The 144,179-nt window shown below is 39.9% G+C and overlaps 1 protein-coding gene and 1 non-coding gene across 2 annotated transcripts; both read left to right on the plus strand.

Annotated features, from left to right (window-relative positions):
- The first annotated feature begins 10,764 nt into the window (after positions 1-10,764).
- Positions 10,765-10,871, plus strand: LOC145038118 (small nucleolar RNA R71). Its single transcript, XR_013679185.1, has one exon. It is a non-coding gene; the product is annotated as a small nucleolar RNA R71 (small nucleolar RNA).
- A 34,940-nt stretch (positions 10,872-45,811) lies between these two features.
- Positions 45,812-74,502, plus strand: LOC145035935 (uncharacterized). The gene is made up of 10 exons (XM_078984434.1): positions 45,812-47,203; positions 49,591-49,606; positions 56,606-56,869; positions 56,930-57,316; positions 57,997-58,089; positions 58,171-58,562; positions 58,665-58,983; positions 59,083-59,493; positions 59,571-59,839; positions 74,482-74,502. Exons 1-10 carry the CDS (start codon positions 45,812-45,814, stop codon positions 74,500-74,502), a joined length of 3,564 nt encoding a protein of 1,187 aa, XP_078840560.1.
- The last annotated feature ends 69,677 nt before the right edge of the window (positions 74,503-144,179 follow it).

Genomic DNA, 144,179 nt, shown 5'->3' on the forward strand with positions numbered 1-144,179 from the left:
TGCTTATGTCGAAGGTCTTCAACATAACTTGATTAGTGTTTCGCAACATGTTGTGGGTACTGGAAATCAGGTTGTGTTCAATGAAAAAGGAAGTGTCATTTCGAAAGTAGAGACAAATGAAGTACTTCTCAAATCCAAAAGATATGGAGACATGTTCACACTCGACATCAAACCGATTGTGGGCAAACCTGCAATGTGTCTATTGTCGAAGGCCTCTAATGATGCTCGTTGGCTTTGGCATAGAAGATTGTCTCATTTGAACTTTCACAATATTAACAAACTTGTCACTGAAGATTTGGTTCGAGGTTTACCTGTACTGAAATTTGACAATGATACTTTGTGTGCAGCTTGCGAACAAGGAAAACAACATAGAAAAGGTCATCCAATTGTGATAGATTCAAAAATCGTGGAACCGTTGGAACTTCTTCACATTGACTTATGTGGACCGTCGACTGTTGCTACAATCAATAAAAAGCGGTACATTTTAGTTATTGTTGATGATTTTTCTCGATTTACATGGGTATTCTCTCTCAGGTTAAAATATGAAGTTGCTCAGACGATGATTGATTTTATCAAAAAGATTGAGATGAGCCTTAAAAAGAATGTTCGTAGAATTAAAAGTGACAATGGTTCTGAGTTTAAAAATCAAACGCTGGATTTATTTCTCACAGCCAAAGGCATTTCGCATAATTTCTCATCACCATATACTTCACAACAAAATGGTGTTATTGAAAAAGGAAATAGGTCTCTATGCGAAGCGGCAAGGACCATGCTAACATATGCGAACTTACCTCAATATCTTTGGGTTGAAGCTGTGTCGACTGCATGTTTTACTGAGAATCGTTCATTCATTCATCGAAGATTCAATATTACTCCATATGAAAGACTCAACAATCAAAAACCTAATATAAAATTTTTCCATGTTTTTGTTTGCAGGTGTTTTATAATGAATCTAAAAGATAATTTGACCAAGTTCCGAGCGAAAGCTGATGAAGGCATCTTCTTAGGATATTCGCAAAATTCAGTTGGATACAGCGTGTTAAACAAGCGAACAAGAAAAGTTGAAGAAACTTTCAACTTAACCTTCGATGATTACTATCTCAAACAAACGGATAGTAAATTTGAAAATAAATAAATTCTTGTTGATTCAGATACTCAAATTGAAAATTAAGATATCAATGATTTTGATTATGATTTAATTTTTGGAATTCCTGACAGGGCAAATGATGCAAAAGTTCATGCTCCTGATAACCAAACATCAGAATCATCAAAACATACTGATGATTCAACAATTACTACAAATTCAATATCTTGCGAAAGTGTGCCTAAATTTCGTATGGCGGGGGAGCATACGACCACAAATATACAGGGAGAGCAAACTTTCGAGGAGTAGAATGAGACTATGAGTCGTCAAGTTGAGGGGGAGCATTTGCAGTTACCTTTAAATGATCAACAGGAACATCATTTTGAGGGGGAGCATCAAGATGAACATCATGTTGAGGGGGAACATGATGAAACAGTGACGATTAATCTTGATGAAAATGATGAATTTCATGAATTAAATGATAATTTTTCTGTTGCAGGATCTGAAAATGAAGATATGTACGAAGATGCACCATTGGAATTCAATCCTGATTTTCCACCACTTGAGAAATGAACAGGGAATCATCCCAAAGAATAGGTGATTGGGAATCCATAAGATGGGGTGTTGACAAGAGCTCAAATCCATGTGAAAAATGAGGTACTGAATGCGAACCAAGAATTATGTATGTTTAATATTTTTATTTCGAAAATAGAGCCACAGACAGTAAAGAATGCTATGGAACACTCAGATTGGGTTGTTGCTATGCAATCTGAACTGGCTGAGTTTGAACAAAACAAGGTTTGGAGATTAATTCCTAAACCTTCTGATGTTTTGATTGTCGGATTAAAATGGATTTTCAAAAATAAAACTGACAAAGATGGCAATATTATTCGAAATAAAGCTAGACTAGTTGTTAAAGGCTATTCGCAACAAGAAGGAATAGACTATGAAGAAACATTTGCTCCTATCGCAAGACTCGAAGCAGTTCGCATATTTTTAGATTATGCAACTCACAAAGACTTCGATGTTTTTCAAATGGACATTAAGTGTGCATTTTTAAATGGAGAACTAGAAGAAACAGTTTATGTTGAACAACCACCGGGATTTATAAATGAGGAACATCCTGATCATGTTTACATACTAGACAAAGCAGTTTATGGGTTAAAACAAGCACCAACAGCCTGGTACGCAACACTTACAAATTTTTTGAAACAATCTAAATTTAAACAAGGATCAGTTGACCCCACATTATTTAGCAAGAAAGTTGGGAATCATCTTATGCTTGTTCAAATTTATGTTGATGATATTATTTTTGGCTCAACTAACCCATCATTGCCTACTGAATTTGAAAATCTCATGAAGAGTCATTTTGAAATGAGCATGATGGGAAAAATTAATAATTTTCTTGGTTTAAATATAAGACAGAACAGGGATAGAATTTTAATCAACCAAGAAAAATATACAAAGAATCTGCTCGAAAAGTTTGGAATGACAAACAACATGAAGCTTAGAGTACCAATGGCAGTGGGAACAAGATTAACTGCTTCGTTAGATACTCCTGTTGTTGATTTAACACTTTATCGAAGCATGATAGGGTCTTTATTGTACTTAACTGCAAGCAGACCTGATATTATGTTTTCATTATGTAATTGTGCTAGGTATCAAGCTAATCCCAGAGAACCTCACTTAACAGCAGTGAAGAATATTTTTCGCTATCTTAAAGGGACAATTTCGTTAGGCCTTTAGTATCCTTCGAAATCCGGATTCTTCATTCAAGCTTTTTTTCATATTCTGATCTAGGAGGATGTACTTTGGATAGAAAAAGTACAAGTGGTGGATGTCAACTATTGGATGGAAAATTGGTGAGTTGGTAGTCGAAGAAGCAAACTTTTGTTGCTATATCAACTGCTGAAGCTAAATATATTTCAGTTGCTGCTTGCACTTCGCAAATCATTTGGATTCAGAGTCAACTTCGTGATTATGCTATAAATATGAAAAAGATTCCCTTGTATTGTGATTCTCAAAGTGCAATTCGCATTTGTCATAATCCAGTACAAACTCAAAGACAAAACATATTGCTCTTCGATATCACTTTATCAAAGATCATGTGGAAGATGGGAATATCGAAGTAAATTTTGTTAAAACCACTGAAGAACTTGCTGATATTTTTACTAAACCTCTTGATGAAAAATCATTTGTGAGAATTTTAGCAGGTTTAGGGATGATCGATGCGAATTCAGTGCCAAAATCAATCACTCAAGAATGAAAGGTCCATTCGGAAGCTCTGGATCAGAATCATTCAGCAGTTACTGTGCGTTTAGCGGCTTCGCATTCGCACATTTGGTAACTGAGGTTAAATTTAATTTTGTTCTTTTCTGCTTTGCGAAAAAGACGAAAAACCAAAAATATTTTCATTTGTTTGTCTATTTTTTCATAACTTCAAAAACAATAAAAAGATTTTCTTTTATTTTGTCTTTCATTTTCGAAAAATATAAAACTCAAAAATATTTTCTTAAGATTGTTAAAATTAGATTTCGTTTTTGTTCTTTTATATTTGAAAAATACAAAATCACAAATATATTTTTCTTTTAACTCTGTTCTTTAAGTTTTGTGTGTTTTCAATATTAGTCAAAAGCAACATGAGAAGAGGTCATGCTTATGGTTCTATGGGAAGGTATCATTTCTTTCAACTATGTACTAGTTAGGATGTCCCTAGAAGCATGTTGCAGCATGTTGACCCAAGCCTCATATGACTCTATGTGTGAGAAACGATAGCCTTAATGAAATTATCTTATAAAAATTTCTTCCCAATCAGGCTTATATTCGCATTAGTCAAAAGAGCTACCCTACTCTTCTTAAATGAGTAAAGAGTTTTATGTTTGGTCCACAAATAACAGAGGTACATTCGATCTTATAACCAATCTTTTTCATCACAAAATTTCTTAACACGATACACACACAAAGACACATGTCCATGAGGTTACTTGATCAAACCAATCGTGATTTAGACATGTCATCATTCTGTGTTAATGATCTTGTTTCATGAGTCCGTGAAATAAGTGAAACCTACAAACTTCGCAAATTAAGGAATTGACGGGGAACTATGTTCCATATTTTTACGAAACATTTGTTTCTGTACCTAATATTTCATATACTCCAAATTATATTCATTCTTATGAGTGATCCTGATCAAATTTTCGAAGCCCACGAAGTTTGTTTCCCAACAGGGTCCAGCACTTAAATTTTTTTGAATATAATTTCCATGTGAGTATATATCTGAAATCCTTGTCACTTTTCAAAAATAATCCAAAGCAATCTTGTCCCTGAACACAATGTTCAAAAAAGTAATTTTGGTTACAATTACTCACCTTACGTTTAGTAAGATATGTAACAAAATCTGCAAACCACCATATTAAGCCTATAAAAGAAGCCCTTCGATACTTCTCTTTAAGTATTCGATTGTATGTCACGGGAAAATGCGAAAGCAGTTGACTACCTCTCTTGGTAATTAATGAAGTAACCTTTGCCTGGGGATTTACTACTTTGTGTCAATAAATTTTGACATCACAGAATCCCAAAAAAAAATTTAACTTGCTTCTTATATCATTTCTTTGAATCACATGCACTCACGAAATCCTTGAGGTTATAAGTAATACCAACTTAGGCTGAAGATTTCGCAATACTGGTAAATGACTTCGTTTAAAATCCCAAGAATGAAAGAGCCTAACCTCGATACCGAAGGGTCTTTTTTTTACACAGTTGTACTCACGAACAGTTTCCAGTAACCGTTGGCCCTAGTTTCAAGGCACTTTATGGGGCATGATCATTACAATGGCTATTGATTGCACGTTTCCAGGAACACGTAGCCTACTCTATTTTTGGAAACGGTTCATCTTTGGGATTAACATATAAAAGGGATAATCTTTTCTGAGAATCATTACGCGATTCAAAATTCTCAGATGAACAAAAAGCCCTAATCTTTCTTTCAAGAAATTTCTCAGATTAACAATGGTTGCTACTCCATCAAACACATAAGAAGTTATTTCACAATCCCTCATGAAGATTCAAAGCACAAATTTCCAAGTTGATCCCAATGTCTCATCTTACCCAGAAGAATTGAAGATGTTGATCGTTGCACTGAAAAGATCAGCATTGTCAACTGCTATGTTCAGTTCATTCCCAGGTCCTATGACTTGGTTCTCAATGGCGGCATCAACTGCGTCATACAACTATGCAACAGATGTGATAACCTTCAACCTGGTGAATAACAAGAGGGTTCGTCTTACCAAGAACATGTTCATCGACTTCTTGAACATTTCTCATCACCCACCGTTCTTTAAGCCAACCAACTCACAGATTATCTTCATGTTCAATGAGATGGGACATCAACCCACTCTTGAAAAGATAAGTGATTTCAAGAAATCAAGATTACCATGTATTTGGAACTTCTTGTTTGGAATCTTTCTACGATGCTTGACCGGAAGGAGTGTCGGTCTACACAGGGGAAGAATGGAGGTTTATGCAATGGTTATGGGACTTTACTACGATCTAAGTGTTGATTATGGAACTCAGCTTTGGAAGGAGTTCAACAAAAGCTTAGAAAACACCAGTGTTGATAAGGGGATTTCTTGTGCAAGGTACTGGAGTTTTATTTTGGAAAAAGTATATGCGAAAGAAGGAATTCAAGTTCCTGAAGGAGAAGATGTTGTAGAGTTCTCTTTGTACCAATTTCCCAAAGCTGTTGAAGATGATGCGAATATCTTCACAAGTGTTGCAAGAATTCCTGATGCAATGCTTCGCAAAGTGTCCTCTACTCACAAGGTGTTAGTTCGATACATGAAGACTTTTGATCCTAATGTGCGAACTGGAGTGCTACTTGAAGTCAATGGTGAGTCATCCAAGAAGAAGAAGAAGATTCAAAAGGCGGAAAAACGCGAATCTCCAAAAGTATCAAAGGCTGGAGAGGTTGAGAAAGTTGAGCCTTCTTCCAAACCTGCGAAGGAGATCATACCGACCAAGTCAGGGGTCTTAAAGAAGCTTCGCAAGTTATCACATAAGAAGACTGCCTCTCCTACTATTCGCAAAACTGAAGTGAGTAGTAAGGGGGCTATGTTTATAGAATTTTCGGCTCCTATTTCTCCTATGTCAAAGAAAAGATGAGCTCAATATGTTGCGAAGCACATCACTAAGAAGTTGTACAAGAAAAGGAAGATGATTATTCGCAATGAGTCATCAAATGATGAAGTGGTTCCTGAGACTCCACCTGTTTCAACTTCATCAATGGTAAACATCTCTCTTCCCATTACTTCGTAAATTTCCACTACAAAAACCATTCCACTCAAAGTAGTCACTACCAAATTAGTTCTTGAGGAGGTGCCTACTTCTGATATGGTTGTTAATATATCTGATATGTGGGCACCTATCACGAGTGTCGAAACTACAATACCAATCATTTTATCTACTTCATTACCCATCTCATCTGAAAACCTATCTACTTCATTACCACCATTCATTCTCCCGAATACAAATATAACCACATCATCCATCTTTGATCATCCTTTACAACATCCCTTCACTACATTGTTTCCATCATAATCCCCTGAAACACATAACCTATATCTTCGCAAGCCCGGTATGATGAAGAAACCGAAGGAGGAGGTTTTGGAGGAATATTTGAAGCTTTACACTTTGATTTAGAGGAGGAGGAAATCCCTGATCATATGCTTATGTCAGGTAAGCAATTTAAAATCCTGAATCGAAAGTTGAATGCAATCCTTCAATCACAAGCTGATTTTGGTACAAAGTCTTCTGTATCGGGTTTGGAGGTTGAAACAATGATCAAAGCTGCAGAGAAAAGAATCGCTATGAAAGTTGATGACTCTGATAAGAATAATGAGCTTCGCATTCAAGCTCAAGGGAAATCTTTTGATGGTGTTGTAAAAGATCTGACAACTGCTACAAAAGAACTATATGTTATTTTTGTAAAAGATGTGAAGAAGGTCAGGGAAGATGTCAACTTCAAGGTTGAGGAGTTAAAGAAAGAGATTTCAAAAGAGCTTCAAGATCTTAATTCGCAAAACTTGGAAGTGCAAAAACGTGTTGATGTTGTTGCTGAAGCACTTACTAAAATTGTCACTGATTATCATTCACCTGCTCCAATTATCAAAGCCAAGCACAAAGAAGATTAGGAGCAGTTCGCAAAACTAATTCAGTTGGTGACTGAATTAAAAAGTTGTGTTTCGAAGCCTTCTCAACAATCAATTCTTACTCCGGAATTCTTAACGCTTAAAGTCAATACTTTGGAGCAAGCTATTTAGAAGGCATTGGCCCCAATAACAAATTTTACTTCCATTTTACCGAAGAATGTCCCACCTGTGAATTTCACAGGGGTGCAAGAGGGAGAAAGAAAAGGAAGTAAAGGGGATGATGCGAAAACCATTGGAAAGCTGTATTCGACTCAGCTTAAAATAACTTTGCCTGTACTCACGAAACCAATTCCTTCAACAATAGTAACAACAAAGCCATTTACAAAGCCAATTCCTAAGGGAATTATAATTGGTTCAACAGAAGGAGGGAGTTCGAGTGAGAAACCTCAAACAGTGAATACTGGAAAAGGTAAAAAGGTAGCTTATGAAAAGTCCAAAGAAGAAAAGAAAGCAGAGGCTAAAGCTGAAATGGAAAAACAAAGACAGATTCAGAGCATTCTAAGGCAAAGAGCAAATGATCCATCAACTTTGAACAAGGGTGATCCTGGGAAGTTGTACTCATTCGAAACCATCGAATCCAAAGTCTTGGGAAATCACTTGTACGATTTTGAGAAAAAGCCTAGAAGAAGTTATGATGTTTCAAATTCAGACAGATGCCAACTTGACTTCCCTATAAACGAAATGATGTTTATCACAGCGCAGTACAAGATCAGTGAAAATTTTGAAAATGCTAATGAATATACCTACAAGAAAATCATATTCATGTTGTACATGCAATGGATCAACAGGAAGTTTGGTCTCTGATAAAGATAAAGAAAGTGTTAACTATCAAGAAGGATGAAATGTTCGAAAACATGCTTCAAAATTTTCGATACTTCGTTGTCCGAGCAGATAACAAGCCTTTCGATTTTAGCATTGCTGACTTTCCCTTAATGAATATAAATGATCTCATTCAAGTGGCTCTTATCCTGAAAGACATGGAAGAAAACAAGCTCAAAGGATATGATACTGATGTGTTCAGATTTGGTTTCACACATATCAAAATATTCATAGATAACTACTATGATTGTTTGGCGTTAACTGATGAAGAACTCGCATCAGGCCTTCAAAGAAAAGTCACAGTTCCTTGGGAATCAACATTGCCTCAACCAGAATTGAAGAAGTTTGTAGACGGAGAGATATGCCTTAAACCTTTTGGCAAGGTTTTCGCAGGCAAAGACACCAAGGGGAAGCCTAAAAGATTTTTGTTTCAAGTCTCAGAGATTGAAAGATACACCACTTCGCAATATATGAATTTCATTGTTTGTATGAATAATTACACAAAGAATAATCAAGGAGATAGGAAGGAGCTTAAAAAGATCATCACTTGGTATTCAGAAATCCGTAGAACAATGCACTCAGTTGTTCAGAATCTCACAAACTGAATAGCTTCAACTATTTACAATGGGGGAGAATGTAGAGTCTAGAAATTTTAAAAGTTGAAGTGTCTGTTCTTAGTTTCGCATGTTAATTATGTTACTAAGTCTTCAATTTTGCGAAGCGTATTGTTAAGGACTTAGTATATTTTTTGTACATTCATGTTTCCTATAAATAGGGATTGAGGTTAGAAGTAGAGAAACGATTGATTCAATGAGTGATTCACTAGTCATTTGCATGTTTCTCTACTTAAGTCTGTAATCAGTTTCTTCATCAATATAAGATCTGATTAATATTTACTCCTTGTGTTCGTACTTTTCATTCATATAATCATGATTGCTTTCTAAATCTCGATTTCAATTCTCTTCAGGAATAAGAGACAACACCTGGTGGCAGCCTCCGCAGCCACAACATCTACTGCCACTACCACCTCTACTGCTACCACAGAAAGGAAGAAGTATTACGGGAATCTACCCCTATGCTTGAAGTGCACCTTCCATCATAATGGAGACTGCCGAGTGCTCCATTGCACGAACTGCAGCCAAAAAGGACACACTGCCCCTTTCTGCAACATCCCCACTTGGCACTTCACATCAACCACCAATGTTGGGACCAGTCCAATATGCCACCTATGTGGTGAGATAGGGCATTTAAAGAGGGACTGCCCCACTGAAAAAGAAATAACGAAGGCATAGGAGGAGTTTGACCTTGATACATAAAGTAGCATCAAAGGACCCGGTAGAATTTTGGTACGTTTCTCAACCTTCGTAGCTAATCGAAAACAATAAATAATAAATTCCAATTGTAGTTACTTCCTCGTTAAGGAAAAAGTCGCAGCACTATTATAAAACTTAAAGACCCATTAGGTAAAGCTGTGATGGCTTAGTATATACGTTAAGGCCATTTATAATTAAGATTGATAGACCTCGAGTGAGTGATGCGGCCTTATTTCTTGTTCCTTGTTTGGTTGTGGATTTAGGGCGAAGTCGCTCAGTCAACAGTCCTTTTAATCTTAATTATACATGACTAGTGTATACTAGGCAGTTATAGAGAGGCCTTGTGGGAAAACTATTCGTGAAAAGTACATCATTCCAAAGCATCAAGACCCCTAGCATTCAGTGTCAATCATGTCGGTCCAAGTATTCGCGATAGTAATACCATGGACGAACCTGAAACGTTAAAAATTTGTGTGCCCTGTCCAGCACATGGTCCTATCAAGCTTCATTCCATATTGTGTCAATGCCTATTATTTTCGACACTCCTGTCAGTCATGGTTCGATGTGCTTCGACCATGCGAGAACTTCCTAGTGCTGTGTAAAAAGAACTTCCACCTTATCGTAAGTGTCAAGTAAAAAAATTTCGAGCCAAATGGAAAACTCCATGCGAGCGATCCGTCGTCTCTCTCATTCAAACCTTCAGAAGTACCCATGAGAGGGGTACCGCGCGCTGTTAACCAACCCCAGTTGACATTAGAAACTAAATCGAAAGAGCACTGCAGATACTCCAGAAGGCGATAACCACCCGAGGTCTACCCCATAGATTCCCTAGAAAGACCACTTGCCCCGTGAAACCAAGTTCTTGAATCAAGAGTAAGAACTCATGGGATTAACTTACTACTACGGAGTATGTACATTAGGGTGGTATATAATTTAGATTGGTAAGACTTAAGATGTGTGCTTTCGCTCTACTCCCTGTTCCTTATCTGGTTGTGGGTTTAGGGTGGGGCCACACATCTAAACATCATGTCAATCTCAATTATATATGACTTGTATACACTGATTAATAGCATGGAATGTTTGATCCATTTTATCCATCCTCCTATCCATGGTTTTTAGCATAGCCATGACCGCGGATAAGTCTTCAGTAGCTGCATAAGCGGCTCCCCTAGTGACATCATGTCTAGGGTTGTGGTATTCTCTAGAGTGTTTAGAGAACTCTTCAATCACTTCTTTGATCACCGGGGGCAGCTTCATTGTAAGCAAGCCTTGCGAGTCTAGTAGCTGCTTGGTTGTGACATTGACTCCATCATAGAAGATGGAGACTTCTTGCTGGCTGTTTAGGTCATGGTGTGGGCAGTTTCTTAGTAAGCTCTTGTATCTCTCCCAAGCTTCATATAGTGATTCTCCAGCTTGTTGTTCAAAGTTAGCAATGTCCTTCTTCAACTTGGCTATTTTGGAAGGTGGGCAAAAGTGATCAATGAATTCTTCTTTCATCTTGGCCTATGTGGTAACTGATCCGGGGGGATGTGACTTGAGCCAGTCTTTTGCAGCACCTTTGAATGTCACCGGAAGCATACAAAGTAGCTGAGTCTTGCGGGGCACATTTGGAACATTGAAGTAATCAGCTACATCATTGACTTCATCCAAATGCTTGTAGGCATGGTCCTTTCCATAAAAAGGTATTTCTTTAAGTAAAGCTAGGATATGACCCTTGAGCTCAAAGGTAGCGGCCGCGGGAATTGCGGGTTGCACAAGTCCCGGGCCAGTGTCGTCGCGCATCCTCTTCTTCCATTCTCCCATGGGGATTACATCAATGTTAGCCATTGTGATACCTAACTCTTCTTCGGAATCGGTTTCGTGCTCGTATGTAGGCTCCTCTTCTTCCTCGGTCTCGTACTCAATATCTTCCTTAACCGGTTCGTCGATTACTAAAGAAGCGTTGGATGCTCCTGATTTGCTGCTCTTCTTTTTCCCAAAAACAGTCTTCAAATTGGACAAAGGTGACTTCTTTTGTGTACTCGAGCTCTCCACGTCCTTTCCTTTGTTCCTTTTCAATGCGGATTTGGGATCTTCAAACGGGGGTACCAGCGGGGTGTTTGATCCTCTGGTCATGAAAGTCCTGAAATAAACAAGATAAAAACGTAAAAAGAACAAAAAAGTGTACTAAAAAATCGAAAATTAATCTGCCAAATACACTTGTACTCGCCGAGTAGGTGCGACTGCACTCAGCAAGTATCAGTGTAATTTTGAAGAAATTAGAAACATAATATTAAAACTAAAACAGATGCTAAAACCTAATTTCTAACTACTAAATTGTGATAAATTAACTTTCTGCCAGTAAACTCACATAAAGGATCGAAAAAATTAGGGATTAGACTAATTATTTAGAACCGTTCCCCTGCAACGGCGCCAAAAACTTGATGTGTGTAAAATGCACTTGTTTTATTCCTACTTTTTATTAATAAATTTAGCACACAAAGGCAGTGAACCTGTCTTTTAGTGGTATAGTTGAGTAAGTAGGGTATCGAACTCAGGGAACGGAAAATTAAACTAATGGCTAATTTTAACTAAGCAATTAATGAAAGTAAAAGGTTTTTCTCTAGTTTTGCAAGACTAGAAACTTAAGCACACCACAGAAACACTTAATTAACTAATTAACTAAATAACTAAGCAAACAACTAATTCACCAAATTTGACAAGGATGTTTCTATCTAGGTTCAACCAATTCACTCCTATGGTTATTTGGTATTTATGATAGATTAATTGTTATTGGCTACCAATTATAGTGGTCAGGTTCGTGTTCATTACTCCTAACCCTTAGACAATTAATTAATTCAAGCAGTGATCAAGTGTTTAAGCTAATTAATACCCTAGATTAATTATTTGGATTAAATAAGACTTGTAGTGGTTAATCAATTTAGTGGTTCAATTAACCTCTTGTTTGATGGTTTCTCAAACAAGCTCACACATTAATCTAACTATTGTCTTATTAATCTTAGTTTCATAATCATTATTACTAAGCATATGGTTAAGTATTCACATAGACATATGAGGTTAACAACTAAGAGATGTTCATGCAGCTTAATTGTCTTCCAATTAACAGAAAATAGTTTTGATTAATGCATAAGGTTCTTTAACAAACTTAATTTAATAGATCACTAATAAACAGTCAATCAAAAGCTAAGAATTAAACCATAGGAGTTCCTTGGTATTCCCCAAACAGAAACAAAATTGTATTTAGCTCATAGTTGTAGTAAAAACAAACACAAAAACAAGTTTAGCTAGATTAAACATACTTAATTCCTAAAGCTAAGTGGAATGATTAACCTAGTTGCCTTGATTCTTCAAAAGGTTGAAGAGTAGAATTCCTCAGTGCCTTCCAGGGTTCTCAATCGCAGATGGATCTTCAAAAAACGCCAGAAAAGTAGTCCCATCGGATAAAGAGTCGGTTTTTATAGATATCTCAAAACAGGGTGTACTCAGCAAGTAGCAGACCCAACTCGCCGAGTAGCTCGTAGTTATCCGCCTTAAATCAGGAGTCGTGGCTATCTTCTGGAATATTCTGATGAACTCGCCGAGTAAGCTCGTTTACTCGCCGAGTAGGTAAACTTTTGTCCCTCAATCTTCATTCTTTGGTCTCCAATTGCTTTCCCATGTTCCCTTTCATTCCCAAGCATGTCTTTTGGACTGAAAACAAAATTTAAACAATATTAAGTACCTTTTGTCCATATTATTCACATAATTAGTTAAAAATGAATAAAAATGTATGCTAAATAATTAACTAATTATGCACATATCAATCTACCCTTCTACAACCCATCCATCACGTAAAGTGGCAAACTTTACGTGAATCCAAAGAGATCTAGGCATTTACACTCTAGGGATAGGGTTTGGGACAAGATGGCTTCACCAAACACTCAAGAACAGGGACTTTAATGCACTCTAGACCTTCTCCATTCCAGATCTGAGGTAGCAACCTCAGATCTAACCTTCAAACTCGAAATACCACAAACCAAACTTTCCACACACTTCAAAATGATGAATCTAGAAGAATAACAGTCCAAGAAACGAAGTAATACCTCAAAAGGAAGCCCCAACAAAAGATAAATCCGAATCTTAGCAAAGCCCCTTGCTCCAAGCCTCCTAACTCTCCAAGATCTCCTCCAAAATCTCTTCTCCAAGGTTCAAATGCACTCAAATCCCTCACAATCGCGTCTTACGGTTTTCTGGACTTCAACAGAGGGTAAAGAGGTTGGGGAGAGGGTATAATGTCCTTTATATAGGGCTCATCCTCCGATATTAGGGTTTTCTCCACTCAGCGCCTACTCGCCGAGTCCATCCTGCGACTCACCGAGTTGGCCACTTAACACGCGACCAGAGTCTCGACCCTACTCGCCGAGTCCACTCGTGGACTCACCGAGTGGCCCTTTCACACTTACACTTTTAGCCCTTCAACTCTACTTGTGATATTCCGGGATGGTACACCAAGCCAGGGGTAACAAGTTTCTTAACCTTTTATGATGCCTAGAGGGCGTCATGTAACTGCCTCGTCGATCAGTATGGTTACGATTCTCAATAAGAGTAAATTATAATTCATAGGCCTTAAGGTAGTAGTATTTCGATGGTTTTGACATATAAAACTAATAATACTATGATATTTTTCCCTGTTCAAATGCTTTGAAATGTTTTCACATAAAACGATAATGAACAAAACTATATTGTGATAATGATAGTAATAATTGGGAAAAATGCTCATTTATACGAAACCTAGAGTCTTGGTAGAAGACTGCCTACACCCATTTTATACGAAACCTGGAGTCTTGGTAGAAGACTGCTTACACCCATTTTATACGAAACCTGGAGTCTTGGTAAAAGACTGCCTACACCCATTTTATAAGAAACCTGGAGTCTTGGTAGAAGACTGCCTACACCCATTTTATACAAAACCTAGATTCTTATTAGAAGACTGCTTACTCCCTTTTTACAAAACGTAGAATCTTGATAGAAGATTGCTTTTAGTAGAACACACCTTCCTTTCCACAAACAGTCGAATTTTGGTAGAACACTACTTTTAATAGACGACTCATTCTTTTAAACAGGAAAGCTGTTAAGTCTTGGTAGAAGACTGTTTTTATAAGGAACTAAAGGTTTTTGGAAGGTTTACAATAAATTTCTACACTTTTATCCGAATCTTTTAATGTGAACAAGTTGAGTAAAATTCATGTATTTATGTCAAATTTCATTAAAACACTTATGAACTCACCAGCATTAAAAATGTTGATACCCTCTTTCAAAATAACTTGTATTCTCAGGAAATCCAGTAGATAGGTACACTCCCGGAGCTATTGCGAAGACAACCTTGTACCAAGCTGCATATATTGTTATTCTCTATATCTACTTTTGATGTTGTATGCTAAATGATTATCATAAGTAAAACTTATATTATTAATGCAATGATTATTGTACTTTGATTTACTATATTGCATGTGTTGTGATACTTGACATAACGTCCAATGCCCCCGAATGTTTCCGCCAATTCGGTTTGGGGGTGTGACAGGAGGTGCCGAAGTCCGCCACCGAGATCAGGAGTTTTCTAGGGTCGGCTAGTTATTATCAGAGATTCATGAAAGACCCTGAATAATGGTTTGGTCTAGGCATAACAATTAGTGGTAGTGATAGTGTATGAAAACTTGTAGTTTAGGGTTGTTATGTGTTTACGGTCGTAAACTCCTTATAGCTGTAAACGCCTTGTAGTTGTAAGTCTAGTCTATAAATAGGGTATTGTGTTAGACTTTAAAGGTTGTTGATGCCTTCGTGTTTTCTCCAAGTTGTATCTGACGTTTTATTGCTTTAAAGCGTATGCAAGCTTGGTTCGTTTGTTATTTGCTTATTGTTTCATCTTTTACTTCTGTTATCTGTCTTTGATCATTGGTAGATCCGTTTTCGGGCTTTACAATTGGTATCAGAGCGAGACCAGTGTCAAAGACGTCCTACAATTGTGTTTTTTTGTCAAAACGATATTCACAGCGATAAAAGGGGTTTTATTCCAGTCGAATCAAGAGTATTCAGAAGTTTAGGGTCATGGCTTACGGCCGTAAACACCTAGTTCACGGCCGCAAGCTATTAAAGGCTCAATCACAGCAAACAGTTTTCTCCTACAGTCAATCGAGTTTCTGATTTTAAGGCTTTAATAATCACACTTCACTGCGTTTAATTCTGAATAAACAAAATATTTTTAACAGAAATTCATTGGCTGTAAACTCAAGGTTTACCGTAAATCGATTATCTGATAATTGATAAATTGCATTCTTAAGTTTCTAACTCTGAATTCGAAATAATTCTTGGGTCGTAAACTCAAGTTTACGGCCGTAAGGACATCTCGGTAATTTCTTTTGGAATTTACAGTAAACAGTTTTTTTTTTAAATCGAAAAATTAACTTTTATCTTAATTAAAAAAATGGAATCACAAAATCCTAGTCAATACCAAGAACTCGATGTTGTGATGGGAACAACCACGCGCATACCACGACTCAAGTCCGCTGATGGTTTCCCCGAGTGGAAATACAGGATCGAAAAGTATATAAAAATGAAGGATTTCAAAGTCTGGAAATGCATAGTAAAGAACCCGATCAGAATCACCACTACAGTCGCAGGACAGGTGGAGGACAAGAAACTCGAAAACTACACCGATGAAGATTTCGAGACTATCGAGGAACAAGAAAAGGCATTGGCCATTTTGACTATGGCTCTTTCACCAGACATTGCTCAAGGTTTCAAGGAATACACTTCTGCTAAATCATTATGGCTTCACCAGACACTCAAGAACAGGGACTTTAATGCACTCTGGACCTTCTCCATTCCAGATCTGAGGTAGCAACCTCAGATCTAACCTTCAAACTCGAAATACCACAAACCAAACTTTCAACACACTTCAAAATGATGAATCTAGAAGAATAACAGCCCAAGAAACGAAGTAATACCTCAAAAGGAAGCCCCAACAGAAGAGAAATCTGAATCTTAGCAAAGCCCCTTGCTCCAAACCTCCTAACTCTCCAAGATCTCCTCCAAAATCTCTTCTCCAAGGTTCAAATGCACTCAAATCCCTCACAATCGTGTATTAGGGTTTTCTGGACTTCAAGAGAGGGTAAAGAGGCTGGGGAGAGGGTATAATGTCCTTTATATAGTGTAACACCGTAAGTTTCAAGACAAAATTTTCATTTAAAGTTATCATTTTAATATTAAACACTTGTTTAGAATCTCATTCATAATTAGATTACAAAACATAGTTTCATTTTCACTTGAATAGAAAACCAGGATCCTCCAAAATATAACTCTTTCTCTGGTGTGTACAATCGAGCCGGTGCCGTCGTGTTACTGAAAGAACCTGAAAACAACATAACACAAAACACTGTAAGCACGAAGCTTAGTGAGTTCCCCAATATACAACTTACGCATATACGCCTATCCAGGCCCTGACCTTCCGGTCCACAACACAACGCCTTCCGGCCCATAACATAATCGCCTTCCGGCCCATAACGTATTGCCTTCCGGCCCATAATACATTGCCTTCCAGCCCATAACACATTGCCTTCCGGCCCATATAAACATACACAGCACGCATAACAATTAACTTACCACATATATCACATATCATATCTGACCTTCCGGTCACATAACGTATTGCCTTCCGGCCCATATAAACATACATAGCATGCATAGAAATTATCTTACCACATATAGAACGTATATCACATATCATATCCGACCTTCCGGTCACACAGTCAAACCCTTCCGGGTACAGTATAGTGAGAAGACTCACCTCGTGGATACTGAAAGTTAGCAACTCCTGAAATCACTCGTACTTGATCCGCCGAGCTACAAACTCCCTATAACATCATATATCTCTTATTAACACTTTTATCTTCCAAGTTAACTGACCCTAAGAAATCACACATAGGTCAACTCTGGTCAACAGTCCACGGTCAACTCGACCGGACTCGGTGAGTACACTGGCGACTCGGCGAGTCTAGTCGTCCTTCAATCCTCTAAGGTTTCCCTTCTACTTATCGAGTATCCTCCTTGACCCGACGAGTTACTCCTGGAAGAATCGCGGGGCCACCCCGACTCCACTCGCCGAGTCTGAGGAACAGCTCGATGAGTCCCAGTTATTCTTCAAGCTACTCGCCGAGTCTGCTCATCTGACTCGGCGAGTCCATGCCATGCAGCCGCTCAAACTGCTTCCTAAGGTCATAACTGCTCCGACCATTCATATGTTTGGCCTTCCTCGACTGGTCCATTACGTAAGGTCTTCATTTAGGTGCTCATGCTACACCACGAGACTTATAATTCACGTGTTGACCTAAGGCATAAGGATTTCAATCCAAAACCTTCACCAATTCCCGAAATGCACGGATATGGGACATTCTGGACCTCCAAGGGTCCCAACACGGGGTTACAATCGTTTAGGGGACTAGGGTAACATTCAATCTATCCACAAAAGGGTTCCATAAACCCTAATCCTCTAAATACATCACCATAGCAGAGTATACTCGAATTCTTACCTGGATAATGTACTCTCTGTGTCCCCAATCCTCAGAACGTGATTCCCTTGCTGTTCCTTTAGCCAAGCCCTTCTCTTCCTTGCACAACAACTCCTTCAAAATCACCAATGTCCTTTAATCTTGCTCTAGATGCACACAATCGATTTAGGGTTCTTCTCAGAAGGCTAAACCGAACAATGACGGCCTATAAGTCCTTTTTATACGTCCCAAAACTGAACGGCTAGGGTTTTCGCTAAACAGCGCAGACTCGCCGAGTCCCTATCTGGACTCGTCGAGTCCAGTCGTGAATCCGCGATCAGGTCTGCGATCCTACTCGGCGAGTCTGGCTCCAACTCGCCGAGTCCCCTCTTAAAACACCCCAAAAATATAATTTTAACAATACTTGAAATTCCAGGCTGTTACAATTCTCCCCCACTAGAATCAGACTTCGCCCTCGAAGTCTCACTCTGAAAATAGTTCCGGATGCTGTTCCCGCATCTCACGTTCCGGCTCCCAAGTCATTTCCGATTCCTTTCGGGGTTGCCACTGAACCAACACCAGAGGTACCTCCTTGTTCCTCAGAACCTTGATCTTCCGATCCCTGATGGTCACTGGTCGCTCAACATAATTCAGGCTCGCATCCACCTAAATGTTCTCTAGTGGAACCACTGCTGACTCATCGGCTATACACTTCTTCAATTGCGACACATGAAAAGCGTCGTGGATCTATCTCAATTCCGTTGGCAGCTCCAAACGGTAGGCCACCCGTCCTACCCTCGCAATCTCACGAAAAGGCCCAATATACCGGGGCCCCAACTTGCCCTTCTTCCTGAATCGAATCACTCCTTTCCAAGGAGAGACCTTCAGGAATACGAAGTCGCCGACCTGAAACTCCAGCTCGAACCAGCGTCTGTCTGCATAACTTTTCTGTCGGATGTAGGCGGTCAATAACCTCTGTTTAACCTGCTGAATCTGCTCTGTCGACTGAAGCACGATCTCTGTACTGCCCACCACTCCCTGTAACCGAGAATTACCCAAGATGCAACTCTGCTCTAAATCTCAACGATCACTCGGCCCATAAGGGTTAGGAAACCTGAATCACCGGATCCCCGATCCAAAGCCCACTTTATCCATTTCAGAACGACTGAGAGACCCATTCTCACTCTCAGAGCAACTCTCACGAGTTCTCCTCTTGCAATCGCATACCCATGCTGCACTAGCCCCAACATACCTTTCTCTTCCCTTGCCTAGGGAAATCCGCTTGACGACCTTGCCACTACTCCATGTATCGCACATGCTCTGGATCTGCTCGCAAGGACTCTCGGATCCATGCGTTACCTCTCCTCAGCAAACGAGGGTCCGACACCACCTCCTATGCAACAGCTCAAAGGGTGGCATACCAATGCACTAATGATGGCTGTTGATATGGGACAACTCAACCAAGGATAAATACGTGCCGCGGCTTCCTCCGAAATCTAATACACTTGCCCGAAGCACGTCTTCGAGCGTCTGAATCGTTCATTCTCTCTAAAGTGTCCCCAGACGTCATCATGATAAGCTCATTTCTCATATTCCTCTTCGAGACTGAGTACCAGGTCAGCTTTTGGCTCCACAGCTGAGCCCCCAACGGTCCCCCATATCATGATCCAAATATCCCACTAACTTCCTCCCCGTGACCACTATCCCGGCCCAGTGACACGCAAGTCACGAAATCCTCTTTTCCTCATGCGAGAAAAATACAATCCAACCAAGGATCGTCTCGACTCTAATCTCTGGTTTCTGCTGCGCATCTTCCTTGCGTATCTCCCCGCATCTCCCGACAGAGACGGAGACCCCCGTCTCGCCCCCGACTCAACATCCAAGCTCCAAAGACTCAATACTAGGGCTACTCAAACCCAACTCTTCCACATCATACAATGCTCGAAAAACGTTCCAACATCGAAATTCTCTTTCCATCTAGTGAGTACTACGGCTCCTCGCAGTATCACAACACCCTCTGACTAGTGAGTACTGCGACTCGAATTTCCATCACAGACTCTGGAGGCAATCAACATAACAAACGCCCATCTTTGCGAAAATCCACTCTCTCAAGTAATCTCCCTGGATGCCCATACTCGAAGGGCTCCCACTAGACCCACAGATACTTGATATGCCACACGTCGATTCAATTCAGGATTCACAAGTAACTCCGAAATAAAGATATCATACCCGGATATCTCAGAATACCCCAACAGAACATCACAAGATCCTGCCACAACCACTGATCTCCTGCCCCAAGCATCATATAGACACAATAATACATTTCCTCTGAACCCCATAATTAGATCTACATTTTTCCCACAATACAACTACGGTGCATCTAATTTTTCGATTGGAATACGAGAAAATGCTGACGCTACGAAATATGCTGATAATTCTCCGAAACCCCTTTTTCCCAACGCTCAAAATCCAAACGAGGATACGCATACCGACCCCGGGAGTTGGCCGCCCAATCATTCTCTATCTACTTGCAACAACACCAATCACCTGTCATGGATACATCCGTCCTCCTCCTCAAGTACTTCCCGCATTAACTCACTCTGACCCCTTTCCTCGATCACCGACATCTCTGGTCTCATGATTTCTTACAGCATATCTCTATACTCCACTTATAACTACTCTTGACAAATCTTTGCTTTCTTACATACTGCACCCGGTTCTCCCCCACTTAGGGTTCGAACCATCACCAATTAGCACACCACCAACCCACGACTATTTTTCACCAGCGAACTCGCACCCGCCCCCGGAAAGTGCTACGCAACGCCCGATAATTCCCCCTTAAGGAACTCAATCAACCCCCTATACTCTGAACCTCTGATGAACTCCTCAAGAACCTCTCATCACGACTGCCTCTAATCATTCCAAATCTCATACCAATCTAACACTAAGCATCTCAACTGCTCAATAACATCCCTGTCTCATAGACTGCACCGCAAAATCATCGTTCCTCTCACCTCAACTCATCAACCAATGTTCCAACACCGGAATTGTCCCAAGGACAGGGACCCACTCCCAACATAGACGAAAACTCTCTGCACTGCAAAACTCGACTGAACTCCCCACTGCTACCACTATAACACAACCTACTATTCTCAATTAGGTGTGGTGTGGTCCTCGACTACCTCAGTCCCAACTGACTGTCTGCTCACGATGAGTCACTGCCTCGCGGCACGCATGCTACCTGATACTCTGGGGGAAATCATCACCGATAACGACCTGCAGGGTGTACCCTCAAACCCAAAACTGAAACATTAGGCCGCTAATGTCTTGCACACGAACATAAATAGCACTACCCACCTAGAAGGTGACCTCTCCTCTATTGACTGATTGCTCAACTCAGACCGAAATTTTTTTTCCTCTTTCTTTAACTCCTTACCAAAATACTCTGATAGGCACTCGCCTTTCCTCTCGAGGGACGCCTCTCCATACTCAATCATGGTCTACAGGCCTAAAACCCATAGCGTCCGATCTCTACCTCATCGATCATTACCGGATAACAAGATAATCACCAGCATCATTCACTACGAACCATGGTACTCGTCCCATGACATCCCTTCTCAATCTGCTCCGGTGTATGGTACCCGAACCATAGCATCACTCCTCAATCTGCTTCGACGTATGGTACTCGAACCATAACATCACTCCTCAATCTGCTCCGATGTATGGTACTCGAACCATAACATCACTCCTCAATCCGCTCCTTAGGACCTTCAGAATACTCCCTGTATCAAGTATGGGTCCTCTGCTTTCAGTAGTACGGGCCCATACTACCTGCCACATCTACCCATACTTTCCACACGGACCATCCCAGAGCTCCTAAGTAGCTGCTCGACCTGCTCTTTCACCAATCCCATCGCACGTGCTCGCTCCCCAGCGAAATCCTCTACTCTACCAGTGCACTCATCTGGCTAGGTTTACTCCCTAGTCTCTCCCGTTGTCCTCCCACTTCTTTGCTATCAGCTGCTGAAGAGCTCCTAATGATGTCAGCCATCTACCTCCTGAATATCGTCATACTCACTTAGTAGCTGACTCCCATCATCGAGAGTTCTACAAAGCACAAAGCAAGCAACATTCAAGCATCGAAGAATACATAGGACTCCCCATCTGTGATAACTCCACCTTCTCGGCTCATCCTCGGAAGTACCACTGAACTCTGTAACTCTAACCCTCATGTGTTCTAAATGGATACTCTCACTCATCACATACTCAAAAGCATAACACATATAACAACAAATCCTAGGCTAAGGCATCACAAATCAGGCCACTCTAGTCCTAAGATATGAAATACCTAGCCTGTCTCTAGCATGCAATAATATCTCATAAAATGCATCATAGATATTTCATAACACAAAAGTAAGGGTATTTTGGGAAATCACCGTTTGGCTCTGGCTGATTGTACACACTGCTCTTTCTTGCTTTCTCTTTGAACTCTTATTCACTTTTAGAAAACTATTTATTTAAAAAAAACTTTTTCTTACTTCCTCAGTTTGAGTCCAGATTTACCCGAAGGCGCATCCGAATCCCTCAAACCAAGGCTCTGATACCAATTTGTAACACCGTAAGTTTCAAGACAAAATTTTCATTTAAAGTTATCATTTTAATATTAAACACTTGTTTAAAATCTCATTCATAATTGAATTACAAAACATAGTTTCATTTTCACTTGAATAGAAAACCAGGATCCTCCAAAATATAACTCTTTCTCTGGTGTGTACAATCGAGCCGGTGTCGTCCCGTGTTACTGAAAGAACCTGAAAACAACATAACACAAAACACTGTAAGCACGAAGCTTAGTGAGTTCCCCAATATACAACTTACGCATATACGCCTTTCCAGGCCCTGACCTTCCGGTCCACAACACAACGCCTTCCGGCCCGTAACATAATCGCCTTCCGGCCCATAACGTATTGCCTTCCGGCCCATAACACATTGCCTTCCGGCCCATAACACATTGCCTTCCAGCCCATATAAACATACACAGCACGCATAACAATTAACTTACCACATATAGCACATATATCACATATCATATCCGACCTTCCGGTCACATAACGTATTGCCTTCCGGCCCATATAAACATACATAGCACGCATCGCAATTGTCTTACCACATATAGCACGTATATGACATATCATATCTGACCTTCCGGTCACACAGTCAAACCCTTCTGGGTATAGTATAGTGAGAAGACTCACCTCGTGGATACTGAAAGTTAGCAACTCCTGAAATCACTCGTACTTGATCCGCCGAGCTACAAACTCCCTATAACATCATATATCTCTTATTAACACTTTTATCTTCCAAGTTAACTGACCCTAAGAAATCACACATAGGTCAACTCTGGTCAACAGTCCACGGTCAACTCGACCGGACTCGGCGAGTACTCTGGCGACTCGGCGAGTCTAGTCGTCCTTCAATCCTCTAAGGTTTCCCTTCTACTCGTCGAGTATCCTCCTTGACCCGACGAGTTACTTCTGGAAGAATCGCGGGGCCACCCCGACTCCACTCGCCGAGTCTGAGGAACAGCTTGACGAGTCCCAGTTATTCTTCAAGCTACTCGCCGAGTCTGCTCATCTGACTCGGCGAGTCCATGCTATGCAGCCGCTCAAACTGCTTCCTAAGGTCATAACTGCTCCGACCATTCATAGGTCTGGCCTTCTTCGACTGGTCCATTACGTAAGGTCTTCATTTAGGTGCTCATGCTACACCCCGAGACTTATAATTCACGTGTTGACCTAATGCATAAGGATTTCAATCCAAAACCTTCATCAATTCCCGAAATGCACAGATATGGGACATTCTGGACCTCCAAGGGTCCCAACACGGGGTTACAATCGTTTGGGGGACTAGGGTAACATTCAATCTATCCACAAAAGGGTTCCATAAACCCTAATCCTCTAAATACATCACCGTAGCAGAGTATACTCGAATTCTTACCTGGATAATGTACTCTCTGTGTCCCCAATCCTCAGAACGTGATTCCCTTGCTGTTCCTTTAGCCAAGCCCTTCTCTTCCTTGCACAACAACTCCTTCAAAATCACCAATGGCCTTTAATCTTGCTCTAGATGCACACAATCGATTTAGGGTTCTTCTCAGAAGGCTAAAACGAACAATGACGGCCTATAAGTCCTTTTTATACGTCCCAAAACTAAACGGCTAGGGTTTTCGCTAAACAGCGTAGACTCGCCGAGTCCCTATCTGGACTCGTCGAGTCCAGTCGCAAATCCGCGATCAGGTCTGCGATCCTACTCGGCGAGTCTGGCTCCAACTCGCCGAGTCCCCTCTTAAAACATCCCAAAAATATAATTTTAACAATACTTGAAATTCCGGGCTGTTACATATAGGGCTCATCCTCCGAAATTAGGGTTTTCTCCACTTAGCACCTACTCGTCGAGTCCATCCTACGACTCGCCGAGTTGGCCACTTAACACGCGTCCAGAGTCGCGACCCTACTCGCCGAGTCCACTCGTGGACTCGCCGAGTGGCCCTTTCACACTTACACTTTTAGCCCTTCAACTCTACTTCTGATATTTCGGGATGTTACAATTCTCCCCCACTTAAATTAGGCTTCATCCTCGAAGCCTGCGGCAATACAACTCCAGAACTACTCTCGCAATGCACCACCTGGCAGTAACCAAACCAGGTTCCTCAAAACACAACCACCGAAATCCAAAACCCAATTTTCCTTCCCGCGGTGTTCTCACCACCGTTTCAAGCTGGCCACTGGCCTCGCCCTCTAACAACCACACTTACCAACTTATCAACTGAGTATCATTCCATGATACTTCACCCATTCCAAATCACAACAATCACTCGACTCAACGGGTTAGAAATAACCATGAACCAACGGAATTCCCGGTCTGAGCCTAACTTTATCCATTCCATGTTAACAGGATGATACATCCTTCCGCCTTAGAGCAAATCCCATGAGTTTCTCCACCGCAATCTCATATTCATGCTGAACTGGCTCCAACATCTTCGGGTTGGGAAAACCCGATACACTGACAACACCTCCAAACATCCCCAGGATGAATTTCCACAACATACATAAATCCTTGATCGAATTCAAACTGGAAATCCAAGATGCCATTCCTGCATTCCTTCCGAGCCTTTTGGCTCCACACCCACGGAAATTTCTTCCGCGACCTCAGTAGAAATCCAACCCGGATGTGATTCCAAACCACCACCGCAACATACTGCTCAATAACCGTAATTGGGAATACCCCAATCATAACTCCGCACCACAGCTTTCACTTTACACTCCCTCTCGGAGCTACATTTATTTCCCTTTCCTTACCAAGGAAATCCACCTGGCCGCCTTGTCACTATGACAAGTGCCACAGCGGTCACCCAATACTACACCATTCTCTTATAGCATAACCGCTATCCCATGCACCACACATGCTCTGGATTCACTCGCAGAGACTCTCATGTCCATGATCTACCTTCCACTTACCAAGATCAATACCCGGGGCCAGACCTTCTGACGCTAACACGTCGCGACATACTCAATCCATATCTTCGTACTGATTTATCAACACATGCAGAGTCTTTAGTATGACTGGACTTCCTTTCCAGGCCTTCAGCCCATCTGGACCACTCTCGGAACCTTCAGCAGGTCTGGACCGCCCTCCAGGGCCTTCAGCTTGTCTGGACCGTTCTCCGAGCCTTCGGCCTGACTGGTACGCCCATCGGCCTTCAGTCTATCCGGACCGCTCAACCAGCATCCAACATCCTGAATTATCCCTCCAAGAAAACTCTCCCATGCATATTGTTCTAGCCCTCTAGGGGTTACGGACTCTATCTCCACCCTACATACTCAATCCCGGCCCGATCCCAGGCCTTCCACGATCAATCACCCTTGGTCTGTATCCCGCCCCGCATTCCTGCCACTTACTCATACCAGCCTACACTCTTGGCTGACAGAGCTACTGCTGAATCCCATGTAGCTAAACAACCTCTCATGCCCATCGATCTTCCGGAGAATTTTCCACTTCTCCCCCACTTAGAGCACTGATTATCAACTACCGGTTGACATCACCGACCTTCCTTATCAACCCTACACAACATAATCCCTTACACGCGATCTGGTTCCCACTAGAACAAGCAACCTTCACAAAATCACATATCAACATAAATCACCTCGGCTCAAAAGAAGCCCGACCTTCTGCAACCACTCCTCAGACAGCAGATGATACCCGACGTTCAGACTAAAAGCCAAATTCCCACTAATAACCCTCATAAACGATAACCAATGAAATTCCTAACACCAAACCCTTAACCATACCAGAAATCACACAACAAGACTAGAAGATATACAATACTCCACAATAATCATAAGATAACAAGACATCAAGCAAGAAACATACCTGCAGCTGCATCTGGCACTGCCCTGACCTCCTCTGCTGTAAGCTGAAAAGCACGACCCTGAGCCCTTGGGGGCTCCGCTCCACCCTGACCTCCATCCGTGATCCTCAATGTGGCTGGTGATGGAGCCTACACCGGTCCTACAGCAAGTTGTGGACAGTTGACCCTCAAGTTTCCAACCTGATGACAATGATAACAAATCCTCAAATCCCAACCCGGGGCTGCCTGCCGACAATCCCTCACATAGTGCCCCTCCTTTCCGCACTTGCGGCATGCACCACCGGACCTACAGACCTCGGTGTGACGCTTCCCACACTTCCCACAAGTGTGGCTGCTCTGATCTCCCAATCTAGAATCAACGGTCTTGGACCGTTTCAGCGCCGATTGCGACTGTATCGGAGCCTGCCTCTACTCTTGCAACTGCAACTCACTCCCCAACTCACGCCGTCTGGCGGCCTCCTGCAACTCTAACAAGGTCTCGCACCTCTGTATAGACACAAACTGCCTAATATCCCTCTTGATCATACTCAGATATTGGGACATCTGAGCCTGCTCTTAAGCAAACTCCGGGAAAAACATTTCCCTCTTAGTGAACATCCTGGTGATCTCCGTCACCGACTCCGAATCCTGCTTCAGCTCCAGGAACTCCTGAGTCAATCTCTCCCCCTCAACCCGTAGAACATAACGAGTGTTGAACATCTCCCAGAACTGATCCCATGAAACCATAGCCCTCTGCGCATCCGAATATGACCCCGTGGTCAATCTCCACCAATCCTTCACCCCGAGCCTCAACAGGTTCAGAGCACACCTCACCCTTTGATCAGCAGGGCACAAACACGTGAAGAAACACCCCTCCATGTCCGACAACCATCTCATAGCAACAATCGGGTCCTGAACTCCATCGAAGGTAGGAAGCTTCATATTATCGAAGTCCTGAAACTGAAAACCCTAACCAGCTCCTCCCCCTGCCGCTGCTACAGCCGCTGTAGCTGCCGCAGCAGCCGTCTCTGTGAGAGTCGCATAGCGATCATCAAAATACTCAACCATGGCGGTCTTGACCGACCCAAACAGTTCCGGCAGCTCGACCCGGAACAACGCGGCAACCTCATCATGCAGGATCTCACAAATCCTAGCATCCAACTCGCCTGTGCTCATCTGACCAATAACCTTGGGCGGTACTGACCCTCCCTGAACTCCCGATCCTGACCCGGATCCACTCCCAGCATGCCTCGGAATCTCCATACTGAAAAACACTGCAAGATCTCAGATACTTGCCACTAACCCGGGAACCTACTCCCAAACCAACCCTAGGGGTCATGATTTCCCTAATACGCGTATGGGTCTTGTGCTTTCAATAGTACGGGCCCATACTACCTTCCATACCTACCCATATTCGTATTAAGTACTACCACAACACCCTAGCGAAAAACATGCATAACAAGCAGTCAACCCTCAATCCTAGACGAACACTAGAAATCTCCTACAAAGGAAACTCTAGGCTAACATGCATGATAAATCAGGCAACATTATCATGAAATCCTGAAGATCCCTAGCCTAATACTAGCATGTTGTTCTATCAAAGCTCAAAACAAATATCATGTATCGTATTTTGGGGTTACTTACTGGCTCTGGCTAATCGTACCTCCGCGTCCTCCTTTACTCATTTTGAAAACCATTTTAAATTCTCTTTTGAAAACCCTCCTCGATTTGAGACTGGATTCACACGAATGTTCCTCCAATTCACTCAAACCAAGGCTCTAATACCAATTTGTAACGACAATAAAATTTCAACCAATTTAAATTTTTCAAAAACAACCCGATTTCATAAAATTATTACAAAAAGGTTTTCAATACAATTATTTCAGAGTCTTCCCATAATCACATCACAAAACATAATCATGAGCAGCAGTAAGATCACTCCTTTGCCTTGCCACGGTCTCCTGAAGAACCTGAAAAACATTAAACCACAACTGTAAGCCCGAAAACTTAGTGAGATATCCCCAAAATACCAACCACATATACCATACACGCATAACATGCCATATCATAACAGAACATAGAAAAGCCATGCACTTCGGGTCTACTGTGCGACTAGTCCGCCGCACCGGCCTTCAGTCCACCTGGTCCACCCTCCGAGTCTAACCACATACATCGAGTCTACAGTGTGATTGGACCGCCCGCACCGGGCCTCCAATCCACCTAGTCCACTCTCTGAGTCTACAGTATGACTGGTCCGCCCGCACTGGGCCTTCAGTCGGCCTGGTCCACTCTCCGAGCCTCGGTACGTCTGGTCCTCCCTCTTGTGTGACAACTGCCAATTCAGGTCATTCTTGGACTCCTGCATCTTTATAATAACCATTCATGCACAACAAGCCATGACCTAGTAGTATAAATTAGGTCAAAAATCTTGCATAAACTAGGATCCAACTAAGGTCTAGGACTAATATACTTGATACTTACAATTCTAGTAAGTTGCTTAGCTACAATAGGAAATGCCAATACTATAATTAGAATAAAGCTTCAAGCTTTGTTATAATTGAAATAGGGTATAAAACTCTAAAAATAAATTAAAACATTCTAATTATACTTCAACATGTTGTTGAATATCAAACAATATTCCAAAAACCCTAAAGAGCCAAAAATCCAAAGTTATAAATTATAAAGCTTAAAAACTTTATAAAATTTGGCTATAAACTTCCTAATATCAAATTTTATTAATCAAATTATGGATTATACCAATGAACTAGAAATATAAATTACAAGTATTAATCATAAATTATTTGTTGAAAACAAGATTTTTAAATAAATCAAATTGCTTAATAAACATTTTATAAAAATGAATGTTTTTATATAAAATATAGGAGGGAAGTTTATAAAGTTTAAAATTTAGGAGAGAGGAGGCCAAAATTCATGCAAAAACCGGCCATCACCTCTCCCCATGCCCTCTCTCTTCCCCAAAACACAATCATTAAGCTTAAACCCTTACTCCACCTCTTCCCTCTTCACTCTCTCACTTCACTCTCTTCACACACTTCACTCTCTTCTTCCCTCTCTCTAAACTCACGAAAATCCTCTCATTTCTCTGCAAAATTTCGAGATTGTGAAGCCCTTGAAGTGTTCTTACTTCTCTCAAGGTCAGAACCAAGGTAAACAACAACATCTTCTTCCATAGTTTCATGGTTAAACCTCTTTTTCTTCTTAGTCTTCTCTACTTTTCGGATTCTATGCCTTTCCATGGCTAGAAATCTTTATTCTCCCATTGTGGTTTGTAGATTCTCACCATAACACAATGCATGTGTTAGAGATGGTGAAAATCCGGGATTAAACCCATGCAAGGAGTGGAAAAGATGCACATATGATCATGTGACATCAAAACCTAATATTTCATGTTCTTCTCCATTTCTGTTGTGTTCATGCATGAACAAAAGCATTTAAACCATTTCTAGTACATCTTGGATGCTCATTCATTCCATGCATGTGTTAGAAATCGGGCCTTACCAAAGACATGCATGATGTTCTTGTTGAAATACCCTAATAATGCACACAAGCAAACATGCAATATGCCAGATTACTTTGTTCGACTTTGAACAGTCATAACTCAGTCATTTCTTAACCAAATCATGATATTCTTTTTGTATTGGTTAGTTCCACGAGTTAACTTTCAAACCCAACTGGTATCACTGTAAAATATTAAATATCCGATTTTTAGCAGATTTTACAAAAAGGTTGCGCATACAGCTCTTTTTCTGTGATCACTATTTTTATCTTGCTTAAACAATGGCCTTAACCCCAACCATAAATCTGAGGAAAAATACCTTAGAAACTTAACATATCTAGTGAATTATGGTTGAAATTTCGTGGCTTAAAACCCCACTGAATGGACTACAAAAATTCATGAACTTCAGCCACATCTACACTTCATGCATTATTGCATGCAACTTTTCTTAAATTGTTTGGAATCATTACCCTCATTTCTCTTCTGAATACATTTTTTTACATTTTTCCTTTTGAAAGCCCTTGCATGCATGAGAAAATCTGGAAAATTTCAAGAGCTTTTGTTATTTCTTTGATTTATTAGAATTATTGCTAAAACCAAGGGCATAAATCATATAAAATACTTCCAGAGGTCAATAAATCCTAAATAAATTCATGGATGATCCTTATGGGGAATAATGACCCCTCACTAAATTTCAGCAATTTTTGTTACTGTTTCATATGATTTCTAATTTTCTTTTATTTAGGACATGATAAATTACAAAACCACTTTATAGGATGTGAAAATTGTATCTAACAATTTTCGCATACCTTACCTGTGATGGGTGACTCCAGAAAATAATTTCAAGATTTTCCATCATGTTTTACTATTTTTCCCAATTTTTGGTAATTATAATGGTCTAAAAATGGGAGAAATAGTTCTGATTATCCAAAATTCATGAAAATTTACCAGGATATAATATTATAGAGTAGGAGGTTACATAAAAATTTTGAATATTTTTCTCTACTGTAAACTGTTTTTCTCTTATTTTCTAAAGTTAATTGCACTAAAATACACTTAAATATACATAAATACCCAAAACCAGTTTATACATTATGAAAACCACTTTTGATATTTTTCCCAGGATATTTATACTGTAAATGATGTTACAAAAATTTATGGTGATTTATTTTAACTGTTTAATATTATTTCTTTAATTAATGACTATTTAAAGGAATAAAGCAAGGAAAAATAGAAATACCCACTGAAAAATATCTTTTATATTTTTCCCAGCCTATTTATGTATAATAACAATTAAATAAAAAGTTTGGGTAATTTTGGAAACTGTTTTCTATTTATTTCAATTTTTATTGAAATAAATGCTCAAAAATCATAAAATATAATTAAACAGCTTGGAAATCCATTTTTATAATTTTCCCAGCTTAGTATTGTGTAATAACAGTTAAATAAAAAGTTTGAGAATTTTTATCCCTCGAATGCTATTTTCGTGAATTTCTGTTGTAATAAGGACTTAAAAATTTGGAAAGTTTATATTCCAAGGTTGTAATTAATCGCCCGATATATAGAATTTCATTACTTCAGAAAAAGTGTAACTAATTGATATAAAATCCAATACTAAAACATAAATTGGCATTTCCCTATATGTAGAGTTTAGTATATTAGCATTAGATATCGACATGGAAACTCACTAGTGCGTGTGTTTGATGTCGTAGGATCCCGGTAGTAAGACGTTGGTGCATCCCGAAGTACCGCTTGTGTCTACATAAAACATCGTGAGTATTCACGCACTCCCCTATTTTCGGTTTTTATGTTTTGGGGTGGAAAAGCATGTCCAGAAAAACTACTGTTTGCATGTTGTATTTAAATTGAATTGTATCAAACATGATTGCTATTGTATTGCTATGTTTCTTTATGTATGTCTATGCAACACGGAACATGAGAACTTATCGTACTAAGGCCCTTCCCTTATCTCTAACCATTAACTCTTTGAGCCAATGGTCCTTATGGATAGCGCTATTAGGAATTGACAACTCCTCACTCGCCCGAATCGCTGGAGTGCATGATACCATATTCATCTATGGAACGATAAGCATAGATCTCGATAAGGCTTCAGTCATAGGTTTGGTTGAGACTCATTTTTTGCTCATACACATACAAACGCGTTTCCCGTTCTAGCAATAAACTTGTATACCTTAATAGCAATCAACTTTGTTTTATCATTAAAGCAATGTACTTGTACTTACGAAAAGCATTATTGTACCCTCGATTTATAAACTTGTGATACTCACCAACTATTTTCATAGTTGACGCTCGTTTTACATGCTTTTTCAGGAAGTAATTAGTAAGTGGATGTAAAGATTCATCATCATAGAGCATGCTGCATTGTGTTGAAGCTATTATGAAGCTATATTTTGAACAATGTTATTTTGAAAAACTTGTATTTTGTTTCTTTTGAAGCTATGGGTTGTAAACTTTTAAATACTGCTATGGTGATGTATCTTTATCTTTTGCATTGAAACCGTTATCGCTGTCATACCTTGCGTTTCCGCTTTAGCGGGGTGTGACAGAAGTGGTATCAGAGCTAAATTTATAGAGAACATCGGTTTTTCTTTAAGAAAACACAACCTATAACTAAAACTTACAAAGAAATTCTTTTTACATCAAACATATTACTAGTATAATTAGGTCGGGAGTTGTATTATTGGACCTTGATTAAACATAGCCTGATCACCTATGTTTAATTAAGAAAAGATTTATACAAAGCTTGAGCTAATTATAATGGGAATATGTTCAACAAAAATATTTGAGAAACTTTATTTCAAAATTTCAAAAGGTTAATTTTGGTGTGTGTAAGCATTGCATATTATAGGCATGCATTGTCATTTATTTCATATCTCATTGAAACTATGTCACAGTCCACTATGTCAACATCGTCATCTTCCCGCGCTACCGCCTCAGCCGATGAATCCGGCTACGTCACTGTTATCCCTCGACGTAATCCCCCCGCCTCGGTAGAAGAAGACCCATCAGAGGATACGGAAGATACTGGGAACTCGGTGGAGATCAGCAATGACAACGCCCCGAGTCAACGACGTGAGGCATCACCGACATCGGTGTTGCCACAGCCACCGCTCTATGGACTTCGCATTCGGAGGACAGCGAGGAAGAGTGTTCCCATTCCAGGAAGGATACCCGCCAGCACAGCAGGACATGGCACGGCAGGACCTAGCGGAGCAGAACCCAGCGATGCAGGACCGAGAGCACCCTCACCTCAGCAAGTCATAGGGATACCTGTCAGACAGCCAGGTATGACCCCGGAGGAGTCCCGGAGATTGCAGTCCATAGCAGCGGGCCTACGTCACAGTCTCGCTGTGATAGCTGGGCATCGAGAAGTTTTGGATGAAGTCTTGGCAGGAATGGAAATCCTGTATCAGCATTCGATGGAGACTGTTGACACTGCTAGTACTGCTAGACGAGTGGCAGGTCATGCGGTGACAGTATATTATGTGTTTGGTGGGCTATTCCTGATTGTGGTGTTGATGCTTCTTGTTGGGATAGCGATTGGCTTTTGGTTCTGATTTCAGTATTTTGTTTTATTTTGTTTTGAAATGAAAACCCATGTTGGGTGTCTTTTGGGAAAAATATTTAAAACTTTATTTTGGGATTGACGTATTGGTTTGGTTTTAAGATTATTTCAAATGGTAATGAAAAATTTTATTTTATGTTTGAAAACTTTTACTATGAGGTCAAACCCTAAAATTTATTTGGTAAATGGTTGAATAAAAGAGATTTTTCTTTTCTTTCCTTTCTCAAATCTATATGCATAGTATTAATGCAACCCATTAATTTGACAACACTTACGGTTTTCAAAATGGTAGTGAAATACATATTATACATTATTTTATGTATTTATACGTATTTCTTCTCCTGTGTCATAGAACCATGTCAGGAAGGTCTAATCGCGGGCGCCCACAGAACGAAACGCACGATGTTGCTCAAATGGTAGCACAACAACTCATGCAAGCAATCCCAAACATTGTTACTCAAGTAACTGCAGGACTTAATGCTAACCAAGGAAGTAGTGGAGGAAACCGGGGAAACAATGAAAGAGAATGCAACTACAAGTCCTTTATGGCCTGTAAACCTAAGGAGTTCCATGGAAAGGAAGGTGCGGTCGGGTTACTGAAATGGATTGACAGCATGGAGTCGGTCCTTCATATTAGCAAATGCCTCGAGCGCAACAAAGTTGAGTATGCATCTTGCCTATTCCAAGATAGGGCATTAACCTGGTGGAATACTCTAGTGCAAACCCGAGGCCGTACAGCAGCATATCAACTAACTTGGGAAGACCTAAAGAAGCTGCTGATATAGGAGTATTGTCCCAAGGATGAACTTCAGAAACTTGAATATGAATTCTGGAACCATTCTATGGTTGGAACACAAATAGAGAAGTACACAGTCCGATTTCATGAACTAGCAAAACTAGTACCTCACATGGTTACTCCTGAGGAGAAACGGATAGATCGTTACATCTGGGGTCTGGCACCAGAGATTCGGGGAATGGTTACCTCAGCAAACCCAACTACCATTCAAAGTGCAGTAAGCCTAGCAAATCGACTAACCAATGATGTGATAAGGATGGGAGCATCAGCAAAGGAAAGCTCTAGTAGCAAGAGGAAGCCAACAAATCAGGGAGAGAAGAAGTATGGAGGCAAGTCAGGGAGGAAGCAGAAAGTCTCAAGAAACTTTATGGTAAGAGCCCAGGAGCAAGAACCAGTGAAAACTCAAGGACAAGAAGTGCAGGAGCGAAAGCAGTACTCAGGGCCGCTTCCGAAGTGCAATAAGTGTAACTTCCATCACAAGGGAGCTTGCCCGGTGTGCCAAAACTGTAAGAAAACAGGCCATTACTCGAAGTATTGTAAGGTGAATAAGGAGGGAAAAAGGACATGTTACGAGTGCGGGAGTAATGATCATCTCCATAGAGCATGTCCTAAACTGAACAATGGACCTAGTAACAATGGACAAGGCCAAGCCAGGCAAAACTTTCAAGGAAATCAAGTTGGACAGCCAAGAGGTGTAGCCTTTGTGATTGGTGCAGAAGAAGCTCGTCAGAACCCTGAAGTGATAACAGGTACGTTCCTCCTGAACAACCATTTTGCATCAGTAATATTCGATGCGGGAGCAGATAGGAGTTTTGTTTCTTTAGCATTTAGACCGTTAATTGGCTTGAAATCGGTAAATATGAGGAATGCTTATGCTATTGAACTTGCTGATGGGTATGAAATCAGGGCTAGTGATATAATTCCTAGTTGTACTTTGAATTTAGCTAATAAACTCTTTAGCATTGACCTAATTCCTATAGAGCTAGGTAGTTTTGATGTGATAGTAGGGATGGATTGGTTATCCAAAAATAGAGCGGACATTGGTTGTTATGAGAAAGTCATCAGAGTGCCTCTCCCTAATGGAGAAACCCTTATCATACACGGTGAGAAGCCAGGAAGAAGTTTAAACATAGTATCAAGCGTGAAGGTTCACAAGTACCTGAAGAAGAATTGTATTGCATTCATGGCCCACGTGCTAGAAAGAGAACCTGAAGCTAAGCAACTCAAGGAGATTCCAGTGGTTCAAAAGTATCCCGAAGTATTTCCGGAGGAATTGCCCGGTCTACCCCCTTATAGACAGGTCGAATTTCGGATAGACTTAATTCCCGGAGCGGCACCGGTAGCAAAAGCACCATATCGCCTTGCACCATCCGAGATGCAAGAACTATCCGGACAACTTCAAGAACTTCTAGACAAAGGGTTTATTCGACCAAGTTCTTCACCTTGGGGAGCCCCAGTGTTATTCGTCAAAAAGAAAGATGGTTCGTTCCGAATGTGCATTGATTACAGAGAATTGAACAAGTTAACAATCAAGAATCGATATCCCCTCCCTAGAATAGATGACTTGTTCGATCAGTTGCAGGGTGCTTCCTACTTCTCAAAAATCGACCTTCGGTCAGGGTATCATCAGCTAAGAATTCACGAAGAGGACATTCACAAAACAGCATTTAGAACCCGTTATGGACATTATGAGTTCTTAGTCATGCCTTTTGGACTAACGAACGCACCCGCTGTATTCATGGATTTGATGAATAGGGTATGTAGACCATACCTAGACAGGTTTGTAATTGTATTTATCGATGACATACATGTTTACTCGCGAACCAAAGAAGATCACAATAGACATCTAAAGCTAGTGTTGGAGCTGTTGAAGGAACAGAAATTGTATGCCAAGTTCACTAAGTGTGAATTTTGGATTCGGGAAGTACATTTTCTTGGTCATGTGATCGGTGAAAGAGGAATCCATGTAGATCTAGCTAAGATAGAGGCAATCAAGAAATAGGAGGCCCCCAAAACCCCGACAGAAATACGACAATTCCTAGGATTAGCTGGGTACTACAGACGCTTCATTGAGAATTTCTCTAGGATTGCTCAACCATTAACATCTTTGACCCAAAAGGATAGAAAATTTCTCTGGGAAGAGAAACACGAAGAGGCGTTTCAAATCCTGAAAAACAAGCTGTGCAATGCACCAATTCTGGCTTTACCAGAAGGATTAGAGAACTTTGTGGTGTATTGTGATGCGTCTCATCAAGGATTAGGATGTGTGCTGATGCAAAAAGATAAGGTCATTGCATATGCTTCCAGACAACTCAAACCGCACGAGAAGAATTATACCACCCGTGATCTAGAACTAGGAGCAATAGTTTTCGCCCTTAAGATATGGAGGCATTATTTGTACGGAACCAAGTGCACCATTTATACCGATCACAAAAGCCTTCAGCATATCCTGGATCAGAAAATGTTAAACATGCGGCAGAGAAGATGGGTAGAGTTGTTTAGTGATTATGATTGTGAGATACGATATCACCCAGGGAAGGCTAACGTAGTAGCCGACGCTCTTAGTAGGAAAGAAAGAGTGAAACCTTCCCATGTGAGAGCTTTGGGAATGGTAATTCAGACAAGCTTGAAATCTCAAATCATTAATGCCCAGGAGAAAGCGTTATGCAAGGAAAATCTTCCAGGCGAAACTTTACATGGTTTGGAAGAAAGATTTGAAACCAAACCTGATGGAGTTCGTTATTTTAAAGACAGGGTCTGGATTCCAAGGGTTAACAACCTGAGAGACATGGTACTAGAGGAGTCTCATCGATCTAAATACTCCATCCACCCTGGAGCAGATAAGATGTACAAGGATCTTAAAGAGTACTATTGGTGGCCTGGAATGAAAAAGGATATTGCCTTGTACGTTGGGAAGTGTTTGACATGCTCAATAGTCAAAGCTGAACATCAGAAACCATCCGGGTTGTTGCAACAACCTGAAATTCCCCAATGGAAATGGGAGCAAATATCTATGGACTTTGTTACCAAACTTCCTAGAAATGCTAAAGGTCATGACTCAATTTGGGTCATAGTGGATCGACTGACGAAATCTGCACACTTTCTCCCCATTCGAGAAGATTTCAAGATGGAAAAATTGGCCCAAATTTGCATCGACAAAATTGTTTCTCTGCATGGTGTACCCTTATCTATCATTTCTGATAGAGATAGTCGTTTTACATCTCGATTTTGGTGGATGTTACAGAGGGCACTAGGAACCAAGATAGATTTGAGCACAGCTTACCACCCTCAGACAGATGGGCAAACAGAGAGAACAATACAAACATTGGAAGACATGCTACGAGCGTGTGTCATTGAGTTCAAAGGAAATTGGGATACTCATTTACCCCTAATTGAGTTTTCCTACAATAACAGTTACCACACGAGTATCCAATGTGCTCCATATGAAGCATTGTATGGACGCAAGTGTCGTTCGCCCTTATGCTGGACAGAAATCGGAGATAGACAGTTGACTAGAGTCGAACTTATCCAGGAAACATCCGACAAGATTGCTATCATCAAGGATAAGCTTAAAGCTGCTAGAGATCGTCAGAAAAGTTATGCAGATAATCGTCGAAAACCATTAGAATTCCAAGTAGGAGACAAGGTACTTTTAAAAGTGTCGCCTTGGAAAGGGCTTGTGCGTTTTGGTAAGAAAGGAAAACTAAGCCTGAGATATGTTGGACCCTTTGAAATCCTTGAAAGGATTGGTCCAGTAGCGTATAAACTCCAATTGCCCCAAGAGTTAAGCGCCATTCACGACACATTCCACGTCTCCAACCTTAAGAAATGTCTAGCCGACGAAACATTGATAGTACCCCTGGAGGAAATTAAGATCAATGATAAGCTGAGCTTCGTTGAGGAACCGATAGAAATCCTTGACAGGGAGGTAAAACAACTTAAGCGGAGTAAGATCCCAATTGTGAAAGTTCGATGGAACTCAAAACGCGGGCCGGAGTACACCTGGGAGCGCGAGGACTTCATAAAGGAAAAGTATCCGCAAATTTTCCCTTGCGATGACAAGCGATGACATAGAATGAATTTCGGGACGAAATTCTTTTTAAGTGGGGGATACTGTGACAACTGCCAATTCAGGTCATTCCTGGACTCATGCATCTTTATAATAACCATTCATGCACAACATGCCATGACCTAGTAGTATAAATTAGGTCAAAAATCTTGCATAAACTAGGATCCAACTAAGGTCTAGGACTAATATACTTGATACTTACAATTCTAGTAAGTTGCTTAGCTACAATAGGAAATGCCAATACTATAATTAGAATAAAGCTGAAGCTTTGTTATAATTGAAATAGGGTATAAAACTCTAAAAATAAATTAAAACATTCTAATTATACTTCAACATGTTGTTGAATATCAAACAATATTCCAAAAACCCTAAAGAGCCAAAAATCCAAAGTTATGAATTATAAAGCTTAAAAACTTTATAAAATTTGGCTATAAACTTCCTAATATCAAATTTTATTAATCAAATTATGGATTATACCAATGAACTAGAAATATAAATTACAAGTATTAATCATAAATTATTTGTTGAAAACAAGATTTTTAAATAAATCAAATTGCTTAATAAACATTTTATAAAAATGAATGTTTTTATATAAAATATAGGACGGAAGTTTATAAAGTTTAAAACTTAGGAGAGAGGAGGCCAAAATGCATGCAAAAATCGGCCATCACCTCTCCCCATGCCCTCTCTCTTCCCCAAAACACAATCATTAAGCTTAAACCCTTACTCCACCTCTTCCCTCTTCACTCTCTCACTTCACTCTCTTCACACACTTCACTCTCTTCTTCCCTCTCTCTAAACTCACGAAAATCCTCTCATTTCTCTGCAAAATTTCGAGATTGTGAAGCCCTTGAAGTGTTCTTACTTCTCTCAAGGTCAAAACCAAGGTAAACAACAACATCTTCTTCCATAGTTTCATGGTTAAACCTCTTTTTCTTCTTAGTCTTCTCTACTTTTCGGATTCTATGCCTTTCCATGGCTAGAAATCTTTATTCTCCCCTTGTGGTTTGTAGATTCTCACCATAGCACAATGCATGTGTTAGAGATGGTGAAAATCCAGGATCAAACCCATGCAAGGAGTGGAAAAGATGCACATATGATCATGTGACATCAAAACCTAATATTTCATGTTCTTCTCCATTTCTGTTGTGTTCATGCATGAACAAAAGCATTTAAACCATTTCTAGTACATCTTGGATGCTCATTCATTCCATGCATGTGTTAGAAATCGGGCCTTACCAAAGACATGCATGATGTTCTTGTTGAAATACCCTAATAATGCACACAAGCAAACATGCAATATGCCAGATTACTTTGTTCGACTTTGAACAGTCATAACTCAGTCATTTCTTAACCAAATCATGATATTCTTTTTGTATTGGTTAGTTCCACGAGTTAACTTTCAAACCCAACTGGTATCACTGTAAAATATTAAATATCCGATTTTTAGCAGATTTTACAAAAAGGTTGCGCATACAGCTCTTTTTCTGTGATCACTATTTTTATCTTGCTTAAACAATGGCCTTAACCCCAACCATAAATCTGAGGAAAAATACCTTAGAAACTTAACATATCTAGTGAATTATGGTTGAAATTTCGTGGCTTAAAACCCCACTGAATGGACTACAAAAATTCATGAACTTCAGCCACATCTACACTTCATGCATTATTGCATGCAACTTTTCTTAAATTGTTTGGAATCATTACCCTCATTTCTCTTCTGAATACATTTTTTTACATTTTTCCTTTTGAAAGCCCTTGCATGCATGAGATAATCTGGAATATTTCAAGAGCTTTTGGTATTTCTTTGATTTATTAGAATTATTGCTAAAACCAAGGGCATAAATCATATAAAATACTTCCAGAGGTCAATAAATCCTAAATAAATTCATGGATGATCCTTATGGGGAATAATGACCCCTCACTAAATTTCAGCAATTTTTGTTACTGTTTCATATGATTTCTAATTTTCTTTTATTTAGGACATGATAAATTACAAAACCACTTTATAGGATGTGAAAATTGTATCTAACAATTTTCGCATACCTTACCTGTGATGGGTGACTCCAGAAAATAATTTCAAGATTTTCCATCATGTTTTACTATTTTTCCCAATTTTTGGTAATTATAATGGTCTAAAAATGGGAGAAATAGTTCTGATTATCCAAAATTCATGAAAATTTACCAGGATATAATATTATAGAGTAGGAGGTTACATAAAAATTTTGAATATTTTTCTCTACTGTAAACTGTTTTTCTCTTATTTTCTAAAGTTAATTGCACTAAAATACACTTAAATATACATAAATACCCAAAACCAGTTTATACATTATGAAAACCACTTTTGATATTTTTCCCAGGATATTTATACTGTAAATGATGTTACAAAAATTTATGGTGATTTATTTTAACTGTTTAATATTATTTCTTTAATTAATGACTATTTAAAAGAATAAAGCAAGGAAAAATAGAAATACCCACTGAAAAATATCTTTTATATTTTTCCCAGCCTATTTATGTATAATAACAATTAAATAAAAAGTTTGGGTAATTTTGGAAACTGTTTTCTATTTATTTCAATTTTTATTGAAATAAATGCTCAAAAATTATAAAATATAATTAAATAGCTTGGAAATCCATTTTTATAATTTTCCCAGCTTAGTATTGTGTAATAACAGTTAAATAAAAAGTTTGAGAATTTTTATCCCTCGAATGCTATTTTCGTGAATTTCTGTTGTAATAAGGACTTAAAAATTTGGAAAGTTTATATTCCAAGGTTGTAATTAATCGCCCGATATATAGAATTTCATTACTTCATAAAAAGTGTAACTAATTGATATAAAATCCAATACTAAAACATAAATTGGCATTTCCCTATATGTAGAGTTTAGTATATTAGCATTAGATATCGACATGGAAACTCACTAGTGCGTGTGTTTGATGTCGTAGGATCCCGGTAGTAAGACGTTGGTGCATCCCGAAGTACCGCTTGTGTCTACACAAAACATCGTGAGTATTCACGCACTCCCCTATTTTCGGTTTTTATGTTTTGGGGTGGAAAAGCATGTCCAGAAAAACTACTGTTTGCATGTTGTATTTAAATTGAATTGTATCAAACATGATTGCTATTGTATTGCTATGTTTCTTTATGTATGTCTATGCAACACAGAACATGAGAACTTATCGTACTAAGGCCCTTCCCTTATCCCTAACCATTAACTCTTTGAGCCAATGGTCCTTATGGATAGCGCTATTAGGAATTGACAACTCCTCACTCGCCCGAATCGCTGGAGTGCATGATACCATATTCATTTATGGAACGATAAGCATAGATCTCGATAGGGCTTCAGTCATAGGTTTGGTTGAGACTCATTTTTTGCTCATACACATACAAACGCGTTTCCCGTTCTAGCAATAAACTTGTATACCTTAATAGCAATCAACTTTGTTTTATCATTAAAGCAATGTACTTGTACTTACGAAAAGCATTATTGTACCCTCGATTTATAAACTTGTGATACTCACCAACTATTTTCATAGTTGACGCTCGTTTTACATGCTTTTTCAGGAAGTAATTAGTAAGTGGATGTAAAGATTCATCATCATAGAGCATGTTGCATCGTGTTGAAGCTATTATGAAGCTATATTTTGAACAATGTTATTGAAAAACTTGTATTTTGTTTCTTTTGAAGCTATGGGTTGTAAACTTTTAAATACTGCTATGGTGATGTATCTTTATCTTTTGCATTGAAACCGTTATCGCTGTCATACCTTGCGTTTCCGCTTTAGCGGGGTGTGACATCTTGGGGCCTACAGCCTATCCGGACCGCTTGTGGGGCCTTCGGGATAACCGGTCCACCCTGGGTATGTTAGCCTACTGCACAAAGCAGGTCCCACCTCAACCCAACCCCAGTCCAACAACCATGTGCACATAAACATTCAATCATATAACATATCACATCCAATCAAACCGATCTAACAGATCACATAGCATAACATCATCCTAACCAGGATACCGACCTAACCAGTCACTAGCATAGCATCATCCTATATACCAGGATACCTACCTTAACCAGGTCTCTAACATATACCATCCTAACTACCAGGATGCAAACATAGCAAAGGAATAACATAACAACGATACCCGGATCACAATCCGATAAAGGGCCGACCTTGGTGCCGTAAACCCTGTTGATATAGTGAGGATAACTCACCTCACAACTGTCGACTGAATAGATAAACCCAAGCTCCTCCGACCACTGATACGATCTCCAACACTAGCCAACACCAAAACTCTGAACTCAATACAAAGGCCAACAATTACCAAAATGCCCCTAGAAATCAACTGGTCAACCCTTGGTAAAAGTCAAAGTCAAAGTCAACCCCTAACTGACTCTACTCGCCGAGTCAACCCGATAACTCGCCGAATCCCATGCACAGAACTTCCCCAATCCGTGGCTCAACTCACCGAGTCACCCCAAGACTCGCCGAGTCCAAAAACTCTGAGTCCTTTCACACTCGACTCACCGAGTCATCCCTTGACTCACTGATTCACAGCTCAACTAGAAGAAAGGTTAGGACCTCACGACCAGACTCGTCGAGTCCAAGAACAGACTCGCTGAGTCCAAGGCTATCTTCAACCTACTCGCCGAGTTGTTCTTCCAACTCGTCGAGTTCCAGACCATATTCATCCAACTCGCCGAGTTGTTCTTCCAACTCGCCGAGTTCCAGCCTATCTTCAAGCAACTCGCTGAGTACACCCGTGTGAATCGCAGAGTACCTCTAGATCTGAATCCATACAAAGGCTTTCCAAGCCATGCAGTTGATCCAAAACATAGATCTACCCTTCTACAACCCATCCATCACGTAAAGTGGCAAACTTTACGTGAATCCAAAGAGATCTAGGCATTTACACTCTAGGGATAGGGTGTGGGACAAGATAGCTTCACCAAACACTCAAGAACAGGGACTTTAATGCACTTTAGACCTTCTCCATTCCAGATCTGAGGTAGCAACCTCAGATCTAACCTTCAAACTCGAAATACCACAAACCAAACTTTCCACACACTTCAAAATGATGAATCTAGAAGAATAACAGTCCAAGAAATGAAGTAATACCTCAAAAGGAAGCCCCAACAAAAGAGAAATCCGAATCTTAGCAAAGCCCCTTGCTCCAAGCCTCCTAACTCTCCAAGATCTCCTCCAAAATCTCTTCTCCAAGGTTCAAATGCACTCAAATCCCTCACAATCGCGTCTTACGGTTTTCTGGACTTCAACAGAGGGTAAAGAGGTTGGGGAGAGGGTATAATGTCCTTTATATAGGGCTCATCCTCCGAAATTAGGGTTTTCTCCACTCAGCGCCTACTCGCCAAGTCCATCCTGCGACTCGCCGAGTTGGCCACTTAACACGCGACCAGAGTCGCGACCCTACTCGCCGAGTCCACTCGTGGACTCACCGAGTGGCCCTTTCACACTTACACTTTTAGCCCTTCAACTCTACTTCTGATATTCCGGGATGTTACACCAAGCCAGGGGTAACAAGTTTCTTAACCTTTTATGATGCCTGGAGGGCGTCATGTAACTACCTCGTCGATCAGTATGGTTATGATTCTCAATAAGAGTAAATTATAATTCATAGGCCTTAAGGTAGTAGTATTTCGGTGGTTTTGACATATAAAACTAATAATACTATGATATTTTTCCCTGTTCAAATGATTTGAAATGTTTTCACATTAAACGATAATGAACAAAACTATATTGTGATAATGATAGTAATAATTGGGAAAAATGCTCATTTATACGAAACCTAGCGTCTTGGTAGAAGACTACCTACACCCATTTTATACGAAACCTGGAGTCTTGGTAGAAGACTGCTTACACCCATTTTATACGAAACCTGGAGTCTTGGTAAAAGACTGCCTACACCCATTTTATAAGAAACCTGGAGTCTTGGTAGAAGACTGCCTACACCCATTTTATACAAAACCTAGATTCTTGTTAGAAGACTGCTTACTCCCTTTTTACAAAACGTAGAATCTTGATAGAAGACTGCTTTTAGTAGAACACACCTTCCTTTCCACAAACAGTCGAATTTTGGTAGAACACTACTTTTAATAGACGACTCATTCTTTTAAATAGGAAAACTGTTAAGTGTTGGTAGAAGACTGTTTTTATAAGGAACTAAAGGTTTTTGGAAGGTTTACAATAAATTTATACACTTTTATCCGAATCTTTTAATGTGAACAAGTTGAGTAAAATTCATGTAGTTATGTCAAATTTCATTAAAACACTTATGAACTCACCAGCCTTAAAAATGTTGATACCCTCTTTCAAAATAACTTGTATTCTCAGGAAATCCAGTAGACAGGTACACTCCCGGAGCTTTTGCGAAGACAACCTTGTACCAAGCTGCATATATTGTTATTCTCTATATCTACTTTTGATGTTGTATGCTAAATGATTATCATAAGTAAAACTTATACTATTAATGCAATGATTATTGTACTTTGATTTACTATATTGCATGTGTTGTGATACTTGACATAATGTCCAACGCTCCCGAATGTTTCCGCCAATTCGGTTTGGGGGTGTGACAGGAGGTGCCAAAGTCCGCCACCGAGATCAGGAGTTTTCTGGGGTCGGCTAGTTATTATCAGAGATGCATGAAAGACCCTGAATAATGGTTTGGTCTAGGCATAACAATTAGTGGTAGTGATAGTGTATGAAAACTTGTAGTTTATGGTTGTTATGTGTTTACGGCCGTAAACTCCTTATGGCCGTAAACACCTTGCAGCTGTAAGTCTAGTCTATAAATAGCGTATTGTGCTAGACTTTAAAGCTTGTTGATGCCTTCGTGTTTTCTCCAAGTTGTATCTGACGTTTTATTGCTTTAAAGCGTATGCAAGCTTGGTTCGTTTGTTATTTGCTTATTGTTTCATCTTTTACTTCTGTTATTTGTCTTTGATCATTGGTAGATCCGTTTTCGGGCTTTACAATTGGTATCAGAGCGAGACCAGTGTCAAAGACGTCCTACAGTTGTGTTTTTTATCAAAACGATATTCACAGCGATAAAAGGGGTTTTATTCCAGTCGAATCAAGAGTATTCAGAAGTTTAGGGTCATAGCTTACGGCCGTAAACACCTAGTTCACGGCCGCAAGCTATTAAAGGCTCAATCACAGCAAACAGTTTTCTCCTACAGTCAATCGAGTTTCTGATTTTAAGGCTTTAATAATCACACTTCACTGCGTTTAATTCTGAATAAACAAAATATTTTTAACAGAAATTCATTAGCTGTAAACTCAAGGTTTACCGTAAATCGATTATCTGATAATCGATAAATTGCATTCTTAAGTTTCTAACTCTGAATTCGAAATAATTCTTGGGCCGTAAACTCAAGTTTACGGCCGTAAGGACATCTCGGTAATTTCTTTTGGAATTTACAGTAAACAGTTTTTTTTAAATCAAAAAATTAACTTTTATCTTAATTAAAAAATGGAATCACAAAATCCTAGTCAATACCAAGAACTCGATGTTGTGATGGGAACAACCACGCGCATACCACGACTCAAGTCCGCTGATGGTTTCCCCGAGTGGAAATACAGGATCGAAAAGTATATAAAAATGAAGGATTTCAAAGTATGGAAATGCATAGTAAAGGACCCGATCAGAATCACCACTACAGTCGCAGGACAGGTGGAGGACAAGAAACTCGAAAACTACACCGATGAAGATTTCGAGACTATCGAGGAACAAGAAAAGGCATTGGCCATTTTGACTATGGCTCTTTCACCAGACATTGCTCAAGGTTTCAGGGAATACACTTCTGCTAAATCATTATGGGAGGCACTGATTGAAGTATATGCGGGAAACGAGGAGATGCGAGAAAGTCGCCAAGACATATTAAGGCAACGGTTTAACATGTTCAATTATGTGCCTGGAGAGACCCTGGAAGCCCAACTGCAGCGATTTACAACTCTCAACACGGAAATGACAGTTGAAGGGATCTTCTATACAAAGTCTGAAATTAACAAGAAGCTACTGAATGCCCTCCCAAAATCTTGGGACATGAATGTAGATGTAATAAAAAAGACTAAAGATCTCAATCGCGTTACCCTAGCTGAAGTGATGGCTGTCATCAAAGCATGTGATATTGATGACAAGCAAAGAGAGATGAATCATGTCAATTCATACTCAGCTGCAAACCTTGGCATTTCATCTAACAATGCTTTTTCTTCACTCTCTTATTCATCTGCAGGTTTATCCTTCAATGCACCTTCTCATCTGCTCAGATGCTCAGCTATACCCCAACCACAGAACCAATCATTTTTGACTGCTCCTTCAAATGTGGCTTCCTTTTCAAAGGGAAAGGAGCTTGATGAGAACATTGTCTTTGCTGCAGGGCTAATCAATTGCTACAATGCTCTTGTAGCTGGGGAGCTTCCTCAATTGTCGTTTGCAGATCTTGATCAAATCCATTCGGAGGACGTTGAGGAGATGGACATCACAAGGCAAATTGCCATGGTTGTCTTTAGGGCAAAACAGTTTGCCAAAAAGACAGGAAAGAATAATTGGGGAATGAGCGCTGACAGGAAGGTTGGGTGCTTCAACTATCACGAGCCAGGGCATTTTGCTCGTGATTGTCCTCATCCCGATAGAAGACTCAATAATGACAGAACAATTGTTGCAGTGGGAAACAGCAGAAGCAGTGGGCAACCAAACAATGAGAAGGCTATGGTTGCACAATCGTTTGACTGGGAAGATCAAATACAAGCTCTCAACATCTCTGGACCAGAAAATGCTCACTTGGCACAGGTAAGGGATGATACACCAGCAGGGATTGTTGCAGCGGAGGACAGCGTAATGAAGCTTCAGTTTGCCTTGATGGTATATTAAGTGAATTTGAATGTTGAGTTCTAACAGATAGTTTTTACTAGAAATGAAGTAAAACTATGTTTAGAATCACTCATAAAATGTTGGAAGTCTTATGAGATTCCAATTAAAAACAAAATAGTAAAATATAGAGAAAATATAAAATTTGGAATAAGTAAAATTTTATTATTGAAAGTTATAGATAATCTCGTTAGAAACATTTAGGCGAAAACCTCATCGAAATCCGAGTTATAACGAAGAAGTTATGACCAAACGAAGATCCGTGATAAATCCGGAAAATACTTTGTCGCGTAAAAATTTAGTTTTCGATAAACTAATTTTTAGCCTTAGTGATGTAAATGAAAGTTGTAGAACTCGTGAAAATAATCAACTTTCATATAAAGATCGTTTGAATCTGACTTCGTATGAGAAAATTATGATTTTTCGAAGTTTCAGATTAGCAGTAGATAGCTAAAAACTCGAATTTTAAATCGAGTGATTTTTAGCCGACACAGCCTAAACGAGAATTGACGGTCTCGTCTTTAGTAGTGCAACGGTAAAAAGTCTGACGAAACCAAACGTCGGATGAAGAAGTTATGAATTTTAACGGATTTTCCTGTCCCGGTCTGTTAAAAATAATAATATTAAAATTAAAGTCAAAATTAGCCAACGAAGTCTAAACGAAAGTTGTAGAGCATAATTTTAGCGTCAACCACGTCACCCTCGCTCTAAGCTGGCCACGTGTACGAAGCTGCTGCGTGGAGCATCCGAGAAGCGACACGTGTTGCATAGGAGTCCGAAGTCGTCACGTGAGTCTCGCATACCTGCCTCGTGCCCAACTCGCGTGTCGCATGCTGATTCGACCGAGGGTGCGGTCCAATGGCTATCCGACGCGCCTCGCATCGGCCTCCACCCCGCGTCCGAGCCGAAGACCCAGCTGATGACGCGCCTGAAGCTGATGACTCCTCGCATCCGAGCCTCGCCGAAGCTGCCATCTGGTCCGAGCCTCGCAGCCACCTGTCCTCTTCCCTTCGCTTCGGATCCGAACCTCGACCCTATATAAGGGGTACGAGACCTCCCGGGTAAATGTTTGAAATTTGCCCCTTTTCACCCCTAAACTTATATTTCTTCTACTTCCACTTCCCCCGAAGCCCCGGTATTGATTCTAAAGCCTGAAACACGCCCCGAGACTCCCTAGAAGCCCGAAAAATTTATCTTTTCGGTTTCGAAGGTCTACCTTCGCAGAGCCCGGTTTTCAACGACGAAAGTCATATTTAGAGCCGAAGTACTGTCCAAATTAATATTTTAGCCCCCGGTTATTTCACGGTGAGTTTAATATATAGAAATAATTGTATGTTATATGTTATATGTGCTACGTGCTTTTCAGTGTTATTATTCCAGGTTATTTTCCCGGGTTATTTTTATTTGCTATTTTTAATAGCAAAGAAATACCTTTGACCATGTGATCAGTGAAAGGACTTAGATTCACGTTGGTACTGGTATGTAGCCTTTGTCCATGTGGAACATGTCTCCGTAAGAGAATGAATTCTATTCTATGGTAGTGGCAGAAGGTTAGACAGGGCTATAAGCCTGAAATCTACCGAAATGTTAATCCGAAGTTGTATATCTTCTGTGTCGTTTGGGCCAAAGCTTTATTGATGTATATCAAGCATGGAAATTGTTATGTCTCATTGATTGTATGTCTTTAAATCAAATTAATGATTGATATGGAATGTTTGTCACAGGATTCACATATGCCCTTGTTGTTCCTTGTTCCTCTTTGCTTCTGCCCTACTAAAGTATATATATATATGGCATAAGGTTATATTGTATCTATTATCGAACTCACTAAGCGTCACCGCTTACCCTCTCGATGTTTAACAAATTGCAGGAGATAAACATCCAGTATAGTTATATACTGGTAGAAGATTTTTGAATAGTTTGAAACTATTGTATCGATAGAAGCTTATGAGTAGTTTGAAACTATTGTATTCTGCACTCCCATATGTATAAAACTATAGAATCCTGGGAAGTTATGTAATATATAACACTTTAAATTATTCGGTTTGTATCCAGTAGTTTGTAATCTCTTTATCAATGTAAAATATTGTTTTATTATGAATATGCAAGTAGCATGTTTTGGAGTAACTATATTGTCGAGTATGAAAGTTTGGGTCTTTCATAAATACGAAAGTTAGGGTCTTTCAATCATGGTATCAGAGCAGTAGTTTGAGTGAACTAAATTCCACGGATTGGTATTTAGACTTAAACTATTGGAAGTTCAATATATAAACTTAATCATTGTAAGTATAGGGATACAAACCATAGGAAATATATAAGTAAAAGTATTAGGTAATAATAAACCCTAATATTCTAAAATACAATGTTACTCTGTATTGCAGAGCAATGGCTTAACAGGTTAGTAACCATACCCCTCAGGTTGGTGGAGGTCCTCAACCCGAGGAAGTGAATACTCTAGTATCTCCTCGTGAGGAGCGACTCTTGGGTAAACTTACCAGTGTTATTCAACAGACTCTCGAAGAACACAAAAAGAACGGTGATAAAGGAAAAGAGAAAGCCACTGGAGAATCTTCAAAAGGAGAGGTGAAGCGTCCCTCGTTCAAAGATTTCAAGGGTAGTGGTGCTACAGAGTTTTCCGGTATTCTCAATCCCATTATTTTTCTTACTTGGATCCAGAACACAGAGAAAGTGTTTCGTCTTTCTCATGTGGATAATGAAGACAAGGCTAACTATGCTTCCGCAATGCTCACCAGAGAAGCCTTGGTCTGGTGGGAAGCAACATATGAAGCTCTCAACGGGTTTGACCAAGAGAATTTAGCCTGGGAAATGTTTAAAACTCATTTTCTAGAGAAGTATTGTCCTCTAGACATGAGGAGGAGATTGGAGAAGGAATTCCTCGAACTTAAACAAGGAGGAATGACTGTGAATGAGTATGAAACTCAGTTTAATCAAAGATCAAGGTTTGCTACAAAGTATATTTCAACTGAAGACGAGAAAATTCAGTTATTCATGGAGGGACTACGACATGAGATCCATGATTTCGTTGCCAATCGAGAAGTTTTGTCATTCGATAAAGCCGTTAAATATGCTCGAAGACGTGAGCATGACTTAGAAATACGTGGTGCCGCTGTTACTGCTCCGAAGCATCCACGTACTGAAAGAACTGTTCCTTCTTTTCTACCAGCTCGATCCGTTCGGACTGAGCCTGGTAATCAAGTTCAAACTCAAAGTGTCTCTCGTGGACGCGGTAGATCACAATCTTTTTCTATTCAATCGCCTTCATGTCGTATTTGTGGAAGGAATCATACGGGCCAATGCAAAATAGACAAGGAATCCATTGTCTGTTATGGATGCGGAGAAAAGGGTCATATAAAGCCAGCTTACCCAAGAAAGGATGTTACTTGTTATGCATGTGGTATTACGGGCCACAAGAAGCGTTTTTGCCCTACTCTTACTAGTCAGATGACGGGAAGTCAAGCTTCTGTTTAACAACCGGCGAGAAGCCAAATCGCTGTTCAACAATCAAAGGGTACTCCAACTAAAAAGGAGGAAGTGCCAAAAGCTAGGGGTCGTGCATTCCAGATTACCTCAGACGAGCGCCGCGAGGACCCGAATGTTGTGACGGGTACATTTCTTGTCAACTCTAGACCTGCTCACATCTTATTTGATTCTGGTGCCTCAGATTCTATTGTGTCTTACGAATTTGCGCATTCCTTTCAAATTGCATGCTTTGTACTCGCGCAACCATTTCACGTAGATGCTGTGGGAAGTATATCATTACTTGTTGATAAAGTCTATAGGGATTGTGTTATAGAAATTGAAGGCTACACTTTTCTCGCTAACCTGATCCCTATCTCCTTGCCCAACTTTGATATTATTCTCGGCATGGATTAGTTATCAAAGAACCACGCAAAACTTTTGTGCTCTGAAAAGATAGTACGCATTCCTGTTGAAGGGGAGAATCCTATCTATGTCTACGGTGAACAAAGGCTCTTAAAAATAATCTCTTTCCTTAAAGCTCGTAAATTCATATCAAAAGGGTGTTCCATCTATCTGGCCTACACAGTTGATGTCTCAAAAGAGGAGAAGAAAATTGTAAATGATGTTCTAGTTCTTAACGAATATCCTGACGTTTTTCCCGATGACTTGCCTGGTCTTCCTCCGGAGAGGCAAGTAGAATTTCGAATTGACCTTGTGCTTGGTGCTGCTCCGATTGCAAAGACTCATTATCGTCTTGCGCTAGCTGAGATGAAAGAAATGATGATCCAACTGCAAGAACTACTTGACAAGGGTTTCATTCGACCGAGTACCTCTCCCTGGGGTGCTCCAGTACTGTTTGTCAAGAAGAAAGATGGATCGATGCGGATGTGCATTGATTATCGTGAGCTGAATAAGGTGACTATCAAGAACAAGTACCCACTACCTCGCATCGATGATTTCTTCGATCAACTTCATGGTGTTAGCTATTTCTCAAAAATTGATTTAAGATCTGGCTATCATCAGTTGAAAGTTCACGAGCAGGATGTACCGAAGACTGCTTTTCGTACTCGATATGGGCATTATGAATTCCTTGTTATGCCGTTTGGTTTAACAAACGCTCCGGCTGTATTCATGGATATGATGAATCGGGTATGCCGCCCAATGCTTGATAAATCAGTCATCGTATTCATTGATGATATTCTAATTTATTCCAAGTCTGAAGCTGATCATGCCATTCATATTCGTGCGGTATTGGAACTTCTTCGAAAGGAGAAACTATATGCTAAATTCTTGAAATGTGAATTTTGGCTTCGCCAAGTTCAATTTCTCGGCCATGTTGTTTCTAGTGATGGTGTATCCGTAGATCCTATCAAAATCGAAGCCATTCAAAATTGGGAAGTGCCCCATAATGCTTCCGAAATTCGTAGTTTCTTAGGTCTCGCAGGATATTACCGGAGATTCATTAAATACATTTCTCGTATAGCCGTACCTCTCACGAGTCTTACACGGAAAGAAGTGAAGTTCGAATGGGGTGAAACCCAAGAAAGAGCTTTCTCAACTCTAAAAGATCTTTTGACTCATGCTCCAATCTTATCACTCCCAGAAGGTGATGATGACTTCTCCATTTATAGTGATGCTTCAAGATTGGGACTCGGTTGTGTGTTGATGCAACTTGGCAAAGTGATAGCCTATGCCTCAAGACAACTAAAAGATTATGAAAAGGATTATCCCACTCATGATCTCGAACTCGCTGCAGTGGTATTTGCCCTAAAACTTTGGAGGCATTATCTTTTTGGTACAAAGTGTCAATGATTTACCGACCACAAAAGTCTCAAGTACAAATTCAGTCAGCAAACTTTGAATATGAGACAACAACGATCCATGGAGCTGATCAAAGATTATGATTGTGAAATCCTATATCATCCTGGAAAAGCTAACGTGGTTGCTGATGCACTTAGCAGAAAAGTTTATCGCAATAGTATGTGTTATGCCATTACTCATACTACAGTAAAATTCACTATTTTAGATGAATTAGAGAAATGGCAAGAAGAGGCCCTAAAGCCAGAAAATGTGAAGAAAGAAGGGATGATACATTATAATGATGCTCTACTTGATGATCCGTGAGGATTAAAAGTATTCAAGAATCGGCTGTGGATTCCAAACATCGGTGGATTGAGACAGAAGATTTTAGATGAAGCCCATAAATCTAAACTGTCAATCCATCCTGGTACAAGTAAAATGTACTATGATGTAAGAGCTGATTATTGGTGGCCTGGATTAAAGAAAGACATTGGAAGATATGTACAGGAATGCTTAGTATGCTTACAAGTCAAAGCAGAGCACCAAAAACCTTATGGAACCCCATAAAGTCTTAGTGTTCCTGTATGGAAATGGGAGGAATTGTCCATGGATTTCATTACCAAATTGCCAAAGACTGCTAGACAACATGATAGCATTTGGGTAATCGTCGACCGCCTGACTAAAAGTGCTCATTTTCTTGCCATGCGTGAAACGGCACCAATGGAGAAATACGCACAAGTATACTCGGATGAAATTGTGGCAAGACGTGGTGTGCCACTAAAGATCATTGCTGATCGAGATACTCGCTTCACTTCTCACTTTTGGGCGAGCATGCAACGTGAATTAGGATATTGAGTTGCTCTCAGCACAGCTTATCATCCCCAGACAGATGGTCAAACAGAGAGAACAATCCAAACAGTAGAAGATATGCTTCATGCATGTGTCTTGGAGTTCGGTGGTAACTGGGATAAATACTTACCTCTTGTCGAATTCTCATATAATAATAGTTACCACGCTTCAATCAAAATGCCACCATATGAAGCATTATATGGTCGCAAGTGTCGTACTCCATTATGTTGGCGAGATATAGGACAAAAGATCCTTGGAGGCCCTGAAATGATTCAAGAGACCACCGACAAAATTCAAATCGTACGAGAAAGAATGAAAGCGGCCCAGGATCGATAGAAGTCCTATACAGAAAAGAGAAGACGACCCATAGAATTCCAAGTGGGTGATTTCGTGATGCTGAAGGTATCTCCATGGAAAGGCCTTATGAGATTTGGGAAGAAAGGAAAGTTAAGTCCTAGATTTGTTGGTCCTTTCAAAATCATCCAGAGAATTGGAAAGCAAGCATACCGCTTAGAATTACCTGAAGATTTGGCAGGTATTCATGATGTGTTTCATGTGAGCTATCTGCGCAAATGCTTGAGCATCAATGATGAGACAGTTCCATTATCCGAGGTGAAATTGGATAATAAGTTAAGATATGGAGAAGAGCCGGAAGAGATCGTGAATGAAAGAACAACTAATCTACGTAATAAAGAAGTGGAGTTGGTGCTTGTCAAGTGGAAACACCATCGAGGCCCAAATTATACTTGGGAAAATAAGAATGAGATAAGAGCAAAATATCCCCATTTATTTTAATCGATGTAATTTCGGGGACGAAATCCTCAAAAGGAGGAGGTATTTGTAACATACACGTTTTGAAATCTTGTTTTAACTAAATAATATTATGAAATATTAAGTGAATTTGAATGTTGAGTTCTAACAGATAGTTTTACTAGAAATGAAGTAAAACTATGTTTAGAATCACTCATAAAATGTTGGAAGTCTTATGAGATTCCAATTAAAAACAAAATACTAAATATAGTGAAAATATAAAATTTGGAATAAGTAAAATTTTATTATTGAAAGTTATAGATAATCTCGTTAGAAACATTTAGGCGAAAACCTCATCGAAATCCGAGTTATAACGAAGAAGTTATGACCAAACGAAGATCCGTGATAAATCCGGAAAATACTTTGTCGCGTAAAAATTTAGTTTTCGATAAACTAATTTTTAGCCTTAGTGATGTAAATGAAAGTTGTAGAACTCGTGAAAATAATCAACTTTCATATAAAGATCGTTTGAATCTGACTTCGTATGAGAAAATTATGATTTTTCGAAGTTTCAGATTAGCAGTAGATAGCTAAAAACTCGAATTTTAAATCGAGTGATTTTTAGCCGACACAACCTAAACGAGAATTGACGGTCTCGTCTTTAGTAGTGCAACGGTAAAAAGTCTGACGAAACCAAACGTCGGATGAAGAAGTTATGAATTTTAACGGATTTTCCTGTCCCGGTCTATTAAAAATAATAATATTAAAATTAAAGTCAAAATTAGCCGACCAAGTCTCAACGAAAGTTGTAGAGCATAATTTTAGCTTTGCGTGCATATAAAGAACGTTAAAAACGGAGCTCGTATGCAAAAGTTATGGATTTTACAAGATTTGGCACATTTTTCATTTAATTTTCGTATGAATAGTGTCAGCCACGTCACCCTCGCTCTAAGCTGGCCACGTGTACGAAGCTGCTGCGTGGAGCATCCGAGAAGCGACGCGTGTCGCATAGGAGTTCGAAGTCGTCACGTGAGTCTCGCATACCTGCCTCGTGCCCAACTCGCGTGTTGCATGCTGATTCGACCGAGGGTGCGGTCCAATGGCTATCCGACGCGCCTCGCATCGGCCTCCACCCCGCATCCGAGCCGAAGACCGAGCCGAAGACCCAGCCGATGACACGCCTGAAGCTGATGACTCCTCGCATCCGAGCCTCGCCGAAGCTGCCATCTGGTCCGAGCCTCGCAGCCACCTGTCCTCTTCCCTTCGCTTCGGATCCGAACCTCGGCCCTATATAAGGGGTGCGAGACCTCCCGGGTAAATGTTTGAAATTTGCCCCTTTTCACCCCTAAACTTATATTTCTTCTACTTCCACTTCTCCCGAAGCCCCGGTACTGATTCTAAAGCCCGAAACACGCCCTGAGACTCCCGAGAAGCCCGAAAAATTTATCTTTTCGGTTTCAAAGGTCTACCTTCGCAGAGCCCGGTTTTCAACGATGAAAGTCATATTTAGAGCCGAAGTACTGTCCAAATTAATATTTTAGCCCCCGGTTATTTCACGGTGAGTTTAATATATAGAAATAATTGTATGTTATATGTTATATGTGCTACGTGCTTTTCAGTGTTATTATTCCAGGTTATTTTCCCGGGTTATTTTTATTTGCTATTTTTAATAGCAAAGAAATACCTTTGACCATGTGATCAGTGAAAGGACTTAGATTCACGTTGGTACTAGTATGTAGCCTTTGGCCATGTGGAACATGTCTCCGTAAGAGAATGAATTCTATTCTATGGTAATGGCAGAAGGTTAGACAGGGCTATAAGCCTGAAATCTACCGAAATGTTAATCCGAAGTTGTATATCTTCTGTGCCGTTTGGGCCAAAGCTTTATTGATGTATATCAAGCATGGAAATTGTTATGTCTCATTGATTGTATGTCTTTAAATCAAATCAATGATTGATATGGAATGTTTGTCATAGGATTCACATATGCCCTTGTTGTTCCTTGTTCCTCTTTGCTTCTGCCCTATTAATGTATATATATGGCATAACGTTATATTGTATCTATTATTGAACTCACTAAGCGTCACCGCTTACCCTCTCGATTTTTAATAAATTGCAGGAGATAAACATCCAGTATAGTTATATACTGGTAGAAGATTTTTGAATAGTTTGAAACTATTGTATCGATAGAAGTTTATGAATAGTTTGAAACTATTGTATTTTGCACTCCCATATGTATAAAACTATAGAATCCTGGGAAGTTATGTAATATATAACACTTTAAATTATTCGGTTTGTATCTAGTAGTTTGTAATCTCTTTATCAATGTAAAATATTGTTTTATTATGAATATGCAAGTAGCATGTTTTGGAGTAACTATAATGTCGAATATGAAAGTTTGGGTCTTTCATAAATACGAAAGTTAGGGTCTTTCAGCTCAACTAGAATCAAAAATAAAAGACTTTAGAAAACTACAGGAGGACTACAGTAATAAATGTGAAAACTATGTTTATGTAGTCAAACAAAACACAGAACTAGTGGCTGAAATTGAATCCTTGAGTGGCAAATTTGAAACTGCCAAGCTTGATGTTCGAAGTTATGATCATTCAAGTGAAGTAGTTGCAAATATGATAGATCACACCATGAAATTTAAGAGAAATCAATCAAAAGGTCTAGGATATAATAATGTGCCACCTCCCTTTAATCATTCATATCTACATAAGCCACTGTCCAAGGAAGAAATTGCCAATGAATCTTCTATGGTTTATGACAAATCTTATGGTTTTGTTTCGGGAGGATTTATTAATGTTGAAAGTACTAACATTTCTACTTCTCCTGCAGATCAATCCTTGAATCAGTCACAGCACGAAGTTAAAGGATCTGTGTCTGAACATAAACCTGAGTCCGAACCTGAAGTTTTAATTTTAAACAAAGACAATTCTTTTTCAAATGTTTTGAGTGACAATAGTTCTTGTGATGTTTTTGATTCTTCTGATACTGTTTTTATTTCTTCTGATACTGATACAGTTTTGAATGCTTTTAATATGTCTGATAAATTTTTGAACAATTTGGTTGACAATTTGAATGTTTGTGATAAAAATGTTGAGACACCACTAGTTTCACAACCCTCCATCAGTAAAGCACCCTTATTTGCCTCACAACCTAATATTGTTGCTCGTTCTTGTGAGAGAAGCAAAGGCGTTGGTAGGGAAAACAAATCTGATCAATGTAGTACTAGTTCCAACAATAACAAGCAGATTTGTTTTAATTGTGGCACTAGTGGTCATATTGCTAGAAATTATCTTAATCGAATGTTTGTAAGTCATAATCTTCCAAGAGGGGAGAACGAGTTCAGAGGAAGGTCTTTAAATAGAAACTCCTCTAGAAGTCATTCTCGAAATGATGATTGGGCAGATGAATGAAATAGAAAAAGGGATATTTTTAACAGACATAAAAGGGTTTTTAATCACCATGGCCCAAGCAGTCAGCCAAAAAGGAGCATAGCCACGCCAAGTTCAGGCTCATCCCAAAGCAGTAGTGGATCTTCAACCAACTCTGGTAGAAGTCACACATGCTGTAAGCAGACTGTTAAGCATAAAATGACAAAGTTAACTGAGACATACAAAAAACCTAATTATAAATGGAGGCCCAAACCTGTTCCCAGTACATCATCTGTGTCCCCTGAGAAGTTTAAGAGTCATAAATCTAAAAAGGCATCGGGATCACCTAGGAAGATCATGACCTGGGTGCCCAAATCTAATTAAACCCGCACATTTTGTAGGGACAGTTGCGGGGAAATGTCATCGAACCATGGTTCGTCAACAGTGGCTGTTCCCGGCATATGACGGGAGATATCACCCAACTGCACAGCATTCAATCATTTAATGGGGGGTATGTCTCTTTTGCAGGTGGAGATGGAGGGAAAATCACTCAAAAGGGAACTGTGTCAAATGGAGTTCTAAGTTTCGAAAACGTGAATTTCGATCCCGAGTTGAAACACAGTCTGTTAAGCGTTTCTCAGATCTGTGACAAGGGCTATTCTACGTATTTCACTGACAAGGAATGCATGATTTTAAAGCCAGGCTTTGTCATCCCAGAAGAATGGATTCTCGTAAAGTCGAAAAGGGATGGGAACGCCTATATCATTGATATGAATAGCAATCTCCCAGAACAAGTTACTTGTCTATTCTCCAAGATCTCCGAGCAAGCTGCAATGTTGTGGCACCGAAGATTAGGTCATGCTAACGCCAAGAATATAAATTGTCTTGCGAATAATGAGATGGTCCGTGGATTGCCTGTCAAAGACTCTATCACGTTTGACAAATGTGTGTCATGCGCTCAAGGAAAGCATCATCGAAATCCGCATTTGCCAAAACAGGTTAACTCAATCAGTCAAGTTCTTCAACTACTTCACATGGATTTGTTTGGTCCAGTGAACGTGCTAAGCATCAACAGAAGTTCTTACTGTTTAGTTGTGATTGATGATTTCTCTTGATTTACGTGGGTTTTCTTTCTATCCAACAAAGTTGGCGTCACTGAATTGATCAAAAAGTTCATAATACTTGTTGAGAATCAGACCAATCATAAGGTAAAGGCGCTTCGTACCGATAATGGAACAGAGTTTAAGAATTTTGTTCTCAATCACTTCTGTGCTGAAAAGGGTATCATGCGTCAATTTAGTTTAGCTCATACACCTCAACAAAATGGTGTTGCTGAAAGGCGGAACAGAACACTCAAAGACGCTGCAAGAACGATCTTGTGTGACTCAAAGCTGCCTGTTTTCTTTTGGGCGGAGGTGATAAACACTGCCTGTTATGTTCATAATCGTGTGCTTATCAACAAAGCTCAAATGAAAACTTTGTATGAAATTTACTATGGAAACAAGCCGTCAGTCAGTCATTTCCGAGTATTTGGCTGTCCTTGCACCCTTCTTCACCTAGATGCCAACCTGAAGTTTAATGCCAAAGCCGATGATTGTTATTTTGTGGGGTAAGCTGCTCGCACCGCTTATAGAGTCTACAATAAGAAAACCAAGCAGATTGTGGAATCCTATGACGTGCGTTGGTTGGAAGAGAATGAGACAGACGCAAGAGTGGGTCCAGATTGGTTGTTTGATTACACGTCACTTTTCAAATCCTTAAACGTGTACTCAAATAATGTATCTAGAGCTGGTTCGCATTGGAAGAGCATCTCTGAAGATGAAGACGAAGAAGTCGTGTACAAGCTTGTATCTAAATCCTCTGCTTCATCAAAAGAGAAAGCCAAACCTTCACTTGGGGGAGAGACCTCTGGTTCGCATAAGGGAGGATCTCCTGCTACATCTGAGGGGGAGCCTTCTACTACATCTGAGGGGGAGCCTTCTACAATATTTTCGGGAGAGTCTTCTTCTACTCCTCAAGGGACCCGTTCTTGGAACATGATAGTCCTCAATCAGTCCATACTGATTCTTCTAATGCTGGAACGATACCTCATATATCTATAGAGAAAGATTTTGTTCCAAATGATGCTTCCGCTATCTCTACTACCTTTATGGAATTGCTCTTTCCTGATCTTATTGCAGATGAATATGTCGCAGAACCATCTGGTGCTGCGCAACCAGCAAATGAAGGAGGTATCAACATTCACACTCTTCCTGTTTCTCTAAATGATATCAGCCAAGAAATACCCTCAAGAGTTCAACGCGATCATCCGATCGAAAACATTATTGGCCAGCTAGATGATGGTGTTAAAACTAGAAGCCAGAGTGGAGACGTAAATACATGTCTGTATTCCTGCTTTATCTCAAAAATTGAGCCCAAGAATGTAGAAATGGCTCTACACGAACCTAGCTGGGTGGATGCAATGCATGAGGAATTGCACCAATTTGAAAAACTCGGTATTTGGAAGTTAGTTGAGTTACCGAAGGGCAAAAAGTCTCTTGACACACGATGGGTCTATCGTAACAAGCAGGATGATTCAGGGGTTATTGTGCGAAACAAAGCTAGACTGGTAGTCCGTCGGTTTCGAGAAGTCGAGGGTCTTGACTACACTGAAGTTTATGCTCCCGTAGCTCGCCTGGAGGCGATTCGTATCTTCCTAGCGTATGCTTCGTATATGAACTTCACTGTCTTTCAAATGGATGTCAAGACTGCCTTCTTGTATGGCAAAGTGAAGGAAGAAATCTATGTTGATCAACCTCTAGGGTTTGTCGACTCGAAGTATCCTAATCATGTTTACAAGTTGGACAAAGCGTTATATGGGCTGCATCAAGCTCCTAGAGCATGGTATGCAACTCTAACAAAGCACTTGCTCGAACATGGTTACACTCGCGGCACTATCGATCAAACATTGTTCATAAAGCATGTCGACAAGGACCAGATACTCATACAAATATACGTCGACGACATAATCTTTGGATCAACTAGCCAACAGCTTTGCAAAGAGTTCGAAAGTGTAATGAAGAAAAGATTTGAAATGAGTTCTTTGGGAGAAATGACCACGTTTTTGGGGCTTCAGGTTAAACAGAATTCAACCGGAATCCTACTACATCAGGCCAAGTAAGTGGAGGATATTCTTGAGAAGTTCGCACTTCACGATGCTAAATCTACTTCTACATTGATGGTTGAACGACCTCTCCTGACTCGAGATCCAGAAGGCGAGCCCGTAGATCAAACTCTCTATCGATCGATGATCGGATCGTTGATGTATCTTACTGCAAGTCGACCGGACATTATGTTTGCAGTCTGTCAATGCGCACGTTATCAGGCTAATCCTAAACTTTCTCATTTTATTGCTGTTAAAAGAATTTTTCGGTATATCAAAGGAAGCCCTAAATTAGGTCTTTGGTATCCGAAGAATTCTGAATTTGATCTTTATGCTTTTACTGACAACAATTATGGAGGCTGTGAGCATGATAGGAAATCAACTTCAGGAGGATGTCAATACCTAGGTGACAGGTTAGTTTCATGGCAATGCAAGAAGCAGCACACTGTCTCGACTTCAACAGCAGAGGCGGAATACATTGCTGCATCAGCTTGTTGTTCTCAAGTTATCTGGATCCAACATCAGCTGTTGGACTACGGTTTGAATTACTTAGAAACCTCTATATATTGTGATAATGAAGTAGCAATTCAAATTGCTAAGAACCCAGTCCAACACTCTAAAACTGTCACACCCCAAAACCAAGAATGGCGGAAACATTCTGGGGCGGAGGACGTCATGTGTAGTATCACAACACAGTAATTGTAAATAAGCAAACAACATCATCCATTGCATTAAATATAAACATTTTAATTACAAGTGGTTTCTTTCATTGTACAAGATATGATAATAACTTATCAAAATAAAAGACGAGTCTTGAGTGCTCCATCTTCTCTAAACCTTGTATTGACACCTGTTTATTTGTAACCTGAGAATACAAGTTATTTTGAAAGAGTTTATCAGCATTTAAGCTGGTGAGTTCATAAGTATTTAATGTCATTACTTTGATTAGTTGATATGAAAGACTAGTAAATGAATGATGAAACATTTAGTATAAGTATGAAAAGCTCTAGAAAATCCCATATTTCCTACTAGTATGAAAGTAGTCTTTTACCTAGACCTGACTATTTTGACAGTACGTATCTCTTTGAAAATGTGATGGTTTTTCCTTGTTTATCTCATATTAGGAGCCCCTGTAGTATACCTGAAATGGTATCAACTTAGAACATCCGTAGAGTGCTCATTTACCTCTGTTGCTAACAGCCGGGTGTAGGAATAGTTAGTCCCTTATGTATACCCACGATGGTATCAACCTAGAACATCCGTAGATTGTTCATTTACCTCTGTAGCTAGCAGTGGTTTTCGGAATGGTTAGTCCCTCAAAGTATGATGTGGTACTAGGAGATAAAGTCCCAGTCTTCCTCGTCGATGTTGTGATTGAATCACAAGGTAAGGATAGAAAGGCGAACGATATAACCATATCTAGACATATAACATGTAATATTAAATTGCCATATAATGTCTATGTAAAAGTATTCATGTATAAGTATTCAAGTAAGAGTATTCATGTACAAGTATTCATGTATAAGTATTCAAGTAAGAGAATTCCTTCATATAACATGTAGTTTGGACTCATGAATGAACTGACTCTGGTGTAATTTCTTGTAGTAGTGAACATGTTTTGCTTACTTTAAACTATTCCTATAATAGTTTACTAGAATGTAATTGATGAGCGACCAAGTAGGTTTATACACTATTGTTATCTATTTGTATCGGAGCTAAATTACTGAGGGAACATTTATGACCATATATGTATACATGATATATAACTAATATTTAAACGACTTTCGGACGAATACCCAATATCCCACCAGACCACATCTCAAGGCGCGAAAAGGAAATAGGGTGGATAGCCTTTCTAAGTCTTTTAAACATTTCTTATATAACTATACATATAGAGGCATGCAATTTATAATATAAAAGCATAAAGAAGTTTTGTAAAACCGTTGAAAAGTCTAATAAAGATTTGTGACTTGATGTCAGTTTATAAAATGATTGAAAGTATTTTGTTTGATAAGACAGTTTAAGTACACGTAAAACCATTGTTTGAAAACACCTTTGTAACCGATTTTGAAAGGAAGCTTACAGTATGTAAGACAGTTTGATAACGAGCTTTAATCATGTAAACACGTTTAAGAAAGTCATTTGAAGTAATATGTTTAGTGAAACTGTTGAACTTGTAATAAATCTATTTGTATACTAGTTATAAATCACATATGATTGATTTATTAACAAGAAGTATCCCAAAATATTGATGTTTTTCGTACCAAAATAATCGTATGTTTGTAGTACTAAAATAATCGCATGTTTGTAGTACTAAAATAATCGCATGTTTGTAGTACTAAAATAATCGTATGTTTGTAGTACCAAAGGTGGACACATATACATATAGTATACGCGGAGTGTTTGATTTATATATAAATAACAACACTTTTCAGTTACCGAAAGATATGATATCATCGTGATGCATTTTGCACACAAAAGTTTCTTTATAATGATTATAAATCACATATGATTCCGTTGATAAAAAGTATAAAACGAAACTTTATATAACATACGATAATCATCGTGTGTTTTACTTGTATTCCCCCCCTTAAAAGCATATAAAAATATTCATAAAACATTTAAAAGTGTGGATTATAGGGGTATGAACTCACTTGACAACTTGAAGATAGCGAGATGGAAAAACGGCAGAGTTAGGTCTCGGGAAATGGATTTTTCCTCGGAAATCTCGGGATTTCTCGGGAGAAAATCGACCTTCAGATCTTGCACGAAGTGACCAGGGCTTCGTGGTAGTACGAGCACGGAAAATGAGGAAATACGCAAGAAAAATGAGAGAGAATGAGCCTCCTTTTCGGAAGCCTTCGCATGCCCTTTTATAGGGAGGCTGGTCAGCCTTGGTACGCGAGTCTGATGGGACGGGTTCCTGGGTTCGCGGGTCGGATGGGACGTGTCGCTGGCACGCGGGTCGGATGGGACGTGTCGCTGGCACGCGGGTCGGATGGGACGTGTCGCTGGCACGCGGGTCGGATGGGACGTGTCCCTGGGTTCGTGCACTTCGCATTTTCATTCTTACACCCTTCGCATCCCTTCGCATTTATCACCTTCGCATTTATCACCTTCGCATTTATCTCTTTAGAATTTCTACAATTTCATCATTTATGACTCCCATTTGCGAAGTTGAGTATTGATTTCCAAAAATGCGAAACTTCAGGGACAATATTTGAAATCTTCTGTTTTCTTCCCCAATTCGCATTCTACTGTGAAATACTTCGCATCTTCATTCTTACACCCTTCGCATCCCTTCGCATTTATCACTTTCGCATTTATCACCTTCGCATTTATCACCTTCGCATTTATCTCTTTAGAATTTCTACAATTTCATCATTTATGACTCCCATTTGCGAAGTTGAGTATTGATTTCCAAAAATGCGAAACTTCAGGGACAATATTTGAAATCTTCTGTTTTCTTCCCCAATTCGCATTCTACTGTGAAATACTTCGCATCTTCATTCTTACACCCTTCGCATCCCTTCGCATTTATCACTTTCGCATTTATCACCTTCGCATTTATCACCTTCGCATTTATCTCTTTAGAATTTCTACAATTTCATCATTTATGACTCCCATTTGCGAATATTAACCCAATTGACTTCAAATGATGTCCGACTTGAGCGTTCTTTTCATGTATGGTTACGGTTTGACGATATCTATGACTTTCATTTAGACACCTAAGGTCAAAAAGTGTTTTGTTGAAACTTTGCGTTTTTACGTAACTTCGTATTGCCGGTTTTTGTCGGGAAACTTAGAATGGTCATAACTTCTTCGTTATAACTCGGATTTTAGTGTTCTTTATATGTATGAAAACCTTGTTACAATATCTACCACTTAGTATACTTAATTATGGTTTTATAAAATTTTAAATTTTGACCTAAATTTTGCTGTTGTTACATTATCCCCTCGTTAGAGAGAATTTCGTCCCGAAATTCGCATTTTGACTGGGACTCCAATTTTTGCAGGCAGGCGTGAGTGCTTATGGTCCATTTGTTCCTCTTGTTCCTTTATGAATCTAGATCCTAATGTGTGTATTTCAGCGGACTTTCATTACTCCACCTATCACTTCGACCGATCGGGATCGTGCGGTTTTGGTTTTATTTACTTATGTTCTTCTAACTGTTAGCATATTCACTCGATGAATTAGGGCAGCTATGTTTTGAAATTCATGGTTGGATTCACTGCTAGTTTTTGAGCTTGGATTTGACTTGTTGTAAGCGTGGTATTTCTAAATGATATGTTGGGTGTTTTGTGGACTGTGAAATTAATACACCTTGTACCCTACAAGTAGTGCCTCCAGATCTTCAGAGCGATTATCATTGCTCCTGACTCAAGATCACGTGTTGTATAGTTAACTCCCTGTGTCTTAAGTTGTCTTGAGGTATAGGCAGTGACCTTTCCTCTTGTATAAGAACAAAACCAATTCATACTGATTATGAAGTCAAAACCTTGTGGTTGATTAGGTGACGTGAAGATCTAAACTAAAGTATGATTGCTCATGACTTAAGGAAAAATGGTAGGTACTTTTGTTCTATCTGACTTTCTTGTCCCAATCGACAGAAAGGATACGCATTGGGCTTCTAAGTTTACTCGCATGGCAGCATGATCACTCGTAGTCTTCTTAAGTAGTCTCCATCTTGAAGTTCATCTTAGAACTCATACCTGGTTCATCAATTTCAGTTTTGCGTATACGAGTCGTATATAATTAAGATTGAAAAGGTAGTCGAATAAATGATTCTTCTTTAAGCTCACATCCCAACGAGGAAAAGAAGTTAGAGTGGAATCATCAATTCTAAACCTGTAGAACCTTGATTATATACTACCCTTATGTATACATTCTTCAACAATAGATCAACCGTATGGGTCTTTGGATTGAACTTGACATGTTGTACGAGTGGTACTTCGGGGCGGTTTGTTGAATTTTTCTTCGGAAAGGATGAGAAACAATAACTAAGAGGTACTCCTGGAAAAGTGATCTAGAAGATAGGGACGTACGTGTGAAGTTGTTTTCGCGTCGATCAAATGGAATCTGATTGTATGATAATGTCGGAATCATACAAAAACTTTATAGACATTAGAATTAAACATAAGACGTTTACAGACAAAACACAACCGTGCACCCACGAACAGAGTTACAGTACTTTAGGTTTACCACTAGACTATTGCTGCGAATAAGATATACTACAAAAGACAAGTATACGCAGCACGAGAATTCATTTACAGACAGGATCTCGCAAAAGGTAAGACTCTAGTTGCACTAGTCCTAGATAGTTTATACGTCTGTTACAACGAAACACCTTAATTATATTAACGTGGTTCTTGAGCAGGCTCTCCTGCAGCTGTGATTCTGAGAATCTTCCCGTCTGCGCCAGAGTTCTGCGTTATCGGGCAATCCTTCTGGAGGTGTCCAATTTCACCGCATTGGTGACATATATGGACAGTACCCATATTGGTGGTGGAAGTGAAACGTCGGGTAGGAGTTATGGGAACGTAGGTTCTTTCCTTTTTCGAGCAATCTCTTTTATAGTGCCCATACTCACCACAGTGATGGCAAGTCGGATTTCCATCGGCGTTGGGCGGGTTGTTGATCGGTTTTGATAGACTCTTGCGGTAACGTTTGGTGTGCCTCTTTTTGTTGCAGTTTGAGCACTGCTTCCCCCGACAAGGTCCAAAGTGGTGATAATTACATTTGATGCAATTTGGGAGGTTTCCAGCATATTGTCGGGCTGGGTTAGGGACAACTGGTGTTTCTGAAGGGACGGTAGTAGGAGGTATAGATACCGTAGTTGTGGAGGTCGTTACTCGTGGTTGTTTCTTGTTCGTCCCTTTACGCGATTTGTCCTTCATCCTATCCCAAAACTTTCGTTTGTTTCTCTTTGTCTTGGAAATTGGGGTGTCATGGTAGCTTGTCGTTCGCTGTGGTACTTGATTGTTACTTGGATTGGAACTGTTGTTACTAATCCCGCTACCATTCGCATTGTTAGCATGAAGGTGGGTCAGAAAAGCTGACACAGCAGCCGAGACTGCAGCTTGAACGGTAGTTGCATCGATCTGGAGGGTTGGTGCTTGGTTGATGGGTTGCTCGTTTTTCTTTGGCGACATGATTCTGTAACATAAAAGGGTAAAGATTTGTAAGCGATTCTGGTTGACCCTGATGTACTTAGATTGTTCATGTTAAGAGTACCACGATGTTCTCAAAAGTTTGACCTACATCTCTATGATGCAGTCCTAGTACAGAATGAGAGTATGTTCGCGAAGGTTTGACCTACATCCCTATGATGCAGTCCTAGTAATGAATAGAGGTAAGTTCGTAGAATGTTCTCAAGACGTTTGTTGTACAAGTTGAGGTATCGTGGGTTGGTGAATAACAAGATCCAACCACTGAAAGAGACTTGGAAGTGTCTCTTGAAATAAATTACCTTAGTCCAATGACTTGACTAAAGTATGATTCAGATAGACTCCAATGAAAGTAAGATAAAAGTACTTATATGAGGAATGATGCCAAAAGTTAGCCGGCTGTCAATATCTTTGATATTCACGATGTTAAAGATTCGGGAAAATGACCTTGTAAAGGTCTTACATCATATCCATAGAAGATAGTTCCTGACAGCATAAAGACCTAGCTAAAGTACTTACGGAACAAGATAATTTCATAGAAAATGCCACATCGGGCATAAACAGAAGAACACGATTTCTTTTTATAAGGGAAATAAAGTAAAGCGTCCACTACGGCGACGGTCATCCCTCTGGTGAACTCTTAGTTCAACCAATTGACGTTCCATGTCAAGTAGGTGTCTTTCGCACACCATCTGGCGTACTTGGAGCTCTTAGCCTTCGGCTCGTGATCCAGCTAGTGTTTGCAACAGGATTTCATGGTTTCTCTCTGATCTCTCGTGGGCATCTTCTAGATGAATGGTGTGGAGGGTATGCATCCTCGCATCGGTGACAACTTCGGCAATCTGATGTTGGGCTGACCTGCCTTGAATCTCATTTTGGGCCACTCTGCGGACCAAGATTGGCAAGACTATATCTGCTAAGCCCTCATTGCTCAAGTCGTAAAAACTTCGGTCGCCATTAAATAGCATAGGCTGATCTTGTCCTTGGCTCCATGGTTCCAAGCATTCCACCGAATCAGGCGTCGGGCCATGAAGAGTCGGACGAGGGTTAGGAATTGGAAAGGGAGCTGCTCGGGGTAGGTTCTCAAACTCTAGTTCGGATTTAGCATCGTAAGAAAAGCCTTCATCACGGTGGTCATCCCATAGGATGATCGTTCTATGGTTCTTCTCCAAACCAACCAGCTATAACTTCATTCGAAAGATACTGGTTGTCAAGGGGATGGAGTCCAACTGTGATTTCTATGCGAGAATTTAGGGTAAGTGGAAAATTATTAGACGAACTATCTAGATAATTATGTAGAAAACCTTCATCAGTTACATCTCTATTTGTGAAGTGCATACCAGCTATGTGTAATCTAAATATGATAGACCTTCGAATAAGTAACCTTAATTCCAAATTCACACAGAATAGGGGTAAGGCAAAATTATCATAGATTCTAAGTCTATAACATCCTAATTACATGCAGCCTTAGTGTATCCACTTAGCAACTATCAATTTAGTAATGAAGATCCCGTTTTAATTCTCAAGTATAAAGTAATCATAGTAACACCAAAATACACCTATAGTATTTTTAAATTTATTGTTAGGTTCTATTGTTCTCTTTGTGGTAGGGTTGGTAAGATTTTAGCATTGTTGCAACCACACACTTAAACTTAGGCACATGCTAGTCAACTCTCGGATAATATAGGCGATCAGGCTATATCTTCCCAGTTTTGACCATATGTCTCTAAGCCCACTTGTGTTGTCCAACAATCGTAATTCTTTTGTATTGTCCTAGTGACACTGATTTTAGTATGAATGCAGCACGTATACCTACTTAAATATTTTACTATTTAAAGTATAGACTCTTGGTCAGAGTATTTTTAATCCCTTATGTATTTATAGTTAGTATATCTTTTATGGGTTGATATACTTAATTCACTATAAACAATGCTCTGATACCAATCTGTCACACCCCAAAACCAAGAATGGCGGAAACATTCTGGGGCGGAGGACGTCATGTGTAGTATCACAACACAGTAATTGTAAATAAGCAAACAACATCATCCATTGCATTAAATATAAACATTTTAATTACAAGTGGTTTCTTTCATTGTACAAGATATGATAATAACTTATCAAAATAAAAGACGAGTCTTGAGTGCTCCATCTTCTCTAAACCTTGTATTGACACCTGTTTATTTGTAACCTGAGAATACAAGTTATTTTGAAAGAGTTTATCAGCATTTAAGCTGGTGAGTTCATAAGTATTTAATGTCATTACTTTGATTAGTTGATATGAAAGACTAGTAAATGAATGATGAAACATTTAGTATAAGTATGAAAAGCTCTAGAAAATCCCATATTTCCTACTAGTATGAAAGTAGTCTTTTACCTAGACCTGACTATTTTGACAGTACGTATCTCTTTGAAAATGTGATGGTTTTTCCTTGTTTATCTCATATTAGGAGCCCCTGTAGTATACCTGAAATGGTATCAACTTAGAACATCCGTAGAGTGCTCATTTACCTCTGTTGCTAACAGCCGGGTGTAGGAATAGTTAGTCCCTTATGTATACCCACGATGGTATCAACCTAGAACATCCGTAGATTGTTCATTTACCTCTGTAGCTAGCAGTGGTTTTCGGAATGGTTAGTCCCTCAAAGTATGATGTGGTACTAGGAGATAAAGTCCCAGTCTTCCTCGTCGATGTTGTGATTGAATCACAAGGTAAGGATAGAAAGGCGAACGATATAACCATATCTAGACATATAACATGTAATATTAAATTGCCATATAATGTCTATGTAAAAGTATTCATGTATAAGTATTCAAGTAAGAGTATTCATGTACAAGTATTCATGTATAAGTATTCAAGTAAGAGAATTCCTTCATATAACATGTAGTTTGGACTCATGAATGAACTGACTCTGGTGTAATTTCTTGTAGTAGTGAACATGTTTTGCTTACTTTAAACTATTCCTATAATAGTTTACTAGAATGTAATTGATGAGCGACCAAGTAGGTTTATACACTATTGTTATCTATTTGTATCGGAGCTAAATTACTGAGGGAACATTTATGACCATATATGTATACATGATATATAACTAATATTTAAACGACTTTCGGACGAATACCCAATATCCCACCAGACCACATCTCAAGGCGCGAAAAGGAAATAGGGTGGATAGCCTTTCTAAGTCTTTTAAACATTTCTTATATAACTATACATATAGAGGCATGCAATTTATAATATAAAAGCATAAAGAAGTTTTGTAAAACCGTTGAAAAGTCTAATAAAGATTTGTGACTTGATGTCAGTTTATAAAATGATTGAAAGTATTTTGTTTGATAAGACAGTTTAAGTACACGTAAAACCATTGTTTGAAAACACCTTTGTAACCGATTTTGAAAGGAAGCTTACAGTATGTAAGACAGTTTGATAACGAGCTTTAATCATGTAAACACGTTTAAGAAAGTCATTTGAAGTAATATGTTTAGTGAAACTGTTGAACTTGTAATAAATCTATTTGTATACTAGTTATAAATCACATATGATTGATTTATTAACAAGAAGTATCCCAAAATATTGATGTTTTTCGTACCAAAATAATCGTATGTTTGTAGTACTAAAATAATCGCATGTTTGTAGTACTAAAATAATCGCATGTTTGTAGTACTAAAATAATCGTATGTTTGTAGTACCAAAGGTGGACACATATACATATAGTATACGCGGAGTGTTTGATTTATATATAAATAACAACACTTTTCAGTTACCGAAAGATATGATATCATCGTGATGCATTTTGCACACAAAAGTTTCTTTATAATGATTATAAATCACATATGATTCCGTTGATAAAAAGTATAAAACGAAACTTTATATAACATACGATAATCATCGTGTGTTTTACTTGTATTCCCCCCCTTAAAAGCATATAAAAATATTCATAAAACATTTAAAAGTGTGGATTATAGGGGTATGAACTCACTTGACAACTTGAAGATAGCGAGATGGAAAAACGGCAGAGTTAGGTCTCGGGAAATGGATTTTTCCTCGGAAATCTCGGGATTTCTCGGGAGAAAATCGACCTTCAGATCTTGCACGAAGTGACCAGGGCTTCGTGGTAGTACGAGCACGGAAAATGAGGAAATACGCAAGAAAAATGAGAGAGAATGAGCCTCCTTTTCGGAAGCCTTCGCATGCCCTTTTATAGGGAGGCTGGTCAGCCTTGGTACGCGAGTCTGATGGGACGGGTTCCTGGGTTCGCGGGTCGGATGGGACGTGTCGCTGGCACGCGGGTCGGATGGGACGTGTCGCTGGCACGCGGGTCGGATGGGACGTGTCGCTGGCACGCGGGTCGGATGGGACGTGTCCCTGGGTTCGTGCACTTCGCATTTTCATTCTTACACCCTTCGCATCCCTTCGCATTTATCACCTTCGCATTTATCACCTTCGCATTTATCTCTTTAGAATTTCTACAATTTCATCATTTATGACTCCCATTTGCGAAGTTGAGTATTGATTTCCAAAAATGCGAAACTTCAGGGACAATATTTGAAATCTTCTGTTTTCTTCCCCAATTCGCATTCTACTGTGAAATACTTCGCATCTTCATTCTTACACCCTTCGCATCCCTTCGCATTTATCACTTTCGCATTTATCACCTTCGCATTTATCACCTTCGCATTTATCTCTTTAGAATTTCTACAATTTCATCATTTATGACTCCCATTTGCGAAGTTGAGTATTGATTTCCAAAAATGCGAAACTTCAGGGACAATATTTGAAATCTTCTGTTTTCTTCCCCAATTCGCATTCTACTGTGAAATACTTCGCATCTTCATTCTTACACCCTTCGCATCCCTTCGCATTTATCACTTTCGCATTTATCACCTTCGCATTTATCACCTTCGCATTTATCTCTTTAGAATTTCTACAATTTCATCATTTATGACTCCCATTTGCGAATATTAACCCAATTGACTTCAAATGATGTCCGACTTGAGCGTTCTTTTCATGTATGGTTACGGTTTGACGATATCTATGACTTTCATTTAGACACCTAAGGTCAAAAAGTGTTTTGTTGAAACTTTGCGTTTTTACGTAACTTCGTATTGCCGGTTTTTGTCGGGAAACTTAGAATGGTCATAACTTCTTCGTTATAACTCGGATTTTAGTGTTCTTTATATGTATGAAAACCTTGTTACAATATCTACCACTTAGTATACTTAATTATGGTTTTATAAAATTTTAAATTTTGACCTAAATTTTGCTGTTGTTACAAAAACCAAGCACGTCGATATTAAAATTCACTTTATCAGAGACTGTTATGAACGTTCTTTAATTCGAATAGAACAGGTTCACACTGATAACAATGTGGCGGACTTGTTCACAAAACCTTTTAACAAAGCTCGCTTCGATGTGCTTGTGGGATTTTTGAAAATGATATGTTTTGAGGATTAAGTTTTTTTTCTTTTTTTCTTTCTTTCTTTTCTTTTTTTCTTTTCTTCATTTATTTTTGGTTTTATTAATTTACATTTTCAATTTTTTAGGATAGTTTAAATTTGCGCATTACTTTGTTTCGTATTCTCACCCATGCACAAATTTAGGGGGAGAAATAAAAATCCAAAAACAACAAAAAAATTAAAAAATAATAAAAATCCAAAAATAGTGTCATTTCTTTTTAGCATTTTAAAATTTATTGTTGACAACTTCGATTGTAGGTTTTGTGATGGGAAATGAAATCATCTAGTGATAACGGACAATCTAAATCGGCATAATGTAGCCAAGTTGAATTGTCTACGCTCTGTATTCAATGTGCTGGTAGGAATGAAAGACTTTAAATGGACCTGACTAGGAAAAGATGAACCTAATAAATCTTATGGACTTGACAAACTTAGACCTAGTTAGATCTGTTTAACCTGATGTCACGACGCTCGGATAGGTTGAGCAGGGAGATAAACATGGGAATCTATCGGTCACATTAAATAAACCGTATCTGAAACCGTGGAGTCACTTTTCCTCAATGTGCAGATTCTGTCCTTAATTCTGGTTGGATGGGGCGACTAGTAAATTCCGATAAATTAGGTCTGTAGAATATCATTTTCTTTCTTTCTTACTGTCAGTCATATGTTATCTCTTCTGTGTGATCGAGAGATCCAACCTGGACTATAACATATGCAATTCTATTTCTCTGCATCTTCTTTCTATGCAATTCTTTCTATCTGTTAGCCATATACTGTCTCCTCTGCGTGATGTTAAATCCGACCTGGTACATAGTATATGCACCATTCTCTTCTCAATCCCTCTGAAATTTCAGTTAGCCATATGTTTCATCCTTTGCGTAATTGGAAGAGATCTGACCTGGATGTACAGCATATGCATTCTAAATCTATCTTCTCTCTGAATGGTTGTCTGCTCACCCGGTGTCAGGAGTACTCTGGAGTTCTTGAAGGCTGGAGCATATCAGGACATGGGAAACATGTTCTGGTACACTTAACAATTGAACACATACAGGTTGTCTGTAGATGTCGCTGCTCGATTTAAGTGGACAACAATATCCCTGGTCGTAGTCAGTTAAATGGTCGTAAGGTAAATTTATTTAAGATTTAGGATTTATCATAATGAATCTTGTCATTGGTAAAGTGTCCAAATATGTCAAAAGTTTTTTCGTGTTTAAGTGGACCACAATACTGGTAATCAATCAGACGGAGATGTGAAGACGAGGGTACCGAGAAGTAAATCAGATTGTCCAATAACTTTGATCCAAGAATCACAAAAGAAATAGTAGTTAAGTTTTTTTCTGTTAAAATTTTTATTTGAATTTTAATTTTACTTTTAGTTTTATTTTTTATTTTTATTTTATTTTATTTTTAATTCTTAGTTTGCAATTTCAAATTTTAATTTATTTTATTTATACTTTTTACTGTTTTATTTAATTTTATTTTATTTAGTTTTATTTTATTTTTGTTTTTGTCTGGTTTTATTTTTCTAGAATTTAAATTATTTTTGTTAGGTTTTATTTTTATTTTTATTTTAGTTTATTTTCGAAATTAATTTAATCCTGAAAGTTTTTTTAATTTTAATTGTTGGAAGTTGGAAATACTAGGTAGTTATCAAGTAAGAGGGTAAGGAAAGGTAAGATAGGGTAAAAAGGGGTTTACTGCCGGAATCTCCTCACTCATGAGATTCCGGCCGCAAACTAAGTCTCAAACCCTCTCAAAAGGCTGAAAATTTTCTTGTTGATTTTCGGAAAAACAAATACATCATCACAAAGGTAATTAATTCTAGATCACAAATATGTAATTTGTTTTGTGTTTCACCGTGTCATTGTGCTTGAAATCTCGAAAAAACTGATTTGGCGAAGTTTACGGCCGTAAGCATAGGCCGTAAACTCCGAGAACTTGAATTTTCGACTTGGTTTTATTTTATTTTGATGCAATTGATGATTATAATTATGTATTTTCAAGTATCAGTCGTTTATTCGAAATATATAATTGATTTTTGGGAGAAATTCATACTGTAGGTTCACAGGCCGTAAACTCAGAGTTTACGGCCCAGGAACTTTGTGTTTACTGCTTGTGTTTTTGTATAAAATATTTACGGGAATATAATGTGTTGCTTTTACAAGAAAATTCTTAGGCCGTAAACTTCGAGTTTACGGCCCAAGAACAGTTTTTTTTTTTTTTTGTCAAAATAAATTCTTTTCTTTAAGGTTTCTTACAGTTGTGTTTGAGTGCAGACTATGGCGAATCTAAAATTTGCAGATATGCACAACTTAGCGATTGTACCCACGGATCCACCGGTCATTCATTCGGACATGCGATCAATGATTCATAGATTGCGTGAATGTTGTTTAGCGTCTGCAATAACAGTCAATCTGGTGGTCTATCAGAATCTAATACGCAAGTTTTGGGCGACTACGAAGACACGTATGGATAATGACGGCAATTTTACAGTTACGACAAAAGTGCAGGGTCGAGAAATTGTTATTAATGAAGGCTTTATTCGTAAAGCTTTATTAATTGATGATCAACCCAACTATCCAACGGAAATCGGAATCGAGGATGCTCAAAGGATTCTACGAAGAATGAGTTACGAGGGAACATTTCCACCAACGCTGAAAAAGCTGCTTCATCCATACTGGAGGTTCTTCGCCCATGTGTTTTTAAGCTGCGTCTCAGGAAGAAGATCTGGGGCAGATGAGATTTCTCAACACACAACTGGTGCTTTGGTATCTCTTGCTGCGGGGTTTCGTTTTAATTTCTCAAAGTTCATTCTTGAGGAATTTATCATTAACATCAGAGCTTCTACATGGGATACTTTTCTACTGTATCCCTGCTTTGTACAAATGTTTATCATCATTCAGTTTCCTGAAGTAAGAAAGACGGGTGACACGTTGGATATGAAGTCCTTGGGTCTGCACACTGTGGGACTCATCAAACAGAATAGAAAAGGGAAATTTATATTTCAAGGGCTATATCCGTTGGAAAAGTTTGGAAAGTTTACTAAATTGGATGAACCTCCGGAGTCATATGAGTCGTCCGAGCAGACTTCCTCGGAGCAGACATCTACTAAAAAGTCAACTCCAACCAATATTGTGATAGATGTATCCGAAGATGAAGAAACCGAGAAAGAAGACTCACCAACTCCCAAAGCTCAAACTGTCTCAGAACGTGAACAAGAGTTGAGTGAAAATCAAGCTGGTGGAGACATGAATATTGGTGAAGAGCGAAATGATTCTTTTGATGATCTTGACCTAACTGGTTTTGATCATGATGATATAACAGCCTCCTTGGCCAGCAGTGCCAATATTGTGTCCAATGAAAATCTTGACACAACTTTTCACAATGTCGATGATGTTGCTGTACAAACAACTGAGACAAGGAAATCGAGCGAGACATTTGAGATGCGAACTCCTACTTCTAAACAAATGGTGTCGACTACTATTCCTATGGAGATGGTTATGGGATGTTCCCCTCCTGTATCTATTTCTCCTACTTCAGACTCCTTTGTGAGTGTGTTTTCTCCAGAAGCTGACCAATCGCAGTCCAAAAGAAGAAGACTTGATGCAAGACAATCTGAACTGATCGCAAGTTTGGTTAGTGGTCTTCCTATCCCACCTATCACTGCTACCACTACACGACTCACCACTACAAAAATGTTTCCAACTGGCCCTAGTTCAACTTTTGATGTTGCTGGTCCCTCAGCACCACCCGGTTTCTTGGTTCCTCGATTTAATCGAGATGCCGCTTCCGAAAGGCTAGCACTACATATGGCAGAAGAACAACTCTTGTCACCTATTCCTCGAGGAAAGGGTGTTTCTATAGATGAAGGGGGTGCTCGGGGTGAAAATCTTTCTCTTGATGGTCTGCAAAAAGAAATTTCAGTTCTTAGCCAGAAAAACATTGGACTCGATATTCAAGTGGCAGAGCTTCGTGCTCAGAATGTCGACCTTCGTATCCAAGTGTCTAAGCTCCAATTCGATAAATCTTATCTTGGTGGACAACTGGCTGAACTTAAGAAGGATAAGAAACTGAAGAGCAAGCAGATCTCGGATTTACAAGATCATTTTAATCTACTGACTTCAAGTTATTTTGAGTTGAAGAAGAAGCTAGAGGTTGATTTTGGTGATAAGTATCAGACGACTGCTGAAGAACAAAGAATTAATCATCACGTGCAGGCGTTTCCAGTAGACTTGCTGGTCGGTTAGTCCTCTGGTACCGCTGAACGTGTTACAGTTGATCCTCCAGTGGCTCCATATATTCAAGAGATTATTCGACGAGGTCAAGAAGACGATGCTCAGATGGGGCAATTATTGTTTAAACGAAATACTACTTGAAGTGCATCTCGGGGTGGACCTTTGGTAACTGTCACTGATCTTGAAATTGTTAGATTTCGTGACACATTTGGGGATACATCCGGAGTGGCTGCTTGGGGATTTCATGATCCTCTTAGACTGTGGATTATCATTCGTAAGAGTGGCAATTCAGAGTTGTACAAGGATATCCTGCTTTTAGTTCTTTAACAAGAGTTGATCTACCGGAGTTGTCACAAACTCTGTTCATCAATCTTTTGAATGAACCTCAGGTTTCACAGTTCAAGCACTTTTTGGATGATCAAGTCAAGAAAGGTTTTCCGTCAATGCCGACAGCTGAGTCAGTTATCTTGGAACACCCGGATGTCTTTGAAGAATCTACCGATAAGCCTTTACAGGTGGTTATGTGGCCTCCTATGAAACAAATCAAACAATTTCCAATTTCTCAGGGCTATCAAGATGGATCCCTTAGTTCTTTGGAATGCTAGGTCTATGATGAAAATACATCTGGAGTAGTCATTAAACTTAAGAATGGATGTATCCGTTTGTATGATCGTAGAGACTTGCTGCAATTCAGGAAGTGGGATATTCATTATCTAAGCAACTTTCAAATTAAAGTTGTTGAAGATATTTATAAGAAAATAGCCAAGGTATATACAACAATGGTCGCAGAGATTCTAAGCAAGAGGATGTGGAATGGAGCGATGGTCCAGATGGATGTGATGCTTGTCAACAAAGGGATGGGTTTGAGCTAGTCCAATCCAAGGGGGAGATTGAAAGACCCTGAATAATAGTTTGGTCTAGGCATAACAGTTAGTGGTAGTGATAGTCTATGAAAACTTTTAGTTTACGGTTGTTATGTGTTTACGGCCGTAAACTCCTTACGGCCGTAAACACCTTGTGGTTGTAAGTCTAGTCTATAAATAGGGTATTGTGTCAGACTTTAAAGGTTGTTGATGCCTTCGTATTTTCTCCAAGTTGTATCTGACGTTTTATTGCTTTAAAGTGTATGCACGCTTGGTTCGTTTGTTATTTGCTTATTGTTTCATCTTTTACTTCTGTTATCTGTCTTTGATCATTGGCAGATCCGTTTTCGGGCTTTACAATTCATCAAGGATTTCTCCAAGATTGCAGTGCCACTCACTAGGTTGACCCGGAAGGGTGTTGCTTTTTCATGGAGTCCTGAGCAGTAGACCTCTTTTGAGATTCTTCACCAGAGGTTGTGCGAAGCCCCGGTGTTATCCCTTCCAGATGGAGTAGAGGATTTTGTGGTCTACGGCGACACATCGATATCAGGATTGGGTGCGGTGCTTATGTAGAGAGGGCATGTGATAGCATACGCATCGAGGCAGCTGAAGCCTCATGAGGCGAGGTATCCCACTCACGATCTGGAGTTGGGGGCAGTGGTGTTCACCCTCAAGATTTGGCGCCACTATCTGTATGGGGTTCGGTTTACCATATACAAGGACCACAAGAGTTTGAAGTATTTGATGGATCAACCCAACCTGAATATGCGTCAGAGGAGATGGTTGGATATGGTGAAGGATTACGATTATGAGATCCTGTACCACCCGGGCAAGGAAAATGTAGTAGTCGATGCTCTGAGTCGTAGGGAAAAGAGTGCCCCTATACGAGGTATATGTATGAGGATGATCGTGATGATTCTGGTATTGGATACTATTCGAGAGGCCCGGGTAGAGGCTGTGAAACTGGAGAACCGCAAGAAAGAGCGAGTGATTGGGCAGGTGTCAGAGTTTGTTAGTGATAGTCGTGGGTTGATGACCTTTCATGGCCGGATTTGGGTGTCGTATGGAGGAGGAGCATGTGGTGTATTGATGGTGGAGGCGCATAAATCGAGATTTTTGATCCATCCTGGGGCCACTAAGATGTATTTGGAATTGAAGAGGGACTATTGGTGGCCCTATATAAAGAGAGATGTTGCATGGGTTGTAGACAGGTGCTTGACCTGTCGCCAGGTTAAGGCCGAGCACCAGCATCCGCATGGTCAGTTGCAGCCACTAGAGATTCCTCAGTAGAAGTGGGAACAGATTTCTATGGATTTTATCACCAAATTGCCAAGGACTGGGAGGAGTGTCGATGCAATTTGGGTGATTGTGGATCGGTTGATGAAGAGCGCTCACTTCCTTGCTATCAGTGAGAGCTCTTCTGCGGAGAAATTGGCAGAGATATATGTGAGGGAAGTGGTGTCGCGGCATGGAGTGCTAATCTCGATTGTATCAGATCGAGACGTACGCTTCACTTCCAGGTTCTGGAAGAAGTTTCATGAGGAGCTGGGTACGAGGTTGCACTTTAGCACTGCTTACCACCCTCAGACCGATGGGTCAGAGTGAGCGGACAATTCAGATGCTCGAGGACATGCTTCGTGCATGTGTATTGGATTTCGGAGGAAGGTGGGACATGTAGCTATCATTAGCTGAGTTTTCCTACAACAATAGCTACCATTCGAGTATTGTTATGCCTCCATTTGATTTATTGTATGGAAGGAGGTGTCGGACTCCCATCTGCTAGGGAGAGGTGGGGTAGCGAGTGATGGGTGGTACAGAGATAGTGCTCCAGACGGCTGAGCAGATACAGCAGGTCAGACAGAGGTTGTTGACAACCCAGAGCCATCAGAAAAGTTATGCGGATAGACGTCGGTCAAAGCTTGAGTTTCAAGTAGGTGATTTCGTACTCCTGAAAGTATCTCCTTGGAAAGGAGTGATCCGATTCAGGAAGAGGGGCAAGTTGGGGCCCCGGTACATTGGTCCTTTCATGGTGGTTGCGAGAGTTGGCAAGGTAGCATATCGATTGGAGTTACCTGCGAAGTTGAGTCAGATACATGATACCTTCCACGTGTCTCAGTTGAGGAAGTGTATTGCCGATGAATCGGCAGTGGTTCCATTAGAGGATATTCAGGTAGATGCAAGCCTGAATTATGTCGAGAGACCGATCGTGATTCTAGATCGGAGAATTAAGATTCTGAGGAATAAGGAAGTGCCCCTAGTTCAGGTTCAGTGGCAACACAGGAAAGGATCCGAGCTAACATGGGAGCTGGAGTCCGAGATGAGTGAGCAGTATCCAGAGTTGTTTGCAGAGCAAGACTTCGGGGGCGAAGTCTGAATCTAGTGGTGGGGGGGGGGGGGAATTGTAACATCCGGAATTTCAGGTATTATATTTTAATTATTTATTTTTGTCAAAAAGGAGGGGACTCGACGAGTCAGAGCATGGACTCGTCGAGTTGAGACGCGATGATGATTCGAACTAATGAGGCGACTCGACGAGTCGGGAAGTGGACTCGACGAGTTGGCACTGGGGGTTGAAACCCTAAATTTTATGGCCTGAGCCCTATTTAAGGACCCTTATAGCCTTCATTTGCGGCTACCAGTCCAGATAGAGAAACCCTAAGGAGCTTTTGCATGCTGTGAGTGAAGAAGGGCCATTTTGATCCTTGTTGGTGTGATTTTGCAAAGAAGAAGGGGATTCCAGCAAGAGAAGGTGTCACCACTAGGAAATTCTAAGCTTTGTAACATCAGGGATGATAACACTTGTAAACAAAATGTGAAAGCATGCATGATATTCATTCAATAACAACAAAATTCCATCAAACACTCTATACAAACGCTTCAAATAATCAAATAAAGATTGGAAGCCCTACAAATCCCGATTTGAGTCTATAATGGACTAGGATTTCCTTATTGGGCCTAATAGACCAATAAGCTTCCTATTTGACTACTTTGGGCTTAGAACTCTTAAATGGGCTCTAATTGGACCCACTTTCATAAAAAATTAGCATTTTGGGCCATGATGGACCCCAACTTATATTATTAGCTCTAATGGGCCATAAACTACTTATTGGACCTCTATTTGGGCAGTGAACCTTCCTAAGGGCCCAATGGGCCGAAAAATGTTAATCAAGGTCTCATGATTTTGATCTAAGGCATAATAAGACCCAACTTCTCTCTTTCTCTTCTCTTCTTAGCCCTTCTCGGCCCAACTATGTAAAAAATGAAAGGGATTGCATGAAGAGAGGTGGTGACACCTCATTTTTATTTTAAGGACTTCTAAGCCATTACATAACATGTATCTAAGCAAGATAATAGCCATAGAGTAATAACCTAATCTTCTCTTTTCTTCCTCTTATCTTCGGCTGAGAACAACCCAAAGCATACACACTCTCACAAAATTCTCTCTAAATCTCTCTCAAGATCACCTCCTTCTTCTTCCAAGATCTCGAAAATTTGGCTAGGAATCTAAGGATTTTCATCAATTAATTCACGTCTTTGGTAAGTTGTTGCTTTGATCCATAACATATTTTCTCCATTTCATCAAAAATATACTCCTAACTCATGCAAAATTTGTGATCATGCCCTTTGAACTTATCTAAAACTCAAGAAGTCTCAAGGAAATTACTAGGGCCGAGAATCACTTCTTCTTCTTTTTCATCTTCAAACCGAGAACAACTAAGCAATGTGAGTTCATACCCCCTCTATTTTCGGTTTTTACATGTGACATCCCCATTTTCACGGCCATAAAAGACCGATTTTGTTTATGCTTTATAAAAATCAGAGTACTTCATTTTATAAAAAGGTTGCGGAATTTGTTCCCAGAAAAACACGATAAATACGTTATTAAAACATTTTCGAAGAAACATATTTTTATTCATCTTAAAACGTTTGGGATGTCATCGTTAATACAGAAACATAAGCATAAACAGAACTTACATGTATTTACACTAGTGATCTACATCTCTTTAAATCTCTCAGTGTAAAGTGACTTCATATCAACACCTGTGATATAAATAAACTGAGTGGGTCAGGTTGGGAAACCTGGTGAGCACATAGGGATTTCAATCCCACAATGTTATACCATATATATAGTTTAAAATTCACAAAATATACAATTTCACCATACATATATATATAAACAACTCTTATCCCACCCCGTCGATCCTCGCAACGAGGCTATCCATACTCTCGGACCTAAGATTAGTCGTTTTACCTACTCCATACTCTCGGATCAGAAATGAACGAATTTACCAAATCCATACTCTCGGACTAGGGACGAATGACTAATCCATACTCTCGGATTAAAGATGAATGATTATGCCTAATCCATACTCTCGGATTAGGGACAATAGCTAATCCATACTCTCGGATTAACGAATGATTATGCCTAATCCATATTCTTGGACTAGGGACAATGACTATGTCTAATCCATACTCCCGGATAAGTGACATATACTAACTTCTATTCTCTGAGTTTAACTCACTTGTACTCGTAAGAATATACTACCCAATATTCCTCATATTTAATTTAGGTCTACTCTTTATCCTAAATTATCAAATATAATCAGGTATGTTCTTTAACACGAATTTCAAGCAACATCAATTAACTCGCACATAAACATATAATTAATATTTCAATCAATACTTGTATTAAAATCATGTTCATGAAAGGGACTATGCACTCACCTGAGAAGGTGGTGACTCGGTACTCAGACAGCGCTTCGTTTACTTTAAAATAATTTTCCTTCGACGAAACCTAGTATTATCATCAATAGATTTTAGTCTATTATTCGCCGAGACTAATTAATAGTCTAGCTATTATTACTATTATATAAGCGTTAAAAAAAATACTTATATAACCCATAATAATAGTCCAAGTATTTATTATATGTTCTTAATAACGTTAATATAATTAAATAAAAACTATATTAAAAATAGTGTAGGCGTAGCTCACTTACAGCGGGTTTTATAGAAAACCAGGCTTTGCTTGGAGCAGCGTTTCTGAGCCGAAAAGCTCTTCTTCTCGGAGCCGTCGAGCACTCCGGGGCTTCCGCCTCGTGCTAGGGAGGTTCCCTAGGCTTTTCGGGGGATTTCGGGGCTAGAGAGAGGTTCTAGAGAGAGAGTAAAGAGAAGAAAGAATGGGAAAGGTGTGAAGAAAATGAGGGTGGGAGAGGTGGTATTTATAGGGTGAAAATGGCTGAACTTGGTGCCACATGTCACCATCTAGTGGCAAGACTTGGGGAGAAAGCAATGGCCAAGATTGTGCCACATCACCCATTTTCGCACAACACACTTCCGACTTCTAAAATCCGTAACTTTCACATACGACCTCCGTTTTTGACGTTCTTTATATCCACGCGTAGGTAAAAATAATATCTACAACTTTCATTTTGACTCCGTCGGCTAATTCTCGACCGATCTTAAATTTAACAGTACGAGGCGTTTAGACTGTTAAATGACCGCGAAGAATTCGTAACTCCTTCATACGGACTCCGTTTTCGTCTGTCTTTTTACCGTTGAGTTCCTATTAATGAGATCTTCAACTCTCGTTTATTTCACGTAAGCCAAAAACCGCTCGAACTAAAATTCGAGTTTCGGGCTGTACACTGCTAAGCCGAATCTTAGAAAAATCATAACTTCCTCATACGAAGTCAGATTTGGGCGTTCTTTTTATCAACGCTCTTAGTTTAACATATTCTATGACTTTTGTTTAGATTGCTAAGGCTAAAAAGTCTACTATCGTAAATTCACTATTTACGTCTTCCGGTGCCGTGCCGGTTTTGCCGTAAAACTTCGGCGGGCCATAACTTCTTCGTTATAACTCGGATTTCGGCGTTCTTTATATGTACGGAAACCTTGTGACATATTCTACAATTTGGTTAAGATTATTTATTCTAAATAATATTTTGTCGAAAAGTCATTTTCGACCCCTATTGCCTCTAAATTGACTAGCCCGGATCTGCGGGCGTTACAATTATCTCCCCCTTAGGATGATTACGTCCCGGAATCATCAACGAAACAGGGCTCGTATAATGACTCCATACATCATCTCTTCATCCTAGGTAATAATTATAACTTCTTTATTCCTTCGAGTCTATCTTTTAGACTTATTGTCTGTAAGTAGTACTTAATTGTGCACCTGCTATCTTCTTCAGGTTAGACTCCAGATTACGACGTATCATCATGTGATGCTCGTTTAGACTTAGGTCTTTTAGAGTTAAATTCTGAAATAAACTATGCCTTCCTTCACGTTCTAATGTGATATAATCACACTTTAACATGTAGCATTTCTAGCTACCAACTTCTTTAGCGTCGAGCCGATACTTCTATTGGTCGCTTTGATTTTTAATCGTTTGGTTTAAGTTGGACGCTATATCAAACTTGGTTCTCTGAACCACGTAACCTACTCATCGTAGTCGGACTCAATGTGACATGACCACTAGTGTTGGGATAACAACAATCTTCTTAGTCATTACCGAAACAATGGTAACGGCATACTTGAATAAAACGAAATCAATTACTGGCTTCTTGGTAACCTTGTGACTTTCCCTGATCCAAGTGTGAGTCCTGTGCTTCCGGTAGTATAGGCCTCTACTACCATTCACACCTACTCATACTCGTCCCAAGTATTGTCCCGCAGTTTTTTTCCAAGTCACCATACAAGAAAACCATACAACAACTTAACACATCAGATAACAAAACAAAGGTTTTATATTATTTCTTGAAACTGTTACATAGGTGTTCAAGTTCACCCTAGACTATGCCTCTAACGGGCTACATCGTGAGGTACTATCTACACGATTACTCCATAACTCGATCCTCGGATGTCAAGCCTTCACTCTTGAATCCTTGCATTGTCATCTGCTTCGTCAAGGATCATTTGAAATGCTCTCGCCTTTGGCTTTGGTGGTACATTTGGCTTTGTAGCCCCTTCTCTCTTTGGGCAGTCTTGTTTGAAGTGTCCTTCTTCTCCACACTTAAAGCAGACTTCTCTCTTGGTTGTGCATTCGCTGGCGTAATGACCAGTCTTCCCGCATTTAAAGCATGTCGTATATTTAGAGCATTTCCCGATGTGCTTCTTTCTACACTTGTCACACCATTGCGTTCCTTCTTCAAACTTCGAGAATTTTCTTTTCTCGCTGGACCTTGAAGATCCTTCAAACTTTCTCTTCTCACCAACCTCCATCTTGCTGGAGGCTCTTCCCTTGATCATATCTTCGACAGACTTGGCAGCCCAGATAGCTGCCTCTAGAGTAGGTGCTTGACGCACTGGCACCGCGTACTCCCATGGAAGTCCTTTTGCGTACTTGTCGATTTTCGTCAGCTCATCCGGAACAAGACGCAAGGCTAACTCCATCTTCTCTGTGAAGTTGTTGGTGTATTCATCGATTGACATGCTTCCCTTCTTCAGGGTTAGAAACTGGTTCTCTAGCTCAAGCAGGTTTTGAGCTGAGCAGTACTTTTGTTTGAATTGCACCAGAAATTCTGCCCATGTCAGTTGCAGAGGCTCATTAGGGCTCAGAGTCTTCCCCAAGGTATTCCACCAACATACAGCGCCTCCTCGAAACTGACGCACTGCAAATGTGGTCTGTAGCTTCCCTCTACAACCGCATGTCATGAAGGCTAACTCCATCTCCGAGATCCAATCCATGACCCCGATCGGATCCTCCTTTCCAGTGAAAGTCGATGGCTTGCAAGTCAGAAAATCTTTGTACTTGCATCCATTCCTCTCGACCTCGTCATCTTGGTTGTTTTGTCGAACTATTGGTGGGTTGACTTGACCAACAGTCCCACTGTAGTTTCCTTCCTCAGTCTGCCCTTCGTTCAACTTGGGCTGTTTGATCTGAATAGTGGCTTCCTCACGATTTTGCTGGAGCAAACGTCTAGTTTCCTCCATTTGACAATCCAACATCGCTTGGATCATCGCTTGCACTCCGGCCATTGTGACTGACTCAGGGGCGGCTTCCATCACCAGTATTTGCTCAATCACTGGGGGTTGGTTTCTGTTCCCATTTGCATTCACGTTTCCGCTACGGGTTCTTGCCATCTTGATCTATACACCGAATAAGGTGAATCTAGATCTTTACTTAGGATTGACGGTTAAATCATCCTTATCACTCCAAAACGTTTATATGCTAGTTCTAATATCGTAGTCGTACGTTTAGAATCCTAAACACATAAGGTTTCCAGATCCGGTCGGTAACAGACCATAGATCCGGACAACTAACAGCATATCAGGCACAAGTATTTAGCACATAAAAGCATTTTAGGCATAATTCCTAAAATAAGCTAGTGCTCACACCTCACAATCATCGCTTAGCATTCTAAGTTTAAGTCTAGAAATAAATCCATATTCCTAGTTCGCTTAAACTAATGCTCTGATACCAACTGTGACATCCCCATTTTCACGGCCAGAAAAGACCGATTTTATTTATGCTTTATAAAAATCAGAGTACTTCATTTTATAAAAAGGTTGCGGAATTTGTTCCCAGAAAAACACGATAAATACGTTATTAAAACATTTTCGAAGAAACATATTTTTATTCATCTTAAAACGTTTGGGATGTCATCGTTAATACAGAAACATAAGCATAAACAGAACTTACATGTATTTACACTAGTGATCTACATCTCTTTAAATCTCTCAGTGTAAAGTGACTTCATATCAACACCTGTGATATAAATAAACTGAGTGGGTCAGGTTGGGAAACCTGGTGAGCACATAGGGATTTCAATCCCACAATGTTATACCATATATATAGTTTAAAATTCACAAAATATACAATTTCACCATACATATATATATAAACAACTCTTATCCCACCCCGTCGATCCTCGCAACGAGGCTATCCATACTCTCGGACCTAAGATTAGTCGTTTTACCTACTCCATACTCTCGGATCAGAAATGAACGAATTTACCAAATCCATACTCTCGGACTAGGGACGAATGACTAATCCATACTCTCGGATTAAAGATGAATGATTATGCCTAATCCATACTCTCGGATTAGGGACAATAGCTAATCCATACTCTCGGATTAACGAATGATTATGCCTAATCCATATTCTTGGACTAGGGACAATGACTATGTCTAATCCATACTCCCGGATAAGTGACATATACTAACTTCTATTCTCTGAGTTTAACTCACTTGTACTCGTAAGAATATACTACCCAATATTCCTCATATTTAATTTAGGTCTACTCTTTATCCTAAATTATCAAATATAATCAGGTATGTTCTTTAACACGAATTTCAAGCAACATCAATTAACTCGCACATAAACATATAATTAATATTTCAATCAATACTTGTATTAAAATCATGTTCATGAAAGGGACTATGCACTCACCTGAGAAGGTGGTGACTCGGTACTCAGACAGCGTTTCGTTTACTTTAAAATAATTTTCCTTCGACGAAACCTAGTATTATCATCAATAGATTTTAGTCTATTATTCGCCGAGACTAATTAATAGTCTAGCTATTATTACTATTATATAAGCGTTAAAAAAAATACTTATATAACCCATAATAATAGTCCAAGTATTTATTATATGTTCTTAATAACGTTAATATAATTAAATAAAAACTATATTAAAAATAGTGTAGGCGTAGCTCACTTACAGCGGGTTTTATAGAAAACCAGGCTTTGCTTGGAGCAGCGTTTCTGAGCCGAAAAGCTCTTCTTCTCGGAGCCGTCGAGCACTCCGGGGCTTCCGCCTCGTGCTAGGGAGGTTCCCTAGGCTTTTCGGGGGATTTCGGGGCTAGAGAGAGGTTCTAGAGAGAGAGTAAAGAGAAGAAAGAATGGGAAAGGTGTGAAGAAAATGAGGGTGGGAGAGGTGGTATTTATAGGGTGAAAATGGCTGAACTTGGTGCCACATGTCACCATCTAGTGGCAAGACTTGGGGAGAAAGCAATGGCCAAGATTGTGCCACATCACCCATTTTCGCACAACACACTTCCGACTTCTAAAATCCGTAACTTTCACATACGACCTCCGTTTTTGACGTTCTTTATATCCACGCGTAGGTAAAAATAATATCTACAACTTTCATTTTGACTCCGTCGGCTAATTCTCGACCGATCTTAAATTTAACAGTACGAGGCGTTTAGACTGTTAAATGACCGCGAAGAATTCGTAACTCCTTCATACGGACTCCGTTTTCGTCTGTCTTTTTACCGTTGAGTTCCTATTAATGAGATCTTAAACTCTCATTTATTTCACGTAAGCCAAAAACCGCTCGAACTAAAATTCGAGTTTCGGGCTGTACACTGCTAAGCCGAATCTTAGAAAAATCATAACTTCCTCATACGAAGTCAGATTTGGGCGTTCTTTTTATCAACGCTCTTAGTTTAACATATTCTACGACTTTTGTTTAGATTGCTAAGGCTAAAAAGTCTACTATCGTAAATTCACTATTTACGTCTTCCGGTGCCGTGCCGGTTTTGCCGTAAAACTTCGGCGGGCCATAACTTCTTCGTTATAACTCGGATTTCGGCGTTCTTTATATGTACGGAAACCTTGTGACATATTCTACAATTTGGTTAAGATTATTTATTCTAAATAATCTTTTGTCGAAAAGTCATTTTCGACCCCTATTGCCTCTAAATTGACTAGCCCGAATCTGCGGTCGTTACATTACATGTTTTATGGGGGAGAATACAAGTAAAATGTGTAGATCTGTGTGTATGTGTGTGATATGTGTGCTTATTTGTATTTGTGAACTAAAAACATACCAAAACTCTAAGAAAATCGAGATCTATAAGTTTAAGGAAGAAGAATAAGAGATTAATAAGGTAATACTCTTATTAAACTAAGAAAAACAACCCCACAAAATTAAATTTAACATAATACAACATAAAACCCATTATTGGACTATTTTTGTCCACAAGATTAATAAGGTCATATGTATATTACACTTTTCCAAGGACTTAAAACGTAAAATTTAGCTTAATGGGCTAAACTATTGGGCTTTTCGGCCCATAGGCCCAAAATTTCGAAATAAATTGTTTTGAGGGACTAAAATGGTAAATTCTTCAAAACAGTGGGTAAAAAGGTAAATAATTCTATTTCAAGGGTGTAAATGACCTTATTTGTCAAAAATGACTAAAAATGTAAAGTTTTTGGATTTTGGGTTAAAAGTGTAAAATTCTGAGATTTTTGGGTTAAAACCGTGAATTTTTCAATTTCAGGGACTGAAACTATCCAAGACTTAAATTTGGGCTGAAATCTCAATTTAAATAAGTTTTGGGTCAAAAATGTCAATATAAATAGTTCAAGGACTTAAATTGTCATTTTTCTATACAAAGGGACTAAAACTACCAACTTTACAAGAATAAAGGGGCTGAATTGGTCAAAATAATATTTTGGACAATTATATTTATATTAAAATAATTGGGTCCAAATATACAAAATTTATAACTTATGGATTTCAATATCAAAATATTTTTATATAAATCTATAAATCGTTATAAAACAAGTTTGTGATTTTCACGACATTTCGTTTTAATGACAACACGACCTTGTAACACGAATAAGATACGAAACAACATAACAACATAAATAACACATGTATATTGTGTAACGCCCGTAGATCCGGACTAGTCAATTTAGAGGCAATATGGGTCGAAAACAAATTTTCAGCAAAAGATTATTTAGAATAAATAATTTTAACCAATTTATAGTATATGTCACAAGGTTTCCGTACATATAAAGAACGCCGAAATCTGAGTTATAACGAAGAAGTTATGGCCCGTCGAAGTTTTACGGCAAAACCGGCACGACACCGGGAAGCGTAAAAAGTGAATTTATGATAGAAGAATTTTTAGCCTTAGTTATCTAAACCAAAGTCGTAGAGTATGTTAAAATGAAAAAATCCGTAAAAAGAAAGCCCAAATCTGACTTCGTATGAGGAAGTTATGATTTTTCAAAGTTTCAGCTTAGTAGTGTACAGCCCGAAACTCGAATTTTAGTTCGAGCGGTTTTTGGCTTACGCGACCTAAATGAGAGTTAAAGATCTCATTAATAGGAACTCAACAGTAAAAAGATGGACGAAAACGGAGTTCGTATGAAAGAGTTACGAATTCTTCGTGGTCATTTAACAGTCTAAACGCCTCCTACTGTTAAATTTATGATCGGTCGAGAATTAGCCGACGGAGCCAAAATGAAAGTTGTAGATATTATTTTTACCTACACATGGATATAAAGAACATTGAAAACGGAGATAGTATGAGATACATATAGACGAAGCTTAGTTGCTACTTTTCGAGCGCGGCGAATTCGATACAATTTTGTAAATCCGAGATAGAATGAGAATTAGCCAACGAGGTCTAAATGAGAGTTGAAGATCTGATTAATAGGAACTCAACGGTAAAAAGACAGACAAAAATGGAGCTCGTATGCGAAAGATATGCATCATATGATCAGATCTATGGTCTGTTGCCGACCGGATCTGGAAATTTTATGTGCTTAGGTTTCTAAACGTTTAATTACGATATTAGAACTGGCATGTAACTTTTTGGAGTAATAAGGAGGAATACGTGTCTAATTCTTCCTCTATCTATATTCTCGTCTCGATACACCAAACGCTTGCTTTGGAGAATAGAATGTCATGATAAGGACTCATAGAGAATTGAGTAAGTGGAGGAAATGAAAAGGCTTACGATAGTGAATGACACCTATCGGAAGATATCATAAGAGTGGTATCTTGCCTTTAGAATATGTCATGTTGTATGTTTAGAGGAGTACAGTACGTCCGAAGTACACCTTCGATTGGCAAGATGATGGAATGATTGGCGTAATTCGTGAAGTTGACCCATCGTATGGTATTTCCACCGAGCTGAAGCAGAATTGATGATTGAAGATATGCATAGAAGAAGTCCTAGTAGAGTCTAGGGAAAATTTTGTGATTGTTTGTACACATTTTTATGTGTTAAAAATTGTTTTGTGATAATAACTTGGGAAAAATTGCGAGACAATACTTGGGACGAGTATGAGTAGGTGTGAATGGTAGTAGAGGCCTATACTACCGGAAGCACAGGACTCACGCTTGGATCAGGAAAAGTTATAAGGTTACCAAGAAACTAGTAATTGATTTTGTTTTATTCAAGTATGTCGTTACCATTGTTTCGGTAATGACTAAGAAGATTGTTGTTATCCCGACCCTAGTGGTCATATCACATTGAATCCGAATACAATGAGTAGGTTACGTGGTTAAGAGAACCAAGTTTAATGTAGCGTCCGACTTAAACCAAACGATTGAAATCAAAGCGATCAATAGAAGTATCACGATCGTTGTTAAATAAGTTGGTAGCTAGAAATGCTACATGTTAAAAGATGATTATATCACATTAGACGATGAAGGAAGGCATATTCCATTCCGGAATTTGACTCTAAGAGACCTGAGTCTAAGCATTGCTACATACGATGATAGGTCATTAGAATATGACATATCGGTCAATTGTAGTAATCAAATTAACTTATCCTAAGTTTATTAAGAAGAAGAAGGAGTCTCTGATAAAGAATGAGGTTGTGACACGAAGGTCATGATTGAAAGTCTAACGAGCTGGTGCAAGACCGAGCACCGCCTGCAGTCAAGGAGTCCAAGAGTTAGATACTCGTTTGAAGCAACATAGAAGTTACAGTTATTACCTAGGGTGAAGAGATAATGTATGGAGTCATTATACAATCATGTTTCGTTGATGATTCCGGGACGTAATCATCCTAAGGGGGAGATAATTGTAACGCCCGTAGATCCGGGCTAGTCAATTTAGAGGCAATATGGGTCGAAAACAAATTTTCAGCAAAATATTATTTAGAATAAATAATTTTAACCAATTTATAGTATATGTCACAAGGTTTCCGTACATATAAAGAACGCCGAAATCTGAGTTATAACGAAGAAGTTATGGCCCGTCGAAGTTTTACAGCAAAACCGGCACGACACCGGGAAGCGTAAAAAGTGAATTTATGATAGAAGACTTTTTAGCCTTAGTTATCTAAACCAAAGTCGTAGAGTATGTTAAAATGAGAAAATCCGTAAAAAGAAAGCCCAAATCTGACTTCGTATGAGGAAGTTATGATTTTTCAAAGTTTCAGCTTAGTAGTGTACAGCCCGAAACTCGAATTTTAGTTCGAGCGGTTTTTGGCTTATGCGACCTAAATGAGAGTTAAAGATCTCATTAATAGGAACTCAACAGTAAAAAGATGGACGAAAACGGAGTTCGTATGAAAGAGTTACGAATTCTTCGTGGTCATTTAACAGTCTAAACGCCTCCTACTGTTAAATTTATGATCGGTCGAGAATTAGCCGACGGAGCCAAAATGAAAGTTGTAGATATTATTTTTACCTACACATGGATATAAAGAACATTGAAAACGGAGATAGTATGAGATACATATAGACGAAGCTTAGTTGCTACTTTTCGAGCGCGGCGAATTCGATACAATTTTGTAAATCCGAGATAGAATGAGAATTAGCCAACGAGGTCTAAATGAGAGTTGAAGATCTCATTAATAGGAACTCAACGGTAAAAAGACAGACAAAAATAGAGCTCGTATGCGAAAGTTATGGACGAAGCTTAGTCCCTACTTTTCGAGCGCGGCGAATTCGATACAGTTTTGTAAATCCGAGATAGAATGAGAATTAGCCAACGAGGTCTAAATGAAAGTTGAAGATCTCATTAATAGGAACTCAACGGTAAAAAGACAGACAAAAACGGAGCTCGTATGCAAAATTTACGGACGAAGCTTAGAGACTACTTTACTATAAAACTCCTATAAATACAAGGGTGAACTCCTCATATTTTCTTCACACCATAAGCCTCTCTTTCTCTCTCTAACTTCTCTCTAGCCTCCCTAAACCCCTCCCAAGTCTACGGAACCTCCCTAGCATGAGAAGAAAGCCCCGGAGCGCTCGACAGCTCCGAGAAGAAAAGCTTCCAGCTTGGAAACGCTGCTCCAGCGAAGCCCGGTTTTTAATAAAAACTCGTTGTAAGTGAGCTACGCCTATACTATATTTAATATAGATTTTATTTAATTATAGTAACATTATTAGGACCTTAAAATAATTATTTGGGCTATTATTATGAGTTATATTGAGTGTTATTTAACGCTTATATAATAGTAATAATAGCTAAACTATTAATTAGTCGTGGTTAACGTTAAAAACTAAACCCTAGTGGTATTGATACTAGGTTTTGTCGAGGAAAAATTGTTTTGAGATAACGAAGTGCTGTCTGAGTTCGGAATCACCACCTAATCAAGTGAGTGCATAGTCCCTTTCATCTTACACATAGATATGAAGTATTTTATATAAACTACGTGCTATGTGTGCATATTATCTGAATACTTGCTGTCTATGCTGGATGAACGTTTTATACATGTTTTAAAGGATTTAAACTGTATACGTATTTTATATATACGAATATGTTGGGTATGATGATGGGTAGATAAATGATGAGAGATAGAAGATGACGTGAGTATACATTGGCAGCTATAGACTTAGTGCCTATGGGACAAACACCGGTAGCTATGGACTTAGTACCTGTTAGACGTTGGTAGCTATGGATTTAGTACCTGTTGGGAATTGGTAGCTATGGACTTAGTACCTATTAGTTAGACGCTGGTAGCTAAGGATTTAGTACCTGTTGAACATTGGTAGCTATGGACTTAGTACCTACTAGATAAAGACTAGTAGCTATGGATTTAGTACCCGATGAATAGACTATAGCAGCTATGGAATTAGTGCTTTATGAACGAACATTGGCAGCTATGGATATAGTGCCAGTCCTAGAACCCTGGAAGTAAGGGACTTCGGAATAAACGAATGAAGGATAGATGACTCTTAGGTTAAATCCTTAAAGAGTAAGAAGATAATGGGGATGGGTAATTGGGTTTATTGTTTGATTAAACATAATAATTATATTATTGTGGGTTGAAAACCCTATGTACTCACCAGGTTTCCCAACCTGACCCACTCAGTTTATGTATACCACAGGTGACGAAATGAAGTGACATTACACTGAGAGATTTAAAGAGATGTAGATCACTAGTGTAAATAATTGTAAGTTCTGTTTCTGTATTAACGATGACATCCCAAACGTTTTAAGATGAATAAAAATACGTTTCTTCGAAAATGTTTTAATAACGTATTTATCGTGTTTTTCTGGGAACAAATTCCGCAACCTTTTTATAAAATGAAGTACTCTGATTTTCATAAAGTATAAACAAAATCGGTCTTTTCTGGCCGTGATTTTGGGGATGTCACATATTGGATCCTCAGTGACCCGATTTCATGTTTTAAAGAGACCATCAATAGTCCTATGTGCTATTGGGCCTTAGTGGCCCATTTTCACCACTAGTATGGTCTGATAACCTAAATATATGATTAATGGACTATCAATGGCATTAAATGCTATTGGGCCTTAGTGGCCCATCTGCATCGCTAGTATAGCCCATATTAATAAAATATGGGATAGACTAAAATGTCTATCACACACTCGACAGTCCTTAAATAACACACATGATTAATGGACCACGTTTGTCCTATCTTGTGCTGTTATTGGACTTATTAAAATTTGAAATCATTTAACAAGCGAAACAATGTTAATTGAACTCATAAGTGGAAAGGTGAATTAACACACTTTCTATAATCGGGGTAATAATGGGATTTAGTGAGTAAAAGCGGCTGGCACCTATGAGTGTCAGTCGTAGCCTGTAGTTATAACCAGAATCTCCTGGAGGGAGAGCAAGAGTTTGTGTATAGATCTATACGGGGGTGACTCCCCTACACCTCAGTTGTTCACTACAGTTAGACTTCGGCCAGTCTAGGGTGACAAAATCTTGAGCGAATCTCGGCATTGAAAAATGCTAAGACAGGTGAACTAGTCATTATTATGTATGGTTATAATGTCTCACATATAGATCCATTACCTTGACATTGTTTTGGGGATGAATATATTTTACTCTTTTGGCCATGCTTAGTGATCTATATAAGATTCTTAAGCTGTTACACTGTTTTTGAATTGGAAAATATCGGATTTTCCATGGACCTACATTGCTACTGTTACACTATTTTTGAGTTGGAAAATATCGGATTTTCCATGGACTTACATCACTACTATGTCAAACTATTTTTGTATTGGAAAATATCGGATTTTCCGGAATTATACATGTTTCATTAACACACTTACTCATACAAATACTGGATCCACGCATCATTTTGTAATAAATATTATTTCAAAAAATATCGGATTTTCTGGGTTTTATCAACACAACTAAACGTTTTATATCAAACTTGCTTATGAACTCACCAACATTATATACGTTGACCATTTTCAAAATAACTTGTATTCTCAGGTACTCGTTAAGCGGAAGAAAGTTTATCAAGTTTGTTAGGATGTTATCATTTGCGTCAACCGAACAATTTGTGCTAATGAAAATGTAATAAATTATACAATGTACTTGATGTGAACAATGTCGGTTGTAATTTGAAATGTTGGCTATGTATGTATATGTTTCATACGTATTCATTTTAATGATATTCAATTATTAGTCACACGAGCCCTCGAACGTTTCCGCCGTCCGGTTCGAGGGTGTGACAGAAGGTCAAAGGGATTGCTATTCTGTGGATTTCAAGCAGGGAACTTCATCTTTAAGGTAATAAATCGATCATTCTTCTGTTTTATTGAAGAATCCTTGAATCTAGGGTTTTCTATACCCTTTATTGGCTTGATTTGATGAGTATAAGGTCCCTTTGTGTGTTAGAATTCAGATCTGGACCCAAAGAGGTCCAGAGAATCTTATCCATCTTGCTTTATAAGGAGTAATGGAGAAAATGAACTTAGATTGTCATATTTGAGGCCATTTTATCAAGTAAGACCATATGAACGTTGCATGAGGGTTAAGATTGGACCTTTACGTGATTATTGAGCTTGGGAAGGTCAGATCTATAGGTTAGAGAAATAGATCTGACCTCAGAAGGTCACTTGAGTATTTCCATGGAAGGAACTCGCCAAGTCCATAAGGAACTCAACGAGTTGAGTTGGGGTTGCCCCTCGATTCAGGACTGGCTTGACTTGCCAAGTGAAAGGTTCACTCGACGAGTCGAGTGAGACATTAGGAGGTGGGAAACCCGCTTGGACTCGCCGAGTCACTCAAGGGTACTCAACAAGTCTGGTTAAGGTTGACCGTTGACTTGCGTTGACTTTAGGGTTCTTGTCAAACTAAGTCAGAGGAGGCTAGTGAGGGATAGAATGGTCTTCTACCCATTCCTTGAAGAATGCAGTCATGAGAAAGTATTGATAAGAGATGTTATTATGTTAATAGGAGGAAGCTAGGTCGGGTCATCAAGTGTTAGAGATTATCTGACATCTTTCGAGGTGAGTCTTCTCACTATATTGTACCTAGAGTGGTAACTATGTGTGACCGGAAGGTCTTATGTGCTGTGAAGGGTATGTGATATATGATGCTAGATGTTATGTGATATGTATGTGTTATGATATGTTATGACAAGTATGTTATGGACCGGAAGGTCATCATGTTATGGGTCGGAAGGTCAACAGAGTATGGACCGGAAGGTCATTACGGGTAGGGTCGGAAGGTCTACCACGGTTGGGACGGAAGTCCCCTGAGACACATGGATCGGAAGATCCCATAGAGTTATGGCCTGGAAGGGCGTATGTGTTGTATGTGGTATTTTGGGGAACTCACTAAGCATTTATGCTTACATTTTATGTGTTATGTGTTTCAGGTACCAGTGATGATCGCGGGAAGGCGTCGGCATGATCTGTACACACTAGCAGCGGATATGTTTTGAGATTCTGGGATTTGTGAATTATGACTTATGATTTGTGAACACAATTGATATATGGTTTTTTAGGAATTTTGAATGAGATATTTTATTAAATGAAAAATGAAAAATTGTTTTGAATTTTCACGGTGTTACAGGGAGAGTACTTTGGTATCATGTTGTGATCATCTAAATGATTAAGAAACCATATCACAATTCATCCTCTAAGGACATCTTAGTGCATTCTTATGGCTAAGAATAGGAGACATGAATTCTTGATGTGGTTAAATCAAGAAGATGGGTCATACTTCGTTCCAAAACAATTCATAGAGTCATACTCCAAGATTGTATCTTGAGTGACATATCTTAAAGAAGTTTTATAACACTTGTAAAATGTAAGAGTAAAATGTTTTCTACTCTTGTACATTTGAAATTGGTAAGTTGTGACGTTTTGGATAAAACAGAGATCAACTAAGACTAATTGTGTGAAATGTTTATCTTGATAAAGAATCTGCATTATCTCTTAAATATTTGATAAGAAAGTCTTATATGTCAAGAGGATAATGGGAGTCTTAAAGGTCTTGAAGGTCTCAAGAACTAATCAAGGATAAAACCTATTGTTTCTTACTAGCTTGAGGTTTATAACCTATCGAGTTGACATATTATGTGCCCATTCCAGTTAAAGTTGATTTTGCATAGGAGTTCTGAGATTTCTCAATTGGTTGCACAATAACTTGGAAGCAATGGCAGGCCCTTGTGCTGCCAGGTGGCAAGAAGTTTAAGATTGCACAAGTTCAGTCCATATGAATTTGGAATTGTCACTAACCTTGTCTCGTGATTATGGTTTTGACAAAATTCACATAGAAATGAACAAATACATCATAAAATCTAAGTGCCATAAGGTTTCTCTCGGATTCATGAAAATGATGATTAGGAAACACTTTTACTAAGTAGATTTTAAGTAAATAGCAATTGTGATATTTGCATTCTCAAAGTCGTTAGTGGAGCGTGTGTGGTTTACCGGCACACTAACATGGACTTGTGAGGAATGGCAAAGGTCTAAACAATTGAGACTATGATTACGGCATCCCTTTTCATAGTTCTAAAATTGTTTAGATACACATGTGTGCTATCTAACAAAAAAGGTGTATGCTTTCGATAAAGTTTTATCGAAGCATCTTATATCAAAAATCTGAACTCTGGTAAAAGAGTCAATAAAGTATTGATCTCTAGAAGTCCAGTTGTTTTCTGAGTACATGTCAAAGCTAGTGGGAGCATAAGTGTTATGTTGATAATCATCATGTTAGTGGGAGCAAGATTATTATGTTTAGTATTGCAAGTTAGCAATGTTAATTATAGAGAACAAAAGTTTCAATTCGTGAAGTTGCAGGGGTTGAAAAGTTGTTTTTCTATAATTAAGGGAGATGAAATTATACTTCATTTCAATTCTAAAAGCTTAGATTTAGGTTTTAATCATCTTTAGTCAAGAATATATATATATATATATATATATATATATATATATGAATTTTGTGTTGGAATGACTCAACATAAGGATATTCTATATATGGGTCCATTATTTGCGTTCTAAAATTCGATTATGATTACGGCATCCCTTATTATAATCTGAATTATGAGAACTTGGCATATAGAAATAGAAATATTGTAGCAAAAGACTAGTCAAGTATCATGTCTTTATGTGAGACATCATGAATCATGTCCCATATGCTTCGGACATAGGATCGATTGCATGTGCTATAATATTCATCCTTTCTAAATTTTCCAAATGCTTAGATCATTAAGGAGGGAAAAGCTAAGAATTGGATATGACTAAAATAATTAAGCAATTTTCAAGGACAATCTAAGGTTTACCAAAGATTGGTTGCTCACGGACAGTTGGAAGTATAGTGTTTAATTTTGGAGAGGACCATATTGACATATTTTGAAAAGAGGCAACTCTTGTTCAGAAGTGATAGTCAAAAATGAGAATATGAAAATATTGTTGGATTAATGTCTAAGTCCATAACTATAATTGGTAAGACTTGACCCGACCCGGCATGGTCCATTTGGGTTGCATGGCATCATGCACTTGGATAGACTAAAATGAGAGAAATAACTCTTAAGGTTTGTTAATATATTATAAGTTCTAATATATTAATAAGGTTATTTAATTAGTATTGATCAAGAATTAATTTGGAATTAATTAAGTGATCAAAAGAAGACTAATTAAATATATGGGTTGATTGTGTAAATCATTCATTCTTATATGTCTGGGCTTGTGATCCAAGATTCCTTATGTTGGACTAAGTCCATGGGGTGACCCATGGATACTCCATGGAGGTTAAAATCCATGGAGCATAAGGAATGGGTAAAGTCATGAGTTACATGGTGTAACCCTAATAGCCACCATATAAAAGAAACCCATGGCTCAAGAAATCGTGACGATTACTAACACTAGGTGTATGTATGAGGGCTACACGATTTCATGAAGTGTTCTAATTTCTCTCTAAGTTATTCCAAGTGCTTATGGTGTTGTGTGAACCATTTGAGGTGTCACACTTGGGGCACTAAGCACTCAAGCTTCAAGAAGACAAGCACTAGTAAAGAGGTATGTATTCTATCTTGTTATATCCATTATTTTGTATGCTAGATTAGGATAATACCTTGGATGTTCATATTTGCATGTATAATAGAGAAAACATAGATCCAAGGTATTTAGGGTTGCATGTACACTTAGGAGTGTTAGAATGCTCATAACCCAACAGTGGTATCAGAGCCTAGGCTTGTTTTCTTGTTATACCTGCAATAGAAGCTGAAAAATCGAGTTTTGATGCTGTCAGCCCAGCTGACTCGCCGAGTCCATGAAGGGACTCGCCGAGTCCATGAAGGGACTCGACGAGTCCAAGGCAAAATGCATCCAACTCGCCGAGTTGTGTTCATGCACTCGACGAGTTGGACCCCAGACAGCATATCTTCGAGGTTTTTGGCTATAAATGGACTAGGAACATTACCCTAAGTTGTTTTGAACTTATAAACTTGTTTTTAATGTGGTAATGTTCATGCTAATCCATTTTCAAAGATAATTGTCAATAGATTCATGTTTTGTATTAGTTTAAAAGTTAGACTAATTACATGAAAAAGTTTAATTTGAATTATCTTGTTCTTATGAGTTGCTTAGATTAATAGAAAAGTTGAGTGAAAAAGTTGTTTTCAATCCAAATTAATCTAAGAGTTGAGTATAAAATGTGTTTGTGTAACTTATCCTTAAGTTACATGAAGAGTCACATTAAAGACTCATAAAACTCATAAAGTTGGCAAAGGTTACAAAAAAGATGAAGAGTCTTGTCCTTAAGTTATGGAGGTTCAAGAGTCACTTCATTAATAAATAAATAAATAAAATATGTAACCATAATTAATTCCATAAGTTATAAAATAAAGACAAGTTAATTCTTTATTAGTTTAAAGTCTTCCATAATTTGTCCACAAGTTATGGAACTTGAAGAGTTTTTGGATTAAAACTACTTTAAATACATAAGTTATGGAATTAATTAGTTTTGAATAGTTTCAAAACTTGCCCTCAAGTTTTGGAATTTGTAAAGTTTTCTCTTATGAATACTTTAATTCCAAGTTAGCCCTTAGAATTTTAAAAGTTAAAATTCAACCCTTATACTTTATAATATTATAAGTTAATAATATTTATATGTATAAGAGTAAAGTCGGTCTTACCGCTAGTACGCCTCATTCACGAAGCCGGTCTATAAGGTGGGTATAAGGTTGTTGCCTATAAAATGGCAACTTAATGGGTGTTCACTCTCACCCACCGCTCGCTTGACTGGTGGAGGGTCGTTAGCCGAACGGGTTTGACATGACTATAATTCTCCCTTCATTAAAAGTATTAATGATAAATACTAAGTAACTAAACTTTTAATAATACCCAATCTTAGTTACTTAGAAAAATGTGAATAAGGTGCTAATCCACGAAATTACACTTTGCACTTTGTTTGAGTCGGTTAGTGGAGCGCGTGTGGTTAACCGGCACACTAACTCGTATTTAACAAGGTAGGCAAAGGGTAACTTAATGTTTATCATAGTATCGATGGAGCGTGTGTGGTTAACCGGCACATCGATTGAGGGGTAAACACTTAAGGGTACCCAGTAATTTGCATGGTTACTTCACACCTTGTTTTGTGATCCTCGGCATCCCAGTCACAAAACCTGAAGGGCACACTCGAGATTGAAACATGCCATTGAACAGTTCAATGAATCTCAAAAGATCTAGGAGTTTCAAAACCAATTAAAACCTAATAATACATTTCGTTTATCTTGGCGGAAATTGTTGAATCGTCATTCACCTACCTTCAAATTGTTTTATAACTTGGATTACAGCATACCTCTTCTAAGTTATAAAATAGTCTGTTGGGTCCTAGCCTTAATATTTCATATTGGGTGTCATATTAAGGACTTTAAGATCAACTATCTTGAATATCTCCCAAAAGATGTCTGTTTTAGACATTTATGATCTTCCCAAATCTCTTGAAACAAGCTTTCCTAAATGAAGATGATGTCCCATGGATATCATACTTCTTTCTCCTCCTCCGATTATTCTCCCTAACCCACAAGTTCTTGAAAAGTTTAAGGTCACTCGAGCCCTATTGGCAAGTAAAGATCTTGGTGTGATCACATCTTGGAGATGTAGTCACATATTGACAAGCCGGGAGAGTTGGGTGTCAATGTCTTGAGAAAGTTGGTGGTTCAATCACTTTCTAAGTCACATAGTGAGTTCCTTTGGGACACCTATGAAATAGACTATGAAAAGACCCTTAATGACCTTATCTATTATTAAGATCAACTTCCTGAAACTTTATGGACATTGACAATGGTGACACTGGAAATACAGAAAAAGCATTCTCTTCCCAATGGAAAGGGATCGGCCATAGTCAACTCGGTTGAACAAATGGTAAAGAGAAAAGCTAAGTATGTGATAGTCTCGTGTACCATTATCAAGGGATCCATATGTTTATATTGCCAAAGTAAGGGTCATTATTTGCGAAGCTGCCAAATTTACCTGAGGGTGTTAAAGTCAATAAGGTTGACTCTACTTCAGGTAAAATCCACTACTCTAACTCTGTTAAGTTTCTATTCTGAGATTCCTTATACATGATGTGACTGGGTCACATGGTGATGTTTTAAGAATCAAAGAAAAGTAAAGGAACTTAAAGAAAGAATATGCTGAATCTGAACGCATAGATGGATTTCTATCGCGTAGTTTGAAAAATCGGATTCTTGAGCTACTTCTTAGGAGTTATGAGATATTGCTTAGGAATAGATAACAACAAGTTTTCATATGGATTGTAAGGATAAGTTTTCCGCAAAGTTTTAAAATAAAGAAAAATTTTGATTTCAGTTATTTTAAAATATCCTTACAATGGCATTTGAGGGAAAATTGTTGCTTATATGATTCCATTAATAGCAAGAGTGGAAGTATGAAATTGATTCTTTCATTTGTGGTAATGTCTAAATTTACCAAATAAGGAAAGATTCTCGTCACCCAAGTCTCAATTGGACCGGGACTTGGAATCATGCAAGTTGTATAGCATGATGAATGAGAACTTTTCAAGTATTGGAAAAATTAAGACTAATTACTTATTCACATGGATGTGTGAGTCAAGTAATGGACTAAGGGATCGAGTACATAGTCATGTGCACTGATTAAGTCCACCACAAAAGATATAAGGCTATTCGTCATATTTTACTAGAGTTCAGTAAATATGATTATACTTACAAGCTTAAGTGTAACTCTGAGACATTGGAAAAGGTTCCAATGCATAGCAGAGCGGATAAGAAGAATCAAATTAGGCAGAAGGATAAAAGTTTCTCAAATCTGAAAAGATGGGAGAGTACTTTAGTATCAGCTTTGTGATCATCTTAATGATTAAGAAACCATATCAAAATTTGTTCTCTAAGAAAGTCTTAGTGCATTCTTATGACTAAGAAGAAGGGATCTTGAAATTGTTGAAATGGTTAAATCAAGAAGATGAGTCATACTTCGTTCCAATACAAGTCTTAGAGTCATACTCCAAGATTGTAATTTGAGTGACATGTCTTTAAGAAGGTTTAAAAACACTTATCAAATGTAAGAGTAAAAGTTTTCTACTCTTGTACATTTGAAATTGGTAAGTTGTGATGTTTTGGATAAAACAAAGACCAACTAAGGCCAATTGTGTGAAGTGTTTGTCTTGATTAGAATCCACACTATCTCTTGGATGTTTGACAAGGAAGTCTTATAGGTCAAGAGGATAGTGGGAGTCTTAAAGGTCTTGAAATTCTCAAGAACTAATCAAGAATGAAACCTGAAGTTCTTCACTAGCACACGACTTAAGGTTTATAACCTATCGTGTTGACATATTCTGTGCCCATTCTAGTTAAAGTTGGCTTTGCATATGAGTTCTTAGAGTTCTCAATGTGTTGCACAACAACTTGGAAGCAATGGTAGGCCCTTGAGCTACCAGGTGGCAATTAATTAAGATTGAGTTCAGTCCATATGAGTTTGGATTTGTCATTATCCTTGTCTTGTGACTATGATTTTGACAATTCACATGGATAAGAACTCATACACCATTAAATCTAAGTGTCATAAGGTTTCTCTCCGATTCATGAAAGTGATGGTGAGGAAACACTTTCACTAAGTAGATTTTAGCTAGATAGCAATTGTGATATTTGCATTCTCAAAGTCGTTAGTGGAGCGCGTGTGGTTAACCGGCACACTAACATGGACTTGTGAGAAATGGCAAAGGTCAAAACGATCAAGACTATGATTACGGCATCCCTTTTCATAGCTCTTAAAATTGTTTTGACACGCCCATAAGCTATCTAAGGAAGGTGTATGTTTTTGATAAAGTCTTATCAAAACAATCTAGTATCAGAAATCTGAACTTTGGTCAGAAAGTCAATAAAGTATTGATTTCTAGAAGTCGAGCTTTCTGAGTATATGTCAAAGCTAGTGGGAGCATAAGTGTTATGCTAATAATCATCATGTTAGTGGGAGCATGATAATTACAATAAGTATTGCAAGCTAGCAATGTTAATTATAGAAAACAAAAGGTTTCAATTGGGAAAAAGTTGTTTTGCTATAATTAAGGGAGAGGAAATTATACTTCATCTCAAATCTATAAGCTTAGATCGTGAGGTTTTAATCATTTAGTCAAGGATATATATGAATTTCATGTTGGAATGGCTCAACATAAGGAAATTCTGTATATGGGTCCATTATTTGCGTTCTTAAATTCAATTATGATTACGGCATCCCTTTTCATAATCTGAATTATGAGAACTTGGCAAATAGAAATGGAAATGTTATAGCAAAAGACTGGTTTAGTCTTTATGTGAGACATCATGAATCGTGTCCCATATGCTTCGGATATAGGACCGGTTACATGTGCTATATTCATCCTTTCTAAAATTTTCCAAATGTCTAGGGCATTAAGAATGGAAAAGGTTTAGAACTGGATATGACTAAAAGGATTAAACAATTGTCGAGGACAATCTAAGGCTTACCAAAGATTGGTTACTCAAGGACAGTTGGAAGTATAGTGATAATTCTGGAAGGACCATATTGACATAATCTGTAAGGAGGCAACTCTTGTTCAGAAGTGATAGTCAAAATGGAATCTGGAAATGTTTCAAAGTTAGAATTTTTCCAATCTGTTTAAGATTAAGGAAACTTAATGCAAGAAGGATGTTTTCAAGGAATTGATCTCCTTTGGAATACTCTGTAATGATTGTTGCAAAGTCTTTCTGAATTTGTGCATAATCATTACAAGAGGATCGATGCATATAAGTTTAGAATCTAACAGATTTCAGTAAATGACATGAATTTGGAATTCTTGCATTTGCAGTAAGGATTTGGGAGTGTGGGAAAAGAATCATTGAAGTTATGTTCAATTGATCTAGTTCACAAAGTAAATATCATAGACAAACATAGTATGCATACTTGGTGTATGGCATGACTATTGTTTAGAAAAACATAGTGTGCATGCTTGGAGCATGGGACAACTATTGTTTTAAATTCAAGAATAATGTTGATAGCTGAAACAATATACAATGAATAATGTGTAATCATATGGTGATAAATAAAAGGAGTTTTATTTATATTCATAAGTTCTGAGACCATATTGGATTCAATTATTATTGTGTTTCACTTTGCATGTTTTGACTTCCCGAATAAACTAGGTTATTCTTCCGGAATGACTAAGTTATTCAAACCATCCACAGTCGGTCATATGTTGGAAGTAGATATGAATTAAGACTGTCATGGGTTGGCTTGTAGAGGTCTAAGTTGTTGGACAAACGGCTACAACACTCATGAGTGCTCATAAGTTCTGAGTATTGGATTCAACCCGCGCTCATTGGAATCACTTCATGGATTTTATCACGAGTGATCATGAGACGATAATATCTTATATTCTTCAAACCTAGAGATATGAGTTGTTACTATGAGTTGGTTGTACATTGATTGCACGAAACTGCATTTGGTAACTCGGTGCTATAAAACGTGTCTTTGTGTATGATTCAACAAGTAGTAGAACAAGCCATATGAGTCGAAGTTTATCCATTCCTTTTACCTTCGGGATAAAAGCGATATCTGTGGGCCCCTCGATGATTTGATGATGACAAATGGAAGTGCTCGGCCGGGCCAAGACTGATTTGATTTGTTCAATTAGTCAGTCGTCATAAATCGGAAATCGGGAAACAACAAATGGACAGAGAGAATGATTATAATCCATGTCTCAGTCCATATGATATCTAGAATGGAGGAATATATGATCCCTTATCTAATGGACAAGTCGTTGACAAAGATCAGAGTTCATCTACAAGGTCAGAGTTCGACAGAAGCTTTTGAGAGCTACGATTGCTAGTTGGTTCCTGAAGTCATACGCAATAATAGTTTTAGACTTATCCAAGTGGGAGACTGTTGGATTAATGTCTAAGTCCATAACTATAATTGGTAAGACTTGACCCGACCCGGCATGGTCCATTTGGGTTGCATGGCATCATGCACTTGGATAGACTAAAATGAGAGAAATAACACTTAAGGTTTGTTAATATATTATAAGTTCTAATATATTAATAAGGTTATTTAATTAGTATTGATCAAGAATTAATTTGGAATTAATTAAGTGATCAAAAGAAGACTAATTAAATATATGGGTTGATTGTGTAAATCATTCATTCTTATATGTGTGGGCTTGTGATCCAAGATTCCTTATGTTGGACTAAGTCCATGGGGTGACCCATGGATACTCCATGGAGGTTAAAATCCATGGAGCATAAGGAATGGGTAAAGTCATGAGTTACATGGTGTAACCCTAATAGCCACCATATAAAAGAAACCCATGGCTCAAGAAATCGTGACGATTACTAACACTAGGTGTATGTATGAGGGCTACACGATTTCATGAAGTGTTCTAATTTCTCTCTAAGTTATTCCAAGTGCTTATGGTGTTGTGTGAACCATTTGAGGTGTCACACTTGGGGCACTAAGCACTCAAGCTTCATGAAGACAAGCACTAGTAAAGAGGTATGTATTCTATCTTGTTATATCCATTATTTTGTATGCTAGATTAGGATAATACCTTGGATGTTCATATTTGCATGTATAATAGAGAAAACATAGATCCAAGGTATTTAGGGTTGCATGTACACTTAGGAGTGTTAGAATGCTCATAACCCAACAAATATTACCAAAGGTAGAAGTTTTTCATTAAATCTGTGTAAGATTAGGAAACTTAATGCAAGAAGGATGTTCAAAGCATTGTACTTGGAATCTGAGACTTCATTTCCATGGAATGCTCTCCATTGGAATACTCTATAATGACTGTTGACAAGTCTTTTTGACTTTATGCATAATCATTTCAAGAGGAACAATGCATATAAGTGTAGAATCTAACAGATTTCGGTAAATGAAAGACCCCAACTTTCGTATTTTTGAAAGACTCAAACTTTCATATTTCACAATATCATTACCCCAAAACATGCTATTTGCATATTCATAAAAGCAATATTTTACATTGATAAAGGGAATTACAAACTATTGGATACAAACTGTCTATTACAAAGTGATATATATATATATATATATATATATATATATATATATATATATATATATATATATATATATTACATAACTACCCAGGATATTGTAAATTTATACAGACATAAACTGTAGTACAAAAGTACTCTTACAAACTATTCTAAATAGTATGCGAACATACTAGTTATTTATCACCTGCAATTGTTAAACAATGATAGGGTAAGCAGTGACGCTTAGTGAGTTCAATAATAGATACAATATAACGTTATGCCATATATATACTTCAATGTGGCAAAGCAAAGAGGATCAACTAGACATATGTGAAATCATGTGACAAGCGTTCATATCAATCAAAGAGTTTATTCAAAGATATACTTTTCAATTCTTGATATGCATCAATAAAGCTTTGGCCCAAATGGCATAGAAGACATGCAATTTCTGATTAACATCTTGTTAGATTTCAGGCTTATATTCCTATCTAACCATTTGCCAATGCCATAGAATAGAAGTCATTCTATTATGGAGACATGCTCTACATGGACAGAGGCTATGTACCAGTACCAATGTGAATCTAAGTCCTTTCATTGATCACATGGTCAAAGGTATTACAATTGCTATAAACATAGCGAATAAAATCACACGGGAAAATAACTCAGAATAATAACACTGAAAAGCACATAGCACATATAACACATAACATACAATTGTTCCTATATATTGAACTCAACTTAGGTTAACCGAGGGTTAAAATTGTAATTTAGGCAGCACTTCGGCTTTAAATATGACTTTCTATGTTGAAAACCGGGAGCTTGATTGAAAACCGGGCTCTGTGAAGGTAGGGCTTCAAAACCAAAAAGATAAAATTTTCAGGCTTCTCAGGGGTCTCGGGACATGTTTTGGGTGCTAAAGTTGATACCGGGGCTTAGGGGAAACTCAAAATGGTGAATATATGAGATTAGGGGCTAAAAGTGACAATTTTCCAATTCTAGCCGGGAGGGTTCGCACCCTCTCTTTATATAGGGCCGAGGCTTCGGTTCTTGTGGCTGAGAAGCGAGCACGTGGCTGCTGGAGCGAAGGCCACGAGGTTCGAACGTGGGGGGTGACGGCGGTGCGAGGTTCGGACACCGCAGCGAGGCACATCGGAAGTTGATTGGCTCGCACTTCGGTTGAATCAGCAAGCGACACGCGTTGCTTCTCGGAATGGCCACGTCTCCGGTGATGGTGCTTCTACGTGCGAAGTGACGTGTCCGAACACTATTCATGCGAGGGTGACGTGGCTGCTTCTCATCCATGCGAATTTTTCGAAAATTGCTCCCAAATCTTCTAAAATTTATAACTTTCGCATACGAGCTCCGTTTTTTACGTTCTTTATATGCACACGTAGCTAAAATTACGCTCTACAACTTTCATTTAGACTTCGTTGGCTAATTTTGACTTTAATTTTAATATTATTATTTTTAACAGACCAGCACCGGAAAATCCGTTAAAAATTCATAACTTCTTCATCTGACATCCATTTTTGTCAGAATTTTTATCGTTGTTCTACAAATGACGAGACCTTCAATTCTCGTTTAGGTTGTATCGGTCAAATATCGTTGGATCTAAAATTCGAGTTTTTAGCTGTCTACTGCTAAGCTGAAAATTCGAAAAATCATAACTTCCTCATACGAAGTCAAATTTTGGCGTTCTTTTTATCGAATTTCTCGGTTTAACAAATACTAAGACTTTCATTTAGATCACTAAGGCTAAAAAATAGTTTATCAAAAACTCACTTTTTACGTCATTCGGCGTCATGCTGGTTTTGTCGCGGATCTTCGGTTGTTCATAACTTCTTTGTTATAACTCGGATTTCGACGAGGTTTTCGCCTACAAGTTTCTAATGAGATTTTCTACAACATCAAATAATAAAATTTTACTTATTTCAAAATTTATATTTTCGCTAAATTTCACTATTTGGTTATTAATTGGAATCTCATAAGACTTTCAGTATTTTCTGAGTGATTCTAAATATAGTTTTACTTCATTTCTAGTAAAAAACATCTGTTAGAACTCAACACTCAATTTCACATAGTATTTCACAATTTTATTCATTACAAAACACGATTTCAAAAACATGTATGTTACAGTAAATGGCAGGTATTTGAAATTCTTGCATTTGCGGTAAGGATTTGGAACTGTGAAATGAGGATCATTGGAGTTGTGTTCAGTTGATCTATTTCACAAAGTGAATATCATAGGAAAAACTTAGTGAGCATACTTGGTGTATGGCATAACTAAAGTTTGCACAAACATAGTATGCATACTTGGAGTATGGCATGACTAGTGTTTAGAAAAACATAGTTTACATGATTGGAGCATGGGACAACTATTGTTTTAATTCAAGTATAAAGTTGTTAATTTGTAACAGTATGCAACGAATAATGTGTAATCAATATGGTGATAAATAAAAGGTGTTCTATTTATATTCATAAGTTCTGAGACCATATTTGATTCGATTATTATTGTGTTTCACTTTGCATGTTCTAACTTCCGGAATAACTAGGCAATTCTTCCGAATGACTAGGTTATTCAAACCATCCACATTCGATAATACGTTGGAAGTAGGTATTAAGGCAAGATTGTCATGAATCGAGTTTGTAGATGTCCAAGGTAGTGGAAATAGCAAAGAGTGCTTCAACATTCATGAGTGCTCATAAGTTCTGAGTATTGGATTTAACCCACGCTTATTTGAATCACTTCATGGATTTTATTACGAGTGATCATGAGACGATAATATCTTATATTCTTCAAACCTAGAGATATGATTTTTTGCCTATGATTTGGTTATACATTGATTGTACAAAAACGCATTGGTAACTCGATGTTATAAAATGTTCCTTTGTGTATGATTCAACAAGTAGTAGAACAACCATATGAGTAAAAGTTTATCCATTCCTTTTACCCTTTAAGGGGATAAAAGCGATAATTGTGGGCCCCTCGATGATTTAGTGATGACCCCCGAAGTGCTTGGCCAAGACTGGACTGATGTGATTTGTTCAAATAGTCGGTCGTCATAAATCGAAAATTGGGAAACAACAGATGGACAGAGAGAATGATTATAACCCATGTCTCAGTCCATATGATATCTAGAATGGAGGAATATATGATCCCTTATCTAATGGACACATCATTGATTTGTTCAGAGTACGGTAGCAGATTAAAAGAGCTACGATTGCCAGTCAGGTTTTGAAGTTATACGCAATAATAGTTTTAGACTTATCCAAGTGGGAGACTGTTAGATGAGTGTCTAAGTCCACAACTATAATTGGTATGTATTTGACCCGACTTGGCATGGTCCATTTGGGTTGCATGGCATCATGCATTTGGATAGACTAAAATGAGAGAAATAACACTTAAGGTTTATTAATATATTATAAGTTCTAATCTATTAATAAGATTATTTAATTAGTATTGACAAAGAATTAATTAAGTGATCAAAAGAAGACTAATTAAATATATGGATTGATTGTGTAAATCATCCATACTTGTATAGTGGGCTAATGCTCCATGGATTATCAAGTTGGGCTAAAACCCATAGGATGCTCCATAGGGTATTTGTACCCATGGATCATGGAAATGAAAGGCCATGACAACTAGGGTTTACATGGTGTAACCCTAATTGTGACGCACTATATAAAGATCATATTCTTGGGGAAAATTGGCCACTAGTGTGTGAAGGAAAGGGCAAGTCGATTTCATGAAGTATCATTTCTCTCTAAGTTCTTACAAGTGCATATGATGTTGTGTGAACCATTTGAGGTGTCACACTTGGGACACTTGGCTCTTAAGCTCCATGGAATCAAGCTACACCAAAAGGTATGTTATTCTAACTTGTTATATTCATATGAATCAATGTTTTGTATGCTAGTTAGGATAATACCTTGAATATTCATATTGACATGTATAATAGAGAAAACATAGATCCAAGGTATTTAGAGTTGCATGTACACTTAGGGGTGTTAAAATGCTCATAACCCAACAAAATTCAGCATTAAAGACTTGGTCCCATTAAAGTATTTTCTTGGTGTTGAAGTAACACGGACTCTAGATGGAAAGGTGCTCAGCCAATGGAAGTACACTTTGGGTATTCTTGCTGATTGTGGTCTCCAAACTTGTCGCCCAAGTTCATTTCCTATGGAACAAAACATTCGTCTTGATGATGTCGACCAAACTCCTATTGCTGACTCCAGCCAATTTTGTCGTCTCATTGGACATCTTTTATACTTACAGGTCACTCGACACGACATCACCCTCGCAGTCAATACCTTAAGCCAATTTGTCTCTGCTTCTTGACAGCTCCATTTTGATGTTGCTCTTCGCATACTACATTATCTCAAAGCTACCCCAGGACAAGGGACTTCTGTACCTTCCACCGGGAATCTTACTTTAAAGGCCTACTGTGATTCTGACTGGCTTGGTTTTCCACTCACTAGACGTTCCAAAAATGGTTACTTTATTACTTTGGGTGGTGCTCCTGTTTCTTAGAAAACGAAGAAACAATCGATTATTTCCAAGTCATCTGCATAGGTTGAGTATCGAGTTATGGCTTCTCCTGTCATTGAGATTATATGGCTTCGTTGGTTGTTAAAAGACTTAGAAGCGCTTAAATCACGCCTGAATCCTCTTTACTATGATAATCAAGCAGCAAGACATATTGCCAACAACCTTGTCTTCCATGAGCGTACTAAACATGTCGAAATGGATTGTTCTTTGTACATGAATGAATTGAGTCTCATCAAATTCAAACATGTATTATCAGCTCCAATGACCAGGTTGCAGATCTCTTTACCAAACCACTTGGCACTAACAGGTTTCGTTATCTACTAACCAAGTTGAGCGTTCGCAACCTTCACGCTCCAACTTGAGGGGGAGTAAAGGAGTTATCGGATACATCTAATTCGATATCTATCTTTATTTTTAATCTTTATATTGTTTCCTAAGTTTCCTACTTCATTTATATTTTCTATACTTGGTATAAATACTCTTGGCTTCTTTTGTAATCAAAATCATCGATCAATTAATAAAAACTTAGAACCCGCATTGGGTTTCTCCACTATCGCCCTTCCATCGAAATCGACCCCCAAAACCACCACAGAGACCTCTGTCGTCTCTATCACTTCTTCAAGTATTGTCTCTATCACTTCTTCAAGCATCACCGATGCCTCCTTTCTCCATTGTCTCCTCATCACCATCATCTCCAGCCAATAGTTTTGTCGAAAGGTTGTAATTCACTTGTGTCTTCAAGAAGCATTAGAGACTTAGAGAAGACTTGCAACTAATTAGGGTAAACCTCACCGGAAAAAGAGGACATTGAAGATGGTAACTGTAACATCCCAAAAATCAAGACCGAAAATTTTGTTTTTAGTTAAATTACTTATAACATAGTTCACAGAAAAACATCATCGATATCATATCAAATCATAAAATCACAGTCACATGTCTCAAAATTATATCATCAAATAGTAATAATGTCAGAGTACAATCCCCGGGATCTCAAATACAAAATCATGTGTGTGTGATGCACTGCTACCCTGCCGGCTCCTTCCCCTTTGACGAAGAGGTACCTGAAACCAAAATAAAAAACCGTAAGAACAAAGCTTAGTGAGTTCCCCCATCCTACCACATACCATACAGCATAAATATTGTCAGGCAGTTCTAGGGTGCTGACCTTCCCATGTCAGGCCATTCTGGGGTGCCGACCTACCCTACGCTCTGTCTCAATCGTCTACGTGGACTGTTTCACCCCTACCACTACCATACAATAACATATCAAAATCATATTGTCAGGCATATCTGGGGTGCCCGACCTACCCTTCGATCCTAATGACCGAACTTGGGGACTATTCCCCTCCTACTACCATTATCACATATAACACATCATACTAGCACATTAGACATATCAGGTAGTAGCATACCAATATAATTATCACAAAGACAATCATCTATCAACAACTCCTACAGGTGGACTGTCATTGTGGTCGTAGACCCGCCTCTATTGGAAGGTAACTCACCTCAATGTTGTGTAGTATCTGCATTGTCCTCGGTACAGAAATCAACTCTCCTCAATTCCTACACAACAATCTTTCTTAATTACCATTTCATACTCACAACCCCTTACAAGGGTCAACTCAAGTCCAAGTTAAAGTCAAAGTCAAAACCCTGGTCAAAGTCAACATCCGGTTGAATCGACTCGCCGAGTTGGTCCACCAACTCGTCGATTCCCCTAATTCATAAACTACTAAAACCTCGACTCTACTCGCCGAGTCTAGCAAGAGCTCGACGAGCTCTCCTTCAACAAAAACGGGACCTTCTACAACTGACTCGTCGAGTTCACCCTTGAACTTGTCGAGTTCATCTTCATCCGCATTAAGGCGTTTAGTCTTTGACTCGCAGAGTTCTCCTTGAACTCGTCGAGTCCGTATTCATGTGGTTGGGACATTTCCTTGAACTCGCCAAGTTCATCCTTGAACTCATCGAGTTCTTGATCTCCAAGTCTAAAATGAACCCAACAGGCTGAGCCTTCTTTCAACTCAACATATTGTCCATTCTTAGAAGAGGTTTGGGGGAAACTGCGACCCAAATCATCGAGTCGTATAAGCGACTTTCCGGGTCCCTCTTTGTCAAAACTATGCAGTTGATTTCAGTTGGTCTTAATGCATCCAAACCATAGATCTGACCTCCTAGGGTCCATATTTTACGTAAAGCTACGAACTTTACTTCCTTTCATGGGGGATTTGGCTCAAATGGCCTTAAAATGGGATTTATATGATGCATGGGGCTCCCATGGCCATAAAGTTGGCACCTTTAAGCCATGGGAACCTTTAATGGTTCCATATTTGAAGTTCTCACCCCAAAATCATAGTTGCATCCAAGAATGACTCCAAAAATGACTTCACAAAAACCCTAAGTTACTGCAAAAAGAGTATCTAATGAAAGAAAAAGCAAGGTCTGGACTTTTTACCTCTAATAAACAGGAAATGAAGCAAAACCTCTGGATCTCCTTGCTCCTTCTGAAATCCCAAGCTCCTCCTTCTTCTCTTCAACCTTCTAACTCACACAAAATGGCACAAAGAGTTCAAAATCACTTAAAAATGATTAAGGTATCGTGGGGTTTGTCTGAGGGTGTTGGACGCTGTAAAGGGAACCACTTAAGGTGTTTATATAGGGTGAAAATTCTAAATATTAGGGTTTCATCCAAGCATCCATACTCGTCGAGTCGGACTCCCGACTCATAGAGTAGGTCACTTAACCCCGTGACCAAAATCCAATCTACTCGACGAGTTGGGCCTCCAACTCGCCGAGTCCCAGTGCAAAACATGAAATTACTTAAATTTAAATACGTACCAGGAACCAGGTGTTACAAATCTCCCCCCACTTATTTTAGAGTCCGTCCTCGAAGTCTGCTGCTGAATCTGAGAAGAGCTCGGGGTAGTGCTCCCTCATCTCATCCTCCGGCTCTCAAGTCAACTCCGAGCCCTTGTGGTGCTGCCATTGCACCTTCACTAGCTCCACCCTCTTGTTCCTCAAATTCCTCAACTTCCTGTCGAGGATAGCCACTGGTCGCTCGATATTGTTCAGGTTATCATCCACTTGAATATCCTCTAAAGGAACCACCGCTGAATCGTCTATCAGGCACTTCCGCAGCTGGGAGACGTGAAAAGTATTGTGAAGCTGGCTATGTTCGGCTGGCAGGTCCAGCCTATATGCTACCTTGCCCACCTGGGCTACAATACTGAAGGGTCCAATGTACCTGGGGCCCAACTTGCCCCACTTCCTGAACTGGATGACACCCTTCCATGGTGACACCCTCAGGAGGACCATATCCCTGACCTGGAACTCCAGGTCCGAACGACGCTTGTTGGTATAACTTTTCTGCCGACTCTGAGTAGTCTGAAGCCTACTTCGAACCTGTTGGATCCTCTCCGTTGTCTGGACTACCACTTTGGTACTCCCCATGACCCTTTGTCCAACCTCACCCCAGCATATCAGGGTCCTACACTTCCTCCCATACAAAATCTCGAAGGGAGGACGGTCAATACTCGTATGATAGATATTGTTGTATGAAAACTCTGCCAAGGTTTGGATGGTCCGCTCGCTCTGACCGTCCGTCTGTGGGTGAAAAATGGTGCTAAAGTGCAGACAAGTGCCCAACTTGTCGTGAAACTTCTTCCAGAACGTGAAAGTGAACTGCACATCTCTGTCGGAAACCACCGAGACTGGCACCCCATGCCGAGCCACTACCTCTCTGATGAAGATGTCAGCTAACTTCTCGGACGAAATACCCTCCTGAATCGGAATGAAATGGGCGCTCCTGTTCAATCGATCCACGATGACCCAAATTGAATCCACTCCCCGCGCGATCCTGGGAAGCTTCGTGATGAAATCCATAGTAATATCTTCCCATTTCCACATAGGGATATCCAACGGTTGGTTCTTGTCGTGAGGCCTCTGGTGCTCGGCCTTGACCTTCCTACAAGTCAGGCATCTCTTAACATACCAAGCTACATCCCGCTTCATACATGGCCACCAATAATCAAGACGAAGATCTATGTACATCTTTATCGCCCCGAGATGGATGGAAAACCTGTATTTGTGCACCTCCTCCATCAATACTTAGCATACTCCTCCAGGATATGGGACCAACACCCTACGGTGTAGCGTCAACAATCTGCGGCATTCATAATCAAATGAGGAAACCTTACCCACAATACACTCACTCTTACGACGTTCCTCCTTCATAACCTCCTGTTGGGCCTCTCGGATCCGCTCCAATTGTGGAGCCACCACTGTCATCCTCAAGAATGTATCTCTGATCAGGGCTACCTTTCGGCTAAGTGCATCGGCCACGACATTGGCCTTCCCCAAGTGGTAGAGGATCTCACAATCGTAATCCTTCACCACATCTAGCCATCGACGCTGGCTCATATTCAGATTCGGCTGATCCATGAGGTACCTCAAACTCTTGTGGTCTATGTAAATGGTACAACGGACCCCATATAGGTAATGCCGCCAAATCTTGAGGTCGAAAACTACTGCCCCCAACTCCAGATCATGCGTCGGATAGTTTTCCTCATGAGGCTTCAGCTGCCTCGATGCGTATGCGATAACATGCCCCCTCTGCATCAAGACCGTACCCAAGCCCGAGTGGGACACATCGCAATATACTACAAAACCCTCCACGCTCTCTAGCAGGGCTAAAATCAACGCCTCGCACAATCTCTGTCTCAGTGTCTAAAATGTGGTCTGCTGCTCAGGCCCCCAGCAAAAGACCATGGCTTTCCTTGTCAACCGGGTCAAGGGTACGGCTATCTTGGAGAAGTCCTGAATGAATCTCCAATAGTAGCCTGCTAGTCCCAGGAAACTCCGAATCTCAGAAGGAGACCTCGGAACCTCCCATCTCATCACGGCCTCTACTTTGGCCGGGTCGACCAAAATTTCATTCTGGTTGACAAGGTGCCCAAGAAACTGCACCTCACGTAACCAGAACTCACAATTGGAGAAATTGGCATACAAGCTCTCCCTCCTCAGAGTATCTAACACCTCTTGCAAATGCTCTTCATGCTACTCTTGCGTCTTGGAATAGACCTAGATGTCATCAATGAAAACTATCACAAACCGATCCAACATTGGTCTACATATGCGGTTCTTGAGGTTCATGAATGCAGCAGGAGCATTGGTGAGCCCAAAGGGCATCACCGCAAACTCGTAATGACCATATCGAGTTTGAAAAGCAGTATTCTGCACATCCTCCTCTCTGACCCTCATATGATGCTAGCCTGAACGTAGATCAATCTTGGAGAACCAAGATGCCCCCTGAAGCTGGTCGAAGAGATCATAAATCCTCGGGAGTGGGTAACGGTTCTTCACCGTTACCTTACTCAGCTCCCGGTAATCTATACACATACGATGCGACCAGTCCTTCTTCTTCACGAACAGAATCAGGGCTCACCAGGGCGAATTGCTTGGTTTGATGAACCCCTTGTCTAACAGCTCCTGCAACTGTGTAGACAACTCCTGCATCTCAGGAGGAGCCAACCAATATGGTGCTTTGGCTATCGAAGCCGCACCGGGGAGCAGGTCGATCATGAACTCTACCCGCCTCTCCGGAGGTATCCCAGGCAGCTCCTCTGGGAATACATTTGCGTACACTCGCACTACTTGTACGTCACTCACTGTCGCCTTACCCACCTCCCGGGTATCCAAGACAAAGGCAACATACCCTGCGCACCCCTGCTGGAGATAATGCCTAGCTCGCTGCTGAACATAAAGTTGGTCCACGTTGTGGCCTCTCTCCCTAAATCACCGGCTCTCCCCCACTTGGGGTCCTGACCAGGACCAACTGCTACATGCAGTCGATCACTGCCCCATTAGGGCTCAACAAATCGATGCCTATAATAACCTTGTTCCCCCGCAATGGTATGGGAACCAATTCTACCAAGTAGCACTCCTCGTACAACCTCAATACACAATCTCTAAAGACCTCTAATGCTCGTACTGACCAGTCGTCCATAATCTCGACCTCTAAAGGGCAATCCAACATGCCTGAAGACTCAGGGAACCTCTTGCTAAGTGCAAGAGAGACAAATGATCGGGTAGCACCCGAATCGAACAACACCGAAACTAGGATACCGTTCACATGGAACAATTCTAAACAAAACATATAACATGGTACATCAATATCACAAGCGACATATAATAAGAGTTAGGGAGAAGAAATCATACCCATCACCACATCGGGCACGGTGCGTGCCTCCTCGGCAGTCAACTGGAAGGCTCGGCTCCTCACCACTGGAGCCTCTGACTTGACCTTCCGGCCATCCGTAATCCGCATGGTCGCTGGAGCTGGCGTTGCCACTGGCGCTACGGCTGCTGCTGTCAATCTAGGGCAGTTGGCCTTTTTATGTCCCTTCTAATTACAATGAAAGCAAATCATGTCTGATGTCTGAATGGTGGGGTACGGGTAGTATAATGCCTACCAAAGTGCCCAGTATTGCCGCACTTGTAGCAGCCCGATGATCCCGGTCTATAAGCTCCCTCATGCGGCCTGCCCCATTTCGTACAGCAACTCTAGCTCATCTGGCCCTTTGACCTAGTGTCGGATCCCTTGGGTTTCTTCCCTGAAACCCTAGTAACCTGTTCTGTCTCTGCCTTCCTTTTCTTGAGGTGCTCTAGTCAATCTCCCTCTCCCTCGCCCTGGAAATCATGGTATCCAGGGTCGAGCAGGCTGAGTAACTGACATGCTCCCAAATATCATCCCTCACCATGCCATGGTAGTGGGTCTTTCGCATCTCCTTATCTCCTGCATAATGAGGTACCATTAAGGCCCTCTCTCGTAACTTGGCGGTAATCTCTACCACTGTCTCAGTAGTCTGCCTCATGTCAAGAAACTCCCTATCTAGCTGTTGTAGCTCCACGGATGGTGTAAACTCAGCCCTAAACCTGGTTACAATGTCCGAACAAGTCATAGCCTAAATGGTTGGGGCTCCCAGTGAGTCACCAACCGACTCCCACCAATCTCTAGCTCTGTCTCTCAAATAACCTGCAGCATAGCGGACCTTCGACTCCTCCGGGCAGAAGCTCGTTAGCTGTGTAGACTCGATGTTTGAAATCCATCTGCTAGCAGCAATAGGTTCCTTCACCCCGTGAAAGTCTGGCGCACCACTTCCCCTGAAGTCCTTGAAGGACAGTGTGCGTGTCCCTGACTGGTTGGATGCCAAGTCACTCCTGAACGTCCTAAGTCGATCCTCCATCAGCTCAGTAATCCCCTCCTTGATCGACCCGAAAATGACCATGGTCGCCTCAAGGATACCTCTCGTGATCTCAGATGCGATGAACTCGCGTAGTCCATCATCAACCTGCTCGGATTCCGCACCCGAGCTTGAACCTGATCCTGATCCAGACCCTAAACCTCCTGCCTCATGACGCGTAATCACCATTCTAAAACAAAACACATAAATGTTAGGGTCATACATAATATCGAGAGGTATCACCCACTCTCCAAGTTCCCTAGTTCTATCTTAGCCCTCCTTGACTCAAGTACGAATCCTCTTCTTTCAGTAATACAGGCCCATACTACCTTCCACATATATCCATACTTTCCTCAAGGATTGCTTCGACTTCAACAAGTCCCTTCTACTAATACTACTCTCCAAACTAATCTCATCCTGGGCTTGTCCTAGGGTACTCTCTAACCTACTATCCTCCATCAACTGCACAATGAGTCCCTACCAACCTTCCCTAACTAGATTGCGCATACATTAACATATTTGTTCACTAGTTAGTTAAAGCTAGATAGGACCCCTATAAGCACAGAGCAAGTAGCATTCGTGCATCGAGTAACCATAACTAAGCATAACCTAATCAGGCTATCATACTGCTGACTAAACAGCCCTAGCATACAGCTCAATAAACTCATACCGTAGGCATATAAGGCATCCTTCCTAGATCCTTAGCCCTAATCTAGCATTCAGTTCTCATAATCATGTGGCAGGTATATAAAGAATCCTTCCTAGATCCTTAGCCCTAATCTAGCATGCAGTTCTCATAATCACATCACATAACATAACATAGCATGTATGGGTATCTTGGGGAAAACTAACTTGAGCTCGGTTGGTCGCATGCATCACACACCTTGTTCTTTCTCAAAACTCCTTATTTTTTGAATTTTAGAAAACCTTTTTCTCATAAAACTCTTTCAAACCCTTGATTTGAGTCTAGACACCCCCGAAGGTGTGTCCGAATCCCTCAAACCAAGGCTCTGATACCAACTTGTAACATCCCAAAAATCGAGACTGGAAATTTTTTTTTAGTTATGTTACATATAAAATAGGTCACGGAAAAAAATAATCGATATCATATCAAATCAGAAAATCAAAGTCACATGTCTCAAAATCATATCATCAAATAGTAATAATGTCATAGTATAATCCCCGGGATCTTAACGGAAATCATGTGTGTACGATGCGCTGCTACCATGTCGGCTCCTTCCCCTTTGATGAAGAGGTACCTGAAACCAAAACCGAAAATCGTAAGCACAAGGCTTAGTGAGTTCCCCCATCATACCACATAACATACAGTATAAATATTGTCGGGAAATTTTGGGGTGCTGACCTACCCATACCAGGCCTGGTCAAAGTCAACATCCGGTTGACTCGACTCGTCAAGTTGGTCCACCAACTCATCGAGTCCTCTAATCCAAAAATGTCACACCCCAAAACCAAAATGGCGGAATCGTTCCGGTGCAGAGGACGTCATGTTTAGCATTACAACCAATGAATAATAGTAATCATAGCAACACAACCAATACAGTGGATACAATATGAAAAATGTTTACATCAATTTGAAACTTGTTTTAAGTATATCAAAAGTATGTAAAATATAGAAAATATGACTTTTATTGCTCCGGCTCCTCTAATCCAAGAAGTACATGTCTACTGATATCCTGAGAATACAAGCAGTTTCGAAGAATATCAGCACAAAGCTGGTGAGTTCATAAGCATTTAGTTTTGGAAGAAAAATGTTCTTTGATCCTTTTGAAAAGAGTTCCTCAAGAAAATCCTATATTTTCTTATGAAAGGTGTGTTTGAAAACCATTCCTTCCATGACTTCCAGATTTATACAAGATATGTACAAATCCAAGGTGTCATGGAATGAATATGAATATCCGTTGGTTACATGTTAAACAATCTGGTTATGAAAGTCGAGTTATCCTGGGAAAATCCTATATTTTCCCTAAAAGTTGGTTGTGGTTATCCGTTCTAAACTGAAGTGTACAAGTATCTACCATACTTATATCGATAAACGTAGTTTTCTTTTAAGAACCCTGGTTACACCCAGTGAGGTATATTAGCCTTATTACATAAATAAAACTAATAAAGAGAATACGTGATGAACTAAATCCTGAGGGTATTCTTAATACCCTCCAGTAATCTATCGGTTATTACTTTGAGGTTAGTTCACTTGATTCATTATTACAAAAGTAAATTCCTGTTATCTAGGTTGCGAGGGTCATGACCATAACTGACTGGATATGGCACGTACTGGGGTCGATATACTTTATGACTTTGCCACCCATAGACTTGTCGGTCCGACTATATCTAGTAGCCAGGTGCGGGATAGTCAGTCCCGTATAGATCTATACACAATAGTCACGCTCTCCCTACAAGAGATTCTGGTCACAAGTACTAGTCCTACACTATGATTCTATGGGAGTGTTACCAAGGATGTGTCTCCAACTTAGACTAACAAATCTACAAGTAATAATACTGAAAATCCTTTTTATGATTTGCATGAATCCTTTATAAAATAATCCATTTTACTATATGATTCACAAGTTCGTTACTCTAGTTTTGAAAACTGTTTCTACGAGTTGATTTCTTATTTGTTTGGTAAAAACTGTTTTCCATGTTAAAAGCATAATGAAAATATAATTATCTTAAACAAAATAATATATTTTGAGCACAAGTTTCCTTATGCTTTTTCTTGTATTCCCCCCTGAAAACATGAAAAAGTCGGAAAAACGTAGGGTGCCACCACTGCCACAAGATAAGACATTGGAAGAGAAGCTGCCCAGAGTACCTGCAAGCCATCAAGGAAGGAAAGATCAAGCCGTCTTTTGTAGGTATATACACAGTTAAATCTAATGATTCATCTCATGCTATTTCTTGGGTTCTTGATACCGGTTGTGGTTACCACATTTGTTCTAATGTGCAAGGACTAAGAAGAAATAGGGATGTGGAGGATGGAAGAATAAATATAATCATGGGGAACAGAAGATCGTCACCTATGACCAAGATTGGAGTGTATTCTTTAGTGCTTAGGAATGGTTTAAGTTTAGATTTGAACAATTGTTGCTATTCGCCAGAAATGGCTAGAAACATCATTTCATTTCATGGTTTGTTTAGACAAGGTTTTAGATTTTCTTTTAATAATGAGAATGGTTCGATTTTGGCTTATCTAAATGGTGTTTTTTATTTTGAAGTTATACCATGTAATGGAATTTATGAAACTGTTATGATTGTTGATAGCTTAGGAAATGATGTTTTGAACATAGATTCTTCCAATAGTATGGATAAATCATCCTTGTGGCATTGTCGCCTTGGACATGTCAACAAGAAACGCATAGCCCAACTCCAAAAGGATGGAGTGTTGGAGTCATTCGACCTTAGGGAAGATGACACATGCGAGTCTTGTTTTCTTGGAAAGATGACTAAGTCACCCTTCGCTGGTTCTTGCGAAAGGGGTGAGGGTCTATTGGACCTAATACATACCGATGTATGTGGACCGTTTAGATCAACCACGAAGGATGGGAACCGCTTCTACGTGACTTTTACCGATGACTATAGTAGATATGGGTATATCTATTTAATCAAGCAAAAGTCAGAAACTTTTGAAAAGTTCAAAGAGTTCAAGAATGAAGTGGAGAATCAATTGGGCAGGAAAATCAAGATGCTTCGATCCGATCGAGGAGGAGAGTACCTAAGTCTTGAATTCCACGATTATCTCAAGGAGTGTGGAATAGTTTCACCATTGACGCCACCTAGGACACCACAATTGAATGGTGTGGCAGAAAGGCGTAATCGAACCTTGTTGGACATGGTTCGCTCTATCATGAGTCGCGCTTCACTATCAATCTATTTTTGGGGGTATGCCTTAGAGACTGCTGCCCATATCCTTAACCAAGTCCCTACTAAGAAGGTTGCCAAAACACCTCACGAGATGTGGACAGGGAAAGCTCCCTCGTTGGCACATATCAAGGTTTGGGGTTGTGAAGCTTTCGTAAGACGAGATACTCACGACAAGCTCGAACCTCGAAGTGAGCGATGTATTTTCATCGGCTACCCGCAGAAATCCTTTGGATATCTCTTCTATAGACCGAAGGACAATGTAGTCTTCGTTGCGAGGAGAGGAGTTTTCCGAGAGCGAGAACTCATAGGCCAAGGAGACAGTGGGAGGTAAATCGAGCTTGAAGAGATTCAAGAATCGATAGATGAAGGAACCTCTACTGCTGGCACTCAACCCGAGGAGGAAACTCCGGTTGAACCGATTGACGTATCGTTACCTGTTAGACGTTCCGAAAGAGTTAGGTTTCAACCCCAGTTGTATGGTTTTCATATTACTACCGAAGGGGACACGTATATTAGTGATAGTACACTACTAAACCTTGATGAACCTAATAGCTATAAGGAAGCCATGGCAGGCCTAGAATCTGCGAAATGGAAAGAGGCAATGGATAGCGAGATCCAATCCATGTATGATAACCAAGTTTGGAATTTTGTTGATAATGTACCCGGACGTAAGACCGTTGGGTGCAAATGGATCTTCAAGAAGAAGACCGACGTGGATGGAAAAGTACACACGTATAAGGTGCGATTGGTTGTGAAGGGCTTTACTCAAACTCCCGAAGTTGACTATGATGAGACCTTCTCACCAGTTGCGAAGATAAAATCTATTAGAGTGATGCTAGCTATTGCTGCATTTCATGATTATGAGATTTGGCAAATGGATGTCAAGACCGCTTTCCTTAACAGAAAGTTGGCTGAGGATGTTTACATGGCTCAGCCAGAGGGGTTTGTGGATCCGAAGCATCCGAATAGAGTGTGTAAGCTTGAGAAGTCCATTTATGGACTTAAGCAAGCGTCTCGCAGATGGAATCTTTGCTTCGATGAGAAAGTCAAAGAGTTTGGATTTGTATGAAACGAAGATGAATCATGTGTATATGTCAAAGCCAGTGGGAGTATAGTAAGCTTCCTCGTTCTATATTTCGATGACATATTACTCATAGGAAACAACGTCCCGACTCTGCAGGAGGTTAAGTCCTGGCTCGGGAAGTGCTTCGCTATGAAGGACCTCGGAGAGGCTTCCTATATTTTGGGAATAAGGATAGTAAGAGAGAGAAGTAAGATACTAATAGGACTTAGTCAGAACACTTACTTAGAGAAGGTACTAAAACGTTTTAGTATGGAGAACTCGAAGAAGGGAGAATTACCGATACAAAGTAATGCCAAGTTGAGTAAGACTCAAAGTCCGAGTACCGAAGCTGAAATAGCAGAAATGAGCCGAGTACCATACGCTTCCGCCGTTGGCTCAATCATGTACGCTATGACTTGTACTCGCCCTGATGTAGCCTTTGCTTTGAGCATGGTTAGCAGATATCAAGGGAATCCTGGAAGAGCTCATTGGATTACGGTCAAGAATATCCTTAAGTACCTTCGGAGGACGAAGGAATGTTTTTTAGTCCTCGGAGGGAGTGATGACTTGAAGGTGCGAGGGTATAGTGACGCCAGTTTTCAGACCGACAGGGACAACTACCGTTCGCAGTTGGGCTGGGTCTTTACCCTGAATGAAGGAGCAGTAACTTGGAAAAGTTCCAAACAGGAAACCGTAGCTGATTCAACGTGCGAATCAGAGTACATTGCAGTGAGCGAAGCGTCAAAGGAGGCAATATGGTTGAAGAACTTCATTGGTAATCTTGGAGTTGTAACTGCCATAAAGGAGCCCATGGAGATTTTCTGTGATAATGAAGGAGCGATTGCCTTGACCAAGGAACCGAGAGATCATGGTAGACCTCGACATATCGATAGAAAATACCACTTTATTAGACATCGTGTAGAAGTAGGACAACTCGTAGTGAAGAGGATATCATCAGAAGATAACCCAGCAGATCCGCTTACGAAGGGACTGAGTAGGGTTAAGCACTTGCAGCATGCTAGGAGTATTGGGCTGAAGGATGATATTAGCATAGATTAGATAGTATTAGAAACGTGTAATAGATAAATGTAATTAACATTTGATGATTAAATAAAGGAGTTTTATTTATGAGTAATGTTACTGTCTAACTATTGTTTTTATTTGCATGTTTTGACTTCCAGAATAATTGAGTTTATTGAGAATAATCGAATTATTCAAATTGTCCACAATCGTTCATGTGTCGGAAGTAGATATGAATGAAGATTGTCATGAATCGGTGTGTAGATTGTCTAAATGGTATTAGACATAGCAAAAGATTGTTCCGACGTTCATGAGTGATTATGAACTGGTTTTGAGCATTGGAACAAACCCGCGCTTGCTGGAATCACCTTATGGAATATGATGTAAAAGGGTGATCGCAAGACGATAATATCATTTAGTCTTAAAACCTAGATATATGGTTTGTTAGTTGTTAATTGGTTGTACATTGATAATGCGAAAACGCATCAGTAACTCGGTGTTATAAAACGCATTGTTGTGTGTAGTTGATTAATGAATAAGTAAATGCATATAGGTCGAAGTTTATCTGTGACTTTTATCCTAAGAGGTTAAAAGCGATATCTCGGCCGCTCGATGATTTGATTTGACTTATGTTCCGGGCTCGGTCAGAACTGAATTGATGTGTTCGATTAAGTTCTATGTCGAATAAATCGGAGATCGAGAAACCTAAATGCTTGACTAATCATTCCATAGAATTGTCAGTATGATATCTAACAGAGGACTGTGCGATCCCTTATCTAAAGGACAAGATTGATTAGATCAGAGTTTGACAGCGTCTTTGAGAGCTACGATTGCAAATCGAATTGTACTTGTGCATATAGTTACTAGACTTATCCAAGTGGGAGACTGTTGGAATAGTGTCTAAGGCTGTAACTATATTAGGCAAGTATTTGACCCGATTGTGCATGGTCCTTTTGGGTTGCCTTCACCATAGCAACTTGACAGGATGATTTATTATGAGAGAGTAAATATTATTAATATATTATAAGTATAATATAAGGAATAATAATATTGTTATTTGATTAATATAAGTCATAGAATTAATTAGAATTAATTTGGTGACTTAAAGAGATTAATTAAATAAGAGGGTATAAATTGTCAATTGTTTGATAGTTACACTTTAGACTGTAAATCCTTATTGGATAGAGGATGGACGAATTCTAGAGCTAAGGATAGCTCAAAATCATCCAAGGCTTATCCATGGTAGGGATTTGCATTGCTTTAAGGAAAGATTATCCAACTAGGGTTTAAGGTGAAACCCTTAAGGAGTCTACAAGTATAAATAGACCCCTAGAGCTAAGGGGGTCGGCATCTCTTCTAAGGAGAAGAAACCCTGGCCGAATTTCATCCCTCTCCTCTCTCTCAAATCATCCTCTTTGCTAGTTGGTGTTTGTAAGCCATTAGAGGAGTGACAATTGTGACTCTAGAGCTCCAAGACAACAAGATCAAACAAGAGGTTCAAAGGTAAACTTCCAGATCTAATTTTGTATTGTTCTTATACCTAATTAGTCATTAGAAGTCTTGGATTCAAAGCATGTTTAATTAGAAAGCCTAGATCCAAGCATTAGGGTTTTGCATGCGCACATAGGAAAGTTCTTATGGCTAAAACCCATCAACTTAGCTACAGGAGTAGCTCCGGGGATTAAGTCGATACGAAACTCGACTTGACGCTCTGCAGGAATTCCTGGGAGATCTTCGGGGAAGACATCAGGAAAGTTGCAGGCTTCGGGAAGACTCTCGAGGTCTTTAACTTTTTGCGTCTCATCAACGACGTGAGCTAGGAATGCATGGCATTCCTTCCGCAAATATTTTTGGGCTTTGATGCATGATATGATACGAAGGTTCGAACAAGGTTTATCACCATAAACTATAAGAGCTTCACCAGAGGGAAGATTGAGACGGATAGCTTTCTCGAAGAAAAGGATATCAGCAGGATTGGGGCTTAACCAATCCATGCCGATAATGACATCGAAACTCTTAATGAATACAGGCATAAGATCGATGGGAAAGGAATGATTGCCTAGGGTAAGAGTACAGTCTATGAATATGTTGTTAGTGCTCTCTTTCTTTCCGTTAGCCATCTCGACGGTGAACATTTTAGTTAGAGGTTGGGATTTACATTTTATTAGATGTTTGAAAGCATGACTAACAAAACTCCTCTCCGCACCAGAATCGAAAAGAATGCACGCATAAGAATTGTCAAGGAGGAATGTACCCGTAACAACGGTAGGATCAGTAACCGCTTCCTCCTGAACCATCCCCAGCACTCTTCATGTATTGCCACCCGTCTTCGCCTTGGTTTAGTTTCTTTTGAAGTGCCCAACCTCTCCACATCCATAGTAGGCCTGGCTGGCACCCGCTCCAGGGGTCAGATTGGTTGGTTGGGCTGGTGCTCTACAGTATCGGGCCGTGTGTCGCTTCTTGCCACAACTGATGCACGACATCTCCTGGTACTGCCCCTGATGATGGTAGTTGCACCAAGGTAGTTTTCCAGCATAGCGGTTAGGGTTGTTGAAGTGTCGGGGGCTGCTGCGGGAGTAGTAGCAGCATGGACTGCCATTGTTTGTTGTTTCTTGGAGGGCTCCTGAGACGACTAGCCCTTGGATTTGTTCCAATACTTCTTCTTATTCCCACCACTCTCCTTTTGTGGTTCGGAGATAGCTGCTACCTCATCTAGATCGACTCTATGATCGATCAGAGTCTGCGACAGGCACTTGGCGCTATCAAATGTAGTCGGTCTAGCAGCCAACACGCTCGCTTTGGTTGGGGCCGTCAATCCCCAGATGTACCTTTCGATCTTTTTGCTCTATGGGGTGACCATTCCCATACAAAGAAGATCCAGATCACAGAATCTAGCGGTGTAGGCAGCGATGTCGGAACCCTTCATCTTCAGATTCCAGAGTTCGTGCTCCAACTTTTGCACCTTGCCCCTCGGGCAGTATTCAGTGAACATGAGTTCCTTCAATCTTTCCCATCCTATGGCATTTGCCACTGGCAGAGTCATGGATTTAACTTGACCATTCCACCAGGTCAAGGCTCGGTAGGTGAAGATGCAGGCGGCGAACTTCACTTTGTTGGCTTCGGAACAGGCGCAAATTTCGAAGATGGATTCGATTTTCTCGAACCATCGAGTCAGAGCGATAACACCTCCATTTCCATCGAAGGACTTGGGCTTTGCGGTCATGAAGTTCTTATAGGAACACTCCTTTTGTTGTCCCTGACTTCCGTCTTGTCCTTGAGGGTTGGTTCCACCTCCAGCCCCACCAAAGTTCACTTGTGCCATTGCTGCAGTCACGGCGGCTATAACTGCTGCCTGGAACGTGACGAGGTCGAACTGAGGAGGTGGTGGTGGTGGTGGAGTGTTGTTGTTTCTTTTGATGAGTCTTTCTCGGGAAGGCATCTTGTTCTAGAAACAATCAGAAAGAAAAGGATGGTAAGTCCTAAAGATATATGAAACAAGATATATCTCATCCTGATAATAAAAGTGTTCTACCAAGCGATAAACAAAGAAAAGGTTACTAACGCAAGTAAATTACCGCTTAGGAAAGAAAAGGTAACAACACTTGGAACGAATCTATATACGGAATTTGGCTCTAACTAAAATACTCCTATAGTATTTTACGTTGAATGTTTTTTTTGTTATCGGTAAGTTTTAGGCTTTTTGTAACACCACAATCACTCCCGAGCACATGTTGGTCGTGTCTCGACTAAATATAATTGATCAGACTATATTGACCCTAGACATGATTACATAACTACCCAGGTGTAACCGCAGTGTCTCAACATCCAAATACTACTGTGTTGTTCTACCTATGACACGGATTCAGGTACCTAGGTATACTTGTATACTTTTATAAAAATACTTATAATTTTTGAAAGTATATTTTTTTTTATTTTAGAGCACTTAGGCCCCTTAATATTTATAGGTGTATACCATGTAAGGTTCGGTATACTTAGTTCGCTATAAACAAGGGCTCTGATACCAATCTATCACACCCTGAAACCGGAATGGTGGAATCGTTCCGGGGCGGAGGACGTCATGTTTAGCATCACAACTAATGAATAATAGCAACAATAGCAACACAACCAATACAGTGGATACATATATGAAAAATGTTTACATCAATTTGAAACTTGTTTTAAGTACATCAAAAGTATGTAAATATATAAAAAATATGACTCTTATTGCTCCGGCTCCTCTAATCCAAGAAGTACCTGTCTACTAATTTCCTGAGAATACAAGCAGTTTGGAAGAATATCAGCATAAAGTTGGTCAGTTCATAAGCATTTAGTTTTGGAAGAAAAATGTTCTTTGATCCTTTTGAAAAGTGTTCCTCAAGAAAATCCTATATTTTCTTATGAAAAGCGTGTTTGAAAACCCATTCCTTCCATGACTTCCAGATTTATACAAGATATGTACAAATCCAAGGTGTCGTGGAATGAATATGAATATCCATTGGTTACATGTTAAACAATTTGGTTATGAAAGCCGAGTTATCCCGGGAAAATCCTATATTATATTTTCCCTAAAAGTTGGTTGTGGTTATCCGTTCTAAACTGAAGTGTACAAGTATCTACCATACTTATATCGATAAACGTAGTTTTCTTTTAAGAACCCTGGTTACACCCAGTGAGGTATATTAGCCTTATTACATAAATAAAACTAATAAAGAGAATACGTGATGAACTAAATCCTGAGGGTATTATTAATACCCTCTAGTAATCTATCGGTTATTACTTTGAGGTTAGTTCACTTGATTCATTATTACAAAAGTAAATTCCTGTTATCTAGGTTGCGAGGGTCATGACCATAACTGACTGGATATGGCACGTATTGGGGTCGGTATCCTTTATGACTTTGTCACCCTTAGACCTGCCGGTCCAACTATAGCTAGCAGCCAGGTGTAGGATAGTCAGTCCCGTATAGATCTATACACAACAGTCACGCTCTCCTTACAAGAGATTCTGGTCACAAGTGCTAGTCCTACACTCTGATTCTATGGGAGTGTTACCAAGGACGTGTCTCCAACTTAGACTAACAAATTTACAAGTAATAATACTGAAAATCCTTTTTATGATTTGCATGAATCCTTTATAAAATAATCCATTTTACTATATGATTCACAAGTTCGTTACTCTAGTTTTGAAAACTGTTTCTACGAGTTGATTTCTTATTCGTTTGGTAAAAATTGTTTTCCATGTTAAAAGCATATTGAAAATATAATTATCTTAAACAAAATAATATATTTTGAGCACAAGTTTCCTTATGCTTTTTCTTGAATCCCCCCCCCCCCCTGAAAACATGAAAAACTCGGAAAAACGTAGGGGTATGAACTCACCTCGGGCAAGTGGCTTGAATGAAGGATCGATACGAAATGTTAGATGTTCAAGTGAAGCCTTGAACACGATTTGATCCTAATCACATGTAATGACACATAGAAGAGTAAAATGAAGGTATATCACCACTAGATGTGATGGAGAACCATTCTAGGGACTCGGAACTACTTGCAGTAAGCGTTAGGACCTTAAAGGATTGCATGAGGGGAGTGTATGGCCACCTTAAGGGTGTGTTCGGCCATGGGTGTGCGGCCCAAGGGGTGTGCGGTCGTACACTCATGTTGGAAAGTGTCTTTGAGGTGTTTCAAGGTCCATACTTGCATCCATGAAGTGTCCTAGGTCCATACTTGGTTGTAGTACAAGTTTAGGGTCTTAGAAATGGGTTTGTGGTCCTAGAATGTGTGTGTGTGGTCGCACACAGGAGTGTGTGGTCGCACACTTGAGTGTGTGGTCATACAAGGGTGTGTGTGGCCGTACACAGGTGCGTGCGGTCGTACACCCCACAAGATGATGTGCAAAATGCAATTTCCAAGGTGCAACAAGGCTAGGGTCATGTCTATCTCGAGTATGGAAGTCAAACTCTCACTTTGGAGGGTCTTTTAGGAGTGTGAGGCCACCACAAGGGGGTGTGCAGCCGCACTCCTTCAAAGAGATGATGAACATGTCAGGACTTGATGATTCAAAGCTTAGATCAAGTGGTTCTTCAAGCACAATAAGCTAAAGGATGGATTACTCACGTTTTGAAGCTTTGGAGGGTTTTTGGTTGAAGAAGCTTGAGAGAAATGATGTTGTGTGCTGCCAAGGTGTTAAAGGAATGAAAGGAAAGGGGTTTACCCTTTATATAGGGGTTGGTATGTTGTCTACAAGTGAGTGTGCGGCCAAGAGGTGAGTGTACGGCCGTACACTCCCCCTAAGGGTGTGTACGGCCTGATTTTTTCACTTTATGGCTTGCTGACTCATTCCCAAACTCAACCTTGGCCATACTCAAACTTAGAACACTTAAATGAACCCTCAAACAGTGCTAGAAGTCAACAAAACAAGCTTAACATTGATTAAATTGACTAAGTGTACAAGATAGAAGTTTCGGGTTGTCACAATAAACTACTAAAACCCCGACCCTACTCGTCGAGTCTAGCAAGAGCTCGACAAGCTCTCCTTCAACAAAAACGGGACCTTCTACAACTAACTCGCCGAGTTCACCCTTGAACTCGTCGAGTTCATCTTCATCCGCATTAAGGCGTTTAGTCTTTGACTCGTCGAGTCCGTCTTCATGTGGTTGGGACATTGCCTTGAACTCACCAAGTTTATCCTTGAACTCGTCGAGTTCGTGATCTCCAAGTCCAAAAAGAACCCAACATGCTGAGGCTTCTTTCAACTCAACATATTGTCCATTCTCAGAAGAGGTATGGGGGAAACTGCGACCCAAATCGCCGAGTCGTATAAGCGACTTTCTGAGTCCCTCTTTTTCCAAAACTATTCAGTTGATTTCAATTGGTCTTAATGCATCCAAACCATAGATCTGACCTCCTAGGGTCCATATTTTACGTAAAGCTACGAACTTTACTTCCTTTCATAGGGGATTTGGCTCAAATGGCCTTAAAATGGGATTTATATGATGCATGGGGCTCCCATGGCCATAAAGTTGGCACCTTTATGCCATGGGAACCTTTAATGGTCCCATATTTGAAGTTCTCACCCCAAAATCATAGTTGCATCCAAGAATGACTCCAAAAATGACTTCCAAAAACCCTAAGTTACTCCAAAAAGAGTATCTAATGAAAGAAGAAGCAAGGTCTTGACTTTTACCTTTAATAAACAGGAAATTAAGCAAAACCTCTGGATCTCCTTGCTCCTTCTAAAATCCCAAGCTCCTCCTTCTTCTCTTCAACCTTCTAACTCACACAAAATGGCACAAAGAGTTCAAAATCACTAAAACCCTAAATATTAGGGTTTCATCCAGGCAGCCCTACTCGTCGAGTCGGGCTCCCAACTCGTCGAGTAGGTCACTTAACCCCGCGACCAAAAATCCAGTCTACTCGACGAGTTGGGCCTCCAACTCGCGGAGTCCCGGTGCAAAACATGAAATTACTTAAATTTAAATACGTACTAGGAACCGGGTGTTACAATAACCCTAGTCCTCGACTCAACTCTCTCCCTGTGTGGATTTAATTTTTAGGTTGGTGTGATTTTTCCACTGTGTTTGGATATGTAATTGGGTTAATGACCAAGGTGGGTAATAAGGTTTTAACTTTGTCCACATTAGTTCCTTAATGTTTTTTTTGTACATATTACACCAACATGGTTGTTATAACCATTTAGATAGGGTAATAAGGTTTTAATTTTATCCACATTAGGTCCTTAAGGTCTTTTTTTGTACATATTACACCAACGTGGTTGTTATAACCGTTTAAAGAAAAGGTAATAAGGTTTTAATTTTGTCCACATTAGGTCCTTATTTTTAATACTTTTATCATTTCATCTAACTCTTTTACAATTTATATTAGTATCTAGTTAGATGGTTTTATCATTTCATCTTCTCATTTTAGTCGCCTATTGTAATGACCCGTTCCCGGTATGTTGATTTATTGGTAATTTTAGTGAGTTTTTCAAGAGGGACTCGGCGAGTCCTAGCCTGACTCGCCGAGTAGGGTCGCGTCTGAGGGCACGCGGGAGCCGGGGACTCGGCGAGTCCATATCCCTGACTCGGCGAGTCCACCTGTCTGGGTGAAACCCTAAAATCCCCGGGTTGCCCACTATTTATACCACCTTATAGCCCCCATTCTCGCCTCCCTCACCCTGAGAACGCAGTGATAGAGCCCCAAACCTCCATTGAAGAGCTTATATGTGTTTTGGTGCCATTTTGTGAAGGTGTGAAGAAGGAGAAGAAGGAAGAAGCAAGGAGAAGTGTTGTAGTGCAAAGATCCAAGGCCAAATCAGAGTTTATTGAGGTATTTTCGGAGTTCCATCTTATTATATGCTTTAAACTTCCATTAGGGCTCTCCTAAGAGCTAGTTGGTGCTTGATTCAAGTCTTACACTTGCATGAACGTCTTATTAAGTCGATATATCTATGGATCTGAATGTTGGGGTGTTGTAGAGCCCAGATCTACTGTCTTTTTGGAGTTATATTGCATGATAACCATAGATCTACCCATTTTATGCATCTTTTAGCCTTGTTTCCCTTATTCATGAGGTTGTGCACGTAAAGTTGGAAACTTTACGTGGTAAAACAGCTTATTGGACTCAGATCTATCAATTGTATGCATTGGATTCAAACAAAATCAAGTAAAAATCAGTTGCATGGCGGCGACTCGGTGAGTCGGAAGAACGACTCGACGAGTCGGGTCGCGAGTCCCGAGTCCTTCAGTTTTATCAGTGTCGAGTGTACGAGGTGAGTCAGGAAGTGGACTCAGCGAGTTGAGAGTAGACTCAGTGATGGAGGGACTCGACGAGTTTGTTCATACAACTCGGCGAGTCCAAGGCAATCTTCTTGGGATCAAGAACAACTCGTCGAGTCTGTTCATCTGACTCGGCGAGTCGGATGAAGATTGTCTGAGTTCTTGGATCAAGAGGGTACTCGTCGAGTCGATGCCAGACTCGACGAGTAGCAGTGAGTAAGAGTGAAAAGTGAGAGTGGGACTCGGCGAGTTGGGTGGCCCAACTCAGCGAGTCAGCCCAAAAGGAGAGTTGACTTTGACCGAGGGTAAAAGAGTCATTTTACCCCAAGCGCAGTGTTTAGTATTTGATTGAGTGTGTTTATGGACTTGTAGCCGAGGAGATTCAGGAGCAGCCGCCGTTAGCTTCCCGAGCCACACACTCAGCAGCCAGCTTACGAGGTGAGTTTCCTTCCAGTAGGAACGGGTCTAAGGCCACAATGCCGGCCCGTTCAGTTAGCAGTAGTTTCCGGACTTAGGTCCGATGCAGTAGTTGGTATGTTTGATGCCTCCGTGGTTCGAACAGGATTTGTGTGCTATGTTTTATGTGTTAAGTACTATGTGTTCCGGGCCACGGCCCGATGTAGCATGTCGTATATGTGTTATGCTAGTTGATGTGTTATGCTATGCCATGTTCAGTCAGACAGTTCCGGACTTCAGTCCGATGCAGTTAGTTCCGGACATCGGTCCGATGCAGGGGACAAGGTCCCAGTCAGTTCCGGGCTTCGGTCCGATGCAGTCAGTTCTGGACTTCGGTCCGATGCAGTTAGTTCCGGACTTCGGTCCGATGCAAGGGACAAGGTCCCAGTCAGTTCCGGACTCCGGTCCGATGCAGTTAGTTCCGGACTTCGGTCCGATGCAGGGGACAAGGTCCCAGTCAGTTCCGGGCTTCGGTCCGATGCAGTCAGTTCCGGACTTCGATCCGATGCAGTTAGTTCCGGACTTCGGTCTGATGCAGGGGACAAGGTCCCAGTCAGTTCCGGACTCCGGTCCGATGCAGTTAGTTCCGGACTTCGGTCCGATGCAGGGGACAAGGTCCCAGTCAGTTCCGGACTCCGGTCCGATGCAGTTAGTTCCGGACTTCAGTCCGATGCAGGGGACAAGGTCCCAGTCAGTTCCGGACTTCGGTCCGATGCAGTTTCCGGGCTTCGGCCCGATGCAGTGGGCAAGGCCCAATATGTGTTTATGTGTTACTATTTGGTATGTGGTATTTTGGGGGAGCTCACTAAGCTTCGTGCTTACAGTTTCAGTTTTAGTTTCAGGTACTTCCGCAAGCAGAGGGAAGAGCTCGGGGTGACAGCATCGCACACACCGCAGTATAGCTTTTATCCTGGGGATGTCTTTTGATGTTTTGGATTGATGTTGTATGATACAGTTTTCCGCACAATATTTTATTATGTTTTGGGGATACATCGCGTATGTTTTATGTTATGATACTTATATTACGGTTTAGATTATATTGAAAAACGAAAATTTTTGGGTCGTGTTTTTGGGTCGTTTCAAGTTGGTATCAGAGCCCTGGTTTGAGGGATTCGGATACACTTCCGGGTGTATCTGAACTCAAACTAAGGGAAATAAAAGATTTTAGTAAAATAAAAATGTTTTACAAAAAGAATTTTGAAAGCACTTGGAAAGAAAGAATTGTTTTTAACAAGATAGAGGTGTGTGCATGCGGTCAGCCGAGCTCAAGTAAGTACTCCCAAATTACCCATACAAGTTATTTGTTCAGTTTCAGTTTCAGTAGAACAGCATGCTAGTATAGGGCTAAGGATCTAGGAGAATGCCTTATGTGCCTGCTTATGTGTTACAGCTTTATGAGTATTGCATGCTAGAATTGAGTAGACAGCAGTAGGATAGCCTGATTAGGTTATACCTGATAGTATGAGCTTAGCAACCTATGCTAGTGCAGTTTCTTGTTATAAGAATAGTTTTGCCTGAGTCTATTTCCCGTGTCCGAATGCTACTTGCTTCGTGCTTAGTGGGGTTCTGAGTAGTGGGAGTTAGCCATTAGGTGAACACGTCACACCACATGTGATCAGGTTTGAATAATCCCAGAGTGTCGGAACTGGCTCTACTGCGCAGCTCTTGTTTGAGTCCAACCGTTGTAGGGACGGATCTTTTACTTGAAGGATTATCTGATCCTCACCACATGTGATGGTGTTTAGGTGGTGGCTAACTGGCATTATGAGGAGACCTACAGCAGCTGAGGACCAGTCGCGTTGAGCTTGAAGTTTCCCTAGGGCAAGCCTAGGATGAGAGTAGCAAAGAATGGCAGTAGTAGAAGTGACTTGGTGGAGTCAAGGCAGTTCTTGAGGAAAGTACGGATAGATGTGGAAGGTAGTAGGGGCCCATACTACTGAAAGCAGAGGATCCGTACTCGAATTAAGGAAGGCCAAGACAAGACAAGGAAGCTAGTAGTAGTATCATGATCCCTTGAGATATTTCAGTGCTCTGATGTTGTTATGATATGTTTCAGAATGGTAGTTTTGCGTCCGAGGCCAGCAGCCGGCAGTTCAGATGCCGAAGGGGGATCAGGATCGGGATCAGGCCCGGAGGCCGGGCAGATGGATGAGTAGACTAGGGAGTTCCTTTCTTCTAAGGTTACCCGCATCATACTAGAGCAGACTCCTGTGATCTTCGGTTCGATCAAGGAGGGTATTTTAGAGCTGATGGATGAGAGATTGAGTACTTTCCGTGCTGAGATGACGGCCGTGATGGGGTCGCGCACACTTACGTTCAGGGAGTTCAGGGCATGCTGGGCTCCTGACTATCATGGGGCACGGGACCCCATAGCGAGTACCAGGTGGTTGGCGGATGTGGCCAACGCATTCCGCACTAGCAGATGTCCCGAGGGGGACAAGGTCAGATTGGCGTCCTGTCTTCTAAAGGGCAGGGCACAAGACTGGTGGGAGGAGATCGGACATGCCATCGGGGATGATGCGGCACTGGATGCCATGACCTGGGCTGATTTCTCTACCAGGTTCAGAGCGGAGTTTGCACCGGTCATCGAGGTGCAACAGTTAGCGAGGGAGTTCCAGGATCTTACCCAGACTACCGAGACGGTGGCGGAGATCACCGCCAAGTTCAGGGAGAGGGCCCTTCTTGTTCCTCAGTATGCAGCCGATGAGGAGATGAAGAAGGCCCGTTATCATGAGATGCTGCGGAGTGACATTCGCATGTTTGTGAGCCGGTCCAGTTGTAAAACGCTGGACGACATGATTGCTAGAGCCAGAGAGAGGGAGATTGATCTCGAGATGGAGAAGAAGAGGAAACCGGAGGCGGTTTCGGGTTCAGGCAGTATGGGCAAAAAGCCCAAGGTTTCAGACCACAGGTCTAGAGGTCAGCAGAGCCACGGTCGGTGTGGCAAGTGTGGGAGATTGCACGAGGGGGCGTGCAAGGCAGGGAGTTCCGGCTGCTACAAGTGCGGTCGGACTGGGCATTTGAGTAGGGATTGTACGGCCCCTGCTACTACGATTACAGCATCAGATCTGATTTGTTTCAGTGCAATCAGAGGGGACATAAAAGGTCCCAGTGTCCCAGTTTAGTTGCAGCAGGGAAGGTGGTTGCACCTGCCCCTGCCACCTTGAGGATTACGGATGGCCGGCAGGGCCGAGCTGATGCGCCAGTGGCGAAGAGCAGAGCATTTCAGATGACAGCAGAGGAGGCGCGAGCGACTCCTGACGTGGTGACGGGTATGAATCTTTCCTTCATCTTTTGTTGTTATATCGTTTGAATATTACTTGATGATATGTTTTATCTAGGGTCGTTCTCGGTGAACGGCATCCCTGCTTTGGTATTGTTCGATTCGGGGGCTACCCGATCATTTGTATCGCTTGCGCTTAGCAAGAGATTTAGCAGAGCTCCAGGGGAGCTGGATTGCCCACTAGAGGTTGAAATAGCAGATGATAGGACCATGAGGGTCGGCAGAGTGCATAAAGGGTGTTCCCTTCAGATATTTGATGAGCAGTTTTCCGTGGACCTGGTTCCTATTCCCCTGCGTAGGAATAAAGTTATTGTGGGCATGGATTGGCTAAGCCCCAATGGGGTGGTGATTGATTGTGAGCTACAGCTAGTGAGGGTTCGCACTCCCAGTGGGGGAGAGATAGTGATTCAGGGCGAGAGGCCCCAGCGAGGACCGATCTTTTGTTCCGCCGCAAGGGCGAGGCGCTATGTTCAACAGGGTTGCGCCGGTTTTGTAGCTTACGTCTTGGATGCCCGGGAGAAGGGAAAGACGAGGATTGATGATGTTCCCATTGTTCGTGACTACCCGGATGTGTTTCCCGAGGATTTTCTGGGGATACCTCCAGAGAGGCAGGTTGAGTTCAGGATCGACTTAGTTCCTGGTGCGGCTCCGATAGCCAAAGCACCGTATCGACTTGCTCCCCCTGAGATGCAGGAGTTGTCTACACAGCTTCAGGAGCTGTTAGACAAGGGTTTCATTCGGCCGAGCAGTTCGCCTTGGGGAGCGCCGATTTTATTTGTGAGGAAGAAGGATGGGTTGCATCGTATGTGCATTGATTATCGGGAGTTGAACAAAGTAACGGTGAAGAACCGTTACCCACTTCCGAGGATAGATGACTTGTTTGATCAGCTTCAGGGAGCGTTTTGGTTCTCTAAGATCAATCTACGCTCCGGTTATCATCAGATGAGGGTTAGGGATGAAGATGTACAGAAGACTGCTTTCAGGACCCGGTATGGTCACTATGAGTTCGTGGTGATGCCATTTGGGCTCACCAATGCCCCAGCCGCATTCATGGATCTCATGAACCGCGTGTGCAGACCGATGCTGGATCGGTCGGTGATAGTGTTTATAGATGACATCTTGGTGTATTCCAAGACACAGGGGCAGCACGAGGAGCACCTGCGGGAGGTGTTGGAGACTTTGAGGAGGGAGAGACTTTTCGCAAAGTTCTCCAAGTGTGAGTTCTGGTTGCGCGAGGTGCAGTTTCTTGGTCATCTCGTCAACCAGAAGGGCATTTTGGTAGATCCGGCTAAGATTAAGGCCGTGATGCAGTGGGAGGTCCCGAGGTCTCCATCTGAGATTCGGAGCTTCCTGGGATTGGCAGGGTATTATCGAAGATTTATTCAGGACTTCTCCAAGATAGCAGTGCCGCTCACCCGACTAACCAAGAAGTCGGTGGTTTTTCGTTGGGGGCCTGAGCAGCAGGCGGCGTTCGAGACTCTCAGGCAGAGATTGTGCGAGGCTCCGATCCTTACCTTGCCAGAAGGAGTAGAGGATTTCGTAGTCTATTGTGATGCATCGATCACAGGTATGGGAGCAGTATTGATGCAGCGAGGCCATGTGGTAGCTTATGCCTCGAGACAGTTGAAGCCTCACGAGGCTAATTATCCTACCCACGATTTGGAGCTGGGGGCAGTTGTGTTTGCCCTCAAGATTTGGAGACATTACCTTTATGGGGTCCGCTGTACTATATACACGGATCACAAGAGTTTGCGATATCTTATGGATCAACCGAGTTTGAACATGAGACAGAGGAGATGGTTAGACGTGCTGAAGGACTATGACTGTGAGATCCTTTACCATCCAGGGAAGGCCAATGTGGTGGCCGACGCCCTGAGCCGCAAGGTGTCGACGGCCCCTATCAGAGATCTGTGTATGAGGATGACAGTGATCACTCCCTTGTTGGAGCGGATCAAGGAGGCTCAGATGGAGGGTCTCAAGGAGGAGAGGCAGAAGTGTGAGAGGATAGTGGGCCAAGTAGCTTCATTTGATTACGACAGTCGGGGTTTGTTGACGCTTCATGGTAGGATATGGGTACCGTACTGGGGTGGGGTACGGCAAGTATTGATGGACGAGGCTCATAAGTCTCGATTTTCTATCCACCCAGGAGCGACGAAGATGTATCGAGATCTTCGATCTCATTATTGGTGGCCCTGCATGAAGCGAGATGTCGCTTGGTATGTGGAGAGATGTTTGACCTGCCGGAAGGTCAAGGCGGAGCACCAGAGACCTCACGGCAAGATGCAGCCGTTAGACATTCCCGTGTGGAAATGGGAGGATATCACCATGGATTTTGTAACCAAACTCCCCAGGACCGCACGCGGGGTGGACTCGATATGGGTAGTAGTGGATCGGTTGACGAAGAGTGCCCATTTTATTCCAATTCAGGAGAGTATATCGGCGGAAAAGTTAGCCGATATCTATGTGCGAGAGATTGTGGCACGTCATGGAGTGCCGGTATCGGTGGTGTCGGACCGAGATGTTCGTTTCACGTCCAGATTCTGGAAGCGATTCCACGACGAGATGGGTACTCGTCTCCATTTCAGCACTGCTTTTCATCCTCAGACTGACGGGCAGAGCGAGAGGACGATTCAGACTCTCAAGGACATGCTTAGGGCATGTGTTCTAGATTTTGGGGGCAATTGGGATACGTATCTTCCGTTAGCGGAATTCTCGTATAACAACAGTTATCATGCAAGCATTGATCGACCTCCTTTTGAGATGTTATACGGCAGGAAGTGCAGGACCCCGATTTGTTGGGGCGAGGTCGGTCAGCGAGTCATAGGGAGCACCGAAGTGGTGCTCAAGACGACGGAATTGATCCAGCAGGTCCGTAGTAGGCTGCAGACTGCGCAGAGTCGGCAGAAGAGCTACGCCGACAGGAGGCGTTCGGACTTGGAGTTCCAGGTGGGAGATATGGTTCTTCTGAAAGTCTCACCTTGGAAAGGTGTCATCAGGTTCCGGAAGAGGGGCAAATTGGGCCCCAGATTTATTGGTCCCTTCAGAGTTTTGGCCCGGGTGGGTCGGGTTGCTTATCGGTTAGATCTTCCTGAGGAGCTTAGTCTGATACACAACACCTTCCACGTGTCGCAGCTGAGGAAGTGTTTGGTGGATGAGACAGCAGTCGTTCCCTTAGGAGACATTCAGGTTGATAGCGGCCTAAATTATATCGAGAAGCCGGTCGCGATTCTGGAACGGAAGACCAAGACCTTGAGGAACAAGGTAATCCAGCTAGTAAAAGTGCAGTGGCAGCACCGGAAGGGGTCTGAATGGACGTGGGAGGCTGAGGAGGAGATGAGAGCGCACTACCCGGAGTTATTTGCAGATCCAGCCGTAGCAAACTTCGAGGACGAAGTCTGAGACAAGTGGAGGAGAATTGTAACGACCCGTTCCCGGTATGTTGATTTATTGGTAATTTTAGTGAGTTTTTCAAGAGGGACTCGGCGAGTCCTAGCCTGACTCGCCGAGTAAGGTCGCGTCTGAGGGCACGCGGGAGTCGGGGACTCGGCGAGTCCATATCCCTGACTCGGCGAGTCCACCTGTCTGGGTGAAACCCTAAAATCCCCGGGTTGCCCACTATTTATACCACCTTATAGCCCCCATTCTCGCCTCCCTCACCCTGAGAACGCAGTGATAGAGCCCCAAACCTCCATTGAAGAGCTTATATGTGTTTTGGTGCCATTTTGTGAAGGTGTGAAGAAGGAGAAGAAGGAAGAAGCAAGGAGAAGTGTTGTAGTGCAAAGATCCAAGGCCAAATCAGAGTTTATTGAGGTATTTTCGGAGTTCCATCTTATTATATGCTTTAAACTTCCATTAGGGCTCTCCTAAGAGCTAGTTGGTGCTTGATTCAAGTCTTACACTTGCATGAACGTCTTATTAAGTCGATATATCTATGGATCTGAATGTTGGGGTGTTGTAGAGCCCAGATCTACTGTCTTTTTGGAGTTATATTGCATGATAACCATAGATCTACCCATTTTATGCATCTTTTAGCCTTGTTTCCCTTATTCATGAGGTTGTGCACGTAAAGTTGGAAACTTTACGTGGTAAAACAGCTTATTGGACTCAGATCTATCAATTGTATGCATTGGATTCAAACAAAATCAAGTAAAAATCAGTTGCATGGCGGCGACTCGGTGAGTCGGAAGAACGACTCGACAAGTCAGGTCGCGAGTCCCGAGTCCTTCAGTTTTATCAGTGTCGAGTGTACGAGGTGAGTCAGGAAGTGGACTCAGCGAGTTGAGAGTAGACTCAGTGATGGAGGGACTCGACGAGTTTGTTCATACAACTCGGCGAGTCCAAGGCAATCTTCTTGGGATCAAGAACAACTCGTCGAGTCTGTTCATCTGACTCGGCGAGTCGGATGAAGATTGTCTGAGTTCTTGGATCAAGAGGGTACTCGTCGAGTCGATGCCAGACTCGACGAGTAGCAGTGAGTAAGAGTGAAAAGTGAGAGTGGGACTCGGCGAGTTGGGTGGCCCAACTCGGCGAGTCAGCCCAAAAGGAGAGTTGACTTTGACCGAGGGTAAAAGAGTCATTTTACCCCAAGCGCAGTGTTTAGTATTTGATTGAGTGTGTTTATGGACTTGTAGCCGAGGAGATTCAGGAGCAGCCGCCGTTAGCTTCCCGAGCCACACACTCAGCAGCCAGCTTACGAGGTGAGTTTCCTTCCAGTAGGAACGGGTCTAAGGCCACAATGACGGCCCGTTCAGTTAGCAGTAGTTTCCGGACTTAGGTCCGATGCAGTAGTTGGTATGTTTGTGCCTCCGTGGTTCGAACAGGATTTGTGTGCTATGTTTTATGTGTTAAGTACTATGTGTTCCGGGCCACGGCCCGATGTAGCATGTCGTATATGTGTTATGCTAGTTGATGTGTTATGTTATGCCATGTTCAGTCAGACAGTTCCGGACTTCGATCCGATGCAGTTAGTTCCGGACTTCGGTCTGATGCAGGGGACAAGGTCCCAGTCAGTTCCGGGCTTCGGTCTGATGCAGTCAGTTCTGGACTTCGGTCCGATGCAGTTAGTTCCGGACTTCGGTCCGATGCAGGGGACAAGGTCCCAGTCAGTTCCGGACTCCGGTCCGATGCAGTTAGTTCCGGACTTCGGTCCGATGCAGGGGACAAGGTCCCAGTCAGTTCCGGGCTTCGGTCCGATGCAGTCAGTTCCGGACTTCGGTCCGATGCAGTTAGTTCCGGACTTCGGTCTGATGCAGGGGACAAGGTCCCAGTCAGTTCCGGACTCCGGTCCGATGCAGTTAGTTCCGGACTTCGGTCCGATGCAGGGGACAAGGTCCCAGTCAGTTCCGGACTTCGGTCCGATGCAGTTTCCGGGCTTCGGCCCGATGCAGTGGGCAAGGCCCAATATGTGTTTATGTGTTACTGTTTGGTATGTGGTATTTTGGGGGAGCTCACTAAGCTTCGTGATTACAGTTTCAGTTTTGGTTTCAGGTACTTCCGCAAGCAGAGGGAAGAGCTCGGGGTGACAGCATCGCACACACTGCAGTATAGCTTTTATCCTGGGGATGTCTTTTGATGTTTTGGATTGATGTTGTATGATACAGTTTTCCGCACAATATTTTATTATGTTTTAGGGATACATCGCGTATGTTTTATGTTATGATACTTATATTATGGTTTAGATTATATTGAAAAACGAAAATTCTTGGGTCGTGTTTTTGGGTCGTTTCACTTATTCATCACAACGATGGTTTCAATTGAAAGGTTACATAACTTATAAGCCAGTGGCGGAGCCAGGGTCAAAGTAAAAGAGTATCCCCAACAAGTAATGGGGTATCCCTGATAAGTAATAGCGTTTCGAGGATACCTCATTGGTTGAGTCATTAGTTATTGGGGATACCTTATTACTTTTTGGGGATACTCTTTTACTTTAACCCTGACTTCGCCACTGACTTATAAGTTATCTGAAATTTAAATAATGACATAAAAGGGCATTTAAAATAATGTTTTCTTAATTAATTAAGGTGTATATTTGGAAATTTAAAAAAAAAAAAAAAAAAAAAAAAAAAAAAAAAAAAAAAAAAAAAACTAGTCTAAGTAGCTTTTTAAAATGCTAGCTTATAAGCAACTTTTTGGCTTGCCAAACATGACAACTTAAAAAAGATTATAAAATAAACTAGCTTATCAGCTAGCTCTGACGCGCCAAACATAGCATTAATCATTAAGACTTTGATTATTATTAGTTTTTTTTTTTTTTTTGTTAAAATGACAAAAAATTGTTATGTAACCTTTCAATTGAAATCGCGGTTGTGGTGAATGGGAGACTAAAATGAGAAGATGAAATGATGAAGTCATCTACCTAGATACTAATATAAACTGTAAAAGAGTTAGAAATGAAATGATAAAAATATTAAAAATAAGAACCTAAAGTGGACAAAATTAAAACCTTATTACCCCTCTCTCTCTCTCTCTCTCTCTCTCTCTCTCTCTCTAAACGATTATAATAACCATGTAGGTGTAATATGTACAAAAAAAAGACCTTAAGGATCTAATGTGGACAAAATTAAAACATTATTACCCTTTTTAAACAGTTATAACAACCATGTTGGTGTAATATGTTAAAAAAAAATCTTTCGGACATAATGTGGACAAAGTTAAAACCTTATTACCCTCCTAGGTCATTAACCCTATGTAATTTTCCAATTTGTGTTTCAACTACTTTGTATGTGTGTGTGTTTTGTTTCTAATTCTCTATGTGATCTAACTCTAGTGTGTGAGTTTTAGTTTTTGATTGTGTGTATGTGTGTGTTTTTTTAGATGATTAATGTGGTTTATAATTGCAAGTGTATGAATATCATTTTGTTCAAAAGTTAGTGTGTGGGTGTATGAAAATGAATTATGAAGTCTAACACTGTTTTTGTTTTCCTGAAACCGATGATGACAGACGATTGTGACAACAGACTGTGGTAGTGGGCGAAGAAAGAAAAGAGACGATAGACGATGGACTGTGGTGCGTTAAGGTATGGTGGGGGTGGGTGAGATGGGTATAGTGGAGCCTTTGTAATTAAATATTAAATGTATGTCATATTCAAAGGGGCGAGATAGTCTTATTACATGGATAAGGACCAACTAGGTAAGAAAATAAACCTTAACACTTTCCAAAGATATCCTTAAAGTGTAACTTTTTAAAAACCACAATGACCATTTATGAAATTTTGTCCTATTTATATCAAAATTTGACAACAGGTTTTTTCTATTTAAATGGTCAAACAAGTAATTTCACAAAGTTTATTTTTGCAATATGTGTTGGTAGTTTATGTTAGTTTCCCAAAATATGGTTCTTTGTGTACCTTCCCTTTATTTAATCATAAACACATAAACCAAGCAATTAAACATTGATTTTAAAGTATATTTCCGATAATAATAAAAATTAACAAAAAAATACAATCTTCCTTTAAGGAATAACTAGAGAAAGTAACTTCAATGTTCAACCTATGTAAGTTATATTTTAATATTTTATCAATAACAGATTTCAAATATATATATATAAAAAAAAAAAAAAAAAAAAAAAAAAAAAAAAAAAAAAAATCAAACTTTAGCTAAAACTAAATACAAAAGTTCTAGTGTTCATTATTTTTATTAAAAACATATCATTATCTTAATAAC

The sequence above is a fragment of the Lactuca saligna genome, chromosome 3, assembly GCF_052625555.1.
Source record: "Lactuca saligna cultivar CGN05327 chromosome 3, ASM5262555v1, whole genome shotgun sequence".
Lineage (NCBI taxonomy): Eukaryota > Viridiplantae > Streptophyta > Magnoliopsida > Asterales > Asteraceae > Lactuca > Lactuca saligna.

Bases quoted from the DNA above. Each gene is read 5' to 3' on its own strand.
- LOC145035935 (XM_078984434.1), top strand. From the start codon at position 45,812: ATGGAATCACAAAATCCTAGTCAATACCAAGAACTCGATGTTGTGATG. The intron at 59,494-59,570 runs GTTCTTGGAACA...ATATATCTATAG, and splicing joins TTCTACTCCTCAAGGGACCC to AGAAAGATTTTGTTCCAAAT. The intron at 59,840-74,481 runs GTAAATACATGT...CTTTTCTTTAAG, and splicing joins CTAGAAGCCAGAGTGGAGAC to GTTTCTTACAGTTGTGTTTG.